Source organism: Hevea brasiliensis, chromosome 9, assembly GCF_030052815.1.
Source record: "Hevea brasiliensis isolate MT/VB/25A 57/8 chromosome 9, ASM3005281v1, whole genome shotgun sequence".
In the NCBI taxonomy this organism is placed as follows: Eukaryota; Viridiplantae; Streptophyta; class Magnoliopsida; order Malpighiales; family Euphorbiaceae; genus Hevea; species Hevea brasiliensis.
The window spans coordinates 75,351,611-75,495,789 of NC_079501.1; the positions used below are offsets into that span (position 1 = coordinate 75,351,611).

The 144,179-nt window shown below is 35.6% G+C and overlaps 1 protein-coding gene across 1 annotated transcript; it reads right to left on the reverse strand.

Annotated features, from left to right (window-relative positions):
* Positions 1 to 50,024: 50,024 nt before the first annotated feature.
* On the reverse strand, positions 50,025 to 119,315 carry LOC110668462 (DNA topoisomerase 3-beta). The gene is made up of 15 exons (XM_021829699.2): positions 119,094 to 119,315; positions 118,920 to 118,976; positions 109,899 to 110,002; positions 109,165 to 109,258; positions 107,049 to 107,148; positions 100,626 to 100,869; positions 97,714 to 97,876; positions 97,507 to 97,626; positions 82,522 to 82,601; positions 69,419 to 69,697; positions 68,286 to 68,454; positions 53,144 to 53,272; positions 52,720 to 52,932; positions 51,403 to 51,582; positions 50,025 to 51,215 (listed from the first exon to the last, which is right to left on the reverse strand). Exons 1-15 carry the CDS (start codon positions 119,115 to 119,117, stop codon positions 50,568 to 50,570), a joined length of 2,604 nt encoding a protein of 867 aa, XP_021685391.2. The 5' UTR covers positions 119,118 to 119,315; the 3' UTR covers positions 50,025 to 50,567.
* Between the last annotated feature and the right edge of the window lie 24,864 nt (positions 119,316 to 144,179).

A 144,179-nucleotide genomic window follows, 5' to 3' on the forward strand; every position in this document is an offset into this window, starting at 1 on the left:
CCCAACCAGACCTAAAACCTGTCACAACCAGTAACTTGCCCCCACAAGATCAGGAAGTATAATTTATAACCAGGAGTGTGAGATGTTATGGAAATGACGAGTCAGAAAAGAAGAAGGGGAAAGTAAAAATGGGAGAGCCACAAGAAAATATGGAGGAAGGGGCTGTAAGGGTTGAGAAAGGGGAACCTGCTAAAAAGAAAGAAGAGGAGGAACTGCTGCTACAGATCATGAAACAAAGCGAATATGACATCATCGAGCAGTTAAGGAAGACACCTGCTCAAATTTCCTTGCTGTCCTTGATTTTAAGCTTGGAAGTGCATCACCAAGCCTTGCAAAAAGTTATGGACTAGGCCTTTGTGACCCCCGATATCACACTGGGTCAATTTGAGAAAATAGTTGGGCAAATTCAGGTGTCCAATTTTGTCACTTTTTCGAAAGATGAAGTACACTTGGCTGGCTTGAAGCATACCAAAGCTTTGTATGTGACAGTCAAGTGTAAGGGGTGCATAGTTGCTAAAGTCCTGATTGATAATGGATCTGCCCTTAATGTCTTGCCTAATGCCACCTTGGTAAAACTACCTGTTGATCCATCAGCCATATGCCAAAGTGCCATGGTAGTAAGAGCCTTTGACGGTACAAAGAGAGAGGTACTAGGGGACATCGATTTATCGCTTCAGATCGGGGCATGCACTTTTAATGTCACATTATAAGTAATGGATATCGAGCCTGCATACACCATGTTGTTAGGGAGACCTAGGATCCATTCGGCAAATGCGGTACCTTCAACTTTGCATTAGAGGATCAAATACATTATGAGCGGCAAGATCATCACCATAAAAGGGAAGGAAGCCATGCTAGTCACTAAGCCTCAATCGGTTCCTTATGTTAAAACAACCGAAAGATCCTTGGAAAGTTCTTTCCAAGTACTAGAGTTACAAAGAACTACCTCGAGAGATGAAGGGGCTACGGCAATGGTTGCAAAGGTGATGTTGAAGGGTGGCTATGAAAAGGGTAAGGGATTGGGCACCGCATTACAGGGGATTGTCGAACCTGTACCGGCTATTAAGAAGATCAGTCACTTCAGCTTGGGATATGAGGAAGATGCTCTAATGGATGGAAGATTCTGAATGAGGAATATTCTCAGGGACCAAAGGTTTAACAGAACAGTCGGGAAAGCGAAAGTTATCCCGACAATCACAGATGTTTTTACCAAACCAATTATTGAGAATCCAGAAGAAAGTAAAGAGTCTCCTGAAGAACCATCCATCGATGTCATACAACTTGACTCCCTGTCTGAGGCACTGATTTCACTAATCGCTGAAGGGCAAGAACTTGATAATTGGGAAGTAGAAGATATCCCCGTGCTCAAACTCGAGTAAAGTGCATTGTGTTATCAACACTTGATCATTCTGTCCATGATGACAAGTGTAATGCTATAAATGGACCCTTTTTTTATGATAAATGTATTAATAAATTAATAGCGCATTTTGTATCCAATTCTCTTTTCCTTTTGCTATTAAAATCCATTTTTTTTAATATACTCCACTTTCATTTCTTCAGGACCATTAACCAATCCACACCTAATAATTCAATTGACTATGAAATTCCATGTGTTAATTTTAAAACTCCCATAACTGCCATTGGTTCGAGTGATTCCAAAGAAAAATCTGTAGAAGAATAGGGCGAAAGAGATGAACCTTCCCTGGTGCCTCATGGGGATGAAATGCACACCATAAATCTAGGGACTGAGGAAATGAAGAGAGAACTTAAGGTCATGAATAACGGAGAATTAGAGAGTATGGTCAGTCTGCTAAAGGAATTCATTGATGTATTCTCGTGGAGCTATGATGACATGCCTGGATTGGATCCTCAAACAGTAACGCATAAGATCCCTCTGATTCCTGGGACGATTCCAGTGAAATAGAAGTTGAGAAGAATGAACCCCGATACGCTGCTCAAAGTTAGGGATGAAGTCAAAAAGCAGTATGATGCTGGATTCCTGGAAGTGGTCAAATACCCTCAGTGGATAGCTAATGTTGTCCCTGTAATGAAGAAGGATGGAAGAGTAAGGGTATGTGTTGATTACAGGGATCTCAATAAGGCAATCTTAAAGGATGATTTCCCTCTCCCACACATAAATGTGCTGGTAGACAATGCTACAGGGTTGGGAAGATGTTCATGTATCGACGGGGCATCGGGGTATAACCAAATCCCTATGGATGAGGGGGACAAAGATAAAACTGCTTTTATCACCCAGTGGGGGGTATTTTGCTATAGAGTGATGCCATTTGGATTAAAGAATGCCGGAGCTACCTACCAACGCGCCATGGTCACATTATTCCATGACATGATGCACAAGGAAGTAGAAGTATATGTGGATGATATGATTATCAAATCCAGAGAGGCAGAAAGTCACATACAGGTGTTGAGAAAGGTATTCGAAAAGCTCAGGAAGTATCAACTAAAACTGAAACTGGCTAAGTGTGTGTTTGGGGCCAGGTCTAGTAAACTATTGGGATTCATAGTAAGCGAGAAGGGAATAGAAGTGGATCCAGACAAAGTTCAAGCCATTCAAGAAATGCCTTCCCCAATGACAGAAAGGGAGGTGCGTAGTTTCCTGGGAAAGCTAAACTACATTTCAAGATTCATCTCCAATCTCACTGCTAAAGCTGAGCCCATTTTTAAATCACTCAAGAAGAATAACACCGCAAAATGGGATCAAGTTCGTCGAGAGGCTTTTGAAAAAATTAAACAGTACCTGTCAAATCTGTCAATATTGGTTCCTCTAGTGACGGGAAGGCCATTGATTTTGTACATGGCAGCTCAACAGAGCTCGATACGTTGTGTTCTGGGATAGCACGATGACACGGGGAGAAAGGAAAGAGCCATTTACTATTTAAGTAAGAAATTCAATGATTGCGAGTCAAGATACTCATTCCTAGAGAAAACTAGTTGCGCATTGGCATGGACGGCAAATCGACTCAAACACTACATGTTGAATTATAAAACGTGGCTCATCTCCAGAATGGACTCAATCAAGTATGTATCTAAAAGCCCGTTCATGCCAGGGAGGATAGCAAAATGGCAGGTCATACTTTCTCAATATGACATTGTCTACATGACTAGAAAGGCAGTAAAAGGAAGCATGATTGCTGATCTCCTAGCAGAAAACCCGATCCAGGATTATGAAGCCCTGGATTCTGAATTCCCCAATGAATATGTTAATGAAGTCAGCAGCGATGACAAAGAATCGAATGACGTATGGGAAATGTATTTTGATGGAGCAGTCAATTTGTCCAGTAATGGGATTGGAGCAGTTTTGATATCCCCAGATGGAAAACACTTTCCAATAGCTATCAAGCTAAAGTTTGATTGCACCAACAATGTTGCAGAGTATGAAGCCTGTGTGATGAGTTTACAGGTTGCCATCGAAATGAAGATCAAGAAATTAGAGGTGTACAGAGATTCGGCCTTGATAATTTACCAAGTCAAAGGGGAATGGCAAACTAAAGACCCCAAACTGATCCCGTATCAAAAGTATCTCCTAGAATTGATCAAGAAATTCGAAGAGATTTCCTTCACTCACCTCAACCGTGACAAGAACTAATTAGCCGATGCTTTAGCCACTCTAGCTGTCATGACTCATATGGGAGAGGGACAGACAACACAGGTGTTACAAATCAAAGCAAGGAGTGAGCCGGCATACTGCTTCATGATCAAAGAAGAAACAGATGGTAAACCCTGGTATCATGACATCCAGGTCTATATCAAAATCGGGGAATACCCTCCCGGGCCAAGCAGAAATGAAAGAAGAATGATTAGGAGATTGGCACTAAGATACTTCCCCAGTGGTGAAATTTTGTACAAAAGGAGCTCCAATGGCGAATTGTTGAGGTGCGTAAATGCAAAAGAAGCAAGGAGGATCCTTTTTGAAACTCATGAGGGGAATTGCACTACTCATGCTAATGGGCATATGATGGCCAAGCAAATCATGAGACGAGGATACTTCTGGACTACTTTGGAAAAAGACAACATTAAGTACTTTCAGAAGTATCGCAAATGTCAAATTTATGCTGATCCGATAAATGTCCTGCCTTATCAGCTTTTTAATCTTGTCTCACCTTGGCCTTTTGCAATGTGGGGCATCGACGTAATCGGTCCTATTAATCCCAAAGCATCCAATGGGCACAGGTTCATCTTGGTGGCTATTGATTACTTTTCCAAATGGGTTGAGGCAACGTCATATGCTCATATTACGCAAAATACATTCCTCAAATTTTTCAAGAATAATGTTATCTGCCGACACGGCCTTCCTAGCGAAATTTTCATTGACAATGCTAAGAATTTGAATGGCCCAAAGATCCAAAGTCTATGTGTGAAGGAACGGAAGCGTGAAAAACACAAGTTTATACCATTGAATTCAAAAATTTTCACCTAGGGTCACATGCATCATGCAAGATTTATTTTTATCTATTTGATTTCAATGGTAAACAACATATTAAAACTCTTTTAATATGTTTTTTGGATCTGTATTTTCCATTTAAGATTTTAAAATTAATCAGATTAATTTTAGAACCCTAGATTAAATCAAGAACGATTACACTAACCTCTTGATGTCTTTGCGTGTCTGCGCCTTTGAGATTCGTCTTGAGGACACGGATGTTGTCCCTCTAGCTTGTCCACACCAAGAACACCTATGGCAGCCCTTGAACAGCTTCTAAAGCCTTTTCTATTAATTAGAAATTCAAGTTCTGCCTTTTAAGAGATTAGAGATGTAAACAGGACACTAGAAACAATTTCTAGTGTTCTTAATTCAAGAGATTGATGGCTAATCTCTTTGAATTGATGAGAGATGAAGAGAAATAGCTGGAGAGGCTCAAAGAGGCGTGACAAATAAGAGGAGAGGCTGCTGGTTATTTTTTCTTTTGATAACCACACTTAAATAGCTAGGTTAACACATTAAACCCTAGCCACATGTCACCTTTTGATTAGCTCTAGGTTTAAGTGACCCAATCACATTGTGCCAAGTGTCAAACCTATATTTAATCTTGATTTTAATCATCTTACATGATTAAAAAACATTTGGCAAGCTTATGTGTTATGTGCCATGTGTCACCATCTCATGGTGCCACGTGTCACACTGTGAAATGACCAAAATGCCCCTGTGTCTTAATTTTGATTTCTTAACCCAAAATAATTATTTTTCTTCTTCTAATTAATTTATATCAAATATAAATTAATTAATTAATCTCTATTAATTAATTTCTCATTAATTAAATTCATATTTAAACACTTTAAATATAAATTTAACTTATATTATACATCCAATAATCTAGATTTGGTTTCAAGTCATGCTAGGGACTTTGCAATCTAATTGCAAACCAAACCTATTTAATTAATCAATTAAACTCTTTAATTAATTAATTAAATCATATTTAAATAGGTGATAACTTGTGTATGTGTGTGACTTACTAGGCTCATCAATAATTGGCAATGAGAAATGATATCAACTCTTAATATCATCAGAACTCTTTCTTACCATAAATGATTTCTCTAAATCATTTTATGAACCTCATAGACCATGGTTAACACCTAGCATAGCATGCCATGGCCACCCAATTAGTAATAAGATTTACCTTAAATGAACCTATAATCATATGTTACCATGCACTAGAATCTCTCTGTTACAAAATCCCAACTCAACCTGGAGTCATGGTTTATGTCAAACTCCATTTGCTATGAATATTATGTTCTCTTTTAATTCCAGTTCTTGATTAAAAGATTTTCTCATCGAAACTCTTTTCGAATAAATCTATCTGTCTGGCCAGAACTTGAAACATCAAGAACAATTAAATGAACATAGGATTTTATCTCTATTTACTTAGAGGAACAGATTCCATCTTGATCAACACCTACCTCCATATATAACTAGTAGGAGCCAACACATGCCCATATACCCATACACAGTACAAGTATGAAAGCAGTATCAAACTCAAACTACCTATATACAAGATAACTGTGCTATCTCAGGTCTAAAGATTATATGCACTGATATGATTTATGACAAAATATTTACAAGAGTAAACTCCATGTGCTTGTCATAAGTGTCACTGGTTCGGCCTACTTATCATTTATAAGTGCCTATCATGTTTGTTATATGGCATGAGACTCACCATTCCATCTTATTTATATCTCATATAAATAACTTGGGAACAAACATGAATACAATCTTTCTGGATAAGTCATGTCCTTATTATGAAGTATCCTCGATTGTGAACCTATTTATGATACTTTGTGCTAGAAATATTGTCACTCATATTCTTAACAACTTAAGAATAATATTTCTAACAAAATATCAATGGACCTTTTCTATTACACAAATATATTATGTAAACGGAAAAGTGGAAATGCCTTTTATTAATAAAATTATGTACAAGATACATACTAAATGATATGCTCTAGGGCATATTACTAACAATGTGACCAGTACAAAATCTGGCATCTCAATTCTTCACCATACCGTCCCTAAATGAATGGAGCGGTGGAAGCCGCTAATAAAATTCTCAAGAGAATAATCAGGAAAATGACCGTCACTTATAAAGATTGGCATGACATGATTCCCTTCGCCCTTCATGCTTATCGGACCTGGATAAGGACATCGATTGGGGCAACTCCATATTCATTGGTCTACAAAATGGAAGTTGTTTTGCCTATAGAGGTGGAAATTCCCTCCCTGAGAATTCTAAAAGAGTCAGGAATCGATGAGTCAGAATGGATTCAATTGAGGTTAGATCAGCTGAATCTAATAGACGAGAAAACACTAGCAGCAACGTGTCATAGGCAATTATACCAAAGGAGAATGGCTAAAGCATTTAATAAAGGTGTTCGCCCATCGCGAATTCCAATCGGGAGATCTAGTTTTGAAAAAGATCCTCCCAAATCAAAATGATCCTTGGGGTAAATGGTCACCAACTTACGAGGGACTCTATGTGATTAAAATGGCATTTTCTGGCGCTACGCTGATCTTGACTCATATGGACGGCGAAGAATTCCCAAGACCTGTGAATGCAGATGCTGTAAAAAGATATTATGCCTAAAAAAAAAATATAGGAGTGAAAATCCGAAACGGCTCTTCTAGCAAAATGTGTGAAAGAGGCCAAAAACCCGCAAGGGCGCTTTCTACAAAATGATTAAGGGGTAAAAACCTAAAAGGGCATCCAAAAAAGTGAGCAAAAAAAAAATCATCCTCTAGGGGTGAAAACCCGAAAGGGCGCTCCTAGGACCAGAAAACGGAGAAATAAGGAAGGGGGCCCGCGACCAGAAGAGGTAATGAGTCACCACGGCACGAACATTAGTCGGAAGATTACTTGAAATAGTGGCAGTTAAGGGGGTTCAAAGTTAGCTATAAGGAATTTGTGAGATCTATTCTTGTACTCTTTTCCTTTGAAATTGTACATTTATTTTTAAGCCATAATAAAATCATTCCTTCACTCTATTTTATTTTTCTTATGTATACCTTGATATATGCGCTATTAATTCGTTAAAACTTTATTATAAAATCAGGATTTGAATATTGGTAACCTCATATACTTTGCTATAAGATTTGCAGGGATAAATGATGGCTGGGCGATTGGCAAAAAATAAAAAATAAATTTTAGGAGTGAAAACTCAAAAGGGCGCTCCTAGCAAAATGTGTGAAAGAGGGCGAAAACCCGCAAGGGTGCTTTTTGCAAGATGAGTAAGGGATGAAAACCCGAAAGGACATTGTAGGCTAAGCCTTGGGACTCGTTTCGACCCTCTCCATTAATCATCTATCTTCGGGACCTTGTTAAGTACACTTTGATTGGAGGAACATCTTATGTCAGGTTTGTTTTGTGATCATTAAAGATACAAACACAACATTTCATACCCTCAACCCTTTAGTTGATTTTATTTTCCTGTTATCGACCTCCAAATTCAAGATCCAAGTTGATTTTAATTTTTAGTATTTTAATTTCCTGTTATCAACCTTTGGTTTCTAGATCCAAGTTTATTTTAACTTTCAGTATTTTAATTTCCTGTCATCAACCTCTGGTTCCTAGATCCAAGTTGATTTTAATTTTCAGCATTTAATTTTCTGTCATCGACCTCTGGATTCAAGATCCAAGTTGATTTTAATTTTCAGCATTTTAAATTCCTGTCATCAACCTCTGGTTCCTAGATCCAAGTTGATTTTAATTTTCAGTATTTTAATTTCCTGTTATCAACCTCTGGGTCCTAGATCCAAGTTGATTTTAATTTTCAGCATTTTAAATTCCTGTCATCAACCTCTGGTTCCTAGATCCAAGTTGATTTTAATTTTCAGCATTTTATTTTCCTGTCATCAACCTCTGGATTCAAGATCCAAGTTGATTTTAAGCATTTAATTTCCTGTCATCAACCTCTAGTTCCTAAATCCAAGTTGATTTTAATTTTTAGCATTTTATTTCCTATTATCAAACTCTGGTTCCTAGATCCAAGTTGATTTTAACTTTCAGCATTTTAATTTTCTGCTATCAACCTCTGGATTCAAGATCCAAGTTGATTTTAATTTTCAGCATTTAATTTTCTTATTATCAACCTCTGGTTCTAGATCCAAGTTGATTTTAATTTTCAACATTTAATTTTCTGTCATCAACTTTTGGTTCCTAGATCCAAGTTGATTTTAACTTTCAGCATTTTAAATTCCTGTCATTAACCTCTGGTTCCTAGATCCAAGTTCATTTTAACTTTCAACATTTTAATTTTCTGCTATCAACCTCTAGATTTAAGATCCAAGTTTATTTTAATTTTTAGCATTTAATATTCCTGCTATCAACCTCTGGATTCAATATCCAAGTTGATTTTAATTTTCAGCATTTAATTTTCCTGTTATTAACCTCTGGTTCCTAGATCCAAGTTGATTTTAATTTTCAGCATTTAATTTTCCTGTTATCAACCTCTGGTTCCTAGATCCAAGTTGATTAATATTCAGCATTTAATTTTCTATCATCAACCACTGGTTCCTAGATCCAAGTTGATTTTAGTTTTCAGCATTTTAAATTCTTGTCATCAACCTCTGGTTCCTAGATCCAAGTTGATTTTAGTTTTTAGCATTTAATTTTCTGTCAGCAACCTCTGGATTCAAAATCTAAGTAGATTTTAATTTTCAGCATTTAATTTTCTGTCAGCAACCTCTGGATTCAAGATCCAGGTTGATTTTAATTTTCAGCATTTAGTTTTCTGTCAGCAACCTCTGGATTCAAGATCCAAGTTGATTTTAATTTTCAGCATTTAGTTTCCTATTATCAACCTCTGGGGTCTAAAATCCAAGTTGATTTTAATTTTCAGCCTTTTAATTTCTTGTTGTCAACCTCTGGGTTCCAAAATCCAAGTTGATTTTAATTTTCAGCCTTTTAATTTCCTACCATCAACCTCTAGGTCCAATACCCAAGTTGATCTTAATTTCCTTCATTAATTTTTTATTTGATCTTTGGTTCTAATATCCCAACCGCCCAAAATATGGTTCTGAATCTTTATATAATTTCTATACAAGAGAATTTTATTTTCTTTAATAGAAATTATGTAAAGAGGGGCAGCTGTAGACACCATATTTTGGCCGACCTTTGAACGCAAGGACCTTTTTAAATTGAAACTCTATCCGTTCTCGACCGAGGTCCCAATCACAAGTAGCTTTTCCGAACTTACAGATCGCTCGTTCCTGGAACAAATCGATCTCACACTCAAGTTAGATTGCTTTCTGATCTCTTAATCTTTATCAGATGAGTTTGAGTCAATATTTGGGTCTCTGGACCATCCAATCTTGCCTACTGATGTTCTCCGATCTCTCTGTGTACAAATATCGCAGAACTTCATTTGACTAATGTTGTGATCGGGCTTCTTGCTTGAATGCCCCAGATATTCCTCAAAATGAAGTTAAAGTTTTTATCCGGTCTAATAATGGTTTCAACCTTAAAAGTTCAAGCCAGTGTCAAATCTTTGCAATTCTAATATTCTAAAGTTCCGTTCGGTATTTGGTCATGGCTCCTTTCGATCTTATGCTCGCGTGTAATGTTTTTTCGATCTCTTATCTTTCGATTAATAGTCACTCCCAGGTTTAATGTTCAACTACATTCAATCAATTAAGTACTCAGACAATTTGGTTTGGATGCTTTCCGATCTCATCAAGAAATTGAACATAAAAGACTTCAATTCACTTCAAAATAAAAATGTACAAGTCATTCGGCAGGAGGGTCTCCCCCAACCTACTCGCCGAGTACATTATCAGTTCTATCATCCTCTCTCTCTCTCTCTCAGGCTCCTCCTCGCTCTCCTCTTCACCTCTAGGAACAAAATCCACCATCCAGGAGAAGTCTTCCTTAGGATAGCGACTTACAAGCTCAGCCAGAAGATCGCCATGAGCATTCACATAAGCACTAGCTTCCCTCATCACAGCCTCTTCTTCTTTCACTCTGATCTCCTCGGTAAGGCGAGTGACATCGGTAGTTTGGTAGGCCTGAGCTTCTTCGAGTTCCCACTCCAGTTCGGCTATCCTATCCTCATAAGATTTCGCCTAACCCTCAATCTTGGCGATGTAGTCCTGAGCAGACAAAAGTTACGTTCTGGTGAAAGCAGTGTCCTGGACCGCCTTCAGAATTTCTTGTCTCAAGGGATGAGACTTTTCTCTGATTATATGTTGATTCACAAGGCTCTCTATGCTCAAGCTCATCATCTGAGCTAGGAGGTCATCAATGCTATCCGAAGTCAGCCTATTCCAGTCATCCTGAAAGCAGATGGTGGCACCCAAAACCTTGGCCAATCCAGGATTCCCCCGAACTGAGCGATTCTTCTTTAGCGAGTGGATGAGGACCTGGGCACCACGAGAGAGGGTCCTCACAGCAGGTTGGGAAGACCCTCCCTCCGCACTTGAAGAAATCGATGGAGGTGGCGGTTCATCCTGTCGAGGAGGGGAAGGAGCGATCTCTATCTCTGGGGTCAGCTGTCTTGAAGGTTAGGACGAAGAGCCCAGCACTTCTACCAAGTCTCGCCCTGGCGTCTGGGATATAGCAGCAATCTTCATTTCTCACACTTTTTGGGTGACCTCCCTTTTTCACTTGCGTCTCTCCTTCGCGCCCTTGCCTCCAGCCATACCTACACAGAAAACAAGTTAGTGAGATCACCTAAGTCAGGAGGCTAAAGATTTAGGTTATACAGATCCCGGGTCCAAGGTTAGAGAGCTACAGCTCATAATCCTCATGGGCAATCATCTGCATTAGCCACCACTTCAGTTCAACCATAACTGCATCTAGACATGAATACTTGTGAGTAGCTGCCTGATCCTTCAATTCCTTTACCATGATGTCCTCGTCTCTATTTAGGGTGATCTTCTTTAAAACGATGGGACCAGGTACTGCCAACTGCGTGGGATACCCTCGAAGTCATTCGGGATCTTACTTCTTAATATGAACAACCATTTCTTCCAATTCTTCAACGAAGAAGGAAGATCGATAAAAAGCCCACAGTGCGGCTTGGCTTGGAAAACCAATACTCGTCGTCCTTTCATTGAGTGAGCCTATGCAACTCAGCGAAAACCTTTGCTGTAGGCTCGAGCTTCTTAGCTCGGCATAAGCCTCTGAAAGCCACCAGAATCCGCTAAGAGTTCGGGTGCACTTGGGCTATGCATACATGATGGAACTTCAGAACGGCTCTAAAGAATTCGTCCAGGGGGAACTGAAGCCCAGCCTTCAATTGTTCTTCATATACCATGATCATGTCGTTTTCCTCAAAGAAATGATCAGCATGGAGATCGCCATGACATCTGATGAGCTCGAAACAGTCAGTGCGAAGGTTGTATTCTTGACTAATGGACTACAGATTGGTTTCCTTGAGGACTGACGGTAACTCATCCATGGGTAAGTTTTCTTTCCCTAAAGAAGATGCTTGTTTTGATTGGGCCACCCGACCGTGGGCTGAGACAGAGGTTATAGAAGGTTCGGATCGCCCGCTCAGCCTGACCACCTCAACTCCGTCCGATGTTCATGAGATATGAATGGAGGGAGGACTAGCAGCTCTCTGACCATCGGTGCCACTCATTTTTATAAAATAAAAAGGAAAATTAATTGAGAAAAGATCAAAACCCTTACCGGAGTATGAATCGGTGCCTAAAAACTTTAAAAAGCGAGAGGAAGTATTGAAATCACCACGGGAAGGTCTGAAAATGACATAAGGAAACAAATGACTCACCTTTCCCCTATTTGTACCCGTTTGAGCATTAAATGCTCACGAAGTCCCAAGTGATGCATCAGTTAACGGAACCGAGCCGCCTCCTTGACACGTCGCAAGAAGGTTCCAGAAGCATAGTAAAAAAAATCGGATAAATGAGATCGATCAACTAAGGTCATCAGATTGAACAAACTTCCAAACCCACAGATTGGCGAATGGCGATTCGTCTAGGGATCAGATCGAGTACACTTATCAGAGATCGAAAAAATAACCAATAACAAAACAAAAACTGTAACACCCTCTCGGTAGCAACTCCGTACATTCTACTGTTTCGGTGACCGGTGTCGGTCCGGACAGCTAAAACGTCCGGAAAAATATTTAAACTAAAGTGAGGAACCATAATTAACTCAAATATTAATAAGAAAAATTTAGGAAAAATTTTAGAAATAAAATACAACTAAGTCAAATGAGCCGGTGCCCAAGCGATGGGTAACCAGAGGTAAGTTGCGGTTCTCACAACTAGGAGCCCTAGACCCGGGGAAAAATTCATAAAATAATTTTTGGGACTCTAGAGAAGGGTCATTGAGGTTCCTATGGCATTAGAATGCCAAGAAAATATTTAGAAAAATTTTTCAATCGGTACAGACAATTTTGACCCGTTAAGCCAAACGGAGGGCATTTTGGTCATTTCGCCTTCAGAGGTGATTTTTGGCCGATTTGTCCAGTTGAGTAAATAATTATTATGACATAAAATATGAATAAACATTACAAAAAATTAAATTGAAAATGAGTAGTGATGAAAAGAAAAGAAAAATCAAAATAAAGCAAATTATGACATCTTTATGATGTCATTTAAAAGCCCCCTCCAATCACAATTAAACAAACACTCAACTAACTAATAAAAGAGATAATTGAGACCAAAAAAATTAAAAAGCAACAGTAGCCATCCTCTTCCTCCCTAACCAGCCGAAATCTAAGCTTGCCCAAACCTCCATTAACACCTTCAAAAAAGCTTCATTTCTCTCTTTGTTTCACTATTAAACCCTAAACACCTTTCATTAAAATTTGTCCATACCTCTTGGGGAAGTGTTTGGCAGCCAAGAAAAGGAAAGAAAGGGAAGTTAAGCTTGGGAAAATTCTGCCCTACAAGAGGTTAGTGCACATATGTATCTAAAACTCATTAATTCCATGTTAGAGACTTGAAATAGGTAAGAATTTGTAACTTAAATGAATGAAATTTATGTTTATGTTTACCATGAATTTCGGCAACCCTAAGGAAGGGATAAGAGTGATTGTTTTGATGGATTTAAAGTGGACTAAAGATCATGATTGAAGAATATATACATGTGGATAATGAGTTAGTGAGTCAAACTAAGGTACCTTGTGTAAATTCTTAAAGGAAATTAGGGTTTAGGGGGTGAAAATTTGACTTGGCTTATGAAATTGTTAAAGAACATTCTAATGGTCAATTAGTGACCATTTGAGGTAAGTTGACCATAAATTGGACTGAAATATAGCATGGCAAAGTGAAATGTGTAGGCTGCCTAGTGACAGCAGTAATGAGGCTGTGATTCCAGCCCACTTGGACAGCCATAACTTTGGCTGTATAGGTTCAATTGGTGTTTGGCCAATTGGACATGAAACTAGACTTATAATGGCACAATTTTCCTGAAGGAACCATGCCCAAAAGACCAAAGCAAGTGGACCAAAAGTTAGCCCCAATCCGGATACCCTGCAAGCCAATTCTGCAGAATGACCAAATGAACAGTGTTCATTTGGCCATAACTCACTGTAGAATGGGTCAATTGACCTGAAATTTTTACAGAAACAAGTTAAGACATAGACAAACAACTTTCATGAAGAAACCTACCCCAAATTATGACCAGAACCTAACAAAAATGGCAGTCACAGTCACTGTTTATGGTATTGTAGATTTGGTAAATTCTGCAGATTTGAAATCCGGCCAGCTGTGGTTTTTGGACCATATCTGGACCTACAAAACTCCAAATGGAGTGATTCAAAAAAGGAAATTCAACTAGACAAAATGAGGAACAACTTTCATGTTTACCATTTCCTCAAATTCCCACTGCAACAGTGCCTAATGGAATAGTAAATTTGGGTTACAAAAACTGAAAATTCTGCTTCTCTTGGTTTAAGCTTAGAAATGGTATTAATGCTTAATGCCAACAAGTTTTCAATGCAAAATGTGGTATGTTGGGAGTGTCAAAACCAATGTACCTATTTTCTATCCAAAAGTCAACATTTTTGTTGACCAATGAGGTGAATAGTAACACCAAAACTTGAAATTCAAAAATTGAAGAATTTAAAAGTATCAAATGCCCTAGTATACCTAACAAGATTGGTTTGGATAGTTTGGCATGCCAATAGGGTTCAGTTAGCAGTACTGCACATGGCATTACGCCATTCTGTGATTTTATGGCTTTTAGCCATTTTGATATTGTGTTGAGACTTGGCCTCGTTTACAGCTTATTAGCTGTTCTGTTGCACACTGGGAGATGCACATGTGACCGATGGTGTGACGGCCCGAGGTACTAGATACCCAGTGCCAGTTTACCCGTTTATCCAGTCCAGTCGTCCAGTATAGGTTACTTGGGCAACCAAATGAATAAAAGTGGACAAGGTTAACGAAATAAATGGATATACAAATACAAAACAAATAAGACATATACATTCAATACATATTTATTTTCTGCTATTTCCTTTTATTTTATTATTGCACCACTAAGCATTATTGCTTAGCGCGTTGCTTTTGCCACGCGTAGGTTCTGGAGATACTGATAGTGAGCCCAGTAGACCGCAGACTGGGTGAGTCCATCCTGCAGCTCTGCATAGTGTCCGTGTCACCTCACCCTCCACAGTGCATTGGTAGGACACTAGGTTTCATTTTGGTATTTTGTAACTAATTTCTATTTTCTCATATGTATTTGAACTTATGTAATGTATTTTGATATTCATGTAAATAATGAAAATTGTGGTTGTAAATGGAAAAGTGAATGTTTATCTGTGATTTATACATGATATCACATGAGATGAATGATTGAGAAATGGAATTGAAAAATGTTGAGATTTTGATATTGGAGTTTGAGAGTGATGGGATATGAATATTGGAAGTGTTTTTCACAGGTTCCGAAGAACTGTTTTCTCCATTTTTAGCCGGTACTCTGCCGGATTTTCTTTAAAATTTTCGGAACCTCAAATAAACAATAATTTCGATAAATGGCTTAAATAAATTATATTTCATAAATTATATTCAAAACTATGACAAAAATTGATTAAGGTAAAATAGAGTGTGCCGATACACCGTGTGACATTGCTTACTCGGAAATACTGTACACGGGTAAGGGGTGTCACAAAAACATTCAAAGTAAAAATTTCATTTCATTTCCAAAAGGTCAGATTACATCATTTGGGTGATCTCAAAAGATCTGATTACATCAGTTGGGCGATCTCAATTACATCATTTGGGAGATCTTTCAAAATCAGCACTACATTCTACCTAGCTTAAGACTACTCCGAAGCCCAGAATGCTGGCCTCTGTCAAAGCCTAGTCTTGTGGCTGAATCAAAAGATGTGTTTGATCAGAAAGCCAACCACAAATATTGGATAGATGTGCAGCTCAGATAGGGTGACTATGACTCTCATGATATTGGGCAGAGTCATCGCCGATGTCATTGATCAGAACCGAGCTGCAATCGGGACGCCCAATATGGTTGAAAGCCAAATGAACTTCAAGAGGCGATCACCGACATCAAGATTGAAATTAGCAGTCCTCTTATCCGAGATCGGTCTACCGATTGTACCGATTGACCGATTCGAGATCGGCACGGTCGTCACTTTCGATCTTGATCGGTAAATTAGTCTGGCTCCCTCACTATCATTAGATGACGTTCTCATAGCTCTCCGATAACCGGGGTCATAAATTTCCAGGTGAGGGGCGAAGGAAACAGTCGGAGAAAGATCAAAATGGCCATCATAATTAGAATTATCACTGAAAAAGCTAGAATTGGGGAAGAGGTGCATTGAAAATAAACTGAAAAGGGAAAAGTGAAGTGTGAAGCTGATTTCCTATTGCTGCATATATATAGGGCCTTGGCATTTATTGCATACAAAACCCGAAGCGGACGCATTGGTAACTGAAGAATTTATTGCTTTGACCAATGCAAGTTAGATAGAGAGGAAAGATCAGGAATGAGAGAGATCGGGAAATAAAAAGGGGACCCGATGCAAGAGATAGAGATCGAAATAATGACCTTAAAAGGGGATGGTCATAATGGGAAGATCGGAAGAAACAGAAGATGACCTATAGAGATCGGAGAGCACAGAGGGGTTAAATAACTTTCGGTCAGAACTTTCAATTAACCCACTTCATCCTCAGATCCGAGTTAGTTAAAGCATTGCAGGCATAATCAAATCCTCACCACACATCTCATTTACAAGGACGCCCTCCTAGCCGCCAGTTGCTAAAACAGTTAAGGCAGCCCTATACATCCCGATCTCCACCGTTAATCATAATCGTAAGGATGGATCTGGAGCTCTCAGATCAAAAAGCAGACGACAGATTCGACGCTTTTTATTCCCAGCCTTTGGATCCATTTCGTAAGGAGAGACCTTCGACCGTTGGATTAAGGGGAGAAAGGACAGATATTCTGAACGGAATCCTGACCCTCCATTTTAATTCTCTTTAATTCTTAGACATCATATTATGTCCTTTTGAATCTAAGCCCTCCGTCTCCCCCTAATAAGATCTTGACCCTTCATTTTTGGACGCCCATTCCTTATAAATACCTGCATGCAACACTTTAGAAAAAAAAGAGGGGGGAAGAAGGTGGTATTATCGTGGAAAGACTCTAGACTTTAATTCAGTCTTCCTACTTTTCATTCGGAGCTTTCAAAGTGTTGAGAAACTTTAGAAACCAATTTTCTAAAGTATTTCATCCAAAGGAGCTCTAAATCCTGAAATTTTCATTTTCAGTTCCTGTGCAACCATCTTCACTCCGTCTCATTCCCACTGCCCTAGTATATGTGCATTATTATCCGAGCTCAACTTTGTCCCGATAAGCTCAAGTTCTTCGACCGTCAGCTTTCACCTCTGCAAGATTTATGGATACCAGAGTCAGCTCACCTGTCTCCTCAACTTTCCACAGGTAAGCGTCTAAATTGTCATTTTGTTGAATACCCTTGGTTTGTTTTCTCTAGTTTTCTTTTAAAGTTTCTTTTATATCCAGTCACATTAAGTCTCAAAATAGGTTATCTAGGCCCAAAATTATTTCCTGTGCCTTCTTTTTCTATTCATTCGCAAATTCCATTTATCATCACTTAGTTTTCATTCCCTTCGAGAGAAGACATTCAAGTCATAGGTGACTTGTAAATACTCTAAAGAATGTAGGCAGGGGTACTTTAACATGAGAGTTTTTTGTCTGAATAAATAAAAAATGATAAAGGAAGATAGGTGTAGCAAAAGTCGGATAGGTTGGAAACAAGATTAGGTCAAATAAATAAGTTATGAGATCGGGCCTTGGAACGAACCTAGTCAATAAGACAATAGATCAGAAATTAAGATAAGTTTGGATCCTGGGCGAGCGACTAAAAAGAGATCAGGTGTCGCAAATCAAAGAGTTCTGATAAAGCGATCATGCGGAAAATCGCCAAGGAGTTCGATCTTTCATCCACCATCTAGTTATAAGGTCCCGTAGGCTAAGGAAAAGCTTTACACGGGTTTCTTGCGCCTTCGATACTTCATTCCCATATAAAAAGGGGTCAAGAAGGACCCTTTGCCAGAATCCTTAGTTCAAAGTTCTTATAAAATGCCATTCTAATAAACACATTAAGAGATCGGAGGAGAGTTCTTACCCGAAGTCAGTCTAATTTTTAACGCAACACATTAAGAGATCGAAAGAGAGTTCTCACCCGAACTCGGTCTAATTTTTAACGCAACACATTAAGAGATCGAGGGAGAATTCTTACCCAAACTCAGTTTAATTTTCTAATGCAACACATTAAGAGATTGGGGGAGAGTTCTTACCTGGACTCAGTCTAATCTTTAACGGAATACATTAAGAGATCGGGAGAGAGTTCTTACCCAAGTTCTCAACTTAAATTCTTAACACTAAGAGATCGGGGGAGAGTTCTTACCCGAGTTCTCAACTTAAATTCTTAACACTAAGAGATCGGGGGAGAGTTCTTACCCGAGTTCTCAACTTAAGTTCTTAATACACTAAGAGATCGGGGGAGAGTTCTTACCCGAGTTCTCAACTTAAATTCTTAACACTAAGAGATCGGGGGAGAGTTCTTACCCGAGTTCTCAACTTAAATTCTTAAATACACTAAGAGATGGAGGGAGAGTTCTTACCCAAATTCTCGATCAAAATCTTAATAAAATATGTGGAGATCGGGGGACAGTTCTTACCCGAAATATTCTGCTTAAATTTTAACAGAATACATTAAGTGATCGGGAGAGAGTTCTTACCCAAATTCTCTTAGCTTAAATCCAAACTAAAATATCACAACTTTAATATTGGAATTAACCCCTAACAAAAATCCATTGCACAACACCTATTTACAGAAGGGTCTTCTCATGTACTCGTGTTCTTGGGCAACCCTAAATAGTGAAATATCAAATATTCCTTTTATCTGCCCAAGGGATTAACATCATCATTCTACCCCCTAAATTATCAATTTATAAAGAGCACAATATTAAATCTGCTTACCCTCGTTGAGGGACGAGGTGGGGTGCCTAACACCTTCCCCACCCGTATATGGACCCTGAATTTAGAATCTCTATTTTCAAAGTGGATTTTAATTTTTAAAAATTGGTTTTCTTTAATTTCCCTCAAAATTAAAGTGGCGACTCCTCACTTTTCCCACTTCAGTGAGAATTCGTCCGGCGATCGCAAAAACCCTTGCGAAACCAGTATCAATGACCCAAGCATAATTAATATGATAAGCAATACCAGAATCTAAGAAACAAAAAACAACTATACCTTCAGAAGGTTTTGCCTTCTTGCTCTTTACCCACTCCAGGTATTCTAGGCAATTTCTCTTCCAATGCCCATCCTTTTGACAGTGGAAACACTTTCCCTTGTCAACAGGAGCTGCTTCTGCCTTCTTCTTCATAGATTGGCTCTTTTTACCAACTCTACCAAAAGGACCAGGGACAGAAGATGGCTTCTTCTTGTTGCTTTTCTTTTTCTTCTTGGTCTTACTAGAAGAAGAAGAAGCAACAAGTGCCACTTCCTTTCCCTTCCTGCCAGGCATATTGCATTGAGCAATCACAAGAATGTTCAGAAGACTAGCCAGAGTGCATTCTTGTCTAGTCATATGGAAGTTTGTGATAAAGCTTCCAAAAGACTCCAGCAAGGATTGAAGGATCAAATCCATTTGAAGAGAAAAGTCCATAGAGAAATCCAATGCCTCCAGCTGCTTTATAAGCCGGATCATGATATGGACATGTTCTCCCACATCCTAGCCTTCATGCATTTTCATTTTGAACAGTTGTTTAGATATCTCATATCTAGCCAACCTACTGTTTTCACCAAACAACTCTTGAAGGTGACTCAGTATTTCAAAAGAAGTTTGCATTTTCTCATGCTGCTTCTGTTACTGATTAGTCATTGAAGCAAGCATATAGCACTTGGCTTGCATGTCATCTTCATGCCACTTTCTCAAAGTGTCATGTTCTTCTTCTGTGGCCTTAGGTGATAGTGCACTAGGAATCTTAGAATCAAGAACGTATCCTATACGCTCAAGATTGAGAACAATTCTCAAATTCCTTAGCCAATAAGAAAAGTTAGGTCCGGTGAGCCCATTGTCATCTAGTATGTGTGATAACGGGTTGGACCTTTGTGCCATAATTATCATATTCAAGTACCGTAGGAAAAGCAAGATTCAAATTAGTCATCTTGTATCAAGTAAATTAACCACCAATATGATTATGCTCTTTTAATCAAATTAGTTCTCCCACTAACTTGGTGAATCCTACACTTCCATAGTAAGAAACAGAAATCCTAGTTGGATGGATTTCTAGTGGGTGATTGAATTCTTATATATTGTTAACCATCCTCAAATCACATTTTCTTGGATACTTTTAACAATATATAAATGAACAACACTTGCTCATCACATCTTATGTGAAATTCAATCAATAAATTTTGGCTCCTAATGCTCAAAACCTCAGGTACATCCATTCTTAGCCTTTCTTGCATTAGTTAAGTTGAGCCCACTAGGCCAGTGAGTATGGAAGTTTGAACCTTGATGACCTCAGGTACATCCATTCTTGATCACCAAAGTACCCACATGCTCACAACATCACATGCTTTAACAATTAAATTTAGAAAATCTCTTAGACTACGAAAACCATCCCTATGTAACCATAGCCGACAGTCTAAGTATCTAAAATTTCCAAATTTAATTGCCCTAGTGGAGAGCCATGATATAATTACCATAATTATACCATTACCAACTTAATCATTGAATTGGAAGATTTTGTGGTCAGCTTAATTACTATTAAGGTCTCACTTTGCTCATTATCCATTTGGCATGCATATATCTCATACAAGCATCCATTCATATACATATCATGCATACATGGATAATAAATAAAATGGTATGATCATGGACTTTCTAAGAGATTCAATTCTGAGCCACCAAGAATTGAATTAAGGCATTTCCTAGGTGCATTTCATCTATTCTATTACAAGAGATGCTGACAGAGTACATAAATCAACTCTTGATCTTGATGTGCTCCCACTGGTCCCACCAATGCTCTTGATCTCTTCATGCTTCTTGAAATTCAATTACAAAGTAACCCTTGGCATACCAAGGTGAATTTACAAGAATATGGACCTTAAAGTCCTTAAATAAATGAAATTACACCCTATGTAATACAACATTTATATTACATGCCATTATAAATAAAATTAATTATTACATCCCAAAGAAGAACAAAAGAAATAAATCCAATCACATTGGTCTTTCATTGTTCATGATCATCCATCATGCATATTAACATTTAACACTTAAACATAAATATATATGCATAATTAAATTGAATATCATCTATCCAATTTATAACTAAATTTGAATCTCATTCAAATTAATCTCAAATTTAGGAACCCTTCCCAAATTCAATTTTCATGAAAACAATTTTCAAAATATTATTTGTATGATTGGAAATCCTAGTTAAACAATTTAGTTAGGTCTAGGCTTAATTTAGGGTCTCAAATTACACAACAATTGCATAAAAACCCTTTAATTTGCTAAAATATGCCCTCCATGTAAAACACGCCCCGTGTGAAAACAACACGGCCTGAGGCGCTAAATTACACGACCCGTGTTAATCAGTAACATGGCCCGTGTAACCTTCTGCCCATTTTTTATGCCATAAACCCGGAAACACAGCCCGTGGCCTAGGACACTCCCAGGCCGTGTTTATTGTGACAAAGGGAATTTTTTTATGGTTTTTCAATCCAAATCTCATTCAAATCACCCCAAATCTCATCCAATCACGCAATTAAGTCCCATAAACAATCCTAGTGGCAAATATAGTGGCTCTGATACCAAATTGATGGCGTTGGGAAGTGTAGTTAGGGCCTTAGAGGATGGATTTCAAAAATTTTATCTAGGGTTTCATGCATACATACAAGTGTATTATGATCCTAGCCTTTCTCTAATGCCCTATAGCATGTCAAAACACTCTTTTAACATGCATTGTGATTCATTTGCCATTAAGGATTAAGGTTTAACAATTAAACCTTGCAAACCCTAACTAAAAGAGGGTTTAAAGACATCTAACCTGAAGGGGCGCAGAATCAAACTTCTTGCTCCCTTTGGTAGTCTCCAAGAGCACCACTTGTTGCTCCTCTAGCTTGTCCACCACAAGCTTCCACCAAGATCACCTTAGGCAGCCCAAGTCCTTTCTTTGAAGCTTGCCAACCACTAACTTTTAGGGTATTTGCTTTAGGTTATGTTTAATTAGATGGATCTTGGCTAGAAACCCTTTCTAGTGTCTTTGATTCATGAAAGAAACAAGCTTTCTTTCTATCATCAATGGAGGAAAAACACAAGAAGGAGAGAGAGAGAGGTTGCCGTCCAAGGTAGAAGAAGAAGAAGAAGAAGATTCAACTCTTTTAGTCCTCTTCTTATCTTGTATTTATATAAAAGAGACAAAACCCATTAATGGAGTGCCACATGTCAAGCTCCAATTTAATCTAGCTTTTTATGTGTCTTAATCTCATTATGACTCTTGTTAAGACAAGATTAAATCATCAACAATCATCTTCCATCACATGGAAGACAAATGGCATACATCCATGAGTGACACGTGTCACCATCTCATGGTGCCACGTGTCACCTTGTAAAATTATCGTTTTGCCCTTGTATTGAATTTTGAGTTCTCAAACTAAAATTGTAATTTCTCTTTCAAATTAATTTATATCACATATTAATTAATTAATTAATTAATCTCCATTAATTAATCTCACTATTGAATTCATATTTAAACTCTTTAAATATAAATTAAACTTTCATCATACATCCAATATTCAAGATTTGGTTTCAAGTCATGCTAGGGACTTTGCAATCTTATTGCAAACCGAATCTATTTAACTAATTATTTAAACTCGTTAATTAATCAATTAAATCATAATTAACTTGGTGGTTAACTTGTGTAGGCGTGTGACTTACTAGGCTCATTACTAATTGGCAATGAGAAATGATACTAACTCTTAATATCATTGGAACTCTTCCAGACCATAAATGATTTCCCCAAATCATTTTAGGCATCTCACAGACCATGGTTGACACCTAGCATAGCATGCCATGGCCACCCAATTAGCAACAAGAAATATCTTAATAATGAACCTTTGACTATACGTTACCATGCACTAAAATCCTTTCGTATTATGTTTCAATTCCATTAAGGGTCATGGTTAAGTCAAACCTCTTATTGTGGAATCTTATGCACTCATTTGAAATCTAATTCTTGACATATAAGACTTTACCATTAGGAAACACCTTTCCTGACAAAGTCATCCGTCCTGGCCAGGAACTTAATCTTGTCAAGAACAGCTCAAATCCGCATAGGACTTTTAACCCTGTTTACTCAAGGCTACGGATCCCCTCTTGACTGAACATCTGTCCTAACATATGACTAATCTGAGCCAACACACATCAAATTATCCGTACACAATACAGATATGTAAGTGGTATCAAACTCAAACCATCCATATAAGAGACAACCATGTCATCTCAGGTCTAAGAATTATATGCACTAGTATAACACAGATAACATTTTATTGACTCGAGTAAATGCCATGTTCATGTTATCTGAACATCACAAGTTTGACCTACTTATCTCATAAGTACCTATTGTATTTATCCTGATATCTCATATCAGATGGCATGAGGCTCACCATTCCATATTCATCAGTATCTGATACTGATCAATGGAGATAAAAAGAGGTGACAGCTCTTTGGATATAATGTGCCTACCAAAATATACTTTAGCTGCGAACTCTAATTTATAACAAATGTCCCATGTATTCTGCCACTCATATTCTTATCTCATAAGAATAAAACACATAACATATTACTAATGGACAATTTCAAATAAATATGGTATTAAACACATATAACATTTAAATGAAACGTTCATTGCCATTATAATATTTACAATGTTATTTACAGGTTATAAAATTAATGCATGCTCTAGGGCACACATAAATAACATATACCATTGCATTGCATTTGTAAGTGTTAAGGTGACACTGATGCAGATCTGTTATTTTTGGTTATTTTGATTAGGATATGGACCCGACTTCGCAGAGGGTAGTCGAGGAAGAGGTCAAGAGTCATGCACCACTCGCGGCTGAGATTGGAGGCAGGGGGGAACTTGCTCCACCAACACCAAAGGTGCCTGCACAGCCTCCACAGGCCATGTTTCAGCAAATGGCCGAGTTTTTTAGATAGATGGTCGAGGTTATGCCACTGCCACCACCTCCACAGCAGAAATCTCACCTGGAAAAGATTAGGAAGTTTGGAGCTATGGATTTTATGGGTAAGAAAGAAGATGACCCAGTGGCAGCTGAGAATTGGTTAGACCGAACCATAAGAGTACTGAAGCAACTTCACTGCACCCCAAAGCATAACCTAGAAGGTGCTGTGTCCCTACTCTAAGATGATGCTTATCAGTGGTGGGACACAATATCCAGTGAGGTGCAGCCAGATCAAGTAACATGGTGCTTCTTCCTTATAGAATTCAAAAAGAAATATGTGGGCAGTGTGTATTTGGAAGAAAGAAGAAGAGAATTCATCAGTCTGAGGTAGAGACAGCTGACAGTAACAGAGTATGAGAGAGAGTTTGTCAAACTGAGCATATATGGAAGGGAAATAGTCCCTACAGAAGCTGAGAGATGTAGAAGGATTGAAGAAGGGCTGAACGATAACATTAAGATCATGATAATTGCTTTGGGGATTATTGATTTTGCAAAGTTAGTTGAAGCTGCATTAAAGGTTGAAAAAGTTAGAATAAATGAGCAGAACATAAGGGATAGACAGCAGAAAAGAGGCCAAAGGCAGACCAGTTCATCCTTTACTCCCAGTAAGAAGTTCAGAGGTCCACCTACCCAGAGTTCAAGTCAGCAACAAAGTTAAGGTCAGTCCCAGAGGCCCAGAGGCCAGTCCACACCGAGGAGAGGCCAGTCCACTCCATCGGTGGCAGTTCTCCAGGGACGGTGTTCAGGGGACCAGCCCCAGCAGTATCTTCTGCCTGTCCACACTGCCAGAGGTAGCATAATTGACTGGTGGTTATTTCTGGTGAGGGTCTATAGAACATCAGATCAGAGATTGTCCACGGAGGACTGCTACAACTGCCCCAGCTCAAGCAGACAGGCCTGCCCCTGCACCTCAAAGGGGTGGAAGGCCCAGTAAATTTGAGGTAGTTGGTACATCACAGAGGCTAGCATTAGAATCAGCTAAGAGGCTAGAGGTAAGGACACTAGCTAGAGCATATGCCATGAGAGCTCAGGAGGAGTAGGACTCTCCAGATGTCATCAGGGGTACGTTCTTCCTCTACAACTTGCCTGTGCATGCATTGGTGGATCCAGGATCCACCCATTCATATATCTGCATCAAGCTACCAGTAGAAAGGGGGATACAAGTAGAGGAGAGTGACCAAGACATTCTGGTCACTAATCCACTAGGCCACAGTGTGGTAGTGAATAAAGTGTACAAAGGTTGCCCTTTGAGGATTCAGGGGAAAGAGTTCTTGGCAGACCTAATTGAACTACCTTTTCATGAATTTGACATGATTTTTGGAATGGATTGGCTATCGCGTCATCAGGCAATAGTGGACTGTAAACTGAAGAGAATTTCTCTTAAAACTTCTAAGAATGAAGAGGTGCCCATTGTGGTGAAAGGACTATTTCTTATCCAATGTCATCTCAGCCACAGTTGCAAGGAAATTGATGAGAAAAGGCTGTGAAGCCTATTTGGCACACGTGGTTGACATAAGCAGGCTAAGCCAGATCTGTATGACATACCCACAATAAGAGACTTCCCTGATGTGTTCCCTGAAGAACTACCTGGTTTGCCAACAGAAAGGGAAGTGGAATTTGCTATTGAGGTATTGCCGGGTACAATACCAATTTTCATTGCTCCTTATAGGATGGCACCCACTGAATTAAAGGAGTTAAAAATCCAGTTGCAAGAGTTACTGGATAAGGGATTCATACAACCCAGTGTGTCACCGTGGGGTGCTCCGGTGCTATTTGTGAAGAATAAGAATAGAACTTTGAGGTTATGCATTGACTACTGGTAGTTGAACAAAGTAACTGTGAAGAACAAGTATCCATTGCCGAGAATTGATGATCTGTTTGATCAATTAAAGGGAGCCGATATATTTTCTAAAATTGATCTCAGATCAAAGTATCATCAACTGAGGGTAAAGAAATGTCAAGGGGTTAGAAAGTTTAAGTAGTAATATGTAAAGTTCAGGGACTAAAGGGGATATTTTGTAATTATTTTCTATTTATGTAATTTTGGGGTGTGATGGCTCAAGCATAGTGATGTCTCCTCCTGTCACACCTCCTTATGTTCCTAATGCTCTTTAGGGGGGAGTGACTAGTTGACTACCATGAAGCAACCGGTATAGCTAGCCACTGGCATGGTGAGTACTTGTCCCGCTAGTCCTTGTAGGTTCCCCCCTGCCTACAAGTGATGTATGAACAACCAACTTAATTGTATTGATTATGACTAATGAATGAAAGAAGTAGCTTGTTCTTGATATACTAGTGCCTTGTTCTTTATTATGATGAATTTATTAGCATGGCTCGGCAAGCCAATTGGGAAAAATATCACAAGCATCACATTTCAACAAGCATCTCAAGCATAATAAAGAACAAGGCACCAGTATATCAAGAACAGGCTACTTCTTTCATTCATTAGTCATAATCGATACAATTAAGTTTGTTGTCCATACATCACTTATAGGCAGGGGGGAACCTACAAGGAGTAGCGAGACAAGTACTCACCATGCCAGTGGCTAGCTATACCGGTTGCTTCATGGTAGTCAACTAGTCACTCCCCCCTAAAGAGCATTAGGAACACAATGAGGTGTGACAGGAGGAGATATCACTATGCTTGAGCCATCACACCCCAAAATTACATAAATAGAAAATAATTACAAAATATCCCCTTTAGTCCCTGAACTTTATATATTTCTACTTAAACTTTCTAACCCCCTGCCGAATTGACTTTGACCTAAAAATGACCTAAACTTTGCAATATAAGTGCAACTTGACCAGTAATAGTAAAATGACCATAACTTGGTCCATAGAACTCTAAATGACATGAAATCAGTCCCAAAATTTCAATAAGACATAGATCTACAATATTGGTAATTTGACCAAAACCCAAAAATAAAGGAAACTAGGTCAATTAACTTGATTAATTTGGCATACTAAATCTGGAATTAGCACATTTGATCATAAAATCCAGAAAATTCAAATAAGCATATCTCCCACAAGAAGCGTCCAATTTAAATGAGCCATACCAATCTGGAAAGCTAAGAAAGAGACCTAAAACATTGTTTTAGATAACTTCCTCAAATTATAAATGTATAAGGTCAGAATTTAAAGTCAAAGCCATTGACCTAATTGAGGACCATGCCAATATAGGACCTTTGTGTCAAGTTAACAATTTGTCTATAAAGAATTCTATAAGACTTGAAAAATGGTAAGCAAAATTTTTGGTTGTCCCTACGACATAGGGCAACAATACTTATGAAGAATGCTAGACCTCAATGTGATTACAAACAGTCCAAATAAATTAGTAAAATCAGAACCGAAAATGCCTAAAAAGGAAACTAAAACTTATATTTGACCTAGTTAAGGTTAATTAACCATAACTTGAGCTATACAACTCCAAATGGAGTGATTCAAAAAGGAAATTAAAGAAGACACAATAAGAAACAATTTAATGAAGAGAAATCTGTTAAATTTACACTGTAGCTTAGTCCAATAGATAGTAAACATTGGCCATGAAATCTGAAAATGGCAATAAAATGCAATAAGCTTTAAAATGAAATTGGTAACATATACCAACACTTAGAGACTATAAAATGTGATAAATTGGGAACATTAAAATTGACTCACTTAGAGTGCATCAAAGGTCAACATTATAGGTTGACTAATGAAATGAATTGAAGGGAATAGTACTTAGAAAATTTAGATATTGGATTTTATTGTTAGAAACAATTTAACTGAGTTCTGAAACACTTTAAATTGTGTGTTTCAGTTGAAAAGGATATTGAAAAGCATAAGGAACATTGAGTCAAGGCCTAAAGGCGACTCAAACCAGGTTTGTGCACAATATTTTTTTTATATTCTCTGCTTTTACTAGAAAATTTATTTGGAGAAATGAGTTATGAATAGTTTTTTATTGTTTTGGCTTTGGGAATATTATTTGGAAATTATTGTGTTGCCTACTTTACAAATGGAAATTTTGAGATAAAATGTGATTTGTAGTTTGTATGAAATATTTAAATATTATGATTTGGAATTGTTTTGATTCACACTTGGCATGGCAATATTACTATGTTCCTCCATTTATGGGGTGAGTATGACTATATTCCTCCCTCTTTGGCTTGTCAGTCTGAGGTGAGTATGGATGAGTACTCATTATCTAGCTTGCCACCTCCCTCATTGATTTTGATTAGTGGGGTGAGTATGTCTTGTCGTGGTGTACAACACAGCATGTTCGGAAAAGTTTGTGTCATGACCTAAGTTGTGTTATTGCTTGGCAACACTGTGTTATTCAATTGTTTGATCAAATTTGTGTTATATGAGCTTCGAAAATTGTGACATGAAATTGTGAATTATATGAATTGTAAATTGTCAATAAAAGTTTTATATACCGCATTTTAAATTGTTATTGTGCACCACTAAGTAAATTTTACTCAGCGATAGCTTTTTCATTGTTGTCGCAGGTAGACAGACAGATAAAGCAGCAGAGTAGGCTGCTTGTGACTTCGCTTTAAGATTTTGCCAGGTATATTGAGTATACCACTTCCTAGTAAATATTATTGTAATGTATGTGAACTGTATGCATATATTGTACTTGGTCTTGAGCAATTGTAAACTAAAGTTGTAATATATTTCTCTTGTCTCAGCTTTTGAATTACTCAATCATATTGTAGTCTATTTTTGGAAATACTGGAAATTGATGTTGAATTGAGTTTGAAAAATGTTGAGAAAATTGATTTGTGTTAAGCCATATTAGAGTTTGGGATTGAACAAATATATTGGAAGTGCTTTTTACAGATTTTTGAAGAACTGTTTTACTCTAAATACAGACAGCACTCTGCCAAAATTTTTACAGAAATTATTGATACTTCAGATTTGTTATTTGGTTTCACTTCAGTTTAAAAAAAAAATTAACACCTGTCAAAAGTGCTCACCACTGTAAAAAAGAAATAAGAAAAGGTGTTATTTGTCACACCCTACTTCTCTATAAGATGTAACATGATCCAGTAATCCATTAAATATACTACAAGGGATTTTAAATCAATTTTCGTGAAATTTAAATCATCGATTAAAATCTGGTGCTATAAAAAATTTTCAAAATTTTGACAGAGTGCCGGCTGTATTTTGCGAAAACAATTCTTCAAACCTGAAAAGGAAAACACTCCCAATATATTTTCTCAAATACAACTCCAATAATCTTCATTTCATCTCATAATTCAATCTCAATAATCAAATCATTTCATTTTCAAACCAACCTCATCATAAAAGAAACATTTCATTGATTAGAAGACTCAAAAATTAATATTATAAAACTATACAGGTAAATGAAATCTCAAATTTACATTTACAATAATTTACATTTAATTACATACCAAAATATTTTGCAAGAGGTTTTATACAACTGCTCAAATAATTTATATACATATTATTTCATGCATACATCAAACCTATGTACATGGGTATACCTATGATATACCTAGAGCTGATCTGAATGTGTCTTCAAAGAAGTTTACTCAAGTGCTCTATGCTCTTTTCACCTGCGATAGCATACAAAGCTATCGCTGAGTGGTGAACTCAGTGGTGCACAACTATAATTTAAAACATAGTACAATATACTTTGACAAAATTATAACAATTAATTTGAAAGTCTCGAAATTCAACAAAATTCCAAAAGTTAAAATCTTCGTTGCCAATAATATAAATCATTAGTTAAAATGACTTTGAGCAAGAAATTCAATTTATCAAATCACAACTGGATATTTAAAGTAATTCCAGCAATCATGGAACAAAGATTAATTCCAACAAAATCAATTATGCATAAATTCCATTTGAAATTGAAATTCTTTACTATTCAAAAACCATTCTTTATCTCACTAACTATGCAAGACTAATCTGCAAAGGCCATCTTCGGGGTGACTCTAACTCCCTATGGTCGGGGAGGTCGAATCGGATTCTAACTCCCTATGGTTGGGGATGTCGAATCATCGTGCACAGTACACATCACAATAATGAAACTTCCGAAAGGGCCATAACAAATAAAAACTTAGATCTAACCTCTAATCAGAGGAGAGTCTAAGCCTGTGCATGTACCATGGTAATCAAAACAAAGTTAACTTCATTGTCTCTTTAACAAATGAGAGAAACGGGTAATAACCTAGTCAAGCATCTATAGTGAGATATAAAACAATATCATAATCTCTTTGTCCTTTTTGTGAGCATAAATTACAACACAATTCAATTCAATGTCAATTCCAATATCCAATAATTTTATGCTCATCACAATTCAAAACATATTTTATCATAATTTTTCCAAAACTAATTTATTCAATCCATAACAATGCTCAATAATTATTGAAATACCATTTCACAAAGCTAAATTCATACATACTATAACAATTTCAATAATCATTGAATTAAATCCAATACTTGATAAACATAATACATAAGGAAAATAGCGTCATTTAATCATATGAAATATTCAGAACAAAATCAATTAAAAACTAGTTGTGTACAAACCTCTGATGAGTCGCCTTTTGGCCTTAACTCAGTGGGTCTTTTCCCTTCCCAGTGTCTTTTCTAGCTGAAGCACACAATTTAAAGTGTTTCAGTACTCATTTAAATTGTTTCTAATAATAAGGTTCAATAATTAAATTTTATTAATACTATTCCTTTCATTAGTCAACCTATAATGTTGACCTTTAATGTACACTAGGTGAATTAGTTTTAATGTCACTAATATGTTTCATTTTTCATTCCTCACATGTTGATATATGTTGCCAATTTCATTTCAAAGCTTATTGCATTTTATTGTAATTATTTATATTTCATAGCCAATGTTTACTGTCTATTGGACCAAGCTACAGTGTAAATTCAATAGATTTCTCTTCATTAAATTGTTTCTCATTGTGTCTTCTTTAATGTCCTTTTTGAATCACTCCATTTGGAGTTGTATAGCTCAAGTTATGGTCAATTAATCATAACTAGGTCAAATCTAAATTTTAGTTTCCTTTTTAGGCATTTTCGATTCTGATTTTACTAATGTATTTGGACTATTTGTAATTACATTGAGGTCTAGCATTCTTCATAAGTATTGTTTCCCTATGTCTTAGGGACAACCAGAATTTTTGCTTAACATTTTTCAAGTCTTATAGAATTCTTTATAGACAATTTGTTAACTTGGACTCAAAGGTCCTATATTGGCATGGTCCTCAATTAGGTCAATGGTTTGACCTTAAATTCTGACCTTATACATTTATAATTTGAGGAAGTTGTCTAAAACAATGTTTTAGGTCTCTTTCTTAGCTTTGCGAATTGGTATGGTTCATTTAAATTGGACACTTCTGGTGGGAGATATGCTTATTTGAATTTTCTAGATTTTATGGTCAAATGTGCCAATTCTAGATTTAGTTTGCCAACTTAATCAAGTTAATTGACCTAGTTCCCTTGATTTCTGGGTTTTGGTCAAATTACCAATATTGTAGATCTATGTCTTATTGAAATTTTGAGACTAATTTCATGTCATTTGGAGTTCTATGAACCAAGTTATGGTCATTTTACTATTGCTGATCAAGTTGTACTTATATTGCAAAGTTTAGGTCATTTTTTAGGTCATTTCCAATTCTGGCAGTTTTGGTACCCTAACTTGGACAAGCAATTTGACTTGGTTTTGGTCATATCTGGGCTTTGGTGTCTTCATAAGAGTTGTAGCTCTATGTCTAAGCTTTTCATGGTATAAATTTCAAGTCATTTGGACTTGTTTTGAGTGAGTTATGGCCAAAAGACTGATTACTATTCATATGGTCAAATTCTGGGTTCATATTTTAGGCAATCCGAATTTGGTCACTCTTATAGGTCACTTCTAGGCAGAATTTGGACAAGCTCTCTACATGAAAGTTGGTCTATATTGAGTCTAGTTTTACCTTCAATTGGCCTTATACCAATTGAGATCATACAATTAGGGTTATAGCCCCAAATGTATACTGCCCTTATATAATTCTTCAATTGCACAAACATTACACATTTAAATTCTAAATCCTCAAACTCCCATACCTAAATTCTGGATTCATCACATTCTATACTCATTCATCACACTTCAAATTGGTCAATTTGAGTAGTTTATACAAGTCTTTAATATACAATACACAACCCTTAATCAAATGGTCAAACTTAACCATAATACACATATAGAATAACTAACTAATACACATGAATTCAACTTAACAATTTGCCATATACTTCCACTAATTTATTACACCATAATTCAATATTTATATTCATGAAATTAGCACTCTCCAATGGACCTTAAGGCTGCTGAAATTCATCATCTATCAAAGTCTTCAATACCTTTTACAAAACCCAAATTTAAATATACCAACTTCACACATACACATAACAAAATTTGATTACACATATAATACTTTAATTAACATCATAAATCACTTTCTTTACACATGAATTAATCAATCTCTTACTTCTTCCATGGCTGCCTAAATTGGAGGCCATCAAATAAACTTCCATTTCTTTAAATTTCTCATCCATTCAAGTAATCCCAACATTAATTCAAAGTTTACTTGAGAAGGAAAGAAAAATTGGACACTTACCTATTTTTGAAGCTTGCTAAACCTCACCAAATCTCTTCCTTTTTGCTCCCTATAATCTGCCCAAGAGGTATACACCACTTTTAATGAAGAAACTTGCAAGAAACCATGGCTTAATCATGGTAGATGGAGCTTGCATGAAGGGGCGGCAATAGAGGTTCTCTAGGGAGAAATGAATTCGGCAATTTGAAGATAAAAGTTGAAGATGAGTGTTAGTGCTGCCCCTCTTGTCCACTAATGTTTAAATAGTCCCCTTAGAGCTCCACTTAGGTGGATTAAATGTTTAATAATCCAAATTTTTCCTTAATTGTAATTATGCCCCAAATTCCTCACTATTTATATTTTATGTCAAATTTTCTATTTTCATGACATTTTCAAAATTTAATACTACTAATTTTTCATGGACATTTAGGTCAAAAGTCAACTCTAGGTGTTAATTAACCAAAATACCCCTCTTTGGGTTGAATTTCTGATTTTTCGATAACACCGATTTTTGTTGGTTTCTTGATTTTTCATTTTTATTTTTACTAATTCATTAATTTTTCTTTGACATTTCTAATGTCAATTATACCTCTATATTTTCGAGGGTTCCCCGCAGTCCAGGAGTCAGCAATTGCCTTCGCCGTAACTTCTTGGTGCGATCACCCATCGCTACGGTGCCAGCTCGTTTAACCTAGTTTCATTTCCTCTCTTTTATTTTTCCTTAATTTTTCTTATATTTTCTTATTATTTATTTCATCATTTTATGCCTTCTCACTATCACTGAAGTGTAGTCCCAGACATCCTAACTTGTCCAGGCCAACATTAGGTCACCATAGTAGTCGAATGTATGGGCTACGTAAAGTGAGGGCGTTATAGTATTTAATGGGTTATCAGTAGACGAAGTTTGGTAATTCATTAGGTATACTACGGGATCATGTTATGCCTTACAGAGAGGTAAGGTGTAACATGTTTTAGTGGTATCAAAGCTAGTTTTTAAATTTTGTTTTGACCTATAATTTGAATATTCTTTCTTTATAGTACAACTGCTCAATGTCATGGCTTGATACATACAGTACATTACATTATAAATATGCACTAACGGGAGGAAATCTTTTTCTGTTATTTGTTCAGGAGGTATAATATCCTCTAATTGACTATGGAAGAAGGGGACTGTTCAGTTGATCAATCAATAGAGGCTGAGGTGCAAGGGGAAGCCCCAGCCCTTCAAAATGTGAGTGGATCAGCTGTACCAACACCCTCAATACCGTAGTTCCCTGCTCATTTTACTCAGCAGATGGGTGCGATGTTCCAACAGATGGCTAGTAACATGCCCACTCAAACCCCACTGCAGACACCAGTAGTACAACCACAACCTTCAACTAGGCAATACGGCAAGCTGATTAAGTATGGGGCTATTGAGTTCAAGGGGACAGTGGATCCTCTAGAGGCAGAACAATGGTTGGAAAGGATGGAAAGAGTTTTTAGGAAGCTGCATTGCACCGATGAGCTGAAGTTTGAATACTCAGTCTCACTTCTACAGGGGGATGCATATGACTGGTGGAAAACCATTCCCCACAATTTGGTGGAACCCCCAGTGCTGACATGGGACAACTTTCTCAGAAAGTTCAGAAAAAAATATGTCCCAGTTGCCTATGTGGACCAGAAGCTACAGGAGTTCTTAAGCCTGAAGCAAGGGAACAAAACAGTGGCAGAACATGAGAGAAACTTCTCTCGATTGAGTCATTATGTAGGAAGCCTGCTTACCACTCCTAGAGACAGATGTAAATGTTTTGAGACCGGGTTAAGGCCTAGTCTAGGAATGCAAATTGTGGGGTTCTGACACTAGAATTTCTCAAAGCTAATATCGCAAGCCCTGGAACTAAAAAGAATTGAGAATGAAGAAACAGTTAAAAAGGGTACAAAAGAAAAAGAGAAAATTAGGAAGATTACTGATCAAGTTCCTGATAGTGGGTCAGGAAAGAGAAAGCACTTTGGAGGATCTAGCTCACGCGAATCGGGTAGAGATAGATCTTCTAGACAAAAACCACCTCGAATGGATCAGCAAACTCAGCAGAAACCCAAAAATGCGCAGTCGGATCAACTTTGTGAAACTTGTGGTAAATCACATAGTGGGGTATGTTATAGAGCCATAAGAGCATGTTTTAATTGTGGAGAGACTAGTCATTTTGCTAAGGATTGTATAAATCCATGCCGTTCTGGATCATTTACTAAACCAGAGGGATCAGCCCAAGTTTCTACCCCAAAGAGTTCACCATCAGTTAGTGGAGGCAGAGGTAGAGGTAGGGGTAGTATACCTGGAAGTCAGAGTACTGTGAATCAGCCAGAACAAGGTGATGCTCTAGCTACAGTATACACTATACGGCAGAGGGAAGAGGCTGAGACTTCTGACATTGTTGTTGGTACTTTCTCAATTTTTAACTAAGATATACATATGTATTGTTTGACTCAGGGTCTGCATACTTTTATGTTAGTGCCAGCATTGTTTGCCTTCCTGCTGTCCCTCGTATAAAAATAAATTTTGATATGTTAGTGACTAGTCTTTTTGGAATTAGTTTTGGAAGAGTTTGTTAGCGAAAGAAATTTCCTAGAATACGATAAATTATTAAAAATTGATAGATAAAGGAGTTGTAGAAGTAAAAATTTGAACAGTTGATTCAGATATAATAAAGAAATGTTACGAATATGAGTAAGATTGTTGACTAGAATGGTTAGAGGACCAATGATTAGATAAATAATTCTAACATGACCTCAATGGTCATTCAATAAGGAAACATGAATCGAAATATTAGACAGAACGATAGTAAGAAAAGATTAGTGTTATTTAAACAAATTCAATGTTGTATTAGATTATTAAAAGTCTTACACAAATTCAAAGGAAAGAATATTATACGATCATATAGAAAGGAGAAAATAAACGTATGACTATTATAAGACGGCTATTGGGTAAAATTTCGTGGATGAAATTTATTTTAAGGGGGGGAGAATTGTAACACCCCTATATTCGGTAGTGCATTCTACTGTTCCGGTGATCGGTGTCTGTCCGAACAGCTAGGATGCCTAGAATTATACTTAAATGTTAGTGAGGCATGAAATAATGAAATACAATAGAGAAAAATACAAGAAAAATTAAGGAAAAATAAAAGAGAGAAAATGAAACTAAGTTAAACGAGCCAACACCGCAGCGATGGGTGACCGCACGAGGAAGTTACGGCGCAGGCAATTGCTGACCCCAGGATTGCGGGGAACCCTCGGAATTAAGTTTCGAGACATAATTAAAGACTTATTGAAGTATAATTGACATTAGAAAGGTCTAAGAAAAATTAATGAATTAGTACAAAGAAAAAACAAAAAAATCAAGAAACCGAACAAAATTGGTGTTATCGAAAAAATGGGAATACAACCCGAAGAGGGGCATTTTGGTCAATTGATACCTAGAGTTAACTTTTGACCTAATTGTCCATAGAAAATAAATAGTGTTAAATTTTGAAAATGCTATCGAAAATTAGAAACCATACATGATGCATAATTAAGAAAAATTAAGGGGTAAAATTTTGGATAATTAAAAGTTTACTTATCTTATTATTAAATTATGTTAGTGGAGAATTATGGACCATATAAAAGCATTAGAAACCAAAAATCTTCCACTAATATTCTGCACTTCATTATCTCCACTTAACCTTCACAATTGCCAAACCCAATTTCTCTCCCAAAACCACCATTGCCGTCCCACTTTTGAGCTCCATGCTTCCATGAGCAAGCAACAATTTCTTGTAAGAGTCTTCATTAAAGTTGGAGTACACACCTTAGGCAGCATTTTGAGAGTAAAAAGGGAAGGATTTTGAAGAAGTTTTAGCAAGCTCCAACAAGAGGTAACTGTCCATTTTCTCCCCTTGCTTAATTAAAACTAGTGTTGAGGTTGTGGGTAGTATTTTGGGTGAAGAAATTTGAAGAAATGGTTGAGTTATGGGACTGTCCATTTTTGGCAGCCAAGGAAGGTGAGTTGCTTGAGTTTTTCGTATATGTAATTGATGGAAATTAGTGTTGAATAAGTCAATTTGAATTGTTAGTAAATTAATCTCCAGGTATGTGTTATTGAGCATTTGATTTTAGGGTTTGAAAGGGGAATTTAATACCTTAGCAAACTGCCATTGTTGGCAGCCCTTAAACTCATGAAATTATGTATGATTTTATGAAATTATTGATGAATTATGATGGTGTTGAATTGGGGGCAGTAGGTGAAACTGATATGGAAGTGTATGTGTAAGTTAAGTGTTGATGTATATTGAACTTGAGTTGAATTAGATGTTGAACATTAATGGGTATTGTATGCCTTGAACTCTTGATGTATTCTGCCCAAAATTTCTTAGCTGGAATTGTATTGAATATATATAGAAGTACCAAGAATAAATATTGAAGTATTGGGAGGAGGAGGATTGCCAAATTAGGAGTGTAAATTCTCTTATGCAGGTTGTGATTGTTGGCAGTGTATAAATTAGGTTATAAGTGTAAAGTTGTGACTCCAATTGGTATGAAACCAATTGGAGGTAAAACTAGACTCAATATGGACCAACTTTCATGTAGAAAGCTTGCCAAAATTCTGTCCAAAAGAGGACCTCAAACTTGACCTAATCCGGAATTGATAACTTGGCAAACCCAAAAATTGACCATTTGAACAGCAGTCAGTATTTTGGCCATAACTCACTCAAAACAGGTCCAAATGACCTGAAATTTATGGTTGGAAAGCTTAGACATAGGGCTAGAAATGCCAATTACCAAGTCAAAATGATCGCCAAAGTTGAGTTACAAAAACTAGCCGAAATGACTTTGACCTAAAAATTACCTAAACTTTGCAATATAAGTGCAACTTGACCAGCAATAGTAAAATGACCATAACTTGGTCCATAGAACTCCAAATGACATGAAATCAGTCCCAAAATTTCAATAAGACATAGATCGACAATATTGATAATTTGACCAAAATCCAAAAATCAAGGGAACTAGGTCAATTAACTTGATTAATTTGGCACACTAAATCTGGAATTAGCACATTTGGCCATAAAATCCAAAAAATTCAAATGAGCATATCTCCCACCAAAAGTGTCCAATTTAAATGAGCCATACCAATATAAAAAGCTAAGAAAGATACCTAAAACATTGTTTTAGACAACTTCCTCAAATTATAAATGTATAAGGCTAGAATTTAAGGTCAAAATCATTGATCTAATTGAGGACCATGCCAATATAGGACCATTGAGTCCAAGTTAATAATTTATCTATAAAGAATTCTATAAGACTTGAAAAATGGTAAGCAAAATTTTTTGTTATCCCTAAGACATAGGGTAACAATACTTATGAAGAATGCTAGACCTCAATGTGATTACAAACAGTCCAAATAAATTAATAAAGTCAGAACTGAAAATGCCTAAAAAGGAAACTAAAACTTAGATTTGACCTAGTTATGGTTAATTAACCATAACTTAAGCTATACAACTCTAAATGGAGTGATTCAAAAAGGAAATTAAAGAAGAGACAATGAGAAACAATTTAATGAAGAGAAATCTGTTAAATTTACACTGTAACTTGGTCCAATAGACAGTAAACATTGGCCATGAAATCTGAAAATGGCAATAAAATGCAATAAGCTTTAAAATGAAATTGGTAACATATACCAACACTTAGAGACTATAAAATGTGACAAATTGGGAACATTAAAATTGACTCACTTAGAGTGCATCAAAGGTCAACATTATAGGTTGACTAATGAAATGAATTGAAAGGAATAGTACTAAGAAAATTTAGATATTGGATTTTATTGTTAGAAACAATTTAACTGAGTACTGAAACACTTTAAATTGTGTGTTTCAGTTGAAAAGGATATTGAAAAGCATAAGGAACATTGAGTCAAGGCCTAGAGGTGACTCAAACCAGGTCTGTGCATAATATTTTTTTTATATTCCCTGCTTTTACTAGAAAATTTATTTGGGGAAATGAGTTATGAATAGTTTTTTATTGTTTTGGCTTTGGGAATATTATTTGGAAATTATTGTATTGCCTACTTTGCAAATAGAAATTTTGAGATAAAATGTGATTTGTGGTTTGTATGAAATATTTAAATATTATGATTTGGAATTATTTTGATTCACACTTGGCATGACAATATTACTATGTTCCTCCTCCATTTATGGGGTGAGTATGACTATATTCCTCCCTCTTTGACTTGTCAGTCTGAGATGAGTATAGATGAGTACTCTTCATCTAGCTAGCCACCTCCCTCATTGATTTCGATTAGTGGGGTGAGTATGTCTTGTCGTGGTGTACAACACGGCATGTTCAGAAAAGTTTGTGTTATGACCTAAGTTGTGTTATTAATTGGCAACACTGTGTTATTCAATTGTTTGATCAAATTTGTGTTATATGAGCTTTGAAAATTGTGACATGAAATTGTGAATTATTTGAATTGTAAATTGCCAATAAAAGTTTTATATACCGCATTTTAAATTGTTATTGTACACCACTGAGTAAATTTTACTCAGCGATAGCTTTTTCATTATTATCGCAGGTAGACAGACAGATAAAGCAGCAGAGTAGGCTACTTGTGACTTCGCTTTGGGATTTTGCCGTGTATATTAAGTATACCACTTTCTAGTGAATATTATTGTAATGTATATGAACTGTATGCATATATTGTACTTGGTCTTGAGTAGTTGTAAACTAAAGTTGTAATATATTTCTCTTATCTCAGCTTTTGAACTACTCAGTCATGTTGTACTCTATTTTTGGAAATACTGGAAATTGATGTTGAATTGAGTTTGACAAATGTTGAGAAAATTGATTTGTGTTGAGCCATATTGGAGTTTGGGATTGAACAAATATATTGGAAGTGCTTTTTCCAGGTTTTTAAAGAACTGTTTTACTCTAAATACAGACGACACTCTGCTGAAATTTTTACAGAAATTATTGATACTTCAGATTTGTTATTTGGTTTCACTTCAGTTAAAAAAAAAAAAAATTAACACCTGTCAAAAGTGCTCACCACTGTAAAAAAGAAATAAGAAAAGGTTTAAAATCCCTTGTAGTATATTTAATGGGTTATCAGTAGACGAAGTTTAGTAATTCATTAGGTATACTACGGGATCATGTTATGCCTTACGAAGAGGTAAGGTGTGACAAGATGAAATGACCAAAATGCCCTCCGTTTGGCTTAAGGAGCTAAAACTGTCTATACCGATCTTAAAAATTCTCCTAACCTTTTCTTGGCATTCTAATGCTACCTAGGGCGCCGTAACTCTTCTCTGGCATCCTAGAAATTATTTCACTGGGTTTCCCTTAGGTTTAGGGTTACTAGCTGTAAAGACAGTAACTTCCCGTTAGGGTCACCCATTGGCGGGGCACCGGCTCATTTAACTTTGCTGTATTTTATTTTTAAAATTTTTCCTTAATTTTTCTTACCATTATTTGGTCTATTTATGACTACTCACTCTAGTTTAAATATAGTTTCAGACATTTTAGCTCTCCAGACAGCCATTGGTGTAACACTCTCACTGTAGCAATTCCGTACATTCTACTATTCTGGTGACCGATGTCGGTCCAGATAGCTAGAACGTCTGAAAAAATATTTAGACTAGAGTGAAGGGTCATAAATAACTCAAATAATAATAAGAAAAATTTAGAAAAAATTTTAGAAATAAAATACAACCAAGTTAAATGAGCCGGTGCCCTAGCGATGGGTAACCTAGTGGGAAGTTACGGTCTTCGCAACTAGAAGCCCTAAACCCAGGAGAAAATTCAGGAAATAATTTTTGGGACTCTAGAGAAGAGTCATTGAGGTTTCTATGACATTAGAATGCCAAGAAAAGGCTTAGAAAAAAATTTTAGATCGGTACAGACGATTTTGGCTCCTTAAGCCAAACGGAGGGCATTTTGGTCATTTCATCTGCAGAAATGATTTTTGACCGACTTGTCCAGTTAAGTAAATAATTATTATGACATAAAATGTGAATAAATATTACTAAAAATTTAATTGAAAATGAGTAGAAAAGAAAAGAAAAGAAAAATGAAATACAAGTAGATTAATGACATCATGCATGAGGTAATTAAAATTGCTAACCAATGGGAAATGGACAAGTCACTTAAAAGGGATAAAAACTAAATAAAAATGAGACAAAAATGAAAAAGAAATCTACTTCATCTTCCCCAATCAGCCAAATCAAGAGAGAGAGAAAAGGAAAAGAAAGAAAGAAAGGAAGAAGGAGAATGAGATGAACAGTAGCAGAAACAGGGGTTCAGCAGGGGCAGCATGTTTCTCTTCCGTCCAGGTGAGTTTAGCTCAGATTATACCGTTGATTTTTTGATATGTTTGAGGCATATATGTGTTGACGTTATGGTTAAAATTTGGTGATTTTTCAACGGTTGGATTTGGAGAGATATTTGTTGAACACAGGCTGTCTGTAAGTTGAATTCTGAATTTTGGCTACTGAAATTTGAGAAAAATAAATAGTTAGAATGCTTATAAAATTATGAAATTTGGTACAAATAAGATTTTGTATGTTGAGGCTGTTGTGTTAAAATTTGGTGAATTTTAGACTTGTGGTTTATGAGATATAAATTGTTTTGCATGAGCTGTCTGAGTAAGACTGATTTCTGCAAAAATTCAGATTTTGAAGGGTTGAATGAATATTTTGATATCTCATGATACAGAGACGATTTGATGCTAAAATTTTTACTAATATTGTATAGGGATGTCTTGAATATATGGTTAAAATTTGGGATTTATCTAACGGTTAGATCATTATATATAAATTTGAATGCACAAGCTACCAAATTGGGTATTAATGGTTTGTGGATTTGAGATTTATGATAGGAGTTTAGTCCAATTTAAGGGGAAATGCTGTTGAATTTTTGTTGGATATTTAATTTGGGAAAGTGAAGTTATAATTGATTATGATTATTATGGTTCTAGGAGAAATCTTGAAGAATAACAAGCTCAAGTTTGGTTTCAAAAAGGTTAGTGCTAATTCATCCTTAAAACTTTGTATATATATCATGTGGAGTATAAAATGAGGGTGAAATTAAGAGAATTGAAATAAGTTTTGCATGAATAAATTCCACCAATTTTGGTAGCCTTAGGATACATTAGGGTTTCATTGATTAGATTGAGTTATAGTTGTACATGGCTGCCATTGAACATAAATTTGATACTTTGATTCATTTGCATGTATATAGAGAATTGAAGTTGTTGGAGTTAGGGTTTAAGCAACAAATTTATGATTTTGCTCATGTATTGGTGAAAGGAAATTCTAATGGTCAATTAGTGACCATTTGATTGTGTTTGAGTAGGAATTGAAGAGAATTGTGCCATGGGAATTGAGGTTAGAGGTGCTGCCTTGAGTGCCATACAGGTCTGGATGTGAGTCCAGCATGTTTGGGCAGCTATAACTTGAGTTGTGTAGGTTCAATTGGTGCAAGGCCAATTGGACATGAAATTAGACACATAATGGCACAACTTTGATGAAGGAACCCTGTCCAGAAACTAAACTTAGATGCCCTAAAAATTGACCAAATCCGGGTAACACACATTCTGCCTGGGTAAAATGACCAAATGAACAGTGCTTATTCATTTGGTCATAACTCAGTGTAGAAAGGTCCAATTGACCTGAAATTTATATCAATGGAAATCTGAGGCAATTTATAACAACTTTCATGTAGAACAAAAACTCAAATTATGGACTTAACTAAATGAAATTGCTAGCCAAATTTGGACTACCAAATCTGGCAAAACCAAAAATTGCCCAAAAATTCTAGGTAAAGGCAATCCGACCAGTTATGGTGCAATAGCCATAAATTGAGCTAGAAAACTCCAAATGGGGTGATTCAAAAAGTGAAATGTAACTAGACACAATAAAGAACAACTTTGATTAAGAACACTTGGCCAAATTCTCACTGTAGAATGGCCTAATGGAATAGTGAACTCTAGCACCCAAAACTGAAATTTTTTATTTATTTTCCATTGGTTAGAAGTATGGATTGGCAACTAATGCCAACACTTTTGGGAACCAAAATGTGGTAAATCTATGTGATTAAAACTCATGTAACTATTATATATAGAAAGTCAATATTTGGACTTAAATGACAAAATGAATAGTAACCTTACATGTTCAGTATAAATATTCAAGAATAACTTTGTAATATGCCCTAGTAGGCCTAATGTGATTGGTTTGGATAGGTTGGCATGTCAATAGGGTTCTGATAGCAGTACTGCGTATGATGTATGGCTCCATGCCATTCTGTGTTATGATAGCCTATGGCTATACTGATTATGATGTTGTACTTGGCTTTATGCCTTATTGCTTTTATGGCTTATTAGCCATTCTGTCTACACACCGGGAGACACATTGTGACCGATGGTGTGACGGCCCGAGGTACGTGGTACCCAGTACTAGTTTACCCGTTTATCCAGTCCGGTCAATTTGCATAGGTTACTTGGGCATGAAAAAGTATAAATGTAATTGAATTAATTATTAAAGGAAGTAAGGAAATTAAATATCAAGATAAAGAACAAGAATGATTACAATAAAAAGATGCTCAAAATCATCAAGAAAACGATTAATAAAATGCTAGAAAGAATTGAAATGAACTGGACTGATGATAAAAAAAAAAAAAAAAGTTATCTATTATTGAATGCACTGGGAACTTTAATTATTATGAAATAATTTAAGATAACCTAGAAGGTTTTGAATTAAAGGATACAAAAATATTAATAATAGAAATATAATTTAAATAAATGTTACAAATGTACCTTTCATAATAATATTAAGTTAAGAATAATACTATTAGAATATTAGTATATTGTATATTCTTACTGTAACCTTATGAATTAAGCACCTCCAAAAAGGATTAAATTAGAAAAAAAAAAAAAAAGGGATATTAAATGTTAGCAACCTTATTGAAGTATAATTAGATCTAAATTATCTGAACCATATTTTATTTCCATCTGTATTTTGTATATATTATTTTCTTGTTATATTATTGCACCACTAAGCAGCAATGCTTAGCGCGATGGATTTGTTTCCTCGCGCAGGTACTTAAGGTAAAGCCCAGAAAAAAATATTAAACAGAGATTTTGGAGTTCTGATCTGCAGAAGTGTCTGAAGTATTCAAGGTTGTCACCTCCTTAGTAATGCATGTAGATAGGGCCCATATAGATCATCTTTTGTATTTTGCATAAAATGCTTAGTTATTGTATTGTAATGTAGATTATTAAAAGGTAATTAATAGGAATGTGATGTAAACTAAAAAATTAACTTTTTCATATGTAATTAATTTATATATCATGTAAATTACGAAATTATGTAATTATTTTGTAAATTATGTAATTACAACATGAATGAGATTGCATGGGCTTGAAGACAGAATTGAAATATATAGATGATGCATGAAATGATGAGAGGATTATGAGAATTATTAATGATATTTTTATTGTAAAATATTATGAAAATTTTCAATCAGGTGAATAGTGAATCACGTCAAAAGTAAATAAAATAGGGGAAACTTCGTTAGTTTCTCTGTCGAAAAAAATAATTGATATTAAAATATAACGAGAACAAAATTATTAAAGGAATAAAGTAAGATAAGATAGGGTGCTCCAGCACCGAATGTAGCACGCCTTGCTCGGCTACACAGAAGTCGGGTGAGGGGTGTTACAATTGGTTACCGGAATAGTGGAATGTACGGAACTGCCTAAAGTGAGGGCATTACATAGTATGGGTGATAGTGGATAGGTTGACCAAATCAGCACATTTTCTACCAGTTAGAACTGACTACTCACTGGAGAAGCTAGCAGAATTGTATATCAGTGAGATAGTTAGACTGTATGGAATCCCATTTTCCATCATATCTGATCGAGACTCAAGGTTCACATCTAGATTTTGGAAGAAGTTGTAAGAAGCCTTGGGCATACAACTCTTTTTTAGCACGGCTTTTCATCCTTAGACGAATGGACAGTCAGAATGAGTAATCCAAGTCCTTGAGGATATGCTGAGGAGTTGTGTCATTGAGTTTGAGGGGAGTTGGGATAGATACCTTCCACTGGCAGAATTTGCATATAATAATAGCTACCAAGCTAGCATTCAGATGGCTCCGTATGAGACACTATATGGGAGAAAATGCAGAACACCAGTATGTTGGATTGAATTGGGTGAAGATAAGCTCGTGGGACTGGACCTGGTGAAACAGACTGAGGAGAAGGTTAAATTGATCAAAGCAAATTTGAAGATTGCCTCAGACAGACAAAAATCTTATGCTGACTTGAGAAGAAAAGATATAGAGTATGCAGTTGGCGACTAAGTGTTCCTCAAAGTCTCACCATGGAAGAAGGTGTTGAGATTTGAAAGAAATGGTAAGCTAAGCCCTAGGTTCATTGGCCCATATGAGATGACTGAACGTGTGGGTCCAGTGGCCCACAGGCTAGCTTTACCACCAGAGCTAGATAAGATCCATAACGTGTTCCATGTATCCATGTTGAGAAGGTACAGATCAGACCCTTCACATGTCATTTCCATGGAAGAAATTGAAATTCAACCAGACTTGACATATGAAGAGGAACCAATACGGATCCTGGCTCGAGAAGTGAAGGAGCTGAGAAACAAGCAAATACCATTGGTGAAAGTGCTTTGGAGGCACCACAACACTGAGGAGGCAACTTGGGAAAGCGAAAAGACGATGAGGCAACAGTTCCCTTAACTGTTTGCATCAGGTAAATTTTGAAGACTAAATTTTAATTAGAGGGGAAGAGCTGTAACATCCTCACTTTAGCTAGTCCGTACGTTCTACTGTTCTGGTGACCAATATTGGTCCGAGCAGCTAGAATGCCTGGAATTATAATTAGACTAGAGTGAAGAGTTGTAAATAAACCAAATAATGATAAGGAAAATTGAGGAAAATTTTTAGAAATGAAATGCACTTAAGGTTAAATGAGCTGTAACCCCAGCGATGAGTAACCCTAACGGGAAGCAACGGTGAAGGCCATTAGCAACCCTAGACCCAGGGGAAACCCCGTGAAATAATTTTTGAAATTCCAGGGAAGGATTATTGAGGTTTTGATGACAATAAATTGCTAAGAAAATACAAGGAAAATTAAATCAATCGGGACACACGATTTTAGCTTGTTAAGCCAAACGGAGGGCATTTTGGTCATTTCGTCTTTAGAGACGATTTTTGACCAACTTGTCTATTTAAGTAAGTGAATTATATGACATAAAATATGAACAAATATTGATGAAAAATTAATTAGAAATGAGTAGAAAATGAAAGAAAAGAAAAGGAAATTAAATTAGATTTATGACATAAGCATTGAGTAAGCATGATGCAATTAAAACACTCCAACCAATCACCATTTAACAAGCCTTCTTAAAACAATTAAAAGAGACAAAAATTAAAGAAAAAAAATCATACTTGCTCTTCTTCTTCATCTGGCCGAACTAGCACCCTTCCTGCTCCACCATTGTTACTCCAACAAAGCTCCAAATCCCACCAATTTTCCCCATAAAACCCCTAACCCTCTTCACTAAAACTTGTTAACTCTTCTTGGGAAGGTATTTGGCAGCCAAGAAAATCAAAGAAAGTGAAGGAATTGAAGGGGGAAAAATCTCTCAAGTGAGGTTAGTGACCAATCTCTCTCTCTTTCTCTCAATTCATGTTCAGAAACTTGATTTAGGTTAGGAATTGCAAGAAATTGGAAAGAAATCCATATGTATGCACCCCTCTAATTTCAGCAGCCTTGAGGGAGTAATGATTCTTTATTGGATTTAAATTTTCTTAATGATGATAATTAATAAGGTGGTATGAAATTGAAATTGAATTTATGAGTTATGCATGAAATTGGCAAGTTGGGAATTAGGGTTTGAGCAAAAATTAGGGTTTTGCTCAATTGATGGTGAATTACTCTGTTAATGGTCAATTAGTGACCAATTGAGGTGAATTGACCCTAATTTAGAATGAGTTGTCACATTTGGTTAAGAATTGGTATGCTGCCCTTAATGTGCCAGAATTACTGAACTTGAGTCCAGTGTGGTTAGGCTGCAATAGTTTGATTGGTGTAACTTCAATTGGTGCAAGGCTAATTGGAAGTGAAACTATACACACAATGTCACATTTTTTATGAAATAACCCTGCCCAGAAAATCAACTTAAGTTGACCTAAAAATTGCCTCAACCCGGATAACACACAAGCTGTCCCTGGAAAATGACCAAATAAACAGTGTTTTTTCAAATGGTCATAACTCAATGTAGAAATATCCAATTAACCTGATTTTTATATATGTGAAAAGTTTAGACAATTTAGAACAACTTTCATGAAGAACATAAACCCAAATTCTGACCATAACCAAATAAAATTGTCCACCAAAATCAGAACACCAAAACTGCCAGAACCATTTTCTGCCCAAAAATTCTGGGTAAAGATCAACCTGACCAGCCTTAAAGAAATTAGCATAACTTCAGTTAAAAAACTCCAAATGGAGTGATTCAAAAAGGGAATTAAAGAAGACACATTAAGAAACAACTTTCATGAAGAAAGTTTAGCCAAATTCTCACTGTAGCTTGGTCTAATAGAACAGTGAACATGGACCATAAAATCTGAAAATTTGAAATAACAACAAGTATAAAACTCAAAATGTGGTATCTATGTGAAATTAGAAATAACAAACCCATTATGTATTTAAAAATCAACATTTGTGTTTGAATAGTAAAATGAATAGTAACTACCAAACCTCAAAAACAAGAAATTAAATAATTAACTTTATAAAATGCCCTAGTATGCATAAAGCGATTGATTTGGATAGATTGGCATGCCAATAGGGTTTCGATAGCAATATTGCATATGGCTCATGCCATTCTGTGTTTTATGGCCTATTATGCCATTCTGTGATATAATAGCCTTTGGCTATTTTGCTTATGTTAATATGCTTGTCCTTGTGCCCGATATTTATTACTGCTTATTAGCTGTTCTGTTGCACACCTGGAGACACTTTGTGACCGATGGTGTGATGGCCCGAGGTACTTGATAACCAGTGCCAGTTTACCCATTTATCCAGTCCAGTCAATACATAGATTACTTGGGCAACTAAATTAAGTGTTAATAAATTATTATCAAATAATGAACATAAAAAGTACTATATTGATAACCTTATTAATAAGTACCCGAAATTTTCAATCTGCATAAAATATCATCTTCAAGTTTGCATAAACATTTATTTTGGTTTATTTTATTTTATATTGGCACCACTAAGCTGTATTGCTTAGCGCGTTACTTTTGCCACGCGTAGGTATTGGAGACACAACTGGAGATCCTAGCAGAACCCAAACTGGAAGAGAGTCCTGATCTGCGTAGAATCCAGAGTCACCTCCATTTTAGTGCTGCATTGATAGGACCGTTAGGCTCTTTTGGGATTTTATATTTTGCATCTTGTATTAGATATTAGTTTTTAGTTTGTAACTTATAAGTTTTCATGTATACTATAAACTTGTGTAATTTTGTATTTGTGTAATCCACTATAATACTTTATTAGTTAATAAAAGTTTGAGTATTTTTTTTATCAAATTGAGTTGAATTCTGTTCTGAATGAAATTTGCGGAATTGTAATGAACTGTTGAGATTTTTGAGAAATATTGAGATTGTGTTGATATAAATGAAGTTTGAGAATATGAAGAATGTATTGGAAGTATTTTCAACAGGTTCAGAAGAACTGTATTTCTAATTTACAGCCGGCACTCTGCCAAACTTTCAATAAAATTTGCTGAAATTTCAAATAATCAAATTTTAAATAAAAGACATAAATAGTGTGAATTTCACATAAAAGCCTTTTTATCAATAACCTAAAAACTAGAATTTGGAATAAGACAAGATAAGGTGCTTCGACATTCTGTGTGGCATACCTTGCTTGGCTGCACTGTAGACGGGTGAGGGGTATCACAAACCACATCCATTATGACCTTTTTCATATCCAAGTATAACTTGAAAACATCTATGTAAACCCCTCAACCAGCATACATAATTGTTTCAACCAAACCTTGAATCACCTCTTCCCTAACTACTAGAAGCAGTAGTAGCAAACTAGAGTTTCTCCATTTTTTTTTTCTTAGGTATCCCTCTATATCCGTTTTACAATCCATAAAAGACTAATCTCCCTCTTTATTAAATAACACACAATTAATTTATTTTATTTTATTTTATTATATATATATATAGTAGCTATCCACTAAGCTAGCAATTACCTTTGTACGTGAATACCAACATTGATGATGAAGACACCTTGCTACTCAGTAGACCAAAGATAAAAACTTAGAGTGCTATGCATACTAGTATCTCAAGCTACTCTTTTTCGCGTAAGAATAAACAAGGAGTGTTTGAATATCCCTACTCAAAATAGCGTAGTAGAATGCTACTTTTTTATTCACACAAACTAACTAATTTTTTTTAATAATAATAATAATATAAATTTATACATGACTGAGAGACTTTATTTACTTAAACCTTGTTTAGGCCTAAATAAGAAAGCGTTTAACCCCAAGTTTGATATCACACTCTCCCTTTATGCCAATTGCAAAAAATCTACACAAGATTTTCATGAATCGCACTTTCCTCTTCTTAAGACGTCACAAACACAGCCAGTTTTAAATCTTCAAAATTTAAAATATTCCCAATCATGAAAGTCACAAAAGGAATGAAATAATCCAACCTCAACCAAAGTTAAATGGCATGCAATTTTTTTTTCATAAACAGACAATTTCAAGAAAAATAAAAACAAATAACATCACACTTAAATGAACAGAAATAAAAATCCCCACACTTAAATGCGTTGGTGTCCTAAACATCACACAAATTTAAAAACAAAAGAAATCCACACAAAGTAACAATAAACAAAGAAAAGAACAATTTCAATAAATCCAGACTATTATCCAATAATAATAATAATAATAATAATAATAATAATATATGTTGCATGTTTTGTGATTACCCTTGCAACATTTTAGTACTCTACATTACTTGTGTTACAAATCACAATCACAAAAATAACTTTAGTCCTTTATTTACGTGTGGCCAATTGCATAACGCAACTGCCATCATTTTTTCAAAAAAAAAAGAGACGGTAAGCAAGTCTAGGAAACAAAGATACACACCGGAGAAATATATAAAGACGGACGTGATCAATGATGGAATTGCAGGTTCATTTACAGGCATCTTGGAGCTCAACTCTCAAGGTAAATACAACACCATGGCCACCCATTATTCTTGGGTCATAGCCGGGAATTCTTTAATATGCCCAGAAGGCCGGGTCGCATTATAACCATGGAGGTCTGCCCTTAAGCCAAATTAGTCACAACTTAGAAACTTGATTTTCATTTTATCAAAATTTAGTTTGATTTTTCGTTCTCTTTTTCCATCTTGGGAACCGTTTGATGGACGGGTAAAGAGTTCTCTCTTTTCCCTCCACTCCTTCACTCTACTCCCATTTCTCTCTTCGGTTAATAGCAGAACAATGAGCAAAATGAAAGGAAAATTATGTTTAGAAAGTCAGAAAGTCGAAAAAGATGAAACATTATGAAATATATATATATATATATATATATATATATATATATATATATATATATATTATTATCTAAACATATATAAATAGGTTCTATTGAAAATAATTTATTTTATCTAGAGCATATTAGAAATCCCGAAAGCTCATTTTCAGGTCCCCTCTTTTTCCAAAACCCCGTCCTCTTCCCCTGTAACCACCTCTCCCTGTTCGTCTTCCCCTTCCACTCAAACCCAAGCGTTTAAAAAATGATTTACCGTGCTTCACCTCCACAAGTGAATGAAGCAAATCATCACAAAGAATGCAACCAATATGCAAGGTAGCTCCATCTTCCAATGGCGTTGTATTCTTATTGAAGTCCACTTCTATGATTGTTGAATCACATTCAGGGCACCTTTCCCGGGTAGTAGCTATCCGATGAGCACCTTGAGGGAGCAAGACAAGGCAATTGCACATATTGCAATAAAGTCTCCACTTGGGTGCACTTAATGGGTCCAAAACAAGTGTTCCACTGCATTCCGGACAAGCACAAACTCCTTGAGCTATCTGAGAATGTCTGCATGTTGGATGTGGGCAGAGGAAGCATGGCATACCTGCTCCCTTCCCTAACTTGCCGAAATTACCAGTCTCACTTGCACCAAACAATGTATCTATACCTTCAAAAGGAGGACTATTGTAGCAGTGTGGACAGAAAGGGAACGTCTTGCCTTCTGGCCCAGCCATGGAGAATATCAACAGCTCAAAGTTGTCTAAAGGGCATGTTAGTTCCTTGTATAGCTGCAAAATTGATTAATTGATTAGAATGTAAGAAAAATCATTAGTTTGGCTAGTTGTAAATTGTCGATCAATGTCTGAAATGGACTTTAGGCACAGTTGTTATTAAATGTTACTGGTTTTAAAGTTCTAAATTGTGCATTCAATATTACATCTGAAGATCAAATAATTTGAGTGAAACATCTATTACCTTGATTGTGCCCTTCTGAGGAAGATAATAAACCTCCTCACATGTACCACAATAAAGACGTGATGGTATAGAAGAAATGTACTTCATGTACCTCAGGCATTTACCACATTTACTAAGAACACGGCCCGAGTCAAAAAGTTGAGAGAATTGTGCTTCAAACAATCCATCCATCTTGTCGATCTACACCACAGAACAGAAAGCTAACAAGTTAGCAAAGGAAATTAACTATCACACATTCATTGTTCAAAACTTCAATTATGTAGGAGTTGAAATTTGAAGTTGTACAATTAAAGTAGAAAAATGCAGTACAGAGAAAATATCATATGCAAAGAAAATTAGATGCCTTGATTTACAGTTAAATGGATGCCTAGTATTATTTTATAAGAATTTGAATATGAATGCAACAAACTATAATAAGGCAACCAAACTTTTCCCCTTATTCTTTCATTCTCTGTTTTGATAAATGACTTCCTTTCGTTGTTGTGAACTGAATCACACATTTACATGTAAAAATTCATCAGAGCCCTAATAACATAAAGATAAAATCATCTCTCTAACTTGCTAGCAACTACAATGGCAAAGGTGGTGATTCAGTGAACTCAACTCAACCTCAATTTCAACTGCCTACATTCAGCAAAATGGTAGTCATCCAATGAACTGCCTTATCAATCCCAGCAAATTGATGAAGATAATGTACAGTAAGCTAGCCTCAAGTGCACAATTGTTCAAATCCTCAAAGCAGAGTAACAGAAGAAATCAATTACACATTACAAGTCATATGCACAGAAAATTAGATATTTTATTTACAGCTAAATGGATGCGTAGTATTATTTTACAGGGATTTGAACAAAAACCAAAATGAAGGCAACTAAACATTTTTTTTCATCTCTTTTTTTTTTGGGCTAAATGACTTCTATAAGTCTAGTGATAAAGTTGAATGGTCTAACACAGTACCAAACCCACTATATATATGATTTGTTTTTTTTTTAATTAATTAATTACTATAACTTCAACTCCTGTTTCTCAGGTTATAATATTGAGCAAACCATGTTCATTAAACACAAAATTTGGCATTCCATTATAGATGGATATCTCCAACTGCAAGCATTTCAGATTGGATACTTTTACAAAGAAGACAACCTTTACACACAATGATTCGAATCAAGTTCAATTCACCAGAAAATACAAAAAGCTGAACCCAAGTATTTAGCTCAGCCAAGTTCAGCATAAGCCTTTCACACTCCTTGACTGAACAAGTAGATTAATTTCAAGGTATGCATTCATATAGAAAGATATGAAATCATAAGTTTGTCTAACCTGCTTAACATAGTAACAGTATTTTTGCTTGAATTGTTGTAGTACATGCTGCACAACACGTGAATGATCTGCCTGGCCCTTGGCAACAAGGGTAATCTGTTGCTCAATGAAACTACGAATATCAGGTAAACATAGATCCGGATCAATGCATTGATAGCCCCTTATCAGGGTGATACCTAACGTAGTTGGAACCAACTTCCTGCCAGCTTGTACCTGCAATTTGAAAGGTAATTAAAAGAAATGAATAAATAATAACAGACGAGGTTTTCATGCATTTTCTTTTTTAATTTTCACAGAAATGCTGTAAACTGCTTGGCATAAATACAACCATGAATGCCTTGTTTCTTTTCCACTAACTCTTTCTTTACAAAAAAATAGAAAGGCCAGAAACATTATGAACAGTTTGGTAGTAATATCAATATACCTGCACATAGTTACGCTCACATATGTTGTTAATATGTACAGGTATTGAAGCATCTGTGCCTATTCCATTCTTCTCCATCAGAGAAATCAGTTCACTCTCACTGAGATAATCTGGAGGAGCAGTTTTGCCCTACAGATTTAGAAACACAGATCACCATCAAAATACTGAATATCAAATGATATATAAAATAGTTTCTATTTTACTTTCATCAATTTGCACCATCATAATAATCATTCTCAAGGAACACAAAGTGACAGAACTAGAGCACAACTATGAACCCATAATCCCTCAGTTTTCTTCATAAACAACAACTAAGCCTTAATCCAAACAAGTTGGAGTCAGCTATATGGATCTTTTTTCACCATTCAGCTTTGTTTGAAATCAATTCCACAGCAATATCCAAAATTCCTTTTCATAAAAACAGGAAAACTGAAATTTAAGGAAAACATCTTCATGTAGAGCAAATATAGTGTGGATAAGGATAATTGCAAAGATTTGAAAAAAAATAATAAAAAAAAATGGTTGTGATGTGCCACATCATGGTGCAACTCAAAACGCCAAATCTGTACCTTTGAGCAATGGGGGACATAGGCTTGACGAGAAGAAAACGCATGGTGCATGCAACTGGCAAATTGTATGTAAGGGTAAGAATGTGCATGGGACGCATGGTTTGAATGGTGTGCATAGGAAATCAAGTATTTTGGGGCTCCCTAAATTGATATGGCTTGTGGAAATTCTTCTAAAGTTGACGAGTCAAAATTAAAGAATGACCAATCAAAATCTGCCAAGGAAAGATCGAGTGTTGAAAAGTCAAATTCAAGAGAGGTTGAAAGACTTAAGTGGGCTGCCAAGAAAGAAACTCTTCCTAGGGTTTCTTGTGTTTATGTGAACAAAGTTCTAATGCAACAAGGTGTTCTAAAAGATAGCAAGATTAATTCCAAGAGTCCAATATCAGCATGCAAGAGAATTCAGAATCCAACCAGGAACCAATGTGGGTGTGACGTGTAGGTTTATCTTTATTTTATCTTATCTAGTAAGAACTCCGCCTGAATAGTTTATGCTTAGCCATCCCAAGCCCGGATAAAGGAGGAGGGCTGCGGTAGATGACAACCAGCGTAAAAATTACGTCACACCTCATGATATCCCTTATGATATAAACGTTGAGACGTCTTCTACTTACGACGCTCTACATCGGAGCCCGGGTATAGTGAGAAATATACAAGGGTGTAGGGCATTCACCGAAAGCGACATGCCATGCCGACGCCCGGGTGTGGTGTTAAATGAGCAAAGGTTCCCACATCATAGACGGGTGTGGGTAAAGAAGTTAGTCCATAGAACAGATAGTGAAACAGAACACAAAATAGGCATAAAGAACTGTTAGAATCCCTTAATTAGTGCATTAGCTATAAATTAGAAGTGTTAAAATCCCTTAATTAGTGCATTAGCTGTAAATTAGAATGTAAATTAGCGATATTAGGGACATTTGTATTTATTAGTTTTTATTTTCTTCCTATTAAGGCTATAGCCTTTGTGCATAAATTTGAATCATTGTAACACTGTTGAGGGAGGTAGTTGTCACCGCCCCTTTAGGAAGGAAGAGAACCTCGTCGCCCGTCCTCACCTAGATTTTCGCCTCCATCCGGTGAGGTGCATGATCCCACGTGCCGACAGAAGGTTTCCGCCTCGTGTACATTCGCCGGGGAGCGAGCCTGCTCCTGGTCAGTTTTTCTGGCCGCACCTTTTTTTTTTCGACGACATCCCTAAAGTACTGCACCTCTGCCCAGCCCATTCCTATCTCTTGGTTTGCAATTTTGTTTTTGGGTATTTGTCTTTTGCTTACTGTTTCTTTTAATCAGTTCTTTGAATCATGTCTGATGCAAAAAATTCAGTAGTTGAAGGGAAAATGACTACTACAATTGAAAATCCCTCATTAATTATTAGCCCCGTAAAGCTTGATAGGATAAATTACTTTGCATGATCTAGATCGTGTCTCCTTTTTATTCAAGCTAGAGAATTACAGGGTTATCTTACTAGAGATAAGCAAAAACCAGAAAAGTCTGCTTCTACCTATAGTCAATGGGAGTCAGAAAATTCTCTTATCATGTCATGGCTTATCAATTCCACGCAACCATGTATAGCTCATGGGTATTTACTGTTGAATAGTGTAGCTGCCATTTGGAGTGCAGTTTCTCAGACCTATTCTCAAGTTGGGAACGATGCACAAGTGTATGAGCTTCGAAACAAGGTTCATGGTATGAAACAGGGTGAGCTAACCATTGCTCAATATTATGCAGAATTGAGTGGTCTATGGCAGGAACTGGACTTTTACCAGCACTTTCAGGCCTCATGTTCTGAAGATGCTGTTAAATTTCAGATGTTGGTTGAGAAAGAGCGGATCTATGATTTTCTTGTTGGGTTGAATATGGAATATGATCAAATTAGGGTCCAAGTGCTTGGGAATGATCCTTTCCCTACCTTGAGAAAGACATACTCTTATGTTTAGCAGGAAGAGAGCAGGAGGAGTACCATGATTTATTCTATGTCTGTTGATAAGGCAAGGCTAGTTGCTAATTCCTCACGTGAACAGTCACATGTTTCATCAGATAAAGATCAATTACATTGTGACTATTGTGAAAAAAACTGGCATACTAAGGAACACTATTAGAAATTGCATGGACGCCCCACTAAAGGGCGTGGAGGAAAAAGAATGGGTTTTACTAGACCACAAGTTAATATATCTGAGGCTGTAAATCTGTCTGAAGATACTACCACTACTGAGATGTTTTCCAATAAAAAGGTACAGACTCTAAGGCGTTTGCTATCACAACTTGAATCACAATCCACCACAGCTGCCTCTTCTAACTTCGTCAACTCAGGTAATGTTTTTCTTACCAATCTTAATAATTCTTTTTGAGTTATAGATTCTGGAGCAAACAAGCATATGACAGGCTATTTTAATAAATTCATATCCTATTCTCCATGTTCAGAAAAAGAAAAAGTCCGCACTGCGGATGGATCCTTATCTAGTGTTTCTGGAACAAGTTCTGTTAAATGCACCCCCTAATATAAGTCTTAGTTTTGTTTTACATGTGCTTAGCTTTCCTATTAACCTCTTGTCTGTCAGTTCAATCACAAAAGCTCTAAACTGCAAAATTGAATTTTTTCCAACTCACTGTGTATTTCAGGAATTGACGATAAGGAGAACGATTGGCAATGGTAGACTGCAAGATGGGCAATATCTCTTGAATGATTATGTTGGGCAGGCCATGTTGGAGCAATCTATGGGTGTTGAGGAACAAATTATCATGTGGCATAGGAGACTAGGACATCCTTTATTTACTGTGTTAGAAAAACTTTATCATTTTCTGTTTAAACAATGCAAAATTGAATTGTTAGTATGTGATGCTTGTGAGTTTGCTAAATATACTAGACAATCTTATCATGCAATAAATAATAAGGCTTTAGTTCCTTTTATGACTATTCATTCTGATGTATGGCAGCCTACTCAAACTGTGTCTTTATCGGGTTACAGATGGTTTGTGACCTTTATTGATTGTTGCAGTAGGTTAACTTGGGTATATTTGATGAAAGGAAAAAATGAAATTTTCTCTTGTTTCCAGCAGTTCCATAAAATGATTAGTACACAGTTTGATGCTCATATTAAAATATTGAGAACTGATAATGGTACAAATTATATGAATGGAGTCTTTCAGGAATATTTGAAGGCACATGAGATTTTACATCAGACTTGTTGTGTTAATACTAGTTCACAAAATGGGGTATCTGAGAGAAAAAATACACTTACTTGAGGTTGCTAGGTCTCTTATATTTATCATGAATGTTCCTAAACCTTACTGGGGGAATGCTATTCTTTTTGCTGCATATCTTATTAACAGGATGCCTCTTCGAACATTGGAGTTTAAGAGTCCTTTAGAGGTTTTGCAAGGTAAAAATTCATATACCGTTCCTCCAAAGGTATTTGGTTGTGTTTGCTTTTTTCATAAGCTTAATAGTGGGAAATTAGAACCCCGAGCCCTGAAATGTGTTTTTGTTGGTTATTCTAGCACTCAGAAGGGATATAGGTCTTATCATCCTCCTTCACAAAAATATTTTGTGAGTATTGATGTTACCTTCAGAGAATCTGAATCTTATTTCCATCCACCTCTTTAGGGGAGCATAGGAAGGAAGATGTGTATTTTCCTTCATCCTCATCCTCTCCCAATCTTCAATTTCAGGGGGAGAATATGGATTTAGAGTCTATACCTAACAATGAAACTCAGGGAGAGTCACCTAAATCTCGAGAAAGACTGAAAAGGCTAGATTTGAGAACATATACTTGATGGAACAAGACAAATATAGCCATCGAGCAGGAGACTGCTGATCAATCGGAATCCCTGGATTCAATTCCTGGACATATTGAGGTATGTGATGAGTCTCCTTTGGCTTCTGATGAGTCTAATTTTGACTCTCAGTTTGTTCTTCTTTCTTTTGATAATGATCTTGATATTCCTATTGCTCTCCGGAAAGGTGTTAGGACCTGTACTAAACATTCCATTTCTAATTTCATCTCCTATAATTCTCTATCTCCATCCTACAGAGCCTTTCTACTATCTGTTTCCTCTGTCTCTATCCCACAGGATTGGAAGAAAGCTTGCCTCGATCCAAAATGAAGGGCAGCTATGGTGGAGGAGATGAAAGCTTTGGCAAAGAATGAGACATGGGAACTGATTGCTCTCCCACTAGAAAAGAAGCCAGTTGGATGCAAGTGGGTGTTCACTGTGAAGGATAGAGCAGATGGTTCAATTGAGAGGTACAAGGCTAGACTGGTAGCAAAAGGCTTCACATAGACGTACGGAGTAGATTACCAAGAGACCTTTGCTCCTGTTGCTAAAATGAATACCATCAGAATTATGTTGTCATGTGCAGCGAATCTTGAGTGGGACTTGTAGCAGTTTGATGTTAAAAATGCCTTTTTATATGGTGACTTGAAAGAAGAAGTGTATATAAAAATTTCTCCAGGGTTTGAGGATGAGAAGACCAGAGGGAAAGTTTGCAGATTGAAAAAGGCTTTTTTATGATCTAAAACAGTCACCTAGAGCATGGTTTGATAGGTTCAGTAAAGCGATTATCTCCTTTGGATACTGCCAAAGCAATGCTGATCATACCTTGTTTATGAGGCATCGTAGAGGCAAAATCACACTACTTAATGTCTATGTGGATGATATTGTGGTAACTGGTGACGATAAGAAAGAAATAGCTCTTTTAAAGGAGCGCCTAGCACAAAAGTTTGAAATCAACTATTTGGGAAGGCTCAAGTACTTTCTTGGAATAGAGGTTGCCACATCAGAAAAGGAAATATTTATTTCTCAAAGAAAGAATATCTTGGATCTGTTGGAAAAAACAGGAATGCTGGGCTGTAAACCGGCAGAGTCTCCTATTGAGGCTAATCATAAATTGCAAGCTGGAGTTGGAAAATCGATGGATTTAGGGAGATATCAGAGGTTAGTTGGCAAACTAATTTATCATTCGCACACTAGACCGGACATAACATATGCAGTTGGTCTAGTGAGCCAGTATATGCATGATCCTCGTGAATCTCATTTGGAGGTTGTTTTCTGCATCTTGCGATACCTAAAATCTACACCTGGGAAAGGAGTTCTTTTCTCAAAGCATGGTCACGTTCAGATTAAAGCCTTTACAGATGCAAATTGGGCTGGGTCTCTTGATGATAGGAGATCAACATCAGGATATTGTACCTTTGTTGTTGGTAATCTAGTCACCTGGAGAAGTAAGAAGCAAAATGTGACAGCTAGATCCAGTGCAGAAGCCGAATTCAGGGCAATGGCTCAAGGTATCTATGAGTTATTGTGGTTATGGAAGTTAATGGAAGAATTAAATTTGAAGCTAATGGTTTGTTTTTGTTTTATGATAACAAAGCTGCAATCAGTATAGTTCATAATCCAGTTCAGCATGATCGGACCAAGCATATAAAGATTGATAGACACTTCATAAAAGAAAATTGTGGATGGTTCCTTAAGTATCTCTTACGTAGGTTCGAAAGATCAGTTAGCTGATGTGTTCACTAAAGGGTTAAGTTGTAAGGTGTTTCATACCCTAGTTTGCAAGTTGGGCATGTGCAACATGCATGAACCAACTTGAGAGGAAGTGTTGGAATCCCTTAATTAGTGCATTAGCTGTAAATTAGAATGTGTTAAAATCCCTTAATTAGTGCATTAGCTGTAAATTAGTGATATTAGGGATATTTGTATTTATTAGTTTTTATTTTCCTTCCTATTAAGGCTATAGCCTTTGTGTATAAATTTGAATCATTGTAACACTGTGAAATACATTTCTCTAATCTCAACAAGAACTATAGACAATATCATAGAAGGAGATCAATTAGAAAGGAACAGAATAGGAAGAGAATCAGGGTTGATACTTGGAATGTTGGATCACTTACGGCAAAATTAATGGAGCTTGTGGATACCTTAGAAAGGAGAATGGTGAATATTGCTTGCATTCAGGAAACTAAATGGGTAGGAGAGAAAAGTAAGGAAGTGGGTAATTCAGGATATAAACTGTGGTTTACCGAAAAGGAGAGAAACAAGAACGGAGTGGGCATAATCATAGACAGGATGTTGAAAGATGCTGTAATAGCTGTGAAAAGAGTAGGAGATAGAATTATACTAATAAAGCTTATACTAGAAGGAAAAATAATAAATATAGTTGGTGTTTATGCCCCACAAATAGAACTAGATAGTGAGAGTAAACAAAGGTTTTGGGAAGATATGGATGATACAATGCAAAGCATACCGAATGAAGAGAATGTTTTCATCGGTGGATATTTGAATGGACATGTAGGAAGTGATAGGCAAGGTTATGAGAATGTTCATGGAGGTTTTAGTTTTGATAGTCGAAATGAGGAGGGGAAAAGCATCCTGGATTTTGCCATGGCATACGACCTAATACTAGCAAATACTTACTTTATAAAAAGGGAGTCACATTTAGTGACTTTCAAAAGTAGACAACATAAAAGCCAAATTGACTTTCTCTTAACCACAAAAACAAATAGAGCTCTATGCAAGGATTGGAAGGTTATTCCGAAAGAGGCTTTAACAAGTCAACATCGGTTAGTGGTCTTGGATGTTAAGTTTAGGAACAATTCAAGTAAGGCTATAAGAAATATTGTAGGTCAAACAAAGTGGTGGGAGCTCAATGGAGTAAAGCAAGTGAAGTTCAAAAATGAGCTTATCGAGTCCGAAGCATGGAAGTTGGATGTAGAGGCCAATGGTATGTGGATACATATGGCATCAAAGATTAGAGAAGTAGCTAGAAAAATACTTGGAGAGTCTAGAGAACATGGACCACCCTCAAAAGAGAGATGGTGAAATGAGGAAGTACAAAAGGCAGTGAAGAGAAAAAGGGAATGATATAAGAAATTACCTAAGTGTGATAATAATGAGGCTTATGAACAGTACAAGATAGCAAAGAAGAGGCCAAAAAGACGGTTAGTTAAGCTAGAGCGCAGGCATTTGAAAAGTTATATGAGAAACTCGGAACTAAAGAAGGAGAGAAAGATATTTATAAATTAGCAAGGAGGACAGAAGAAATGTCAAGATCTCAATCAAGTTAGGTGCATTAAAGATGAAGAAAAAGTGTTGGTGAAAGATGAGAACATTAAAGAAAGATGGAGAAATTTTTTTGATGATCTCTTTAATAATAATAATAATAATAGCCAAAGTGATAATAGCGTGAATATAGATTACAGAGCAATAGAAAAGAATGTGAATTACATTAGAAGAATTAGATCTTCAGAAGTAAAGGAAGCACTTAAGAGAATGAAAGTGAACAAAGCCTGTGGACCCGATGGAATAGCAATTGAAGTGTGGAAGTGTTTGGGAGATGTGGGAGTGTCATGGTTAACTAAATTATTTAATAAGATTCTAAACTCAAAGAAAATACCTGATGAGAGAGGAGGAGTATTTTAGTACCTATTTTTAAAAATAAGGAAGACATACAGAGTTGCTCAAACTATAGGGAAATTAAACTCATGAGCCATACTATGAAGTTGTAGGAGAGAGTTGGGGAATATCGACTATGTCATGAAACTTCTATCTCTCCCAATCAATTTGACTTTATGTCCGGTCGTTCAACTATGAAAGCAATCTTTCTCATTGGAAGCTTGATAGAGAAATATAGAGATAGGAAGAAAGATCTACATATAGTTTTTATCGATTTGGAGAAGGCTTATGATAGTGTTTCAAGAGATATCTTATGAAGAGTGTTATAACAAAAGAGGGTATATATTAGGTACATACAAGTGTTGAAAGATATATATGAAGGAGCAACTACTATTGTGCGCACAGATGGAGGAGACACAAGAGATTTTCCTATCTTAATTGGATTACACCAAGGTTCAGCTGTGAGCCCTTACATTTTTATATTAGTTCTAGATGAATTGACGAAATATATACAATAGAGCATCCCTTGGTGCATGATGTTTGCAGACAATATAGTTTTGATAGATGAGACATGAGAATGAGTCAATAGAAGCTAGAGCTTTAGAAAAGTATTCTAGAGTCAAAGGGCTTTAAGTTAAATAGAACAAAGACAGAATACATGCATTGTAAGTTCAGTGAAGGCCGAACTGATGATAGAAAATGAGTTAGTTTGGATGGAGTAGTATTGCTTCAAAGTAATCATTTTAAATATCTCGACTCAATCCTTGAAGTAGATGGGAGATGTAATGAGGATGTTAGTCATAGGATTAAAGCTAGATAGTTGAAGTGGAGATGGGTCATGAGAGTTTTATGTGATCGCAAGATTCCCAATAAGTTAAAAGAAAAATTTTACCATATAGCCATACGACCGGCCATGTTATATGGTAGTGAATGTTGGGTAATGAAGCAGCCATATGTGTCTAAGATAAGAGTTACGGAGATGAGAATGTTAAGGTGGATGAGTGGCCATACTATATTAGATAAAGTCCGTAATTAGAGTATTAGAGAAAAGGTAGGAGTGGTACTAATTGAGGATAAGTTGAGAGAAGGGAGATTGAAGTGGTTTGGTCACGTGAAGCATAGACATACGGAGACTCCAGTTAGACAAGTAGAGCACATTGGGTTAGAGGATAAAAAGAAAAGAAGGGGTAGACCTAAATTGACTTGGAGGAGAGTAATACAACATGACCTATAAGCATTACACATTTTCGAGGATTTAGCCTAAAATCATTTAGAATGGAGAAAGAGAATCCATATAACCGACCCCAATAAATTTTTGGGATAAATGCTTAGTTGAGTTGAGTTGAGTTTATCTTATCTAGTAGGAACCAATCAGAATTATTAGCTTGTCTTAGTAGGAATTATTATTATTATTATTATTATTATTATTATTATTATTATTATTTCTTTAGGAGACTTGTAGCCTATAAAAGGCATTCTTTTTTCATTAATAACAGTTTTTCAGATTTTGGTGATTCCAACTTAAAGCTTTTGTTCTGCAATTATCTTTTCTCTTAATTGTATTAAGGGTGGCAATCAAGATTTTATCAAATCTTGGGATTTGAGGCATCAATTCTGGAGATCTTCTTGTGGTGAAGATTCTTATCAAGAAGACCACTTCTGGACCTCTTTCCACCTTTCTTTCCATCAAATTTCATAGTTCTTTTCTTAACCATTCCATTCACCAACTTAGTCCCAAAACACCAAATATTTTTTTTTATACCCAGATCTTTTCCGCATCATTAATTCCATCTAAACACATCATAAAACATCCAAAGAATCTTGTTCCAACTTCTGGAATTAGTTTGTATGGTCTAAAGCAACCACCCAAAGCATGGTTTGATAGATTTCAGTAAGGCCATGATCTCCTTTAGATGCTTTCAAAGCAATGCGGATCATACTCTATTTATGAAACATTGTAGAGGTAAGATCACGTTGCTTATTGTTTATATTGATGACATAGTTGTGACAGGAGATGATAAGAGGAGATTGTGTATCTTAGGGAACTCTTATCCCAAGAGTTTGAGATTAAAGACTTTGGTAGATTAAGGTACTTGGAATAGAAGTTGCCAAATCAAACAAAGGAATCTTCATTTCTCAAAAGAAGTATCTTTTAGACCTCCTACAAGAAACAGTCATGTTGGGTTGTAAACATGCAAAACCTCCTATCGAAACTAATCATAAACTGCAAGCAGGAGTTGAGGAATCAATTGATTTAGGAAGATATCAAAGGTTGGTTAGGAGATTAATCTCTCTCTCTCACACTTGACCAAACATAGCTTATGCAGTCACTTAGAAGTTGTTTCCGCATTTTGAGATATCTAAAATCTGCACCAAGAAAAGAACTTTTTTCAAAATATGATCATCTCCAGATAAAAGCTTTTATAAATGCAGATTATCTCTTAATGATAAAAGGCCTACATCAAGTTATTGTACCTTTATTAGTGGTAACCTAGTTACTTGGAGAAGCAAGAAACAAAACGTGACAGCTAGATCAAGTGCAAAAGCAGAATATAGGGCTATGGCACAAAGCATTTGTGAGCTATTGTGATTGCGTAAATTGATGGAAGAGTTGAAGTTGTCAAAGGCCAATAGTCTATCTTTATTTTGTAACAACAAAGTTGCTATTAATATTGTCCACAATCCAGTTTAACACGATAGGACCAAGCACATGGAGATTGATCGACACTTCATAAAGGAGAAGATTGTAGATGGTTCATTGATTATGACTTATGTGACATCAAAGGAGCAGTTTGCTGATATATTTACAAAGGGTCTAAGCATCAAAGTCTTCCACACTTTAGTTCGCAAGTTGGACATGTGTAATATCCATGAACCAACTTGAAAGAGAGTGTTGGAATCCCTTGATTTTAGGAATACAGATTGTTAGGCATTAATTTCTTTCATCACTTATGAATAGTATAAATTAGCTAAAAGGTAGGATAGAAGGGAAACAGCAAGCTAAAACTAAGTTCTTCGAGAGAATTTATGGCCCAAAAAAAAAACTCAGCCTCAACTCCAACTAGTTGTGTTTGGCTGCATAGGCCCAATTCCTCCATTATACATGGTTTAGAAAACCACTTTAGAAAGATTTAAAGCTGTGAAGTCCTTTCTCACTACTTCCTCCATGTTTTTTTATGTTGCCCCTTCCTTTCTTATCTCCTACAACATCAAAATCTCAACCTTCCAATTGGAGCAGTTGCTAGTCTATAATGCACATGCCCAAACAATCTCAATCTATCTTCTCTAAATTAACCCTTAATAGATGTCACTTCTACCCTCCTACCAATATTCATTTCTTATTCAATCCATTATTCTAATTTTCACATATCCATCTTAGCATCCTCACTTTTGCCACACTAATTTTGTGTGGCGATTATTCTTCACCACCTAATACTTGCTACCATACATGATAGTCCAGTTCCCTTCCTGTAAAATTTCCCTTCAACATAATTGGTATTTTATGATCATACGCTTGTCACATTTTGCTAATTCATCCATCCTGCTTTAGTTCTAGATGTTTGATTACACTAAGGTTTAGCTGTGAGCCATTACCTTTTTACATTAGTTTTAGATGAATTGACGAAACATATACAAGAGAGCATCCCTTGATACATGATGTTTACGGATGATGTAGTTCTGATAGATGAGACGCAAGAAGGATTCAGTAGAAAGCTAGAGCTTTGGAGAAGTACTCTAGAGTCAAAGGACTTTAAGTTAAAAAGAACAAAAACAGAATACATGCATTGCAAGTTCAGTGAAGGCCGAACTGGTGATAGGGAAGGAGTTAGTTTGGATGGAGTGGTATTGCCCCAAAGTAATCACTTTAAATATCTCGGCTCAATCCTTCAAGTAAATGGGGGATGTGAGGAGGATGTTAGTCATAGGATTAAAGCCGGATGGTGGAAGTAGAGACGCATCACAGAAATTTTATGTGATTGCAAGATTCCCAATAAGTTGAAAGGAAAATTTTACCGTACAGCCATATGACCGACCATGTTATATGGTAGTGAGTGCTGAGTAATGAATGAGCTGTATGTGTCTAAAATGAGAAAGGTGGAGAGTGACCATGCTAGACTAGATAAAATCCGTAATGAGAGTAACAAAAAAAATGTAGGAGTTGTGCTAATTGAAGATAAGTTTAGATAAGAGAGATTGAGGTTGTTTGGTCATATGAAGCGTAGACATACAGAGACTCTAATTAGACAAGTAGAGCACATTGGGTTAGAAGATAGAAAGAAAAGAAAGAGTAGACCTAAACTGATTTGGAGGAGAGTAGTACAACATGACCTAGAAGCATTACACATTTCCAAGGATTTAACCCAAAATTGTTTAGAATGGAGAAAAAGAATCCATATAGCCGATCCCAATAAATTTTTGGGATAAAAGCTTAGTTGAGTTGTATCCATCCTGCTTTAACCCTAGAGTTCATATTTATCACGCTTCCCTCAACTCATTGTATGATAAAACCTAAATATTTGAAACGAGTGTTGTTTAGGACCTTTGTAACATCTAAGTTATCCCCACCTTGACGAGTTCCCATTCCATCAATTTAGTTGCTATACATATATTCTGTTCTTTTTTACTTAACTTGACACACTTAGGCCTTGTTTTGCTGCGAAAAATGTTTTTTGTTTCTATTTATCAATTTTTTATTTGGAAAACAAAAAATTTTGTTTAATTATCCAAAATATTTTGGGATGTGAAGAAAGATCTACACATGGTTTTTATTGATTTGGAGAAGGCTTATGATAGTGTTCCAAGAGAGGTCTTATGGAATGTGTTAGAACAAAAGAGGGTATCTATTAGGTACATACAAGTATTGAAAGATATGTATGAAGGAGCAACTACTATTGTGCGCACAGTGGGAGGGGACACGAGATTTTCCGATCTCAATTGGATTACACTAAGGATCAGCCATAAGCCCTTACCTTTTTACATTAGTTTTAGATGAACTTACGAAACATATACAAGAGAGTATTCCTTGGTGCATGATGTTTGCGGATGATATTGTTCTGATAGATGAGACACGAGAAGGACTCAATAGAAAGCTAGAACTTTGGAGAAGTACTCTAGAGTCAAAGGGTTTTAAGTTAAGTAGAACGAAGACAGAATACATGCATTACAAGTTCAGTGAAGGCCAAACTGGTGATAGGGAAGGAGTTAGTTTGAATGGAGTGGTACTGTTACAAAGTAATCACTTTAAATATCTAGGCTCAGTTCTTCAAGTAGATGGGGGATGTGAGGAGGATGTTAATCATAGGATTAAAGCCGGATGGTTGAAGTGGAGACGTGCCACGGGAGTTTTATGTGATCGTAAGATTCCCAATAAATTGAAAGGAAAATTTTACCGTACAGCCATACGACCAGCTATGTTATATAGCAGTGAGTGTTGGGCACTGAAAGAGTCGTATGCATCTAAGATAAGAGTTGCAGAGATGAGAATGTTAAGGTGGATGAGTGGCCATACTAGACTAGATAAAGTCCGTAATGAGAGTATTAGAGAAAAGGTAGGAGTGGTGCTAATTGAAGATAAGTTGAGAGAAGGGAGATTGAGGTGGTTTGGTCATGTGAAGCGTAGACATACGGAGGCTCCAGTTAGACAAGTAGAGCACATTAGGTTAGAGGATAGAAAGAAAAAAAGGGGTAGACCTAAATTGACTTGGAGGAGAGTAGTACAACATGACTTAGAAGCATTACACATTTCTGAGGATTTAACTCAAAATCGTTCAGAGTGGAAAAAGCGAATCCATATAGCCGACTCCAAATTTTTGGGATAAAGGCTTAGTTGAGTTTAGTTGAGTTGTATCCAAAATATTTTGGGCCTGTTTGGTTACTGTTAGATACAGCTTATAGTCGTTGCTGTTAACGGATAACTGATAGCTGATTTATATAAACTATTTGGTTAAACTACGTGCAGCTGTTGCTATTCATGTGTAAAATGACTAATAGAGGTATGTATATATTATATAATTTATTTTACTATTAAAATAAATATAAAATTATTAATTTATTATATTATATCATTTATTATACTATTAAAATAAATATATATCTATTAATCTATTATATTATATAATTTATTTTGTTACTAAAACAAATATACCATTATTGTTTTATTATATATACAATTTATTTTATTAATAAATAAATAAATAAAAATTTAATAATTTTTAAAAACGTAATTGTAAAATAATACAATAATTATATTTTTTTGAAACTATACAGTAATTATATTAGAAAAAATAATCTTATAATTTTAAATTTTACACATAATAAATGCATTTTCATAATAAATAAATATTTTGTGTTTTATATCACTAAGAAAAAAAAAAGTTTAAAACGTGACATGATGAATGGTAATAAAAAAAGAAAAAAAAAAACTAGTACCAATATCAAAGATGTAAGAATTGGTTGAATTAGGGTTAGGAATAAGAGTATTCTTGTTAAATAAAAAAAAAATTACACAGCAATTCATGAACAGCTCCTATTATAGAGCTAATAGAAAATATATCTATCAGCTAACAGCTACCATTTTAATGGGTTTACCAAACACAATAGTTCAACCGTTTGGAAGTCCAATAGCTATCAGCTGCTTGGATGTCCAACAGCTATCAGCTGCATCTAACAGCTAAACCAAACACCTTCTTCATCCTTCTAGCAGCCTGTTCTTGTAATGCATGCTCTTCTTTTGCTCAAATCTCAATTAACTTAACCTATCTACTACCTTAACCCTAAGCCTAGAGTCCATCAATTGTACTGGCAGTGTTTGAATAAGTAGGCAAACATCTGAATTAGCTCTATATCAAAATGGCAACTACTAGGAATTAAGTCCAAGCGAAAGAACTGCAATGGTTAGGCCATATTGAATGTAGAGTTGGTAAATTTAGTAGCACAACCAATTGACAGGGTGAAGATGATGCAAGGTAAAGCAAGGATAACAGGAGGTGAAGTGATCAAGAAAGATTTGACATTTATAGACCTTTTTGAGAATATAACTCAAAATCAAGTATAATAAAGGAAATGATTCATATAGCTACAATCCCAACTGGATTCGGACTGAGATTTAGTTAAATGAAGGACCATATTTGATAAATTTTCACAAATATATGACTTCTAAAACATGGACATCCAAACAATACCTCAAATAGCTCCACTTTTGAAACTTCTATTTTCTCCCCCATTGCAAATCGAGGAAGATTTTTATCACTTACTGCCAACCATGGCATAATAGACGTGAATCCTTCCACTGTAACATGCTTCCCTATGCAATGGAAGAACTCTCTCCCAACAGAAAATTCCACCTTAGTCCTGATGTGTATTCCATGTAGCAAACCATAAAAAGACATTAGCAAAAATTAGTAGATAATCATCAAGCCAATAAATCAATGTTACATAATGAAATCAGACTCAGTTGCAGTATCACAAAATTGGATCAAATTGAACTAAAATGGCCACTATTATAGTTTTTTTTTTTTTCAAACAATTAGCAACAAGACTTAAATCAACAGTAAACAAAGAACTGAATTCATCAAGGTGTTAGTTACAAAATTAACTTCAACCAATAACCCAACTTTCAAAATTAACCCTTTATTAAAATTGTAATACAAACTATAATTTTGGAATTTTCTGTAGGCAAGGGATAAAAAAACAAAATTATAACTTTCAGTGAAAATTTCATTAAGAAGAAAGTAAGATGACCACAATGTAGGTATTATCCCACAATCCACCCAACCAACAAAAACACAACTATACTTCTATATAAGCGTCAAAGCTTAAGCAATCCTTTCTGGGCTTCTTTTCAACAAACAATATGTTTCAATAGTATGGTTTTAGATGACTGTTTTGCATATTATCAGATAGAAGTTAAAAGAAATTAAATAGTTTGCATGAGATTGAACTTTAACCCATCTTACAATAGCACAATGCTCCCCCATTTCAGCTAAAAGGAGTATCACAGTCGTTTGTTACCTATTCTTGCATAAATTATATATACTTCGATTTAACAGAAGTATGCCCTCATCAGCACACCTTCACCCTGAACCTTGTGCCTAGGAACCAATACACCTTGGTGTCTAATTGTGCCATCCATAAAACACAAGGTACACGCATGGTATAAAAATAAAAAAATAGAATTAAGGAAAAACAAAATATAGGAAATTAGAAATAGTATAATGTCAGTGAATCACAGTTTCATGCAATATGAAACAACAGAATCCAAAAGTAGACACTAATGATAAACCATAAATGCAAGGGTAAAACTTTGAGACCCTACCTTACATACTTGCAGTCAGGAGACAGAGACGCTATAAAATGTTGACAGACATACTGATATAGTCTCCAAGCATCTTTGCCTAGCATATCCTCAGGTGCTAAACGGATTGGAGTAATAGGAGGATGGTCACCTGCATCAGTTCCTAATCGAGGTTTTTGATAGCCCTCAGCAAGCAATCTCCGGACACAGTTACCCCACATTGAATTGTTTGCCAGTGCACCAAGTGTGCCTTTGAAGTCAAATGAGGAAGGGTAGGCTGTGCTTTCTGTACGCGGATAACTGAAATAGTAGCGTAAAGCAATTACCATAGGTTGTTAGATTTCACGAAGTAAAAATTGGGGACTACAAATTCAAATACAGCATATAACAACATGCATACTGATGTAGAACCAATAGAACAATCAAAGGGGAAAGGAATAAAATTCTCAAAATTCTTAATAGTTTTCAATTGTCGATGATAATCATGATTTAAAATACCTAAATTACATGGGCATTTATAGACCAATAACTAGCCCTACTACTAGGATTAGGAATTCCAAAATAAGAAAATACTAAACCAATCAAAGTAGAAATATAAAACCAACACTAATTACGAAAATGCTAAACTTAATATAACTCTTTAAATATTCTTAAATTGTAATAGAATTCCTAAATAATAGAAATACTACTTATCAAAAGGGCAGCCCAGTGCATGAAGCATACCACATCTATGATGCATGGAAATGGCACAGGGTGAGGTTTCCCCATGTCGGAAACGATTTCAGCTCGAAAATGCGAAGACATGCCGGCAAGATGTTTCCGGGCCGTTTCCGCAAATATGGAGAACCAAATATGCATTTTCGAAGAAGAAATGCATCTTTAATTTGAAAAAAAAAAATTAGGTTAACTTAAATATGTCGTGTGCCATATCAAAGAAGAAGAAGAAGAAGAAGAAGAGCAGTGGAGCACTTACCTGTTGCGGGCCACTAATGGCGGTGAGGCGACTGACATTGGCGGGGGCGACGATGGCAGCAAGCACCACAGGACCGCAGGTGAGTAGATTTACCTCTTTTTGCCTTCCTGCTTCCCAAAGTTCCCAACTTCCCATCCCATCTTGTAAGGCAGAGCATTCCCTTGGTTCACAGTATCACACAAGCTTTTGCACCGAGTATTTCAAGAAATTGGTGTTGGTAAAACTGGAATTTTTATATTAGGTTAATGATTTTGAATTTGTGATTGATTAGCTGTTGTGTATTGGTTTAATGGGTTTTGTGTTTTAATTTTGATTTTGATAATAATTTATTATATAATTTGTATTTTATATATATATATATATATATATATATATATATATATATATATTACACGTTTGCCCACATTTCCGCTTCTTATATTTTTTAAAATGCTATTTTCCCTTGTCCATTTCCGTGTTTCCTCGTATCCGCGTTTCCGTTTCCGTGCTACATAGTCTCATGCTTATGGGCTCTGAGAGTTGATGCTGTAGAAAGAGATGATTCTCCTTGATTTCAATTAATCTGTACATGGGTATATATATACAATTGATTCCTATAATTGTGTTCTACAAATTAGGAAGAAATCCTAAATAAAAAATCCTAAATAGGAATACAGAATACAGAATATACAGAGAAATAATATATTAATTGACTTTCCATAACACTCCCCCTCAAGTTGGAGCATAGATGTTAATCATGCCCAACTTGTTACAAATGTAGTCAATCCTAGTTCCATTCAGAGCTTTTGTGAAAATATCTCCTAACTGCTCTCCAGTTTTGATGTGTCCTGTTGAGATGATCTGTTGTTGAATCTTTTCACGAATAAAGTGACAATCAATCTCAATATGTTTGGTCCGCTCATGAAACACCAGATTAGAAGCAATATGGAGAGCAGCTTGATTATCACACCACAATTTCGCAGGCAAGGAGGTCTTAAAACCTGTCTCATCTAGTAATTGAAGCATCCATATTACCTCACATACTGATTATGCCATGGCTCTGTATTCGGATTCAGCACTAGATCGAGAAACTACACTCTGCTTCTTGCTTCTCCAAGACACCAAATTTCCTCCAATAAAAATGCAATATCCAATAGTTGACCTCCTGTCAACCTTAGATCCAGCCCAGTCGGCATCTGAAAAACATTCAACATTCAAATGCCCATGATTACCATATAGCAAATCTCTTCCTGGAGCGCCCTTCAGATAACACAAGATTTGTTCCAAGGCTTCCCAATGAGCAACAGTTAGGAAAGACATAAACTGACTTACCACACTAACGGCATAAGCAATGTCAGGACGAGTGACTGTAAGGTAGTTCAATTTTTCTACCAATCTCCTGTATCTCTCTAGATCTTCAAACAACTCACTATCCCCGGCTAACAGTTGTAAAGTTGGAGTCATTGGTGCGCTACAAGGCTTAGCACCTAATTTTCCTGTCTCTATCAATAGATCGAGGACATATTTTCTTTGAGACAAGAAAATACTCTTCTTACTTCTCATAACTTCGATACCCAAGAAATACTTTAACAATCCCAAGTCTTTGGTCTAAAACTGGGTTTGAAGGAAGGTTTTAAGATATGAAAACCTGCAGAGTCACTCCCAGTAATGACAATGTCATCCACATAGACTACCAGGAGAATTAGACCAGCCTCAGATTGTCTATAAAATACTGAGTGATCACACTTACTCTTTTGCATACCAAATTCCTGTACTGCTTTACTGAATCTCCCAAACCATGTCCTAGGACTTTGTTTCAAGCCATAAAGAGACTTCCGAAGCCTACAAACTTTACCCAACTCCCCCTGAGCAACAAACCTAGGTGGTTGCTCCATATACACCTCCTCCTGAAGATCACCATGAAGGAAAGCATTATTGATATCTAATTGATGCAAGGGCCAATCATATGTAGCTGCTAAAGAGAAAAACAAGCGAATAGAAGTAAGTTTAGCTACAGGAGAAAAAGTGTCAGAGTAATCAACCCCATATGTCTGAACATATCCTTTTGCTACAAGGCGTGCTTTTAACCTAGCCACAGAACCATCAGGATTTACCTTTACTGTAAATACCCATTTGCAACCAATAGCTTTCTTACCAGTGGGCAAAGGCAACAGTTCCCATATACCATTAGCATCTAATCCCTCCATTTCCTCTTTCATAGCATCACACAAGCCAGGATGAGACAGTGCCTCACCAACAGTATTAGGGATAGGAACAGAGTCTAAAGAAGTAACAAAACACCGAGAACAAGAAGAAAATTGATTATAAGAAACAAAAGAAGAGATAGGGTAAGTACATGAATATTTACCTTTACGAAGAGCAATGAGTAAGTCTAGATCAGAATCATGATCAGTATGAGGTACAAGATCTCCCAACGAAGTAGCTAGTGGAGGATCTAAGTCAGGAATCTCCAATCTCCTGGAATAAACATGAACAACGGGAGGTCGAGTAGGTCTAGAGACAGAAGGAACAGGCTGTGGGAGAGGACTAGACATTGGTTGGACAGTATATATTAAGAGATCATCCTCCTTCCCCTGACTCTCATACACAGATGATTGAGGAAAAAATGGAGTGGACTCAAAAAATGTGACATCTGCAGAAACAAGATACCGATTATGAGTAGGAGAGAAACAACGGTACCCTTTTTGAAGACGAGAGTACCCAAGGAAGACACATTTGAGAGATTTTGGATCCAATTTAGTAACCTGTGGACAAACATCACGCACAAAACAGGTACAACCAAAAATACGGGATTCAATAGAAAATAAAGATTTTGTAGGAAACAAAGCAGTATAAGGTATATCCCCCATTAAGGACAGAAGATGGCATACGATTGATAAAAAAACATGCCGTAGAAACTGCATCCGCCCAAAAGTGTTTAGGAACTTTCATCTGAAAAAGAAGAGCACGAGTTACCTCAAGAAGATGCCGATTTTTTCTTTCGGCCACGCCATTTTGGGATGGAGTATCCACACAGGAAGACTGATGAAGAATGTCATTTTGTGTCATATAAGACTAAAATTGTGCTGAAAAGTATTCTTTGGCATTGTCACTTCTTAATATGCGCACAGAAATATTAAATTGAGTTTTGATTTCATTACAAAAGGCACAAAAGATAGAAAACAACTCTGAACGATTCTTCATTAAATATAACCAGGTAACACGAGAGTAATTATCAACAAAAGTAACAAAATAACGAAATCCAGTTTTAGAAGTAACAGAACAAAGACCCCAAACATCAGAATGAACTAACTCAAAAGGGGATGAAGCCCGTTTATTGACTCTAGACATAGAAGGCAAACGATGATGTTTTGCAAACTGACACGACTCACATTCTAGTACTGATAAAGACTGAAATTGAGGACATAACTTCTTCATGGTAGACAAAGAAGGATGACCCAATCTACAATGAGCTTCAAGAGGTGTTAAGGCACTGGAGCAAACAAGCGACCGTGGTACATGATTTTTCAGAATGTAGAGACCACCTGACTGGCGTCCTCTACCAATAATCTGCTTCGTCGTAAGATCCTGAAACAAACATTGGTCAGGAAAAAAGAAAACAGAACAATTTAAGGTACGAGTAAGTTTACTAACAGAAAGTAGATTAAAAGAGAATTTTGGTAGACACAAAACAAAAGACAAAGAAATTGACGAAGTCGGGTTCGCAGTTCCAGAGCCCATGACATAAGAAGTAGAACCATCAGCTAAAGTAACAATAGAGGAAGAGAGATTAGACTAAAAAGCAAATAGAAGACTAGAATTACCTGTCATGTGATCTGTCGCACCAGAATCAATAACCCATTTGGATGAGGAAGACACAAGGCATGTAGTGGATTTACCTGACTCAGCGATCGCAGTGACAGGGGAACTGGTAGGCTTTAGAGATGCCTGATACTGGGAAAATTGTGCAAAATCCTCTGCAGATACCAAAATAGTTTTCTCAGAGGAAGATACTGTAGAATTCTCTGCTGCCATATTTGCCATCTGTGATCGCTGATTTTTCCTCTGAAGTTGCGGACAATTATATTTTGTATGGCCAGGCTCATGGCAATAATAACAAATGACTCCTCTTGAATCCTGATTAGAACTAACTTCTCCATTACGCTGATTACTTCTGTTGCCTGTAATTCCTCCTCTATTTCCTATTCTATTACCCTGTTGTCCATTTGGATTACGGCTAATAAGAGCACTACTGGCAAGCTGTGAAGATTGAGTACTCTCTGTACGAAGAACCCGTGTGAACGTTTCATGCAAAGAGAAAATCTCAGAACTGGAGAGAATCTGAGATTTAGCAGTCTCATACCCTGAAGGAAGGCCTGCAAGAAAACTCATAACAGCCAGTTGCTCCCGTTGGGCTTTCACATCAGGACTAAAAGGCAACAATACATTAAGTTCCTCATATACCCGTTTAAAATCCATAAAATAAGCCATCAGAGACTTATCCTCTTTCTCAGCACGGTAGAATACCTTACAAACATCATAAATACGGGAGATATTCCCTTTACCAGAATACAGAAAATTTAAGTAATCCATCAATTCCTTAACAAATTCACAGTGATTAATTAAATTAATTACCTCACTATGAATCAAGTTCCGAAGCTGCAAAAACAACCGAGCATCCTCCCTTAGCCAAGTTTGTCGTGTATCATCAAGGGTAGATCTTTAGTAAGGTGATCATCCTTATCAATGCTAAGCAAATAGACCCTAACAGTCTTACTCCACTCCAGGTAATTCAAACCATTAAGTTTGTGTTCCGTGATCTTAGTCATCACCGAAATCACATCAGAAATAACATTCTTATTGTCTACCATTTGTTGAGACAAAGAAAATTAACCGAAACGCTAATCCAAAGTGCTTATAGCAGCGAAATAACCCAAAATCACAAATCAAGCAAATACTGAAATAGTATCTGAGAGCCAAACCTCAGAAGTCCTTTAATGGTGTACTGGATCAGGTAACAGCACACAGTGGTGGAATGAGGGGGTTGAGACGACGTCGGCGATGTTGATCGGGGTCGAAACGGCCGGTCGGCGGCCAAGGTCTCTCCTAAGCTGGGTAGTGAGAACAAATAATCACCCTAGATTGATGACCTGCTCTGATACCATGTAGAAAGAGATGATTCTCCTTGATTTCAATTAATCTGTACATGGGTATATATATATACAATTAATTCCTATAATTGTGTTTTACTAATTAGGAAGAAATCCTAAATAAGAAATCCTAAATAGGAATACAGAATACAGAATATACAGAAAAATAATATAGTGATTGACTTTCCATAACAGATGCACTCAGCCATACCTTAGTTTTGCAAAGAGGTTGTTTTCATGGCTTGAAAACATGACCTCTGGGTCACAAATGGAATAAGATTTAGACTTGGATTTAGGGAAGCTAAAATATTTTCTGGATATTGAAGTACCATAATCCAATAAAAGCATTGCTATTTTACATAGGAAATATCCATTGAATATACGAGAAAAGATCAGCTTGTTAGGCTGTAAACACGAAGATACCCTCAACTCAACTCAACTCAACTAAGCCTTTATCCCAAAAATTTGGAGTCGGCTATATGGATTCGCTTTCTCCACTCCGAACGTTTTTGGGTTAAATCCTCAGAAATGTGTAATGCTTCTAGATCATGTTGTACTACTTTCCTCCAAGTCAATTTAGGTCTACCCCTTTTTTTCTTTCTATCCTCTAATCTAATGTGCTCTACTTGTCTAACTGGAGCCTCCGTATGTCTACGCTTCACATGACCAAACCACCTCAATCTCCCTTCTCTCAACTTATCTTCAATTGGCACCACTCCTACCTTTTCTCTAATACTCTCACTACGGACTTTATCTAGTCTAGTATGGCCACTCATCCACCTTAACATTCTCATCTCTGCAACTCTTATCTTAGATGCATACGACTCTTTCAGTGCCCAACACTCACTACCATATAACATGGCCGGTCGTATAGCTGTCCGGTAAAATTTTCCTTTTAATTTATTGGGAATCTTATGATCACATAAAACTCCCGTAGCACGTATCCACTTCAACCATCCGACTTTAATCCTATGACTAACATCCTCCTCACATCCCCCATCTACTTGAAGGACTGAGCCTAGATATTTAAAGTGATTAATTTGGGGCAGTATCACTCCATTCAAACTAACTCCTTCCCTATCACCAGTTTAGCCTTCACTGAACTTGCAATGCATGTATTCTGTCTTCGTTCTACTTAACTTAAAACCCTTTGACTCTAGAGTACTTCTCCAAAGTTCTAGCTTTCTGTTGACTCCTTCTCGTGTCTCATCTATCAGAACAATATCATCCGCAAACATCATGCACCAAGGAAAACTCTCTTGTATATATTTCGTTAGTTCATCTAAAACTAATGTAAAAAGGTAAAGGCTTTTGGCTGATCCTTGGTGTAATCCAATTGAGATCGGAAAATCTCTTGTGTCCCCTCCCACTGTGCGCACAATAGTAGTTGCTCCTTCATACATATCTTTCAATACTTGTATGTACCTAATAGATACCCTCTTTTGTTCTAACACATTCCATAAGACCTCTCTTGGAACACTATCATAAGCCTTCTCCAAATCAATAAAAACCATGTGTAGATCTTTCTTCACATCTCTATATTTCTCCATCAAGCTTCTAATGAGAAAGATCGCTTCCATAGTTGAACGACCGGGCATGAAACCAAATTGATTGAGAGAGATAGAAGTATCATGACGTAGTCGATGCTCCACAACTCTCTCCCACAACTTCATAGTATGGCTCATGAGTTTAATTCCCCTATAGTTTGAGCAACTCTGTATGTCTCCCTTATTTTTAAAAATAGGTACTAAAATACTCTTCCTCCATTCATCAGGCATTTTCTTTGAGTTTAGAATCTTATTAAATAATTTAGTTAACCATGCCACTCCCATATCTCCCAAATACTTCCACACTTCAATTGGTATTTCATCGGGTCCACAGGCTTTACCCACTTTCATTCTCTTAAGTGCTTCCTTTACTTCTAAAGATCTAATCCTTCTAGTATAATTCACATTCTTTTCTATTGTTCTATAATCTATATTCACGCTATTACCATTTTGACTATTATTAAAAAGATCATTAAAATAATTTCTCCATCTTTCTTTAATGTCCTCATCTTTCACCAACACTTTTCCTTCTTTATCCTTAATGCACCTAACTTGATTGAGATCTTGACATTTCTTTTCTCTCCTCCTTGCTAATTTATAAATATCTTTCTTCCCTTCTTTAGTTCCAAGTTTCTCATATAACTTTTTAAAGGCCTGTGCTCTTACTTGACTAACTGCCTTTTTTGCCTTTCTTTGCTATCTTGTACTGTTCATATGCCTCATTATTATCACATTTAGGTAATTTCTTATACCATTCCCTTTTTCTCTTCACTGCCTTTTGTACTTCCTCATTCCACCACCATCTCTCTTTTGAGGGTGGTCCATGTCCTTTAGACTCTCCAAGTACTTTTCTAGCTACTTCTCTAATCTTTGAAGCCATCTGTATCCACATATCATTAGCCTCCATATCCAGCTTCCATACTTCGGACTCGAGAAGCTCATTTTTGAACTTCACTTGCTTTACTCCTTTGAACTCCCACCACTTTGTTCGAGCTACACTATTTCTTCTGACCTTACTTGAATTGTTCCTAAACTTGACATCCAAGACCACCAACCGATCTTGACTTGTTAAAGCCTCTCCTGGAATGACCTTGCAATCCTTACATAGAGCTCTATTTGTCTTCCTAGTTAAGAGGAAGTCGATTTGGCTTCTATGTTGCCCACTTTTGAAAGTCACTAAATGTGACTCTTTTTTTATAAAGTAGGTATTTGCTAGTATTAGGTCGTATGCCATAGCAAAATCCAGGATGCTTTTTCCCTCCTCATTTTGACTGCCAAAACCAAAACCTCCATGAACATTCTCATAACCTTGTCTATCACTTCCTACATGCCCATTCAAATCTCCACCAATGAAAACATTCTCTTCATTCGGTATGCTTTGCATTAAATCATCTATATCTTCCCAAAACCTTTGTTTACTCTCACTGTCTAGTCCTATTAGTGGCGCATAAGCACTAACTATATTTATTGTTTCTTCTTCTAGTACTAGCTTTACTAGTATAATTCTATCTCCTACTCTTTTCAGAGCTATTACTGCATCTTTCAATGTCCTGTCTATGATTATGCCCACTCCGTTCTTGTTTCTCTCCTTTCCGGTAAACCACAGTTTGTACCCTGAATTACCCACTTCCTTACTTTTCTCTCCTACCCATTTAGTCTCCTGAATGCAAGCAATATTCACCCTTCTCCTTTCCAAGGTATCCACAAGCTCCATTAATTTTCCTGTAAGTGATCCAACATTCCAAGTACCTACCCTGATCCTGCTCCTTCCTAATGGGTCTCCTTCTATGATATCTTCTATTGTTTTCTATGTCTATCTTGTGTTCTGTTCCATTATTTATTCTACTATCTGTCCTCTGGACTAACTTCTTTACCCACACCCGTCCATGATGTGGGAACCCTTGCTCACTTAACACCACACCCGGGCGCCGACATGGCGCGTCACTTTCGGTGAACGCCCTACACCCTTGCATATTTCTCACTACACACGGGCTCCGATATAGGGCGTCATTAGTAGAGGACGCCCCAACGTTTATATCATTTGAATCCATATCATAGGGTGTGACGAAATTTTTACGCTGGTTGTCACCTACCGCAACCCTCCTCCTTTATTCGGGCTTGGGACTAATGGATCTAAATGTTAAACTTGTTCCTTGACAAGGGGAGCCACTAAAAGACCATAGTAAATATCGAAGACTAGTTCGCAAACTTAATTATCGCATAATCACATGACCAAACATTTCTTTTGTTATAAGTGTGGCTAGTTTCAGTTTCTTCAAACTTCATACGATAGTCACTGGAATGCAGTAATCCGCATCCGTAGATACAGGAGCCCCAGGGTGAGACCTGTCATATGAAAATGGAAGACATACAAAGATTGTTGGAAGACTAGGTAGGTTCTACCTCAAACGATATACTTTAGGGTATTGTGCCCTAATTGAGGGAATCTAATATTTGAGTAAAAAAAAAAAAAAGGAAAAAGAGTAAAAAGCAAGATGTAGTGGCTAGATCGAATGCAAAAGCAAAACACCAAGCCATGGCCTTAGCTACTTGTGAGCTTATCTGATTAAACTTAAAACAGCTTCTTCAAGAATTGATATATGGAGACGTCAAACAAATGAAGTCGATTAGTAACGATCAAGCATCATTGCATATTGCCTCAAATCTAGGTTTTAATCAAAGGACAAAACATATATAGGTGGATTGTTACTTTATCAGGCAGAAGAAAGCTTCATCAATTCAAACTAGTTTAGCACATATCCTTACTAAATTCCTCAAAAGTTCTAGGATTGATTACATTTGTAAGAAGCTGGGAAAAATGATATGTATTGGGGCAAGCACTATTTGGTTTGAACCGAAATAACCAACCGAACCAATTAATTCGGTAATTTGGTTTAGTTTATATGAAAAATCAGTTTAATTCGGTTTTATTTTTAAGAATTTCAGTCAATTTAATTCGGTTTTGGAGAAAATGATTTTGATAGAATTGAACCGATAAAAATAAATATTGAAGATTTTGAATATACATTTCTATGTTTTAGCTCAGTGGTTACATAACATTTTTAACACTTGAAGGTTCTGAGTTCGAGGCCCACCTCTCACCTTCTTTTCTTTTTTCACTTTTTATTGAAGATTAAATCCTAACCATTCATCCTTAAACAATTCATCTGACCATCCATTCCTATTATATATATTCTCACAGACCCTACCTTCTCTTCCCTTCTTATGATCTACTGCTGCCACTCAAGTCCCTTCTCTCACATTCTTTTCATTTCTGCATTTCTTCACCTCTTCTTCTCCTTCATCTGTTCTTCTCCTTCATCTTGTTTTTTAATCTCGTTCCAAGTCCAACCCAATCGATTCTTCATTTCTTCATTTCTATCAAGCTTTGCATGTTCATTTCTTTTCTTTATTTGATCATATCAGTTTAAACCTGGATCGAACAAACGAATAATTGAATCGCATAAAGGTAGTCCCAGTCTCACTTGGATCGCTTTGAACAATGTGGTTCACTTGTTTGATTCATTCCTCCCCTAGCAGAAAAGAAGACAAAATTAACATATTATTCCTACCATTAGCCTCCTTGCGCCCACAATAGATGCTCACAATTGATAGTCATAAACATCTTCATTTTTTAATTCATTTGCTACAATTTTGTAACATTGTGATTTTTAGTTAAAATATAAATTTTGTTTATCAATTTTCTATTAATGAAATTTTTTTGTTATTAGTATCAATACTGTGTTTATGGAAATTTGTAATTTTTTTCTTGTGATTTTTGTGATCTGTTGTGATTTGAGCATAAAAGAAAGAAGGGAAATTTGAAAAACTGAATATTCGAACCAAACCAAATCGATTTATGTCGATTTGATTCGGTTCGATTGTTTACATAGTTCGGTTCGGTTCAGTTTTTAATTTTATATGAAATTCAGTTTTTGGTTTATTCAAAACCGAACCGACCAAATGTTTAGCTCTAAAAATGTATACTCCAGCTTGAGGGGGAGTATTGAGATATTGGCAATGATTGTTTGCTATGATTTATGGCTAGCATTGTGCAGTGGTTGTAGGAATGATTTATTTGGTTGTATTCCATACCTATTGTATTTTAGCAATATATAACCTCATCTGCTTGAGGGAATAATCATGCTTTCCAAGCCCAATCTTCTTCTTCCTTCTTTCTTCATCAATCTCAACAGGAACAAAGGGATTGGAACAAATTCTCAATTGGTGGAAAAACAAATTCTCAATTTTATTAGATCAAATCAATTGTCAATCATAGCAAAAGTCTACCAAAATACCTAGAAAACTAAGATATTTATAGTAGAACTATTTATCCTATTAGCATTAGGAATTGGAACCCTAAATAAGAAAATACAAAGCAAATTCTAATTAGGAATCCCTAAACAACATAACTTTCTAAATAATAATAAAATCCTAAATAAACTTCCTCATTAATAAAACCTAAAGTTCCTAATTTACAATGAAAAATAAAATTAAAATAATTCCTAAATTGAATCTTTCTTGACTGCATCTTTGATACTGCAAGTATTTATCATAGTCGGCTCTAGTTAAGGTAACAAATCAAGGTACCTTATGAGTCATATTAGATAGTATGAGAAACTGCTTAAATAAGCATGATTAAACGGAGCAAAGCTTACAGAGAGCAGGAAACAACACTATAAGAGAAAATGACCAAGAATCAAAGAGACCAGGTGGGTATCTACAGCAGTATAGATGCACCTCACCGAGGCGAGGTGGCTGGAAGTGATTTTGCTGGAATCAGATGACAACACACTCTCATGAGCCGGAGAGTGGGTTAGAGGTTAGAAGTTTGCGGCAGCACATGGAGGACTTTTTGGAGACGAGACTACTAGTTGGGCAATCGGCGACAGGCACTTCTGGTGGTATGGGTGTAGCTAGTTGACCCCCAAATACCCACCAACTTGAAATAGCAATACCATTTCTTACAAGAAAGAATAAGCTTGAGGGAAAAAAATCAAAGACCTGACTCTAATAGAACATAGAAATAAATGTATATGAGAAGAATAAAGAGGAGAGGATTGAAAAGAATTGCTGGGTTATTCCCTCAAGTTTTGGGGTTTTATATATGGTTTGAAAATACATCTAATAGGATATCACAATTATAGCACATAATCAAAGCATTCACACACGCATTTACAGCTAGCATTCTAACAGAAATAGAACACATGTAACTCTATTGAGTAACTATTTCATACAGCTCATATATTACTCCAAATTTAGGGCTTAGCTAAGTTACTAGTTGGTTGAACAGATATCAAGGGAAATTCAAGCTGATATCTAATCTCTTTCCCTGTTCAGGTCATTTACATCTTAACAAATCAAAATCCAATAATATAATCCAGATCATCAAGTAATTCAAATCATAGACTTGCAAAATGAAAAGAGGAAGAAGACAACAGAGTAGTTACACTTGGGAAAGAGAGCAAGAAAAACCTGATAAATCCTTGAGTGTACAAGCGTTCAGCTAATTGCATGGCTGTTTGAGGTCCAATGCCTAATGCACTTGAAGCAACCTGAGGAAATCAAGACAACGCATTCATTTTATCTGTGATAGTAACATTCTAAACAAAGAACTTCCACTTTTAATGTTTCCATTTGGGGATAAAGAAGGAATTTGATAAGAGATAAGAAAGCAAATAATTACAGGAAAGAAGACAATTCATCTTCCTTAATATGGTAAAAAGGAAGATACTGTAACGCCCTGCAATCAAGTTGGATGCCCTTAATTTCTTTATAGAGGGGAAAAAGGGTATAAAAGGTAGAATAAGTAAGGGTTAACCCCCTTGACATTTAGCAAAACATGCTAGTACCCTTTCTTTTTTTACTTTGTGTACACTTTATCCTTCAATTAAACTTGTTCCTTTAAAATGTGCATGACTAAATTGTGCATTATTTTAAGGGAAAGCGTAGTCAATTTTACAAAATCTAAATGTTATACCATAGAAGAATCTGTTTCATATCATAGGCTTGACCAACAATATTTCCTTAAAACGGTGCAATCTCAGATCAAGCATAAGGAATGCTTTTTGAGCTCGCCCAGGTCAGCTGGGACCCATCAACTTGCAAGCTCTTAAGCCAATCTCAGCAAAGTAGAATCAAAGACTATTAGAGCTTGAGTGCAAAGCACAGGTTCACAATTAAACCAAGCAACGCAAACATTTAGGAAATAAGATTTACAACATTTTGTATGACAAACCTCTATAGCACATGATAGGAAGAAAAGAGAAAGGGGAAAAACTCATTATGAAAATTTATTAAAACATTTACTGTTAAGATTGATATGAGCATTCAGGAAAGGTGCTTCACACTAAAATCTCCAGGAAAAAGGGAATAAGCAGTATGGAATGGTATAGTTAGCCTAGGCTCTCTAATTATCAAAGCTTATTATTGTAATTTTGGGTTTCTTTTGTTACTAGTTTATAAAAAGAAAACCCTACTCTCTATATGAAAAGGCCTTCATAGTGAAAAATCACAGGTGACTGCAACCCTAGACATGGGCACATTGCGAACAACATAAAATTCCTTTTGCTATTACTGTGTCCCACTTTATATATACGCTGTTCTAAATGTTATGTGTGTGTGTGCGTGTGCCGGGGGGGGTGGGGGTGGTGTTGTGGTCATTTTAACATTAACTCAAAAGGGAAAAGCTTTGAGCAGCTATTCAAGGTTAAACGTTTTAAATAACAGAATCAGACTAAATTGGTAGCCCATATTGCGAAATGTTTTTCAACTCAACTCAACCAAGTCTTTATCCCAAAAATTTGAAATTGGTTATATGGATTCTCTTTCTCCACTTTAAACGATTTTGGATTAAATCCTCGAAAATGTGTAATGTTTTTAGGTCATGTTGTACTACTCTCCTCCAAGTCAGTTTAGGTCTACTCCTTCTTTTCTTTCTATCCTCTAACCTAATGTGCTCTACTTGTCTAACTGGAGCCTCCGTATGACTCCGCTTCACATGACCAAACCACCTCAATCTCCCTTCTCTCAACTTATCCTCAATTGACACCACTCCTACCTTTTTTCTAGTACTCTCATTACGAACTTTATCTAGTCTAGTATGGCCACTCATCCACCTTAACATTCTCATCTCCACAACTCTTATCTTAGACACATACGACTCCTTCAGTACCCAACACTCACTACCATATAACATGGCCGGTGGTATGACTGTACGGTAAAATTTTCCTTTCAACTTATTGAGAATCTTGCGATCACATAAAACTCCCGTGGCACGTCTCCACTTCAACCATCCGGCTTTAATCCTATGACTAACATCCTCCTCACATCCCCCATCTACCTGAAGGACTAAGCCGAGATATTTAAAGTGATTACTTTAGGACAGTATCACTCCCTCTAAACTAACTCCTTCCCTATCACCAATTCGGCCTTCACTGAACTTGCAATGCATGTATTCTGTCTTCGTTCTACTTAACTTAAAGCCCTTTGACTCTAGAGTACTTCTCCAAAGCTCTAGCTTTCTATTGACTCCTTCTTGCGTCTCATCTATCAGAACTATATCATCCGCAAACATCATACACCAAGGGATACTCTCTTGTATATGTTTCGTTAATTCATTTAAAATGAATGTAAAAAGGTAAGGGCTTACAGCTGAACCTTGGTATAATCCAACTGAGATAGGAAAATCTCGTGTCCTCTCCCACTATGTGCACAATAATAGTTATTCCTTCATACATGTCTTTCAACACTTGTATGTACCTAATAGATACCCCTTTTGTACTAACACTCTATAAGACATCTCTTGAAACACTATCATAAGCCTTATCCAAATTGATAAAAATCATGTGTAAATCTTTCCTCACATCTATATATTTATCCATCAAGCTTCTAATAAGAAAGATTGCTTCCATAGTTAAACGATCGGACATGAAGCCAAATTGATTCGGAGAGATAGAAGTATCATGACGTAATCGATCTTCCACAACTCTCTCCCACAACTTCATAGTATGGCTCATGAGTTTAATTCCCCTATAGTTTGAACAACTCTGTATGTCTATCTTATTTTAAAAAATAGGCACTAAAATACACCTCAATTCATCAGGCATTTTCTTTGAATTTAGAATCTTATTATACAATTTAGTTAACCATGCCACTCTCATATATCCCAAACACTTCCACACTTCAACTGGCATTCCATTGGGTCCACAGGCTTTACCCACTTTCATTCTCTTAAGTACTTCCTTTACTTCTAAAAATCTAATCCTTCTAGCATAATTCACATTCTTTTCTATTGCTCTGTAGTTTATATTCACGCTATTACCATGTTGATTATTATTAAAGAGATCATCAAAATAATTTCTCCATCTTTCTTTAATGTCCTCATCTTTCACTAACATTTTTCCTTCTTTATCCTTAATGCACCTAACTTGATTGAGATCTTGACATTTCTTTTCTCTCCTCCTTGCTAATCTATAAATATTTTTCTCTCATTCTTTAGTTCTAAGTTTCTCATATAACATTTCAAAGGCCTGCGCTCTTACTTGACTAACTGCCTTTTTTGCTTCTTTATTTGCTATCTTGTAATGTTCATATGCCTCATTATTATCACACTTAAGTAATTTCTTATACCATTCCCTGTTTCTCTTCACTGCCTTTTGTACTTCTTCATTTCACCTATAGTTATTAAAGGTTCAAGCCGCACTAAGGCGCCGAGGAGTCCTGGAGCCTAGGCATAAGGCGCAAAGTACAGGCGCGCGCCTTACTAAGGTGAGGCGCAAAGTAAAAGATTTAAAAAATCTATAAAAGTCAAATAAATGTGATACTTTTTCTTTTTTTTCTTTGGCATATTGAATTGAGTTTGCTGGTTTGAGGTTAAATGATAGTCATTTTTGTCAATAAAAATGCTCACTAAAGATGGAAATAAATAAGACATGTCTTTCTAGAATCTTGTGCCTGGAACAAAGGCACACACCTAGGCGCATAAGGCACTAGGTTTTGAGCCTTGTGAGCCTTGAGCCTGAGGCGTGCCTGAGGCCCGCCTTTAATAACTATGCCACCACCATCTCTCTTTTGAGGGTGGTCCATGTCCTCTAGACTCTCTAAGTACTTTTCTAGCTACTTCTCTAATATTTGATGTCATCTGTATCCAACATACCATTGGCCTCCATATCCCGCTTCCATGTTTCAGACTCGAGAAGTTCATTTTTGAGCTTCACTTGCTTTACTCCTTTGAACTTCCACCACTTTGTTCGAGCTACACTATTTTTTCTAACCTTACTTGAATTTTTCCTAAACTTGGCATCCAAGACCACTAACCGATGTTGACTTGTTAAAACCTCTCCCGGAATGACCTTACAATTCTTGCATAGAGCTCTATTTGTCTTCCTGGTTAAAAGGAAGCTAATTTGGCTTCTATGTTGCCCACTTTTGAAAGTCACTAAATGTGACTCTCATTTTATAAAGCAGGTATTTGCTAGTATTAGGTCGAATGCCACAGCAAAATCCAGAATGCTTTCTCCCTCCTCATTTCGGTTGCCAAATCCAAAACCTCCATGAACATTCTCATAACCTTGCCTATCACTTCCTATATGTCCATTCAAATCTCCACCGATGAAAACATTATCTTCATTCGGTATGCTTTGCATTAGTCATCCATATCTTCTCAAAATCTTTGTTTACTCTTACTATCTAGTTCTATTTGTGGGGCATAAGCACTAACTACATTTATTGTTTCTCCTTCTAGTACTAGCTTTACTAGTTTAATTCTATCTCCTACTCTTTTCACAGCTATTACAGCCTCTTTCAATATCATGTCTATGATTATGCCCACTCCGTTCTTATTTCTCTCCTTTCCAGTAAACCATAGTTTGTACCCTGAATTACCCACTTCCTTGCTTTTTTCTCCTACCTATTTAGTCTCCTGAATGCAAGCAATATTCACCCTTCTCCTTTCCAAGGTATCCACAAGCTCCATCAACTTTCCTGTAAGTGATCCAACATTCCAAGTACCAACCCTGATTCTCCTCCTATCCTGTTCCTTCCTAATTGATCTGCTTCTATGATATCTTCTATTGTTCTCTATGCCTATCTTTTGTTCTATTCCACTATCTGTTCTACTATCTGTCCTGTAGAAAGAGATGATTCTCATATATTTCAATTAATCTGTACATGGGTATTTATATACAATTGATTCCTATAATTGTGTTATACTAATTAGGAAGAAATCCTAAATAAGAAATCCTAAATAGGAATACGAATACGTAATATACACGTAAATAATATAATGATTGACTTTCCATAACACTTCCCTCAAGTTGGAGCATAGATGTTAATCATGCCCAACTTATTATAAATGTAGTCAATCCTAGCTCCATTGAGCTTTTGTGAAAATATCTCCTAACCGCTCTCCGCTTTGATATGTCCTGTTGAGATGATCATTGTTGAATTTTTTCACGAACAAAGTGACAATCAATCTCAATATGTTTGGTCCGCTCATGAAATACCGGATTAGAAGCAATATGGAGAGCAACTTGATTATCACACCACAATTTCGCGGGCAGGGAGGTCTTAAAACCTGTCTCATCTAGTAATTGAAATATCCACATTACCTCACATACCGATTGTGCCATGGCTCAGATTCGATTCAGCACTAGATCGAGAAACTACACTCGCTTCTTGCTCTTCCAAGACACCAAATTTCCTCCAACAAAAACGCAATATCCAAAGAGTTGACCTCCTATCAACCTTAGATCCAGCCAGTCGGCATCTCAAAAACATTCAACATTCAAATGCCCATGATTACCATATAACAAACCTCTTCCCGAGCTCCTTCAGATAGCACAAGATTTGTCCCAAGGCTTCCCAATGAGCAACGCTTGGGGAAGACATAAACCGACTTACCACACTAACGGCATAAGCAATGTCAGACGAGTGACAAGAAGGTAGTTCAATTTTCCTACCAATCTCCTCAGATCTCTCTGGATCTTCAAACAACTCACTATCCCCGCTAATAGCTTGTAAATTTGGAGTCATTGGTGCACTACAAGGCTTAGCACCTAATTTTCCTGTCTCATTAATAGATCAAGGACATATTTTCTTTGAGACAAGAAAATACCCTTCTTACTTCTCATAACTTCAATACCCAAAAATACTTTAATAATCCCAAGTCTTTAGTCCAAACTGGGTTTGGAGGAAGGTTTTAAGAGATGAAATACTGCAGAGTCACTCCCGGTGATGATAATGTCATCCACATAGACTACTGGAGAATTAGACCAAATTTCGATTGCTTATAAAATACCGAGTGATCACACTTACTCTTTGCATACCAAATTCTGCATCGCTTCACCGAATCTCCCAAACCAGGCCCTAGGACTTTGTTTCAAGCCATAAAGAGACTTCCAAGCCTACAAACTTTATCCAACTCCCCGAGCAACAAACCTGTGTGGTTGCTCCATATACACCTCCTCCCGAAGATCACCATGAAGGAAGGCATTCTTGATATCCAATTGGTGCAGGGCCAATCATATGTAGCTGCTAAAGAGATAAACAAGCGAATGTAGTAAGTTTAGCTACAGGAGAAAAAGTGTCGAGTAATCAACCCCATATGTCCGAGCATATCCTTTTGCTACAAGGCGTGCTTTTAATCTAGCCACGTAACCATCAGGATTTACTCATCAGAATACCCATTTGCAACCAATAGCTTTCTTACCAAGTAAAGGCAACAGCTCCCATGTACCATTAGCATCTAAAGCCTCCATTTCCTCTTTCATAGCAAAGACACCACCAGATGAGACAAAGGCCTCACCAATGATATTAGGGATGGGAATAGAGTCTAAAGAAGTAACAAAACACCGAGAACAAGAAGACAATTGATTATAAGAAACAAAAGAAGAGATAGGGTAAGTACATGAACGCTTTACCTTTACGAAGAGCAATGGGTAAGTCTAGATCGTAATCATGATCGATGAGGTACAGGATCTCCCAACGAAGTAGCCGTGGAGGATCCGAGTCGAATCTCCAATCTTACGAATAAACATGAACAACGGAGGCCGAGTAGGTCTAGAGACGGAAGAAATAGGTGTGAGAGAGGACTAGACATTGGTTGACAAGATATATTAAGATATCATCTTTCTCCCCGACTCTCATACACAGATAATTGAGAAAAAATGGAGTGGACTCAAAAATGTGACATCTGAGAAACAAGATAACGATTAAGAGTAGGAGAGAAACAACGGTACCTTTTTGGATCCGGAGTACCAAGGAAGACACATTTGAGAGACTTTGGATCCAATTTAGTAACTCATGGACGAACATCACGTACAAAACAAGTACAACCAAAAATACGGGTTCAACGGAAACAAAGATTTTGTAGGAACAAAGCAAGATAAGGAATATCCCCATTAAGGATGTAAGAAGGCATACGATTGATCAAAAAACATGCCGTAGAAACTGCATCAGTCCAAAAGTGTTTAGGAACTTTCATCTGAAAAAGAAGAGCACGAGTTACCTCAAGAAGATGCCGATTTTTTCTTTCGGCCACGCCATTTTGGGATGGGGTATCCACACAGGAAGATTGATGAAGAATGCCATTTTGTGTCATATAAGACTGAAATTGTGCTGAAAAATATTCTTTAGCATTGTCACTTCTTAATATGCGCACAGAAATATTAAATTGAGTTTTGATTTCATTACAAAAGGCACAAAAGATAGAAAACAACTCAGAACGATTCTTCATTAAATATAACCAGGTAACACGAGAATAATCATCAACAAAAGTAACAAAATAACGAAATCCAGTTTTAGAAGTAACAGAACAAGGACCCCAAACATCAGAATGAACTAACTCAAAAGGGGATGAAGCCCGTTTATTGACTCTAGACACAGAAGACAAACGATGATGTTTTGCAAACTGACACGACTCACATTCTAGTACTGATAAAGATTGAAACTGAGGACAACTTCTTCATGGTAGACAAAGAAGGATGACCCAATCTACAATGAGCTTCAAGAGGTGTTAAGGTACTGGAGCAAACAAGCGATCGCGGTATATGATTTTCCAGAATGTAGAGACCACCTGACTCACGTCCTCTACCAATAATCTGCTTCGTCGTAAGATCCTGAAACAAACACTGATCAGAAAAAAAGGAAATAGAACAATTTAAGGTACGAGTAAGTTTACTAACAGAAAGTAGATTAAAAGAGAAATTTGGTAGACACAAAACAGATGACAAAGAAATTGACGAAGTAGGATTCGCAGTTCCAGAACCCATGACACAAGAAGTAGAACCATCAGCTAAAGTAACAGTAGAGGAAGTGGGATTAGACTGAAAAGTAGATAGAAGACTAGAATTACCTGTCATGTGATCTGTTGCACCAGAATCAATAACCCATTTGGATGAGGAAGACACAAGGCATGTAGTGGATTTACCTGACTCAGTGATCGCAGTGGTAGGCTTTAGAGATGCCTGATATTGGGAAAACTGTGCAAAATCCTCTGCGGATACCAAAACAGTTTTCTCAGAGGAAGATCTCAGAGAATCCTCTCACGCCATATTTGCCATCTGCGATCGCTGATTTTTCCTCTGAAGTTGCGACAATTATATTTTGTATGGCTGTGCTCATGACAATAATAACAAATGACTCCTCTTGAGTCCCGATTAGAACTAGCCTCTCCATTACGCTGACATTACTTCATGTTCGTAATTCCTCCTCTACTTCCTCTTCTATTACCCCGTTGTCCATTTGGATTACGGCTAATAAGAGCACTACCGCGTGTGTGAAGATTGGGTACTCTGCACGAAGGACCTGTGTGAATGTTTCATGCAAAGAGGAAATCTCGTAATCGAAAGAATCGAGATTTAGCGTCTCATACTCAAGGAAGGCACAAGAAAACTCATAACACCCATTGCTCCGTTGGGCTCTTGAACTTTCACATCGTAACTAAAAGGCAACAATACATTAAGTTCCTCATATACCCGTTTAAAATCCATAAAATAAGCCGTGAGAGACTTATTCTCTTTCTCAGCACGGTAGAATGCCTTACAAACATCATAAATACGGGAGATATTCCCTTTACGTAATACGTAAAATCTAAGTAATCCATCAATTCCTTAACAAATTCACAGTGATTAATTAAACTAATTACCTCACTGTGAATCGAGTTCCGAAGCTGCAAAAACAACCGAGCATCCTCCCTTAGCCAAGTTTGTTGTGTATCATCAGTAGGTGGATCTTTAGTAAGGTGATCATCCTTATCAATGCTACGCAAATAGACCCTATGATCTTACTCCACTCCAGATAATTCGAACCATTAAGTTTGTGTTCCGTGATCTTAGTCATCATCGGAATCACATCGGAAATAACATTCTTATTGTCTGCCATTTGTTGAGACAAAGAAAACTAACCGAAACGCTAATCCAAAGTGCTGACAGCAACAAAATAATCCAAAATCACAAGCAAATACCGAAATAGGATCTGAGAGCCAAACCTCAAAAGTCCTTTAATGGTGTACTGGATCAGGCAACAGCACACAGTGGTGGAATGAGGGGATTGAGGCGACGCTGGCAATGTTGATTGGAGTCGAAACGGCCAGTCGGCGGCCAAGGTCTCTCCTGAGCTGGGTGGTGAGAACAAATAATCACCCTAGATAGATGACCTGCTCTGATACCATGTAGAAAGAGATGATTCTCATATATTTCAATTAATCTGTACATGGTTATTTATATACAATTGATTCCTATAATTGTGTTATACTAATTAGGAAGAAATCCTAAATAAGAAATCCTAAATAGGAATACAGAATACAGAATATACACAGAAATAATATAATGATTGACTTTCCATAACATGTCCTATGGACTAACTTCTTTACCCACACTCATCCATGATGTGGGAACCTGTTATATAGCAGCCTGCACACTTAGTAAAACAAAGCGATAGGGAGAGAAAGAGAGAAATTGATGAGAAAAGAGAGATTGGATGAGAAAAGAAATATATTGGATTAGAAGAGAAGAGAACGTTCAGAGATGAGAGAAAAGTATTCTTGTTTATTGATTCTTGGAATAAATCTCCTCTAGTACATTTCTCTTATTTATATAGCAAAGACTTCCTCTACAATAACTACTCTACTCTCCTCCTCATACAACTACAGCTCCATTCCTATTATTTCCTTTCCCATATCTAGCTCTGCTATGCGTAACAATACCTCCCCTCATAAGCACATTCTTGTCCCCAAGAATGTGAACATTCAGGAAATATGAACTGAAAATTGCAGGTACTTCCTCGTTTGTAGTTGGAAATTTGAATTGAATGGCCCAAAAAAAAAAAATGGCTGGAAGTTTCAGCTACATCCTTCTCTTCAGCTGAAAGTATGAACACAAAAGTGACAAAGAGTTAATTTTCTTCCTTTCTCTTCTCCCAATTTCCCATGTTTGTTTCTTTAAGATCACAATACCATTTGGTGGTTTAATTTTCTTCCTTTCCCTTCTTGATATTTCCCATTTATCTTCCATGAGACTGATAAGAGTAAAACAGTTGAATTTACTATCTTTGCTCCCCAAATACTGCCACTTGCTACCAACACTCACACTTTTTGAAACACCTTTATATTTCTTTTTTTTTCAAAAATATTCCCAAGAAGTTCTACAGCAAACTGTTCAGTTTTGTGAATGAATTGTGCAATTACATCAGATTCAGCTCCTATTTTCCCCATTGCAAACTCTAGTTGCCCATCATTACCGTCCTCATATATCTCACCTATACTAGACATATCAACAATAAAATCTTGCTCCATCGCAGCACTAAACTGATCTTCGTATTTTTCTTCTAATCCCAACTGTGGATGAATTGTTACTTTCTGAACTTCAACAGGTATGTTGTCTTGATCCTCAGCAACCATATTTTCATTTTGAATTGAATCTAATTGATCTAGGACAATCTCCTCTCCATCAATAATATCAACCTTTTCCGCTTCTCCATCACCAACAATATCAACCTCTTCATTTTCTCTATCACCATGAAGAAATGCTGAATCATCAAGAAGGTCAGTCTCCTCCTTAACATCAAAATCTCTCGTCTCTCCTTTTTGATTTAGCAATACCCTATCACTGCCATTGCTCCAAGAATTCTTGGGTAATGATTTTGCCCTTTCTATTTGCTCTTCTAAAAATTTATCCAATTTTTGCCATCTTTGATACAGCAACTCCTCTAAGCGTTTTGTTACTCTTCTTTCATAAACTTCTAACATTCCCCTGAGATTCTTTTGTTCCCAAAATTGTACATCCATGGTTTGATGCTCAGAGTGTATTTTATTTCTAGGAAAATTTGAGGAAGAAAATATTAAAAGAAAATCAGACCTGAAGCAGGGATTCCGAACATGGAACTGCTATTGGAATTAGAAGAAAATTACAGAGAAAGAAAGAAGAAAAACCAGTGAAAAGAACAAAAAACAGGGGAATAGAAGTTGAGGTAAAAATAAGGATTTTAAGAATTTCAAGAAGGAATAGAGAAAAGAAACCCTAATAGTGCAGAAATCAAAAATAGAAAGATTGAGAAGAATTTGATAGAGGGAAAAGGAATAAGGTAGCTCTTAAGATGGGAAAAAAAATCTTTTTTTCTTTTCAAATTTTCTGGAATTTAGGAAAAATTTGGTTCTCCAAAAAAAAAAGAAAAAAAAAAAAAGAAATTAGAGACAAGGTGGAGGAAGAATAATATTTCAAGAATTTCAAGAAATGGGTTTCTTGGAATGCTGAAAATGAGAAATGAAAGAAGGGAATAGAAGAAAAAACCGGAAAGTAACAAAAGAAGAAGGAATTTGATTCAAGAATTTCAAGAAAGAAAGAAGAAGAAGAAATAGAGGTGAGAAAAGGAACAATTTTCAAGGAAAGAGGGAAGAAATTTCAGAGGAGGAGAAAGAAGAATTTGGAGGGAAAGAAGAGAGAGAATAGCATAAAGAAACCCGGAATTCTGGAACACTCCCATTGATCTGTTCAGGCTTGTGACTCCAGCAAGAAGGATTGGAAGTGAACCCAGCTCAGAATAGGGCTCTGATACCAATTTGTTACATAACAACCTGCACACTTAGTGAAACAAAGCAATAGTGAGAGAAAGAGAGAGAAATAGATGAGAAAAGAGATAGATTGAATGAGAAAAGAAATATATTGGGTGAGAAGAGGAGAACATTCAGAGATGAGAGAAAAGTATTCTTGTTTATTGATTCTTGGAATAAATCTCCTCTAGTACATTTCTCTTATTTATATAGCAAAGACTTCCTCTACAATAACTACTCTACTCTCCTCCTCATACAACTACAGCTCCATTCCTATTATTTTTTTTCCCATATCTAGCTCTGCTATGCATAACAGAACCCTTGCTCATTTAACACCACACCCGAGCGCCGGCATGGCGCGTCGCTTTTCGTTAATGCCCTACACCCTTGCATATTTCTTACTACACCCGGGCTCCGATGTAGCGCGTCATAAGTAGAGGACGCCCCAACGTTTATATCATTTGAATCCATATCATAAGATGTGACAAAATTTTTACACTGGTTGTCACCTACCGCAACCCTCCTCCTTTATCCAGGTTTGGGACCGGCTAAGCGCAAAATAATTCAAATTATAATATTTACCTAAGGCCCTATTTGTTATGGAGAAAAAAAAACTCATCTAGGGAAAATGTTTTTAGGAAAATAAATATATTTTTTGATGGTTGGAAAATACTTTTTGTCATTTGGTGCATATTGATAATAATAAATTTTTTACATATTAATTTGATATAAAAGATGGTATACTATTTATAAAATCAATATAATGTATGAGATTTATATCCAAATTTGAGTTAATCCATAACAACAATAATAATAATAATAATAATAATAGTGTTATTTGTAGCTTAAAAAAAAGAAGAATATTGCTATTATTATTATTATTATTATTAGTATAATATAATTCTATTGTATTATTATAACTATTTATTATACACTCAAAAAAGTTTTAGAATTTAGACAAAGTAAACAAGAAAAAAGAATCTATGGCACATTAAGATAGCCTAGCAACATAGCATGAACAGTGAATAGAGACCAAATTCGTCTCCTGTCATAAACAATGAATCACAAAAAAATGACTTCCCATTCTCAAAACAAGTTATTTTCAGCAAACAAAGCAAGCCTAAATATCATTATAATCTTGTATATCAAATAACTTATAGTGAAAAAGCCAAATAAATAATTTATTACAAAAAAGTTATATATATATTTTTAAAAAATAAAAAAAAAATGATTATATGTTTATATAAACATAGTGCAATACTAAATTATTACACAAGAATTTATGTAACAAAACTAACAAATAGCCTAAACAAAATATCAAAAGAAATATATTTCTGTATAGTTTGTGTTAAAATTGTAACTTTTAAATACAAATCTAAATAAAAAAAAATCCACTAGTTCTCAAAAAAAAAAAAGGAAAAAAAAAAACTTTTAAATACAAATCTACATACAAATTATTTAACATTGATGTGTGCTGCCTTTTAGTCTTCCAGAATTTCATTCATTTTTCCATTCTCTTTTTTGACAAGTCTTGCACAACACATAGGGGAACATGTGACATTCATTTCTATAACGGTTTACCATTTGCAGACCTCAAGTACACCTTGGTTACGAGAGTAAAAAAGTGCAACACCTTAAGGAGTTGGACCTTGTATCCTAACAAATGTGACTAAACTACATTGGTTTGCAATTTGTTTGGATAGAGGGGCAAGACGGGATAGGAAACGAAAAAGTCAGAAGATAAAAGATACATTGGTTAAGAGTTTAATAAGGTTGGGGGAAAAAAGCCTTAAGGACGAGGCAAATAGTTATCCTTTCAAACCCTACTTTTCTTTCCTATCATAATTAAGAGAATAAGAGCTATATGATATGAACATGCCTAACTCTACCTCAAAAGCTATCTCACAAGGAAAGGTTTGCAAATCCATATATGTAACACTCAAGACCTACCTGCAAAATCGATGTGGGACGCTTCATTCCCAACCCCTAGTTCACAAGGGGAGGTTTGCAAACCCATACATATAACACCCAAGACCTTCTTGTCGAACCGATGTGGGACGCATCATTCACACTCAAGACCTCTCTGCAGAACCGATGTGGAACGCATCATTCCCGAGGGCGTTCAATCTAAAGGGGGTTGGGAATTCCCGAGGGCGTTCAATCTAAAAGGGGCTGGGAATGATGCATCGATTCTGCTGGAAGGTCTTGGGTGTTATATATATAGGTTTGCAAACTTCATCTTGTGAGCTAGCTTTTGAGGTGTAGTTAAGAAGGTTCACATCACTATCACTCTCTCAACATTATTAATATTTAATAAGAAAATACTATGCTACCATTAATGCTTAAATTTGGAAAATTACCCAGCCTCCCATTTCTTTTCTTTCCCTATCCCCTAGATTAAACACTATCTTTTCCTTTCCTCTCCAACAAAAAGGTAACACTGAAAACTAACAAAACAAAAATAATAAATTCAATGAATTTCTAATAGACCAAGAATTTCACTTTTTTTAAATTTCTTTTCCAAAATAAAGATTGTCATAAGCAGTGCCCATACATGTACATATTATATTATACAAAGTTTTATATATTTTTTGGTATAAATAAATTTATAAAGTTTTATACATTTTTGGGTAGAAATATATTTTAGAACAAAAATAATTACTACATATATATTAGAATTATTATTCTCAAGATTATTTGCATGCATATATTATTTTATATAAAATTACTCTTATCAATTCAAATAACAATTTTAAGACAACAAAAGTTTGGATTAGTAAAAAAAATTCTATAACCAATTGATTTCAACTATAATTAACAAATTAAATATGTTTTCCATGACTTATATAAAATAACTAATGACTTATATAAAATAACTAATCAAACTTTAACTATAAGAATATAATATTAAGAAAATAAATATGTGTACCCTTTTTTGTCCTACAAACATTTGTCATCTTATACATAATTATAATTATATAGATAAGCTTGACTTCATAAAAAACATATATTTTATGGCCATTATAGACCTAACTTGTTTAGTCATTAGGCCTTTTTATTTCTATCTATCTCAAAACTTAAAACATCACCGTTAATTAGACCTGGCCATGGGCTGATTCAAAAACAAAACGGGAATCAAACCAGTTTAAACTACTGGTCAAACCCATGTTTGACTCGAATTGTGAATGAACCGGACCGGATTGAACCAGAACTGAAACCCTGGGGGAAAAGGCCTGTTCAGGTTCACTCTTTTGGTGAACCGTTAATCTTTCTATGATTCATCAATTTAACAATACACATCTAACTAAAAAATAAAAAGGAAGAAAAAACCTAAAAATAGTATCATGAATAGTCTATTACATAACACCAAAAACTATTTCCCCAATCCAAAAACAATCACAAGTATTTCTAACCTTTAGAAGGTTCACTGTGTTCAGACCAGAAGGGCGACTTTTGCTTTCCTGTTTCTCTGATATATCAATCACTTCTAATATTCCATCTTGTATTACCTGCTTTTGAAACATCGTAGCAACCTGCAATGTGTAGAAATTTGAAACACCTTACTTTGTAGATAAAAACTATGAATACTATAATCCAATTCAAGGAAAAGAACACCTCACATCTAAGTCAAATAACCTGCGACGTTCCCATTCTAGTTGAAGTTCATAGCCATCAATTATTATGTAAGGCTGCAATGCCCAAAAATTTTCTGGTTTAAAAGTAGCAATTTGCAAATAACGTTGTACACAAAAGCCAAGGGTAGGAGTTTGACAAGGCCCATAGCTGAAAAAGGCAATTAGCAAGCACAATTAACTAATTGCTTGAGATGTAAGTGGAATGAAAATGCAACACAGCATATACCAATACATACACAAAATTGAAAATGTTGAAATCAAGTGAACATGTGATCACAAGCAAGGAAAGCTATAAATTGGGGTCAAAGTTCACATTGCCTCCACTTGACAATATTGCTTTGCCCATTTTATCACTTGCATGATTCCTATGATGTAAGTTTGCCAAATATTTCAGTATAGCAATAACAACTAAGCCTTAATTCTAAAGTAGTTGGAATTAGCTAAATGAATCCTGTTTCGCTATTTAACTTTGTTTGAGACCAGTTCTGCATCAATATTCAAAGATTTTAAATCTTTTGAAACAATTTCTCTCTACATTTTTCTTCATCATTCCTTCCACCACTAATTTATCATATTTCCATACATAAGCACTTGATTCTTAATGTTGGATATGATCAAACTATCTTAATCGATGCTCTCTCATTTTAATGTTGAAAAAAATTATTTTGCCACATATTTCAATGTTTCAAAAAAATAATCACACAACACACATGTAAATTAGAATAAAGAAATAGAAAACAAGAAAAACACTTCACAAAAATTTTACGTGATTCCAGCAATATGCCTAATTCTACAAAGAGCCACCTACGTTTTCACTATGAAGGATAGAACTAAAACCATTTACTTACAGAGTTGATAAGGTTTTCTTTCACAAGTAGGAATAGGAGAAACCTGAAATTACAAAAATATCCCTACTCCCCCTCTCGCTAACTTAGGGGTTCCCCCTCCCTTCCTCCCTCCCTACATAACCTTATCAAATGTTCTCCCTCACTCCCTCCCTCCTAACCTAATTAGAGGTAACAGACAATCCCTCCTAAACTAATTAGAGGTTACGGCCTACCCCTGCCTCTCTTTACATGATTTTCAATACTTGCTAATCTTGTGAAAATGTGCTAAAATGGTAATCTTGTATAATTTAGTATCATGCATACAAGATACATATAAAAATAACTAAACACACAAATTTTTTAACTTTTATAAGTAAATTTTGGTTTGTAGGCTCTTGGGGTTTTAGGCAAGATGATCTATTTTCGCCATTTTTATTTGCATTCTTTCGTTGATGTTTGTAGCAAAATGATAAAGACGAGCATTATTTGGGGTTTTACATAGTATCAATATTAGATGTAACACTATAACTAGAAAATTGTTTCTGACTTGGACTTTGCTAATAATTCTATGTTCGTATTTAATAAAAGAATTTATGTAAGTTATAAAATCAAAAAAAAAAGTGTTTGCTTTAAAACTAACATGTCTTGAGTGAATTGCTGAGTACAAACCGAAATCAGGATGTGCTAACTAGTTTAAACCACTTAATAGTGCATGATCCAAGATTACCCATTGATTAGCTTAGAAGTTCCACCAGGTAGTGGCCCAAGGTTCACCACCTCAATGATCTAATGGACACAAAAATCAACATATATAAGGTTTTTAGGGGATCCATCAGTCTCATTCTTCATTTAATATTACCCTTTAGCATTTGTCCATGTTTAGATTATTGTGAGAGTAGCTATGATGCACTGACACACCTTCAAAAGGTACGCAATAATGGACACATCAAATCATGTTCAAGAAAAACAAAAATAAAAATGTTTGGCATGCGTGTCCAATACTTTTTATACATACCAGACACATTTACCACTTCAGAAATGTTTTTCATACTGAATATTTTTTCAAATTAATAAAATAGAAAAATATTGTTAAAGTTTTATATATATATATATATATTAGGAGGGTACCCCTTAAAACCTCACAAAATTAAGAATACGAAATTGCATTAATAACTAGCTAAAGGTAAGTGCTCTTTTTGAAATATGAGGATCTAGTTATGACTAATAATAGTTGTCTTTATTAATTTTATCATGAAATACAAATTAAACTGAATCTTCTTAAGCTGAACATTATTTTTAAATATTTTACTAGATATTATATAAAGATTTTTCTTATTATGTAAATATGTATGATGTATGCATGTCTGCACGTGTGTGGGTGAGTGGATGGGTGTGTGGAATGTCCCCAGTGTGTTGTGTCTTGATTTTATAAAAATTGTTGCGTCCAGAGTCGCTTCGCGTCTGTGTCCATGCAATTGCTAGGTTTGAAACTTTAATTAAGGACTTTTAGTTGGGTCTCAAAAACTTGGCGTCTAAGAAGTCACCTAATCACCTTAGTATGCAACTTATTGCAATTTTGCTTAATGCCTAATTCCCTTCAGCATAAAGCTATCAAAAAGTAAAGCTGCAGCTGGGATGTCAAGATAGGCACTAATGTTATAGTGAGATGCTACAGAAGAGAGGGCAAGATGTCAACATAAATGATAATGTCACTCATAAAAGGCCTTGCAACTTCATTTCAAGGCATCACAATCATTTTTTGTTAATAAAACATAAAGTTGGCAATTAGACCCATATTTGTTTTTTGGAAGGATGTGTGGGAAGGATAGCTAGGAAAGGGATACTTCATTGTCTAATTATCCTCAAATGCATATCAGAAAATAAATTCAGAAGCACCATAAATAAACTACATTATTTTCTCCAACCTATTTGGGTTCACTGATTCCAGACTTCATGACAGAATTCCTTACAAAATATTCAAACTACGTAAAGCATTAGCTAAACAAAGCATCAAAATCCTGAAGACAAATGCATGATAAATATAATTAGAGAGAGATAGAGAGAACTTACGAGATAACTCTTGAATCAAGATTTCCGTACTTTCCCTGGAAAAAGCTAGTTTGAAATCTTGTAAATGCAACACCAACTTTTAAATCTATCTCTTGCCGAGCATCTACAGCTAATGCCTCATCTCTGTTGGGTTGAGCAAGGTTGTCCATAGCCTTCAAAATGTCTTTCTCAGTAACTGAAGAAAACCTTGCACGATAAACCTTTCTTCTAGCATCATTTCTATGGAAACCGCTGCATTCAATCACTGCGAGAACAACTAAAATTTAGCAAGGACAAACAAACAGCAAGAAAAGTTAAATTTAAGCAACAACAGAAACTAAATTGCAAACACCATAGCCTGTTTTATACAAATTTTTAATCAACCAATATTCAGGCATTGATTAAATTACAACAAATTCAGCAGTCAAATAATAGGAGAGAGTTAATGTCACGTGACCCTTTCTACTCTTTGAATAAGTCTAAGTAATTGATTTTTTGTTTTATTTGTTAATTAGTTGCCCTTTTTGCTGCTGTTGACTAGCAGAGTTTACTTCCATGTAAATAGCTATTCTGTTAGCTATACTGCTATTTAAGTGAATGAATAATCAAGTCCAAGGCAGGGAGAAATAACTTAAACGTTCTTTTGACGTTGAGGCCTTGGTTTCCTCCATTAAACCTACTTTACTTTTTTTTTTTTTTCCCTTAAGCTCATATCAGAATAGGTTCAAGAAGTAAAAAACAGTTTGTACCAAAGTGGTATCAGAGCTCGGGAATGGACCAGAGAGTGGAACAATTAGAGCAAACTGTCCAGTCACTTTCTGGTGGACAGGAGGGAATTGCGAAGCGTCTAGAAGAGCTTTTTTCCCAACTGAATGTGCGAATGGATCGGTTAACTTCCCAATCTTCTCAAGGGAAGGGCATCGATTCGGATACAGCAACTCCAGAATCCAGGATACGACCTAACAGTTCCGGGGCTACCTCCTCTTATACGCCAAAGATGGTTAAATTGGACTTCCCACGCTTTGATGAAAAAGAAGATGCCACGAGTTGGGTTTGTCGAGCAGAACAGTTCTTCCAATTTCATCGAACCCCCGATGAGGATAGAGTGGAAATAGCTTCCTTCCACATGATTGGAGACGCCCAATTGTGGTATCAAGTGCTGCGAAGGGAAAATCCTTCTATTACTTGGGACGAATTTAAAGAGGGATTTTACTCACGGTACGGCGCAAATCAACTAACAGATTTTTTTGGTGAGTTAGCGAAATTACAGCAGCAGGGCACTGTGCAATCGTATCAGGTTCAGTTTGAAAAACTGCTAGCCAAGGTGGGAGATCTATCACAGGCTAGGCAGGTGAGTTGTTTCGTCAGTGGGTTGGCCCCTGCGATTCGGACAGACGTTCAAGCCAATCGGCCGAAATCTTTATCAGAAGCCATTGCGCTTGCTCGGCTGTTTGAAGCAAGAAATTCAGCTACAGGGAAGGGATTCTCCGCCACTCGCACAACGCATCAGGCACCACGTCAAAGCCCAACTAATTCTCCTCAGCCGGCTACTGGTAACATCAAGAGACTGACTTGGGATGAGCTCAACGAACGGAAGAGATTGGGTCTGTGTTTCAAATGCAATGAGAAATTTGGGCCTGGACATAGGTGTAAAAAGCTTTTTTCTATTCAAGTCGTTTCTTGAAGATAGCGATGATGATGCTGACATGGAAATAGAGGAGCACGATCCTACAGAAGAGATACCAGCCATCTCCTTACACGCGATTGCTGGTTTTGAAGGACCAGAAACAATGAGACTTACTGGAACAGTTGAGAAATTGAAGGGAATCATTCTTGTTGATTCGGGCAGCACTCATAATTTTGTGAGTGAAAGTTTCGCAAAAAGAGCCGGGATTGAGCCGACTAATGCAAAGAAATTGAAGGTACAAGTAGCATCCGGGGAGGAATTAATAAGCCCAGGTAAATGTACACAAACACAAATACTCATTCAAGGAAGCACAGTAATTGTTGATTTGTACATTTTACCAGTAGAGGGCTATGATCTGGTTTTAGGGACTCAGTGGTTGCGAACACTCGGTCCAATAATTTGGGATTTTTCGAAACTTCTAATGGCATTTTTCCAGAATGGGAAGCATGTAATTTTTCAGGGCTCTCAAATTCCAGAAAACCAGATTGTGTCGGCTGAACACATGGAGCAGCTTGTGAAGCTTCTGAAACGGGGATTCCTATTGCAAATTACGGGGAGTACACAATCTTGTTCACAGGTTCCCGAACTGCATCCCGAAATACAAGGTCTGTTGGAAGAATTTAGAGGAGTTTTGGCCAAACCAAAGGGACTGCCACCACAACGCTGCCATGACCATAAAATTCCACTGAAGACCCCAGAACCGATTTCGGTAAGACCTTACCGTTACCCCCATTATCAAAAATCCGAGATTGAAAAGATTGTGAAGGAGTTACTTACTGCTGGGATAATTCGGCCAAGCCAAAGTCCATATTCTGCCCCTGTTTTATTGGTGAAGAAGGCAGATGGATCTTGGCGAATGTGCGTCGATTATCGAGAATTAAACAAAAATACAGTCAAAGATAAATTTCCCATTCCTATTGTTGAAGAGCTGCTGGATGAACTTGAGGGTGCTCAATTCTTCACCAAATTGGACCTCAGATCAGGTTATTATCAAGTTCGAGTTAGCCCTCCGACATTGGAAAAACAGCTTTCCGAACTCATCAAGGACATTACGAGTTTCTAGTAATGCCCTTCGGCCTCACCAACGCTCCATCAACGTTTCAGTCTTTGATGAATGAGGTATTCCAAAAATATTTGAGGAAATTTGTCCTTGTGTTCTTTGATGACATACTTATCTACAGTAAAACTTGGAGTGACCATATTCAACATTTAAGAATTGTATTTTCAATTTTACAATCTCATCAATTATTTTTAAAAATTGATAAGTTTCAGTTCTGCCAATGTGATGTTATGTACCTTGGTCATGTGATTTCTAATGGTGGAGTTATCAGAGATCCAAAGAAAGATAGAAGCTATTCAGAATTGGCCAAAGCCTTCATCACTGAAAGCTTTGAGGGGATTTCTGGGGCTGTGTGGTTATTACAGGAAATTTATTCAACATTTTGGGAAAATTGCTGGTCCTTTAACCAACATGTTGAAGAAAGATGGGTTTCGGTGGTCACCGCTGGCAGAAGATGCATTCAATAAATTAAAAGTGGTGATGACTGGTGCTCCAGTTTTGGCTCTACCGAATTTTAGTAAGCCATTTTTAATTGTATGCGATGCTTGGTCGGGCATAGCGTGATTTATGCAGAACGCCCAATTGCTTTCTTCATCAAGCTTTACATGGTAAGCACCTCCTTCTATCTACTTATGAGAAGGAAATGTTGGCAATCGGTTTTAGCTGCGTAAATGGCGATCATACCTCCTCGGTCGAAATTTATTGTTCGGATGATCATCAGAGTTTGAAGCACTTGTGGAATCAAAAAATCACCACTGCTGCCCAGAATTGGTTGATGAAATTAATGGGGTTTGATTTCATTATACAATACAAGGGAGGCAAAGACAACATTGTTGCCGATGCTTTGTCTAGAAGGGAGGAATATGAGACTAATGGCGGGCAAGTTTTTGCAATCTCTTGTCCAATTCCACACTGGACAGATTCAATTAAGGAAGAAACTAATTCTCTTCCAGAATTGAAAGCAAAGGTGCAGCAAGTCCAAAAAGGAGAGGCACTGGGACCCTGGGAATATGTAGATGGCATCTTATTTTTCAAAGGAAGGATTTATTTGTCTAAAAATTCAGCTCTGATTCCTGATATTATTGAGCAATTCCACAACAGCACTCATGAAGGTTTTTTCAAGACCCTCCAGAGGATAAGGTCCACTTTTTACTCACCAAATCTTAAGAGTAAAGTGCGAACCTTTATAAGGGAATGCGATGTCTGTCAGCGACACAAAGTTGAAAACACTCTTCCGGCCGGGCTGCTACAACCACTTCCAATTCCTAACAGAATTTGGGAAGAAATTTCTATGGATTTTATTGATGGCCTACCGAATTCCAGTGGCAAGACTACCATATTTGTGGTCGTGGATAGACTTTCAAAATATGCCCATTTTGTTCCCATTTCCCATCCTTATACTGCTGTGACTATTGCTCAAGTATTTTTTGATCACATATTTAAGTTCCATGGAATGCCACTGTCCATTGTGTGCGATCGTGATCCAGCTTTTACTAGTTCATTTTGGAGGGAATTGTTTGAGCTCAATGGTACTCGGTTCAATTTCAGTTCTGCTTATCACCCACAAACCGATGGGCAGACAGAGGTGGTAAACCGAACATTGGAGATGTATCTCAGATGTTTTACAAGTTCCAAACCCAAATTATGGACTAAGTGGCTGTCGTGGGCGGAATATTGTTATAATACAAGTGTTCATTCTGTCACCAGAAAAACTCCATTTGAGGTAGTTTATGGGAGACCTCCACCTGTATTGCTTTCATATGTTACAGGAACAGCTAAGGTTGCGGCAGTCGAACAAGAGCTGGTTGACCGTGATGCTGTGATTCAAGAACTCAAGGAAAAAATACAGCGGGCCCAAAATCGAATGAAGCAAGTCTATGACTTAAAGCACCAAGAGAGAGAATTTGCTGTGGGTGATTTAGTGTTCCTCAGACTGCATCCTTACAAGCAGAGGACTCTTGCTTTGAGAAAGAGTTACAAATTAGCGGCCAAGTATTATGGGCCCTTCAAGGTATTACAGAGAATTGGTGCTGTTGCCTATAAATTGGAACTGCCGGCCGGAACCAAGGTACACCCTGTGTTTCATGTATCTCTTCTCAAGAAGCATGTTGGAACTAAAAGCACAATACAGCAGCAGTTGCCATTCTTGGATGATGGTGGTGAATTAATTCCGCAACCAGAAGCTATTTTAGACAGCAGAACCAAAAGGAGGAAGCGAGAAGTCTTGATTCAGTGGCACAATTTATCTCCAGCTGAGGCAACTTGGGAGGAATTAAGTAAGATTAAACAGAAATTTCCAGATGCTTCTCTTGTGGACAAGAGAGTTGTTTAAGGGGAGGGGAATGTCACGTGACCCTTTCTACTCTTTGAATAAGTCTAAGTAATTGATTTTTTGTTTTATTTGTTAATTAGTTGCCCTTTTTGCTGCTGTTGACTAGCAGAGTTTACTTCCATGTAAATAGCTATTCTGTTAGCTATACTGCTATTTAAGTGAATGAATAATCAAGTCCAAGGCAGGGAGAAATAACTTAAACGTTCTTTTGACGTTGAGGCCTTGGTTTCCTCCATTAAACCTACTTTACTTTTTTTTTTTTTTTCCCTTAAGCTCATATCAGAATAGGTTCAAGAAGTAAAAAACAGTTTGTACCAGTTAATTCAACCACTTTTGTGAAAAGAAGCACAAGCAACGTTGTATTAGTTTCACAATGGTAAAAATTAACAGTTAATTTAATAAATCAAGAAATCACTCAAAAGCACATGCTAGCCTCAAAATGTGTGTACACATGTATTTATAGGTACATATTCAGAATACCATTTCCATTCGTCATAAAAATTTGGTGGAGGGGAAATCAATTTACATGCTTTAACTAGAAAATAAATTTTATCCAAGAAAACAACTTCATCCCACAAAAGATTAATCCATATCATAAGGTGTGACGAAATTTTTACGCTGGTTATCACCTACCGCAACCCTCCTCCTTTATCCGGGCTTGGGACCGGCTAAGCGCAAACTACTTAGGTGGAGTTCCACAAAAGATTAAACAAAAAAAAAAATTTGCTGAAGATGCAGGCATTCATCTCCATCTAAATGCTCCATATCATAGCAAATAAAATATAATCCCAAATAACTCTGGGAACATTTCTACCACCAAAATTCTCCATCTTAAACTAATGAAAGACTCGAAAGCATCGGAACAATCTCAATGTGATTTTATTTGCCCTCTCTTTTTTTTTTTTTTTTCTTTCTTCTGAACATCACGAAGAAAACTATACATCCTTTCTTGTGAATCTCTGATTCCAGCCATCAAAACCTGATATTTTGACAGCCTAATTAATCAGTCTCCCAGACAACGAGAGTTAATGAAAAAATGGACAGAATCCTCTAAAGTCCAGAACATTGAAATAGGCCCTCCAGTATTGGAATACATCTAAAGCATCTGTCATTATTGATTAAAGGGTGTCCCATGAGAGGATAGGATTAGATGTACACAACCTTTGTCTCCCTTTGCAAGGAGGCTGCTTCAATATTTTGAACCCATGACCTCCAAAATTGAAATGGAGCAACCTTGTGATTGCACAAAAGTTTATCCTCACACTCATTCTTGGTAAAAATCAAAGATTCAGACACTGAATTTGGACTGCATCTAGTATGTAAAAACAAGAGTTTCATCAAAGCAACTAAAAACAATGAAGTTACCTTCAAAGCATATATTTTCTCCTTCACGGTCACAGTCCAACCACAATACCAAATGACCACAGCCACGAGCTTCCTGACTTAAATGCCTACAAATATGAGCCTTAATACCAAAAAAGACAGTTAAAAAGTATTTAACAGAAACAGAACTCAAGGACTGTTAAAAAAAAAAAAAAACTCATAAAAAATGCCATGCATATGCTTCAAAGTTCAAACAAACAAAATCTTCTTTTTCATAGGATATTTTGAGCTACAAGTAAACCATATTCAGGAACTGATGTAGAACCTAGAAAGAACACTTGAAAGGGGATGAGAAACAATTCTCAAATTTTTGTATTAATTCACAAAATCAATGAATTTTCAATAACAAAAGTCTTTAATAAAATACCTAGATGACATAGGTATTTATAGTATAATAACTAGTCCTACTAGTACTAAACAAGAAAATAATAAACAAACACTAAATAGGAATCCCAAACAAACTCAAACTTCCTAAACAAAATAAAATAATACTTCCTAAATAATAACAGAATTCTTAAATTTCCTAATACTAAAAAAATCTAAATTAAAGATCTTAATTTTACAATTAAAAATTGAATAAAAATAATTCCTGAATTAAATCTTCCTTGACTGCATCAAGAACATTTCTCCAAATATGTCATTGAGCTATTTAACCAAATTGCAGCTATTAACTTATCGCATAAGTACACAAGACAAGCATTGATGATCATCATAAGGGCAACATGGCCGAACCACTTCCCATGTTCAAAGGAGCAATCACAAGAGCTAGAGCCAAGGCATTGCAAGGACTAGTTCAAGCACATATTGATCAAGTATGACAACCCAACATGCAAGGAATTCAAGAGGAGCACAAGTGTGGCGTGTTAATGCAATTCAATATTCAAAGTGAACCAAACCATGGTCGAGCAAAGTGAGCCGAACCAAGGTCCAACCAAACCGAACCTCTTCAATCCCAAAGAGATTCCAATTCTGTCCATTCAGCAACCTTGCACCTTGTAAGCTTTATCCAAGTTGCAAAGGAAAGTGAGAGAATCTCTTGTCCAAGATATAAAGGAAAAAGCAACATTGTCATTTTCAACTATAAGATAAAAGAAACTTTTGTAATCAAATTTCAAAATTCAACACTTGGAAAAACTCTTGGAAAAACTATAATGTGATTTGTACTTAAAATGGGAATGAATGTATTTTATCCAACACTTGGAAAAACTCTTGGATAAAGACTCCAAGTGTTGGCAGAACCATGGACAGCCTTATAAGGCTTTCTTCTTCATTTTGTTAGTTCAGTTTTAGAATCTGCCATTATTAAGCTTGTAAGCTTAAGAACTCCTTTGAAAGAGTTTTATGTATATTTTTCCTAAGTTCCGCTAAGAACTTAGATTCAATATAATTTAGTCACTTATATTATCACTTATATTATCGCATTTTGATGTCTAGTATAATCTGGCACAAGTTGCCCTATTTGTATCAGATCCTTTACTTTCTTCTACTAATAAAAGTGGTTATTCTTCACATATTGGTGTTTATGTTATCTTGTTAGTAAAAGAGTTGTTTAAGTTTTGATTGTTGCTTGGTTTTGGACGTTCCATGGGAAAATCATTTCAACAGAATGTGAGCTTGCTTCTAGCCTAGACGTGAGCTTGCATCAAGCACTTGCATAAGATAACAGCTAACGCATGCATTTTGCAACCGTCAAAACTGTCTAGGGTAAACTCTTTCACACTTTCATACAATCAAGAAGTGAAAAGCCCTACAGAATATCAATTATAACACATCAAGCACACATATGCATGCACATCAAGAGATAGATATGCAAATAGTTACATATTATATATACATATAAGGACAACATGTGCAACATTATTACATTATCTATCATAAAATGTAAAATTTGCATGCCCAGATAACTAGCAAACATAAAAACATTGCCAATTTTTATAACTGTCATAAGAACTTCAATTTCAACATTTTGTTAATGGATAACTCATAGTTCTTCTGATGACACTTTATTTCATATCAAACTTCACAAAATTATACAACAAAGTATACACATTAGTATAAAGAAAGTACAACTAGATGGTAAACAAGAAGCCAGCAATACCTTAGGGTTTGTTTCAGTCTTAATAATGTCAGCTTGAAAAAGATCCATAGGATCAGTGACTGTCCAATTTTGATATTTTGGTGGAAAATCTACACTGTTCTTGCATAAAAAGGAGAAAATCAAAAAAAAAGGGGGTAACCCAATAATAAAAATATGAATAAAATATTAAGGTAAGGCAAGCAAAGCACTAATCAAAGATTGAAATAAACTGCATTTAAAATTTAACACAAGCAAAATACATCTAAGCAACACTCTGTTTTTGTCATTTAGTAAAAGTGCATGTTATTAACACTAAGATTCATCCTTTGTATTCCAGAAAGAGTAAAAGAAAATCATATATTAGTTCACACAAACCCATTGATCATAAAATAAGAAGGTAAATAATTGATTTGTTTTTGCAAACTGAAAAACACTTTTTTATAACAGATTCTGAACCGTAAACCGATAGGGTGCAGAAAAATGTAGGTACAACTATTGTACAAATCTGAAGAAGAGCTTTCCAAATTTAATTCATTAAAGAGATAAAGAAAATGAAAGTGCATTAATTATTTGAGGGTTTTTTTTTTTTTTTTTAGTTCATGAAGTTTAATTTCGAGCAATTAACTCTATGGTGTATGAATGAAGATTACTTTTGCAATTAATCGCATCTTGCAGTAGCAATAACGATAATAAAGAGAAAGCTAAAGAGAAAACCTTCTTTTCTTTTCTAATTTAACAAGAAGGAGAAAAAGGACCTGAAAATATGCCCAATTACTGATGTCACTTTATAATGTGCATGAAATCCAAGAAACATTCCATCAAATTCATGGACCTCGGTACTACCCTTCTTGGTGGACATCTGTACCATGCAACATAATTTTTAGTCACTTAGTCACCAATACAATCAAACTTCATCTCTAGAATGACAAGGCAATTAAACACAATAGACCAAAAGGAAGCTGGTAAATGCATAAGGGTGAGTACCCAAAAACAAAGGGATTATTAAATTATTATAACAATAACAATGCCAACCAACCAACAACAGCAACAAACTCTTAATCTCAAACAGTAACAATGCCAAACTTTCACCTAATTGCTATGCAATTGCTTAAACTTCCATTTATTTTTCTGCAATCAAGTAGTTGAATGAACTAATATGTTCTAAGTGAATTTGGCTAGAGTTTCAAGATGGAATATTGAATATTAAAGCCTACCTTTTATAGATAAAATGTTGAGTTTGGAGGGAAAAAGAAAAAAAATTATAACATTATTAGCCAAGGGCCAACATAATTTCTTTAATAAGAACGCTATCATTGCCACCTTTAAACTCTAAAAAGTTCACCATAGTAAGAATAAATGTCAAATTATTGTAAAAATAATGAAACCTAATGAACCTGATTTCCAACTTATTGTTGTATACATAAGAAAATAAGTACTTGAAGGCCATATCAACATTCCAGCGAGAGAATCCAGCTTAATGCACTAGATTAATATGATTAAGCACCTGATTGCACGAAATTTAAGTTCAATAACTCATGTAAAAATTAAGTGAAAGTTCAAGCATTGTTGGTGTTGCTTCCCCTCAATAAACAAATAACACAGCCAAGAACAAAGAAAAAAGAATAAATATTCATTTGCCATGAAGTAGACATGTACAAATCGATGCAAATTCTGAACATGTAAAGAAAGGTCAGATTCAAAAACTTTGAAATAGGAAGAGTCATTCTATTTGTAGGACAAAAAAAAATGTTCAAGTTGACCAATCATAGTTGGATTTACTAGATTGAGAAGTTAAGTTTATTAATTAAGTAAATGCAGTCCTCCATAAGGAATCTCAATAATTTGTCGATTAAATTAATCTTTGTTTTTAAATTGAATCATTAAATGGGATCTTCAATTATAAGTCAATGTTAGTTTCAAGGAACATATTTCTTAGTCAATGCTATTAAAGGTGACAAAAGGCGTCAGGCAAGGCGAGACGAGCCCCTGACAACTCGTTCAGCTGAAGCGATGCAATTGAGAAGAGGCGAGCGCCTGATTCCTGAGAGACAAGAGGCACTAGGGCGTTGTGGCGTCAACTCTTCAAAATAATGAAAATTTTCTTTTTTTTTATTTTTTAAAAAAAAAAAAAAAAACCTACACTAGCTCCACCTAACGCCACCAATAGAAAGCACATCGCAAGGCAAAACAAAGCAGAGCAGACCAAGGAAACATTGCACAACTAGGTATTTTCTTCCTTGCTCTCTCTCTCATATTCACATTCTTTCCTCTCTCTCTCTCCTCTACTCTCTTCTCCTTTCAGTCCTACACTGTGCAACCTGGTTAGACCCACGATTAGTGGTTTTTTTTCTCTTCTCTATTTTTTTTTCTTTTGTCTCCCCTTATTCTCTTCGGGCTGCACAACCTACTAGACTTCTAGCACTTTATTTTTTTTTCTTTTTAATTTTTTTTCTTCTCTTGTCTCATTCTTCTCTTATTCTCTATGTTGCGCAACCTACTAGACTCCTAGCACTTATTTTTTTTTCTTTTTAATTTTTTTTTTATTTGTTAAATATTTAGTATGATATGCTTTTGTTATTAAATAGGTATTGTTGTGATATGCTTTTTTATTAAATGGTTATTGTCATTTGTGATATGTTTTTAGGATAAATTTTGACAACTGTCCCTGAACTTATCTAGTTTTAACATTACAGTCCCTCAACTTAAAAATGTAACATAAAACCCCATTAACTTTCAAATTTTGCACAGTAAAATCCCTCTAACCTCCAATTACCAGTTTTTCAGTTAGACGCTGGCCTGGACAGTTCCAGCATGGAGCTTAGTCAGTATTTCTCTTTTCTCTCTCAAGTCATGTGTAAATTGAATCATTTTTCTCTCTATAGACAGAATAATTTTTCATGCGTAAAGAGAATAATTTTATACTTTGCATAAGAGATAAGAGAGAAACGTTGACTAAGCGTCATGCAGGAGCTATTCACATCAGTTTCTAACTGAAAAATCAATAATTGAAAGTCAGAGGGATTTTACTGTGCAAAATTTGAAATTTTAGGGGGTTTTATGTTACATTTTAAAATTAAAGAACTGTAGTGTTACAACTATATAAGTTCAGGGACAGTTGTTGAAATTTATCTTATGTTTTTATGAAATGGGTATTGATGCACTTGCTATGACATGTAAATTGTAATTGTGTAAATTATTAGAAAAATATGTTGTTTAATAATTTAACCTCTTATTTGCTTGAATTGAGAGTTTAAGACAGTAGTGATAGTTGTTTTAATTAATTTCTAATTTTCTTCTATATGTTGCATTGTTGTTGGTATTGTAAATGCTTTCTAAATATAATTTAGCAAATTTTAGATTATGGCGCCTCACTTCAAAAAGGCCTCACCTCACCTCTCGCCCTTGCAGAAAGGCCATAGAGTACCCTGTCGCCTTTCACCTTGATAACACTATTCTTAGTCCAATTCTTGAAAGTTCCAAGAGTCTCACCATAGAATTTTACATATGCTTTCAATAGAACAAAAAGATTAAAGAAGCACAATTGGAAATACTCCACTAAGAATTCTAGGATTCAATTATGGAATTTTATGTTTAATTCCCTGAGCTACATCAATTGTGAGCCCTTGCATACTCATTTCCATCATAAAATATCTGACATTAACATTAAATTTTATGTTTCATTCAGTGTTATTAAATGCGAAGAAAGGCGCTGGGCAAGGCACCAAGCGAGGAGAGGTGACCCCCTAGCGCCTCGCCCAGCTAAGGTGAGTCGGCATTCCAAAGGCGAGTGTCCGAGGCTCCAAGGCAAGAGGCGTGAGATGTCAAAGGCGATACCTCTGAGAAATAACAATAACTTTTCATTTTTTTTCTTTAATTTTATGTTTTAAAACAACAAATAGTTAAAAGCCTTAACTTGTTCTTTCTCTCACGACGCCAGGGGCAACATCAGAGAAAACTTGAGACCACAATGAGGTATTTCTTGATTTCTTCTTTTCCTCTTCTTCTTCTTTCCTTTCTCTCTCTTCTCCTCTTCTTCTATTCTTCTCTTCTCTTCTCCTTCTTCTCTTCTTCTATTTCTCGTAGTCACACCACAGCAACTCAACAACACTTTTTTTCTTTTGAACTTTTTCTTTTCTTCCCTCCTCCTCCTCCACTCTTTTTCTCTTCTTCTCTTGTTCTCTCATCATGACATCTTTTATAGCAACACTTTGTAATTTTTTTAAAAATTTTTGTTTCATTTTAATTTTGTTATTAGATTTATTTATTGGTCAGATGTGTATTGTGATGTGCATTTTGTTAAATGGATATTGTGATTTTGATATGCTTTTCATTAAATGGGTATAGTGATATGATTTGCTTGAGGAAAAATTGATGTGTATTAGCAAATAGTTTTTCCATTTTCAAATGGGCATTATGGCATGTTCATACTATCTCTATTTTTATTTCTTTTGCTGCAAAGATCATAAAAATTTAAGATATGAAATGTTGAATTTAAACAAAATGGTGATATACAACTTCCTTTTAGGCATACCAAATGTCATAAAAGTCTTATGCAATATGCTTTTTTACTTATTAAACTAGTTAAAAGTATGACATTTTTATGTTAAAAGTATATATGTATATATTTAATTTAGGCAATTTAGGCAATTTAGGCTATGGAGCCTCACTTCAAAAAGGCTGAAAGCCTCGCCTCTTGCCTTAGGCCATAGGTACCCAATACAGCATAGAAAGCTTAGAATTTTATTTAGAAATTTTAATTATTATAGAATTAGGAAATTTGAAAAGTTTTTATTGTTTAGAAATTTTATTATTATTAAGTCTATTATTTTCTAATTTATCTTATTTCGTATTCCTAAATAGAGTTAAATTAGGATTTATATTCTTAATTTGATTAGGGTTGTAAGCTCTATAAATAGAGCTAATTTTCTACTATTCAGTAACTTTAGAATATGATTATTATTGATATTAAATAAAATTATTGAGAATTAGTTCTCTTTTTCAAGGATTGGTCCTTGATTTCTCTTCTTCTTGATTCTTTCCCTTTGTTCTACTTCAATTTGGTATCGGAGCCTTAAATCGAGCAACGTTCCATTGCTTTCCGCAAAATTATCAGACCTCCCATTCAATTCTTCCCATTCCTTAGATCCCCACTCATGTTTTTGTCCTTCGAAATTTTTTCTTGCTACCTACAATTCAAAAAAAAAAAAAAGTAAAAAACCAGAAGAACCCAACAACTTGTCATCAGCCAATCTATTTCTTCGCGCCGTCGTAACTTCAGTCCGATCCACCTAAAGCCTTAACCCGACGGATTGGGTATTTGGATCAGCTTCCACACCCAACAAGCTCACCCTTGTTTTAAGCAGAAACAACTCTTAAAAGCTGAATTTTCAATTTTTTTTTTCATTCAAGGAAGGCATTTTTTCTTACTTCAAATGCCATGAAAACTTATATTGAGAGGCTAGAAGAGGAGATTAATTATTACAAAAATGTTCTCAAAGAAATTAATTATGACATTGAATTTCATAAGCGTCAATTACTATCTCTATGTCATTGGATAGATAATTATAGTTATAGACGTGATCATAAAAGATGTTCTTTCTTACATGGTGAATATCGAGAAGTTAAACAGATTTTACATGTTCTTTCTTACATGGTGAAACATGACCTAGAAGCATTACACATTTCTGAGGATTTAACCCAAAATCATTTAGAGTGGAGAAAGCGAATCCATATAGCTGACCCCAAATTTTTGGGATAAAGGCTTAGTTGAGTTGAGTTTCTTACATGGTGAATATCGAGAAGTTAAACAGATTTTACTAGATAAAGAAAGGGAATATGAAGATTTACAACAATTCTTACAAGTTAAGGAAAGAGAGCTTGAAGAATGCAAAAAAGAACTTGTGATTTTATGTGTGAAAAAATTAAAAGCACAGCTTGATAAGTTATCAAAAGTAGAAGTACAGGCTGATGAGTTATCAAAAATAGAGCTTAAAAAGTTATCAGTAGCTGTGCAAGAACTTAAAAAAGATATTCAAATTGTAAATTAGGGGAAAAAAAACTAACGTTGAAGATGAACAAGAAGAAAAATTTGAATAGCAACTTGAAGATGAGAACGAGGAACAAAAAGAGCAACCTAGGGAAACAAAGGTTGAAGAGTATGAGATTGAAGAATCCAACGATTCAAGTCTTGAGCATTCAAATGTTGAAGAGCCTTTTCCAGAGTAAGAAATTAATAAAACTGCACAATCAAAGCTTGAGGAAGTTATATTGGGGAATAAAGAAGATTCTATGGAGACAATGAAAATTGAAGATCCTATTGAGTTAAAGGGCATTTCAACTATTGTTCTAATTGATTTTATCGGCCCAGATGTTTCTAAGAATACAAAAGCAAGCACAAACTTCTTCAAGTCGTTCTTATTGCTACCGTCCAAGAAGATTATAGTGTGTGTTCTCCTTACTTGGTTCTTGATCCTTCAACACTTTAGAACTTAAAGTCGAGTTTTCTCCAACCACGGGAGAATAATGCAGAATAGAAAACTTAAAATTTTATTTAGGAAATTTAATTATTATAGAATTAGAAAATTTGAAGAGTTTTTATTGTTTAGAAATTTTATTATTATTAATCTATTATATTCTAATTTATCTTATTTAGTATTCCCGATTAGAGTTGAATTAGGATTTCTATTTCTAATTTGATAGGGTTGCAAGCTCTAAATAGAGCTAATTTTCTATTATTCAGTAGCTTTGGATTATAATTATTATTGAGATTAAATACAATTATTGGAATTAGTTCTTTTTTTCAAGGATTAGTCCTTGATTTCTCTTGATTCTTTTCCTTTGTTCTACATCAGTACCTTATCGCCTTAGTGTCACCTCTCGCCTTAATAACACTGGCTTAATTCCTTGAGCTACATCAATCAGGTGAGCAAGATTCCCTTCAGATAGAAGGTCTACTTTAGGGTATCGCATTCTAATTGCGGGGAATCTAATATCTTGAAAAAGTAAAAGCCAAGATATGGCGACCAGATCAAGTGTAGAAGCATAGTATCAAGCTATGGCTTTGGCCTACATGCAAGCTTCTATGGTTAAAGCAACTTCTTCAAGTAGTAAAAATGTCTAAGTGCATGAAACTTATTTGTGACAATCAAACTGCACTAAATATCGCTTCTAGGATGAATTGCTACTAATTTTGTTAGTTCAAATGACCAGTTAGCAAACATTCTTACTAAATCTCTTTGAGGGACTAAGATTGGGTATATTTGTAACAAGACAATATGTACGCTCCATTTTAAGGGAGAATGTTAGAAATAGGAATGTATACAAGGCAATAAAATTACAAAACTAAATCCCTATAATTAAGGGATTCCTCGATTAGGGTAATTTTGTATATTTTCTTTTCTAGGGTCACTAAAATTGTGTATATATACAACCTAGAGCTTGAGCGAGTAATCAAGATCCACAAACTCTCTTCTTCCTCTTTCATTTTTCACAAAGCTATATAAAAGATACACAGTTGTGTTGATTTTGCCATTTGTTAATCAGTTTCACTTGATTTTGATGATTTCAAGTTAATTTGGCTGATAATGGACTTATGGCTTCTCTATATGTTTGTTGCTTTGCATTGCATATCTCCTCTATAACAAAATTTTGTCATCTTCTCTCCTTTGCAACTAAATTCTTTGTAGATGCATGAAGAAAATGATGTGAGATAATGTTAGCAATGCAAGGGACGATGAGGTAGAACGATGTGACATAATAAATGGTGGGTCAAAATGAAAAAAAAAAAAAAAAAGGAATGATAAAAAGTGCATTCTGATAATGTCTATTAAAACTAAATACCAAACATCATAAACAGTATTTAGTTATCACAAAATTAAAAAGGGAAAAATAAGCAGCTTAACCTAACGTGTCCTAAATAGATTCTTCTACAACCATAGGAATTTACAAAAAGGGATTATCCCAAGAGATTAGAGGACCTTACAAAAGTTTAAATATAAAAAGAAGAAGTGAATAGGGAGTTATTGATGTCCAAAGATGATTCAAATTTCAAAATGTTGCCAGCCCTGCAAATTGCAATAGACTATATAATGACAAATCACACCAAGATAAAGATCAATTCTCTTAAATGTCTCCTCAATGTGTCCTAAATAGATCTTCTGCAACGTTAGCAATTATCAAAAAGAGATCATCACAAGAGATTGAGGACCTTACAAAGGTTTAAATATAAAAAAGAAGAACTAAATATAAAAAAGAAGAACGAACATATAGTCATTGATGTCTAAAGGCGATTCAAATTTCAAAATAATGCCAGCCCTGCAATAGACTATATAATGATAAATCACACCTAGATAAAGATCAATTCTCTAAAATACCTCCTAAATCTAAAATTGTAAATTAGGATGAATCTTTACTAGAACTAGAGAAATTATAACACTTCTAGATGGAAAAATCACATGGTTATTAAAGGCGTAAAAGGGTGTGCTATTGAATGAGGTGAGGCTCAAAAAAATAAAATTTAATAAAAAAAACTAAAATTAAAATCAAATAATCATAGATATAACTATATTTAACCAAACATTTCAAAATAACCAGTATATGAAGCATTAATAAGCATAGAGAAATACACAGAATGAATATGGATTTCACCACTGAATATTTTTTTTCTCTTTAAAATAACACTATAAGAACTTGTTAGAAAATAAAATAAACCCAAATTTTGGATATTAAAAATAAACTCTAGATTTTGGATATCCACAAACAAACCCAAACAGAAATATTATTGTTATTACAAAAAAGAGGGGAGTGAGCAATTTTTGATAACCTAGAAACAGAGGATCTAAATATCATGTTAATGTTTCATTTTTTTTTTTTTTTTAAAGAAACAAGGCAAATAATCAAAAAAATAGGTGACTTAAATAGCATGTTAGCATCTTTAAAAAAAAAAAATAAGAAAGAAGCAATCTCAGAAAAATAATGAAGTAAAGGACCCAGATAGCATTGTTAGTAGTGTTACAAACAAAAGAGTACAATTTTAAATAAACTAGAAACAGATGAGTCCAACAGCAATAAAGATGAGAGAGATAATGAGAATATTGAAAACAATATATGGAGAGAGGGAGATTAAAGGAGCACGAGTGTTGAAAATGGAAATAGGATGGTCTACGATCTTGGTGTGGTGGTTTGATGAGATTCCAGTGACATTTTTATCATCAAAAACCCTAATTCTGATGACTTCCTAGTGTGTCAACACCAAATTCTAGTAGATCAACAAATTCTGAGTCAAGTGAGCCGAGTGGCAGTGTCTTTCACTAATGTAAGTGATAGTCCCGTTAGGGTTGGAGCCTTGTGAGCCTTGAGCCATTGGCGCCCCTCTAATTACAATTTGAAATAAATAAAAAAAACCAATGAAAGAATTAAAATTGGCTATTTTCATGTAATTAACAATTTTAAGAAATCAGGACATCATTGGGGGTAACTATACGAAATCAGTACTGAACACAAACTAGTCAAGGAAGCAACTCCCTTTTCAAAATATGCATGCAATGCTAGTTTCTTGATGAGAGTATATAGTTCCTTTATTAAGAACCAAAGTTAAAAACGAAAATTGAAAAGAAAGCAGGCAAGGAGTTTAAGGTTCTATCCATTAGTTTCTTTGGTAAACAGTAATACCAATTCTACTGCATTATAGTTTTCGTAACAATGAAGTCTTTACATTAGACTCAAATTAAAACCAATATTTCGAATTTGAATGGGTAACACAGAAAAACATTCATTACCCGACCACCGGAGAGTATAGAAGCAATTGAAAGAGCAATGCTGGGCTTTTCTGCAACCTGCAAAATCAGAATGAAAATTTTTGAAAAAGCATAGAAAATTTTAGCATAGAAAAGTTTAGCATAAAAGTAAAATTATGCATAAGCATAAAATTAGCATAAGCATATGCCTTTTACCATGAGAACTGAGGGAGAAGCCATGTTGATCAATTTTAAACGGTATTGACTGAAAAGAGGCCGTACTGCCGGTCTATATGTCCGATATAGTAACGTCTGTAAGTGAAGGGGAGAGAAGCGCAGGTCGCCGACGGCCGCCACACTCGATGGTGAACGAAAGCTTTATTGAAGAAAGGAGAAAGAGGCATATGTGTTCTTGACTACACCATAATCACAACGCTAATCCAATTCGGGTCGGATTATTTACTCTATTGGTTTAATCATTGGGTTTAAAGTTGCTTGCTGCTTGCATTTCACGTGGGCTGGGCTGGGCTGGGCTGGGTTGCACTGCTCTGCGTTCCAACTGCTAGGCCACCCTATTTTTAGCAGAATAGGGTTGTAATCATAGAGCAACAAGCCCCTTAAAAAAAGAACAATAAAATTAATTGTGATATCCCAGCACTATTCAAACTTAATTAAAAAAAATTATTAGATTAACTTAATAGTTTAAAAAGATTATGAAATGGATCATTATAATTGTAAATTGAAAAATACATGGGCATATGTTTTCACGCTAAATGATTTTGGACTACTTAAACTTGTTAAAAAGTTATTCAGGCTTTTCTCATATAGAAATAGATTGTGAACATGCTAGAAATACAAAGTTTCCAGTTGGCATTGTAAAAAATAAATAAATAAATAATTTTTGAGATTTGAATCTAAATACATTTAAATTTTCTATGTATCTCCTTTTAAAGGATAATTGCACCCAACATGGTTTAAGATGCAAACGATATGTAATCACTTTAGTGATAATCCTATATCTCTCATGTTTGCTCAGACGTATTGCTTACTTGAATGATTCCAATTCTTAAGCTTGCTTAGGAATTTTTTAATCATGTGCTTGTTTAGGCTTTCTTATCTCACTACCTGCTAAGGTAGTCTACTCATTCTCTCATTGCTCTTTATTTTTCTTAACATTTCTTTCTTCTTCTTTTCTCCATTGAGGAAGTTTTCCTTTTCCTTTTCCTTTTCCTTTCTCACTTGATTTTATCCCTATGCTTGCTTAGGCATATCTTTCTTTCGCTACCTGCTTATATAGTTTGCTCGCTTAAGTAGCTTAGTCTCTCATGCCTTCTTAGGCATTTTGCTCGCTTGAGCAGTTCCATCTCACATGCTTGCTTAAGCATTTTCTTATCTTTCTACCTGCTTAGGTAGTTTGCTTGCTTAAGCAACTCAGTCTCTCATATCTACTTAGGCATTTTGCTCACTTGAATAGCTCAGTCTCTTATGCCTACTTAGGCATTTTGCTCACTTTAGCAGTTCCATCTCACATGCTTGCTTAAGCATTTCCTTTTTTTATACGTGCTTAGGTAGCTTTTCTAGCTCTCTTATTTTTCATTTCTTCTCTTTGATTTGCAATTCTAGATGCTTTCATGAAGATGTAATGCATATGATGCATCCTGCTATGTAATGCGAATGTGATGTGTGTGTTTGTTTTTGTTTTCAGAAAGTCTTACTAGAGAGGTGATGCCATGCTATTACTTTGCTGGGGATTTTTGAAAAATAAAATTCCTCTAGGGATTTTGGTCTTTCAAGGACCATTTTATAAAAAGGCTCTTCTAGGGATGGTGATAATAAAGTAATCCATCTGAGGATTAAAAACAACTCGCTGGGTTTAAAAACAAACTAATTTATAAAATTCCAATTTGGTCAAGGTACCGTTTTCTAATTTTAGATTGTGAAGGATTAAAAAAAATGTAATTTTGACTCTATGGGGGATAGGAATGCAATTCTATTCCTATCATGAAGCATAATATGTCATGACTTATCTAATGCACATATATTTTTCCTTCAAATATTCCATAGCGTCATTTGGCAATTTCAACTTTTCCTTTCTAAGATGTTAGTACACAGCTCATTTTTTGATGATGCATAAAGATCTAATTTTCTTGCTATCATTGTGACACTCCTTACCCGTCTACAGTGTAGCCGAGCAAGATATGCCACTCAGTGTGCCGGAGCACCAATTCATATTTCCATTTCAATTTATCCCTTTTAATTCATTTATTTACAATTTTTGATAAATCTAAATTTTTTCGCAATTTTTATAGAAAATCCGACAGAGTGTCGGCTATAAATTGGAAAAACAGTTCTTATGAACCTATTTAAAAGACACTTCTAATATAATTTCCAAATTCAGAACTCCATTATACACACATCTCAACTCAATCTCAAAATTACAACACTATTTTCAGAATTTTTTTGTTCACTTCATCACTTGAAGCACATTTATAAATATTTCTCAACATTTCATTTTTCAACATAATATACAGAAAATTTCAATAACATGAAATTTCATATATTTACATTATCAAATAATTTCAAGAGTTTATAGTTACAATCCAAAACTAATACAAAATGCCACCCAAAGTCCTAATGTCCTACCAAGTGCACTGCAGATGTGAGGTGACTCTGGACTTAATATGCAGTTTTGAAAGTTCACCCGGTCTGATGTCTGCTGAGCTCCCCAGCTATGTCTCCAGTACCTGCGCGTGGCAAAAGCGACGCGCTAAGTAATTCTGCTTAGTGGTGACAATATAAAATAAAATAACTAAAATAAAGTAAATATGTAGAATGTATGTTTACATTTTTGGTAGACTTAATTTCTGATATTTATTGCAGTATAATTTGATTAAAAATTTGTAAGATTCATTATCATCGCCCAAGTAACCCATACTAGTCGACTGGACTGGATAAACGGGTAAACTGGCACTGGGTACTAAATACCTCGGACCATCACACCATCGGTCACATTGCATCTCCTGGTGTGCAAATAGAATAGCTAACAAGCTGTAATAATTATCAGGGATAAAACTCAAGTATATTATCTCAATCAACATAGCCAATGGCTATTTTATCACAGAATGGCATGGGAGGCCATGAAACACAGAATGGTATGGGAGGCCATGAAACACAGAATGGCATGAAGCCATATGCAGTACTGCTAACAGAACCCTATTGGCATGCCAACCTATCCAAACCAATCTTGCTAGGTATACTAGGGCATATTACACTTTTAAGTTTCACAATTCTTGAAATTCAAGTTTTGGTGTTACTATTCAATTCATTAGTCAACAAAATATTGACTTTCACATGGACAATAGGTACATTGGCTTTAATACTCCCAACATACCACATTTTGCATTCTAAAATTATTGGTATTGGTTGCCAATACCATTTCTAAGCTTAATGTTAATTGTTCAAAATTTTCAGTTTTCAAGCTTTGTGTTTACTGTTCCATTAATCATTTTTGCAGTGGGAATTTGGCAAAATGATCAACATGAGAGTTGTTCCTTATTTGGTCTAGTTACATTTCCTTTTTTGAATCACTCCATTTGGAGTTTTGCAGCTGAAGTTATGGCCCAAAAACCACAACTGGCCGGATTATAATTTTTCCAGAATTTCTGGACTGACCAAATCTACAATATTAGGAGCAGTGACTTCAGGTCACTTTTTGAATATGTTATGGTCATAATTTGAGTTAGGTTTCTTCATGAAAGTTGTAGGTCTATATCTCAGCTTATTGCTTGTAAAATTTCAGGTCAATTAGACATTTTTACACTGAGTTATGGCCAAATGACTAAACACTGTTCATTTGGTCATTTTGCCCAGGCAGAATGCAGGTCACCCGGATTAGGGCAATCTTTTCGTCAACTTGGTTTGGTTTTCTGGGCATGGTTTCTTCACCAAAGTTGTGCCATTATGTGTCTAGTTTCATGTTTAATTGGCCTTGCACTAATTGAACCTCTACAACTCCAGTTATTGCTATCCAAACCTGCTGGACTCATGCCCAGTCCTGCAGGTCACCAAGGGCAGCCACACCAACTTCAATTCCCACTATATAAACCACTTCATTTCTCATTCACACATAACCAAATGGTCACTAATTAACCATTAAAACTTACTTTTACCATTACATGATCAACATCTCAATTTTGGGTCCAAACCCTAGCTCTACTATTTCAATTTTTCAAACACATACAATCAATGGATCAATTCATACTCCTAATGATGCATATACAAGTTTAAAGAATTAATTGACACTAACCTTTAATGGAGCTAATCTCAAGCTTGTAAGAACTCTTCTTTTACTCTTCCTTTTGCTCCCAAAAGCTTCACCAAGCTAAAATATCAATGTTTTATGTTGACACTTAGGATTTTTATTGAAAGAAAGCTAGGGAAAATGAAGGTTTGGGAGCTTGTTAATGGAGGAGTGAGGGAGGAGAGCATAAGTGACGTTTTGAAGAAGGGAGAGGCTGCTGGTTTGTTCCAGATTTTCTGCCCTTTTTTTTCTATTTTTAATGTATTATAATTGTCTTGCTTTAATTTGATTGGCCATAGCATTTTTAATTACCTCATGCTTACATAAGCATGAAGTAATAAATCCCATAATTTTCATTTTCTTTTCTTTCATTGCCTATTCATTTTTAAATAATTTTTCATTAATATTTGTTTATATTTTATGTCATATAATTCACTTACATAAATAGACAAGTTGGTCAAAAATCATCTCTGAAGACGAAATGACCAAAATGCCCTCCGTTTGGCTTAACGAGCCAAAATTGTGTGTACCGATTGATTAAATTTTTCTTGTGTTTTCTTAACATTTTATTGTCATTGGAACCCCAATAATCCTTCCTTGAGGTCCCAAAAATTATTTCATGAAGTTTTCCCCAGGTCTCGGGTTGCTAACGGCCTTCACTGTCACTTCCCCTTCGGGTTACTCATCCCTGGGGTTTCGGCTCGTTTAACCTTAGTGTATTTGGTTTCTAAAAATTTTTCTTGATTTTTTATGAGCATTATTTGGTTTATTTATAACTCCTCACTCTAGTCTATTTATAATTTCAAACATTCTAGCTGCCCAGACCGACATTGGTCACCTGAACAGTAGACTGTACGGACTAGCTAAAGTGAGGATGTTACAATCATCCTTAATTTCTCAATTGTCATCTTGCCCCTGAAATTAATGGCACTTAATTCCATTGCCCGCGCCCCCCCCCCCCCCCTCTCACCCCTCCCCACACATGACTCAACGCCATGCTTTTTGACTAATATCATTGTCCCCCTAGCAAAATACCTTAACACGAGATTTTGTTTTCCAATGGCATTCCTCTCTCTTCTCTCTCTCTCTCTCTCTCTCTCTCTGCTCGAACTTTTGTCAAAGCCGCCATTTCAAGTTTTCAACTTAGCGGGTTGATCTTTTTTGTCTCTTTATTTCTTTTTTCCTAACATCCATTTTCGCCTCTTTACTTTTGTTTCTCCTTTCTATTCATGTGCAAAGCATCTAATAATTTTGTCTTATATGATTTTATGGCAAAACTCCCTATTTATTAGTACAAATTTAACTATTAATCTAATTTCTACAAGGAAACAAAGCATTCATAACCTATTAGCCAGTCCTTGCAAATTTTCTAACCAACTCCTTTTTATTTTCCTTTTTTTTTTTTGCTTTAATTTTTGCCCTCAACCTAAGCTTTTTTTTATTATTAGAGTATTGCTCTATGTCTATTTTACAGTCTATAGAAGACTAATCCCTTCTTTCTACTTGTAGAACTTCTTTGAATGGACAAACACCTTTTTACATGAATGTCAACACTGGTAATGAAGACACATGGTCACTTAGTGGGCCAAAAGCTCAAAGTGCTTTGCATACTCTTATCTCAAGCTACTGTTTTTCACGTAAGAGTAAACATGGGGTGCATGAATACCCCTAGCTACTTTGTAACTCAAAACATTAGAGTAGATTCCCACTTTATTGCATTTTCACTTTAAGGTACTTACCTATGAATAGTCAGTTTTCTTTTAGAACTAAACCGATAACTAATTTGTATCTTTAAAATTTTCAAGAGTGCCTTAATTAATTAATATAAACTCACTCATGTTAATGCTTAACAAAATCTTAGACACCAACACATTACATCAAATTTGAAAACTTAGTAAATAAGCCAAAATGGTGTTATTTAAGAAAAAATTTTTTCTTTTCATGGAAATGACGTGGTCCTCTAGAACTTTCTAGCTTCTGGATTAGGTATTTTCCCATTATTAATAAGATTTTGAATCTCAAGGCAAAGGCGCTAACACTTGTTTGTATCATGACCAAGGATTTGATGAAAGTCGCAATACAAATCTACCTTGAAATTCTTCAGTAATGGGTTTGGCTGTCAGAGGTGTTAGTAGTATGCTTTAGAGCATGACTTATAATTTCTATCTTGTAAATATTAATTCCCTATTAATGACAAAAATCTTTTCTTTAAATTTAATGGTTTATATTTAATTGAAAATGTCAATTAGTAGCTTGTTAGATGTTCCATTCTTAAGATGTGAAGAACATGAGTGACGGAATAATTTGGCACAAGTATTATAAATTATGGTTCACAGTTAAGGATACTTCATTGTGTATGATTTAGTTGAGCAAACTATCACCTCTTTTATTTCCATGGATAAGTATGGGATACTAATAAAAGTGGAATAGTGAGTCTCATGCCATTTAACATTATGATGTTAGGACAAATACAATGGGCACTTATAAGATAAGTAAGTCAAACTAGTGATACATAGATGATATATACATGGAATTTACTCTTGTTAATACATTGTTATCTAAATCATAATAGTGCATATAGTCCTTATACTTGAAATGACACGATTATCTTGTATATAGGTGGCTTGAGTTTGATACTGCTTACATATTTATACTAGGTATGGGTATATAGGCATGTGTTAGCTCCGACTAGTTATATATGGAGATAGGAGTTCAATCAAGATGATATTCATTGCCCTAATTAAATAGCGATAAAATCCTATGTCTATTTAAATTGTTCTTGATAAACAAAGTTCTTAGCTAGGACAGATGGACTAAATCAGAAAAGAGTTTCTGATAGAAAAGTCTTATTAATCAAGAATTAGAATTAATGTGAGGATTGGTTGCTAGTTTACAACCCCGCAAGTGCACGGATCATGAATAAGTAATATAGTAGTGAATAGAGTATCGTTCCCATGAGGAATTTATAAGTACCAAGCTAAACAGTAACTTTGACTGTTTAAACTACTAAATATGATGAGATAGATTTAAACTAAACTAATTTAAGCTAACTAAAGATGTTAAAAATAAAAGAAGACAAAGCAATAAACTTAAACTTAGAAAGCAATTCATGAAAATAATTCCAGAATTAGGATTTAACACTTCAACCTTATTATGGACTTAACCTTACCTATTCAATAAATTTAGAATTGTTAAATTAATGGAAATTAATCCTAAGATATCTTAAGTCCTCTCTCAAGGCACTTAAGGTGTATTTTTTTAATTAACATGAACTCTACTTTCGTGGCGATCAATCTTAATTAAAACCCTTTAAGCTTTTTTTATTAATTATAGAACTCCATAAAGGATTTTAGCCTATCTATAGGTTAGATTTCCTAGGTTGAAATTCCTAATTTGTAATACTAATCTTCACCTTTCAGTTTTTCAATTAGTATCTTGTATCATGACTAAATGGGTACCAACACATAGCATGCAATAAGAACACGGGAGATTAAATCAAAGAACAAAGCTCAAATTCATTAAATGACTTTAGTATAGATCCATAATAGAATTCACGAATGCTACTTTCCTATTCCTAGAATTAAACAAATTACTCACTCATGGTGAGTTTAACAAATATAATGAAATTAAAATAAAAGAATATAAAACAATATGAAGAAATAGAACTGTGATAAAAGTCTTTTCCCATTAGAAGTTGACTCCTATAAGATATCCTTGTTAGAAAAGGATTCCTAATCAATGTAGAAGGAAAATTTTAGTCCATGTAGAATAGGAGATAATTGTGTGTATACACACACACACACACACACATATATACATATATATGTATATACATATATATATAGCTGTGTATTAACACCTTTGAATATATGAAAATACCTTCAATTACATGGTATCAAAGCCTAGTCTCGAAGCCCTCTTTCCTTGAGAATTCTCTCCTATTCTCATTCCCCTGTTCTTTCCTTTAACTCATTGCAACTTAGGAGAACCCCATAGGGTTATTATGGTATCTCACAGCCACCCTCAGGAGGTGACCCAAGTGCCAATTGACCTCCCCTAAAAGTTCAGTAATCGAACTTTGAGTGAGTGACCTCCACATGCCACTTTCTTGTTTCTGGTTCCTATTCCACGTGTTAGCGCGTGTTTGCACATGTGGCATTTTTGGGCAAAGTTTGGAGGTCGAACCTCCTTCCCCAGCATCACCTTATTGTAGTGTTTCCATCCCTGCAAGCTGTGTTTGGTTTTGAGGCTTTGTTCTTGGTGGTGCTTGAAGATCCTCTTTTTTGGGTCATTGGATCATAAAGATCTGTTAACATTGGATAGTCTCTTGGGTTATTTATGGACTGTAAATAGTTAATGTGCAATGACTGAGGATGAGACCAAGTCTATAATTCCTTATGTAGTCCTGGTGATGACTAAAATCATCAAACACAAACTCAATGGCTTAAATTACTTGGAATGGAGCAAAACCATTTGGATTTATTTGCGGAGCATCAATAAAGATGATCATCTCACAAATGATCCCCCGGATGATGATACCAAGCAAGCTTGGCTAAGAGAAGATGCATGTTTATTCTTACAGCTTTGGAATTCAATTCACAGTGACGTAATGAGTCTTATTAATCACTGTGAGTATGTTAAAGAATTGATGGAGTATTTAGAATTTTTATACTCTAGCAAAAGCAATATTTCTCACATATATGATGTTTGCAAAACATTTTATCGACCTAAAAAATAAGATAAGACTCTTACAGCATATTTTGTGAAATTTAAATGTATTTATGAACACCTTAATGTTCTGTTACCATTCAGTCCTGATTTAAAGGTGTAACAAGCTCAATGTGAGCAAATGGCTGTTATAAGTTTTCTTGCTGGTTTGCGCTCAAAATATGAGACTGTTAAATCTCAAATTCTCTCTGGTTCTAAGATTTCTTCTCTTCATGATACCTTTATACGTGTCTTTTGTACAAAGAGCACTCATTTTTCATAACCCACTAATAGTGCCCTTATAAGTCGGAATATAAGTAGATAATAGGGAAATAGAGGAAGATATAGAGGAGGCGTCACTAAAAACTGAAATAATCAATGTAATGGGGAGGCTAGTTCTAATTAAAACTTGGGAGGAGTCATTTATTATTATTGCCATGAGCCTGGACACACAAAATATAACTGTTTAAAACTTCAGAGGAAAAATCAATGATCCTAGGTGGCAAATACGGTAGCAGAAAATTTTATAGTGTTTTCCTCCTCTGAGAAAACTATCTTAGTGTTTGTAGAAGAATTTGCACAAGTTCTCTCAATATCAAGTATCTCTAAAACCTACCAATTCCTCAATCACTACTATCGCTAAGTCAGGTAAATCACTACACGCCTTATGTCTTCCTCGTCCAAATGGATCATTGATTCTAGTGCTATTGATCATATAACAGATAATTCTAATATTTTATTTGATTTCCAGTCTTTTACTACTCCTTCCATAGTCACTTTAGTTGATGGATCTACTTCGTGTGTCGTGGGCTCTGTGTAATGCCCCTTACCCGATCTACAGTGTAGCCGACTAAGGAACGCCACATTCTGTATCGGAGCATCTTATCTTATCTCACTTTATTCATTATTAGTTTCAAACCTATTATTAATTAAATCATAATATTTAAATGGAGAAACTGTCAGAGTTTCCCCTGTTTCATTAGCATTTGTCCTATTAAAATTAACAATCTGTTTAAATAATTCTATATCAATCTCAATTTCCATCATCATTTTCAATAATTTCAAATCATATATCATCTTCATCCATAAAATTTCCATATTGTTCCATATCCAATTTCAAACTCATTTCATACATGGAATTTACAAAATTTATTAATCTACATAAGGTACGAAATTATTATACAAATTTTGAATTCACATTACAAACTTGATAACTAAATACAATATGCAATAACAAAATTCCTGTAACTCATTAGGCCCTACCAAAATAATTTGCTGAGGTGACACCGACTCTAATGCAGATCTGTAGTCCCAATCCCAGTCTATTGCCTATTGGGCTTTATCTCCAGTACCTATGTGAGAGAAAATCCATCGCGCGAAGCATATTACTTAGTGGTGCAATAATAAAATGAAAATAAACTAAATAAATAAATGTACATGTTTCATGTGTGTAATGTCATAACAAAATGCATTTTTATTAATTATGAGTTATTGCACATTTTTGTTGATTTTTAGGAGCAATTAAGTTCATAAGGATCTTTTCCATTCATTTTTTGGACATCCAATCTTCTTAATTCATTATAATGCCCAAGCAACCTATAATAGACTGTTAAGACTGGATACAAGGAAGTATACTAGTTAGACACCCCATGTGCCTATCAGGTATACATCTATCAAGCATAAAGCCAGCGGGCAGGTATAAAAGCCAGTAAAACATGTCAGGCATAAAAGCCAGTGGGCAGACATAAAGCTAGAAGAATAATCGTATCAGACATACATTGTCTATCAATGATCATCCATGAATTAGGCTCGAAAGCTATGGGCAGCACTGCATCCGTGGTCCCTAATTGGCATGCCAATCGATCTAACACATACACTAATGTCTAGGCATACATGGGCAAATTAGTATCATTATATATTCATAAGTCTCATTATTTCATTTCATGTGTCATTCATGCTGTAACATCCTCACTGTAGGCAGTTCTGTACGTTTTACTATTCCGGTGACTAAGGTCTGTTCAAACAGCTAGAATGTATAAAACCATACTTAAACTAGAGTAAGGAGTTATAATTAAATTGAATAAAGATCAATTAAAGGTGTAGGAAAAAATAAAAGAAGTGGAATGTAATTGGTTAAATGAGCACAAGTCCCAGTGATGGGTGACCTCACAGGGAAATGACAGTGAGTTCGGTGCAACTCTAAATTCAAGCATAACCCTATAAGACCCTTAATGAAGACTTAATTAAGGGGATTTCTATAAGTTAATAGGCCAAGAAAATGAAAAGAAATAAGCACAAAGCAAAGAAAGATAAAGAATTATTGGGTATTGTGGGAAGTACGGACATAAACCCGGTAAGAGCAAAATTTGATCAATAAAATTTAAAGGTCCAATATTAACAAAAAATGAGAGTTATTAATTTAATGAAGCTAGATTAGTTTAATTAATTGAGATTATGAAAATTAAATATAATTATTGAAAAGTCAAATTATAATTATTATAAACTTCAAAATAATTACAAAATTGTCATTTCCACTTATTTACAAATATGCCATTGAATATTAAATTAATATATATCAATAATTGATCAAAGAATTCTGCCATCCTCTTCCCGTTCAACCATGCTTTCTCCCTTTTCTCTCTAAATTCTCCATTGAAACCCATAAGCCAAGCTTGAAAACCCTAAGTTTAATCAAAATTTCCTTAGAAAATCCCTAGCTAACCCTAAACTAAAGCCTAAATTGAAGAAAGCTCCTAAGAAACCACAAGAATTTTGAAGTTAAAGCAAGAGGAAATTTCAGCCAAGAGGGTTCCATAAGGGGGAGTGAAGATTTGGTTGGATTGAATGTTGATTTAGGTAAGGGAGAGCTTGAAGACAAGGTTAGTGCTAACAATTCCTATCAATTTTGAAGTTTTATGAATTTTTGTTAGGGTTTTCTATAATTAGAAATTTTCTTATTTATGCCCTAAGTTATACAATTGAATGTTTATTATAACTCTTGGATGTGTTAATTATTTGAGTATGACACGCCTTACCCCTCTGTAAGGCATAACATGATCCCGTAGAATACCTAATGAACTACCGAACTTCACCTACCGATAACTCATTAAGTACCCTACAAGGGATTTTAAAAAAATATTTTCTAACTTTTTGGAAGTGGTGAGCATTTTCTTACATTTAATGGAAGTTTAAAAGCTAGCTAAAATTTTTGTCCATTTTTATTTTTTTTACACAAATTTTTGAAAAAATTTCAGCAGAGTGCCGTCTGTATTTTAAGAAAATAGTTCTTCAAAAACCTGTAAAAACACTTCCAATATCTCATTTCATCAAATCAAACACTTCCACAACAAAATCAACATCAAATTTTTGTTACTAGTATACCCTAAAATATATCATTTAGTATGTATCTTGTACATATTTTATTAATAAAAAGGCATTTTCACTTTTTCATTTACATAATATATTTATGTGTAATAGAAAAGGTCCATTGATATTTTGTTAGAAATTCTATTCTTAAGTTGTTAAGAATATGAGTGACAGTTTTTCTAGCACAAAGTATCATAAATAGGTTCACAATCGAGGATACTTCACAATAAGGACATGACTTATCCAGAAAGATTGTAATCATGTTTGTTCCCAAGTTATTTATATGAGATGTAAATAAGATGGAATGGTGAGTCTCATGCCATATAACAAACATGATAGGCACTTATACATGATAAGTAGGTCGAACCAGTGACATTTATGATAAGCACATGGAGTTTACTCTTGTCAATGCATTGTCATAAAATCATATTAGTGCATATAATATTTAGACTTGAGATAGCACAGTTATCTTGTATATAGGTGGTTTGAGTTTAATACTGCTTTCATACTTGTACTGTGTATGGGTATATGGGCATGTGTTGGCTCCTATTAGTTATATATGGAGGTAGGTGTTGATCAAGATGGAATCTGTTACCCTAAGTAAATAGGGATAAAATCCTATGTTCATTTAATTGTTCTTGATGTTTCAAGTTCCTAGCTAGGACAGATAGATTTATTTAGAAAAGAGTTTCTGATGAGAAAATCTTTTTAATCAAGAACTGGAATTAAAAGAGAACATAATTTTTATAGCAAATGGGGTTTGACATAAACCATGACTCCAGCTCGAATTGGGATTTTGTAATGGAGAGAATCTAGTGCATGGTAACATATGATTGTAGGTTCATTTAAGGTAAATCTTATTACTGATTGGGTGGCCATGGCATGCTATGCTAGGTGTTAACCCTGGTCTATGAGGTGCATAAAATAATTTAGAGAAATCATTTATGGTAAGAAAGAGTTCTGATGATATTAAGAGTTGATATCATGTCTCATTGCTAATTAGTAATGAGTCTAGTAAGTCACACACATACACAAGTAATCACCAAATTAAATATGATTTAATTAATTAATTAAAGAGTTTAATTGATTAATTAAATAGGTTTGGTTTACAATTAGATTGCAAAGTCCCTAGCATGGCTTGAAACCAATTCTAGGTTATTGGATGTATAATATAAGTTAAATTTATATTTAAAGTATTTAAATATGAATTTAATTAATGAGAAATTAATTAATAGAGATTAATTAATTAATTTATATTTGATATAAATTGATTAGAAGAAGAGAAATAATTATTTTGGGTTGAGAACTCAAAATTAAGACACAGGGGTATTTTGGTCATTTCACAGAGTGACATGTGGCACCATGAGATGGTGACACATGGCACTATACATAAGCTTACCATATGTCTTTTAATCATGTAAGATGATTAAAATCAAGATTAAATATAGGTTTGACACTTGGCACAATGTGATTGGGTCAATTAAACCTAGAGCCAATCAGAAGGTGACATGTGACAAGGGTTTTAAGTGGTGACCTAGCTATATAATGTGTTGTTATGAAAAGAAAAAAAATAATAAGCTATTGTATTTTCTTTGGTGCCGCCACCCTTGGCTGCCTCTCCCTCTCTTCTTCTTCATCTCTCAACAATTCAAAGAGATTAGCCAATAATCTCTTGAATTAAAAATACTAGAAATTGTTTCTAGTGTCCTGTTTACATCTGTAATCTCTCAAAAGGCAAAACCTGATTTTCTAATTGATAGAAAAAGCTTTAGAAGCTGTTCAAGGGGCTGCCATAGGTGATCTTGGTGTGGACAAGCTAGAAGGACAACATCTGGTGTCCTAGACGCATCCCAAAGGTGCCAAACACACTGCAGTGCATAAAAAGGTTAGTGCACTTGTTCTTGATCTGATCTAGGGTTCTAATGAATTAATCTGTTAATTCTAAAAATCTTAAATGGCAAATGTAGATCCAAAAATATATTAAAAGAGTTTTAATATGTTGTTTATCGTTGAAATCAAACAGATAAAAATAAATCTTACATGATGCATGTGACCCTAAATGAAAAATTTTGAATTTCAATGATCTAAACTTGTATTTTTCATGCTTCTACTCCTTCAATTGGTATCAGAGCCACAATATTTGCCATTTAGATTATTGATTATATGATTTAATTATGTGGTTTGATCATGAGATAATAGATCCATTGCTGGTTGCAAAGGAAAGGTGGCGGCTTGGTGATGAACACCAATGGTGTGCACACTTTGTGGTCTCCAATGGTGTGTGCAAGGTTTGGGTCTTTGAATCTACAATTGTTGTATGATCTAAGGTTCATTCTATGACTAATTAAAATGTTTAATTAGTTGTTATAATCACACAATTAAATTTTGATTCAAAAATGAATTTTTAAAGTTGTTTGAATGTGATTCAAATTTGAATTTTAAAAGTTGTTTGAATGTGATTCAAATCTGAATTTTTAAAGTTGTTTGAATGTGATTCAAATTTGAATTTTAAAAGTTGTTTAAATGTGATTCAAATATGAATTTTTAAAATTGTTTGAATATGATTCAAATCTGAATTTTTAAATTTGTTTGAATCACATTCAAATCTGGATTTTTAAGTTGAATATGAGATATTCAATTTAATTTAAGTATGTATATTTTATTTAATTGTTAAATAGTGATATGCATGATGGATGATCATGGACTACAAAAGACCAATGTGATTGGATTTATTTCTTTTATATTTCTTTGGGTTGTAAATTAATTAATTTAATTTATTTTATTTTGGGCATGGATTATTAAGGTTGTAATAATTTTTGGGTTGTAATTTCATTTATTTAGTTCTTGTAAATTCACCTTGTATACCAATGATTACTATGTAATATTGGATTACAAGAAGATCAAGGAGGTCAAGAGCATTGGTGGGACCAGTGAGAGGAATTCAAGATCAAGTGTTGATTATGTACTCCTCCAGCAACTCTTGTAATGTGAATGAATGAAATGCACCTAGCAATGCCCTGATTCAATTCTTGGTGGCTCAGAATTGAATCCCTTAGAAAAGTCCATGATCATACCATATTTATTATCCATGAATGCATGAGATGTATGGGAATGTATACAAGTATATGATATATGCATGCTAATTGGATAATGTGCAAAGTGAGACCTTAATAGTAATTAGGACAACCACAAAATCTTCCAAACAAAAGATTAAGTTGGAAATACTATAATTAAAGTAATTATAACATGGGCCCTCCATTGAGGCAATTATTTTATGAAATTTTAAATACTTGCATAAGATGTAATTAATTTAAGAGATTTTCTTAAGAATAATTGTTAAGCATGAGATGTTATAAATATGAAAATGGTTTGGTGGCCAATATTGGATTTACCTGTGACACCCTTACCCGTCTATAGTGTAGCTGAGCAAGTTATGCCACTCAGTGTGCCGGAGCACCAATTCATGTTTCTATTACAATTTATCCCTTTTAATTCATTTATTTTCAATTTTTGATAAATCTGAATTTTTCCGTAAATTTTATAGAAAATCGTAGTCTTGCATTGTAAATTGGAAAAACAGTTCTTCTGAACCTGTTTAAAAACACTTCCAATATAATTTCCAAATCCAAATTCCATTATACACATTTCAAGTTAATCTCAAAATCTCAATCTCAAATCACAACACTATTTTCAGAAATTTTTCTTTTCACTTCATTACTGGAAGCACATTCATAAATATTTCTCAACATAATATACAGAAAATTTCAATAATATAAAATTTCATATATTTACATCATCAAATAATTTCAAGAGTTTATAATTACAATCCCAAAACTAATACAAAATACAAAATGCTACCCCAAAGTCCTATGTCCTACCATGTGCACTGCAGATGTGAGGTGACTCTGGACTCCGGATGCAAATCTGAAGGCTCACCCGGTCTGATGTCTTCTGGGCTCCCCAGCTAGGTCTCCAGTACCTGCGCGTGGCAAAAGCGACGCGCTAAGCAATTCTTCTTAGTGGTGACAATATAAAATAAAGTAAAATAAAATAAAAATAAGTATGCAGAATGTATGTTTACATTTTTGGGTAGACTTAATTTCTGATATTATTTGCAGTATTATTCGTTTAAAATTTCATAAGGTTTATTATCATTGCCCGAGTAACCCATATTAATTGACTGGACTGGATAAACGGGTAAACTGGCACGGGGTACTAAGTACCTCGGACCATCACACCATCGGTCACATTGTGTCTCCTGGTGTGCAACAGAACAGTTAATAAGCTGTAATAATTATCAGGGTTAAAACCTAAGTACATCAACTCAAATAACATAGCCAAAGGCTATTATGTCACAGAATGGCATGGGAAGCCATGAAACATAGAATGGCATGAAGCCATATGCAGTACTGCTAACAGAACCCTATTGGCATGCCAACCTATCCAAACCAATCACATTAGGCCTACTAGTGCATTTAACACTTTTAATTTATGTAATTCTTTGAAATTGAAATTTTATGGCTACTATTCATTTCAGTGGTCAACCAAAATGTTGACTTTTGTATTAACAATAGGTATATTGGTTTAAATATCATCAACATACCATATTTTGCATTTTAAACTTGCTGGTATTAGTTGCCAATACAATTTCTAAGCTTAATGTTAATTGGACAGAATTTTCAGTTTTCATGCTTTGTCTTTATTGTACCATTAGTCATTTTTGCAGTGGGAATTTGGTAAAATGATCAACATGAAAGTTGTTCCTTAATTTGTCTAGTTGCATTTCCTTTTTTAAATCACTCCATTTGGAGTTTTGTAGCTCTAGTTATGGCCCAAAAACCACAACTGGCCGGATTGAAATTTTGTCCAGAATTTCTGGACTGACCAAATCTATGGTACTTGGAACAGTGACTGCAACTCACTTTTCGAATATGTTTTGGTCATAATTTGGGTTAGGTTTCTTCATGAAAGCTGTAGATATATATCTCCTCTTATTGCTGGTAAAATTTCAGGTCAATTGGACCTTTCTACACTGAGTTATGGCCAAATGACTAAACACTGTTCATCTAGTCATTTTGCCCAGGCAGACTGCAGGTCACCCGGATTAGGGCAATCTTTTGGTCAAGTTAGTTTGGTTTTATGGGCATGGTTTCTTCACCAAAGTTGTGCCATTATGTGTCTAGTTTTATGTCCAATTGGCCTTGTACCAATTGAACCTCTACAATTCAAGTTATTGCTATCCAAACCTGCTGGACTCATGCCCAGTCCTGCAAGTCACCAAAGGCAGCCACACCAAACTCTAATCCCACTACACAATTCACTTCATTTTTGGTTTAAACAGAACCAAATGGTCACTAATTGACCGTTGAAACCTACTTCCATCATCACATGGTCAAGGTCTCATTTTCCACCCCAAACCCTAACTCACATATTACAATTCATGCATTATCATTGCATTTCTTCAATCCACTTACATGATACATATTAAGGGCAGCCATACTAGCATGTTAACTCCATAAAACTCATCACAAGCATACCCTAACCAAGGCTGCCAAAAATAAGGGATGGCATACAAATGATATTCAACAAATTTCCTTTGTAATTTACACTCATACATAGTCCTTAACATGAATTTAAGGTGAAAACTAAAGTTAGGTCACTAACCTCTATGGAGTGAAGTTTCCCCACTTGCTAGGGTTCTTGTTTTCCTTTTCTTTTTGCTCCCAAAAGAATCTCCAAGGTGTAAGAACACTTTTTTGTGTTGGGAGTATAAGGTTTAGTGGGGTGAGAGCTAGGGAAATCAAGCTTAAAAAAAGCTTGAAAATGGGTGGCTATGGAGGAGGGTCACGGCAAAGAAGAAAGAAGAAGAAAGAGTTCTTATTTTTTTATTTTTTTTTCCAGCCCATTTGTCTTTTTTAAATAAGTTTATGCCACGTGTCCACATTGGGTTGGTTGGGAGAATCTTAATGACATCATTATGATGTCATAAGTTCATTTTCTTTTATTTTCTCATCTTTTCTTTTCTATTTAATTACAATTAAATTTTTAACAATATTTATTCATATTTTATGTTATAGAAATTATTTATTTAACTGGACAAGTTGGCCAAAAATCATCTTTGAAGACGAAATGACCAAAATGCCCTCTGTTTGGCTTAACGAGCCAAAATTGTCTGTACCGATTGAAAAATTTTTCTAAGCATTTTTTTTTGCATTCTAATGCCATAAGAATCACAATAACCCTTCTCTAGAGTCCCAATAATTATTTTATAATTTTTCCCCCGGGTTTAGGATTGCTAACGGCCTTCACCATCACTTCCCCTTCGGGTTACTCATCCCTGGGGTTTCGGCTCGTTTAACCTTAGTGTATTTGGTTTCTAAAATTTTTCCTTGATTTTTATGAGCATTATTTAGTTTCATTATAACTCCTCACTATAGTCTATTTATAATTTCAAACATTCTAGTTACCCGGACCGACACTGGTCACCGGAACAGGAGTCTTTACGTATTAGCTAAAGTGAGGATGTTACAACTCTTCCCCTCTAATAAAAATTTCGTCCTCGAAATTTATCTGATGCAAACAGTTGAGAAAACTGTTACCTCATCATCTCTTCACTTTCTCAAGTTGCCTCTTCAGTGTTGTGGTGCCTCCAAAGCACTTTCACCAATGGAATTTGTTTATTTCTCAGTTCCTTCACTTCCCGAGCTAGGATCTGTATAGGTTCTTCTGTATATGTCAAGTCCGGTTGGATTTCAATCTCTTCCATGGAAATGATATGTGAAGGGTCTGAGCGATATCTTCTCAGCATAGAAACATGGAATACATTGTGAATTTTATCCAGTTCTGGTGGTAAAGCTAGCTGATAGGCCACTGGTCCTACACGTTCAATGACTTCATATGGGCCAATGAACCTAGGGCTTAACTTACACTTTCTTCCAAACCTCAGTACTTTCTTCCACAGTGAGACTTTGAGAAACATTTTATCACCAACTACATACTCTATCTCTTTTCTTTTCAAGTCAGCGTAAGATTTCTGTCTATCTGAGGCAACTTTCAGGTTAGCTTTGATTATCTTCACTTTCTCCTCAGTCTGTTTCACTAGGTCTGGTCCTACCAGCTTATCTTCGCCCAATTCAGTCCAACACACTGGGGTTCTACATTTCCTCCCATACAGTGCTTCATACGGAGCCATTTGAATGCTAGCTTGGTAGCTATTGTTATATCACAGTGCGCGATTGGGAGATATCTATCCCAACTCCCCTCAAACTCAATGACACAACTCCTCAGCATATCCTCCAGGATCTATCACATAATTCACATTGTTACTATCATTTCAATTTATTATTTGAGAAAATTCAATTAGTTCTTAGGTTTACTTGGATTACTCATTCTGACTGTCCATTTGTCTGAGGATGAAAAGCCGTGCTAAAGCGGAGTTGTGTGTCCAAGATTTCTTGCAACTTTTTCCAGAATCTCGATGTAAACCTTGGGTCTCGGTCAGATATGATGGAAAGTGGGATTCCATGCAGTCTAACTATCTCACTGATATACAATTCTGCTAACTTCTCTAGTGAGTAGTCAGTCCTAACTGGCAGAAAATGTGCTGACTTCGTTAATCTATCCACTATCACCCATACTGCATCATGCTTCTTCTGGGTGAGAGGTAGACCACTAACAAAATCCATAGTGACCCGGTTCCATTTCCATTCAGGTATGCTTATAGGCTGTAGCAATCTTGATGGAACTTGATGTTCTGCTTTAACTTGCTGACATATCAAACACTTAGTCACATAGTCAGCTATATACCTCTTCATACCAGGCCACCAATAATGAGGCTTCAAATCATTATATATTTTTGTGCTTCCCGGGTGCATAGCATAAACACTAGTGTGCGCTTCTTTTAGAATACTAGTCTTCAATTCTCCATCATCTGGTACACACACTCTTCCTCTGTCACACCTTACCCCTCTGTAAGGCATAACATGATCCCGTAGAATACCTAATGAACTACCGAACTTCACCTACCGATAACTCATTAAGTACCCTACAAGGGATTTTAAAACAATTTTCTTATTTTTGACAAGTGGTGAGCATTTTCTAATAAGTACTTAAAACATTTAGTTAAAATTAAAACTAGTTAATATTTTTGGCACATTTTATTTTTACGCAAATTTTATAAAAATTTTGACAGAGTTCCCTCTGTATTTTGAGAAACCAGTTCTTCAAATACCTGTAAAAAGCACTTCTAAAAATTTTTCTCAACCACTACTTCGATTTCACAATCAAACTCAATCAAATTCACAATCATTTCCATAAATTTCTCAAGTTCAAAATTCAATAATTCCTCAGCATACTAGCAATACATTTCATTTAAATTAAATAAAATAGTCGTACTCATATTTCATTAGAGACAAAACAATTTATATACATTTTTACAAAATTTACATCAAAAGAAATACAAACTAAACTTTATTACAAACTTCATACAAATTTTTGTACAAGCTGCTCAAAACCCATTTGCATGTCCATACATTTAGATGCAATACATACATGAAAAGAAATATTTACAATTAGGGTATAAATTATACCCAATGACTTTAAGCTGATAGCTCTTCACACCTCAGCAGCTCAGTCTGCTGCTCCTCTAGTCTCTGTATCTGCAACGGCAATAAAAGCCATCGCTGAGTACTAGGACTCAGTGGTGCACAACATACTAAAATAATCTTTATGCAGAATATAATCACATTTATTCAAAATTTTGACTAAACATGAGCATTAAACACAAAACATGAATTATGAAATTTTAATTCAAACCAAGTTCATTTCGAAGTATCAAAACACATTTCATAAAACCCACAGTTAGATCATGCCATTCGAAACAAATAGAATCTCAATAGCCATAGGCTAAAGAGAAATCACATCACAAGGCTAGCTAGCTCAAATATATGATATCCATTCACATCCTCTTCTACTGGCACACCTCAACACTTCTCCAGAGAAGGAATCAAAATTCGAAACTAATTACCCCCACTAGTCGTGCTAGTGAGGTGTTCAAATATATGGTCATGACACTGTGGTTTCAAAACTTATCTTAACAATTTGCTAAACATTGTCATTTCAAATATACACAATAGCTTTCACAATTTAAATCAAACATCATAAGAATGCCATAATTCACATTGTTCAAAATAGTATGCAGAAGATAATTATAAAAAGTATACGTTGTGCACAAACCTCAAGTGAGTCGCCTCTTGGCCTCGACTCGGTTCCTCGGGTTCCTTCCTGGTATTCTTTTCAACTGAAACACACAATTTTATAATGTTTTAGTACTAGAACTTAACATAAATCCAAAATAAATTTAGCTTCACATTTATCTAGCTCTAACGTTTTAAATTCGACGTTCTCGAAATTTTATGTTTCGGGTTACTATTCACTACACTATTCAAGTCAAATTGTTGACTTTTTAAGGCTTAATAGGTATGGGAACTCCAACTTTACCCACATACCACATTTTAGTCATTAAATTTATTGGTTTTGGTCATTTTCTCAAAGCTTAGGTCTTTTAGGCAAAATTTCCAATTTTCGGTTTTGGAGTCCTAAGTTGCACTATTTCATTGGTCCTTTTACTATCGAAATTTGGCAAACCTTCCTTCATAGAAAATGTTCCTTATTGTCTTAAGTGTATTCTCATTTTTGAATCACCCCAATTGGAGTTTTGTAGCTCAAGTTATAGCCAAAATACAATTACTGTTCACGTGCACTGTTCATGCTGTAATTTTGGTTCTGGCAGATTTTTGATCCAACTTGGTTCAGTAATTTGATCAAGTTAAGTCCATAATTTGGTCTAATTTCCTTCATACGAAATGTTTTACTATGTCTTAGGTTTCCATAGGTTCAAGAATCGCTAAATCGGAGTTTTCTAGAGAGAGTTATCGCCATTGGAGCTTTACTGTTCAAATGGAAATTTGCAGTTTTGCAGGTTCAGTAACTCAATTTTGCTCAATAATTTGGTTAGGTTAATGGCATAATTTGGGTTAGTGTTCTTCATGAAAGTTTTAGATCTATATCTTGTCTAATTACTGGTAAAATTTCAGGTCATTTTGACCTTCCTAGCTCGAGTTATGACCAAATGAATAAATACTGTTCATTTGGTCAGTTTGTCTGATGTGATCGCTCTTAACCAACTTTGGTCAATTGGTTCACTAGTTTTTGGTCAGTTTTTGGGCATGGTTCCTCAATGAAAATTGTGTCATTTTATGTCTATTTTCATCCCCAATTCATGGCATATCAATTGGACTTGTAAAATTTCCGCTTTGGTCCTTCAAAGTTGGCTTGGTCATGCTGCCAGCAGCATGACCATTTACCCTACGAATTTGACTTCCATTCTAACAATTCCCACACATCTTCTTTGGTCATTATTGACCATTTTTCACTTCACAATAGGTCAAAGTCATAATTTACGCATTTCTCCAAAATTTGCCTCAAAACCCTAGGCCTCCAAACCCTAATCTCACTTAATTGTTATAATTAATCACATTTATGCATTTCCATCTTACTACCATACTCATGCAAATTTACTAACACCTTTAATTCATTTAAAATACATAAACTCTCATACATCCATGGCTGGCCAAAAATTCAGTAATGGTCCTTCCCCCATATTTTTTTTTTCATTTCATTAGTTCCAAGCTCATTTCAACAACCAATTAGGCATTTAAAATAGAAAAATGACAAGTTAACATACTAACCTCAACTTTAATGCCAATTCTCCAATTTTTCTCCTCCTTTCCTCTTTCTTTCTTGTTCTTAAGTTGAGATTGCAAGGTATAGGAGGTTTTTAGGGAAGTTATTAAGACTAAGTGGAGAAATTAAAGCTTGAATGCAAGCTTTAATGGAGAAGTTCCCATGGAGGGTTCATGGAGAAGGTGGGGCGGCAACTTTGGAAGAAGAAGGGCTTTCTAAATTTTTTTTTCTTTTCTTTTCTTTAATCTTTATCCCTTTTAGAAGACCAAAAATCCTAATTACTAAATAATTTAATTAATTTCTTTATGACATCATGCATGATGTCATCACCTTTGACTTTTCCATCTTCTTCTTCTCTTTTTTTTATTTATTTTTCTATTAGTTCTTTAATTTAATTTTTGATTCCTAAATTTTCTTTTCTCTGATTTTATTTGACAGTTAGGTCAGGAGTTAGCTCTCGGGGTCAATTGACCAAATTGCCCCTCTCCGATTCATCCCGGTTTGCAAATAATTCCATATTTCTTCCGGCTCCCTGACCTAATTATTTGACTGGTTAACAGTTCTTTTTCGTGATTTTCTCTTTCCACTATGTTCATAAGGGTCCTAAGGACAGCAGTGTCACTTTTTACGGTTCGAAATTTGAGTTTAAAATGACTTCGCAGTCATTCCCGAGAAGGTCACATATCACTGTGACTCTCGGCTCGTTTAACTTCTTATGTTTTGTTTTTCTTATTTATACTCAACTAATTAAACATTACTAATTATTTGTGTTTATGGCTTCTCTAGTTGTCTTAAGTGTGGTTCTAATCCCCTTAATTGTCCGGACCAACACCGGTCACCGGAAGAGCGAAATCTACCAGGCTATGCAAACGGGGGTGTTACAATTCTCCCCCCCTTAAAATAAATTTCGTCTCGAAATTTTACCTGGTATCAATCTCTGAATAGCTGTGGGTGCTGTCTCCTCATGTCCTCTTCTCGTTCCCAAGTAGCCTCCTGGCCCGAATGATGGTTCCACAACACTTTTACCAACGGTATCTGCTTGTTCCGTAGATGCTTCACCTCATAAGCCAGAATCTTTATGGGTTCTTCTTCATATGTGAGGTCTGGATTCACTTCAATTTCTTCTACTGGTAGTACATGAGATGGGTCTGATCGATACCTCCTCAACATTGACACATGGAAGACATTATGTATCTTCTCCAACTCTGGAGGTAGTGCCAACCGATATGTCAAAGGACCCACTCTTTCCAGAACCTCATATGGCCCGATAAAACGAGGACTTAGTTTCCCCTTTCTGCCGAATCTCATAATCCTCTTCCAAGGAGAAACCTTGAGGAAAACTTTCTCACCCACTGCATACTCAATATCCCTTCTTTTCAAATCAATGTAGGACTTCTGACGGTCTGATGCAGTCTTAAGTCGATCTTGGATCACCCTGATCTTCTCCTCAGTTTGCTGAACAATTTTGGGTCCAATCATCTTTCTTTAACCCACGTCATCCCAACACAAAGGGGTTCTACATTTTCTGCCATATAAAGCTTCATATGGAGGCATCCCAATGCTTGATTGGTAGCTGTTGTTGTAAGCAAACTCAATCAAAGGTAAGTGTGTATCCCAACTGCCCTCAAACTCAATCACACAAGCCCGTAGCATGTCCTCCAAGATCTGAATTACCCTCTCGGTGGCAATGTCTGCGTGGATGGAATGCGATCGAAGTTCAATCTAGTTCCTAGGGCTCTCTGAAGACTACCCAGAATCTAGAAGTGAACCTAGGATCTCTGTCTGACACGATGGATACTGCCACTCCATGCAGTCTCACAATCTCATCGATGTATAACTTGGCCAATCTTTCTAAACTGTAATCCATCTGGACTGGCAGAAAATGAGCAGATTTAGTCAGTCTGTCAACAATGACCCAAACTGCATCATGACTCTTCTGTGTCCTCGGAAGTCCCATCCCAAAATCCATCGTTATTCTCTCCCATTTCCACTCTGGTACTGTTAGTGGATGTAACAACCCAGCGGGTACTTGATGCTCTGCCTTAACTTGCTGACAAGTTAGGCATTTAGAAATAAACTCTGCTACATCTCTCTTCATACCCATCCACCAGTAATGCTCCTTTAGCCCTCTATGCATTTTTGTAGCACCAGGGTGCATGGCAAAAGGAGACTCATGTGCTTCCTTC

What these genes read in the sequence shown, in the direction of transcription:
- LOC110668462 (XM_021829699.2), bottom strand. Translation starts at nt 119,117, where the DNA reads ATGGCTTCTCCCTCAGTTCTCATG. An exon ending in GTAATTGGGCATATTTTCAG is followed by an intron (nt 109,259 to 109,898) that starts GTCCTTTTTCTC and finishes ATGCAAGAACAG; the next exon opens with TGTAGATTTTCCACCAAAAT. An exon ending in GTGAGCGTAACTATGTGCAG is followed by an intron (nt 52,933 to 53,143) that starts GTATATTGATAT and finishes TTCAAATTGCAG; the next exon opens with GTACAAGCTGGCAGGAAGTT.